The sequence below is a fragment of the Curcuma longa genome, chromosome 8, assembly GCF_044706935.1.
Source record: "Curcuma longa cultivar G26 ecotype Majalengka, Jawa Barat chromosome 8, ITB_CL_G26_1.1, whole genome shotgun sequence".
NCBI lineage: Eukaryota > Viridiplantae > Streptophyta > Magnoliopsida > Zingiberales > Zingiberaceae > Curcuma > Curcuma longa.
In genome coordinates, this window is record NC_133868.1 from 10,396,331 (window position 1) to 10,526,690 (window position 130,360).

The following is a 130,360-nucleotide window of genomic DNA, read 5'->3' on the forward strand; positions in this document are numbered from 1 at the left end:
ACACTGCATTATTGAAGGAAGCACGCATTTATTTTGTTTTTTTAAACTCTTGTGCATCGGGTCACTCGTGATAATTGGGTTCAGTTTTTTTTATATATATATAATTTTTATTATGATATTTTAATTTTAAAATATATTATTTTTTATAAATTTAAATCTTTAATTTGTGCCTCACCCGTGGGGCCACGTGTACAGTAAGTGGCCATGCCCCAATGGCGTTGCGTAATTTGACCGTCGCCATCTCATCGGTCGGCCTCCTGAACCGGCGCTCCGTCGAACCGAACCGGCCGGGAGTAAAATTAAGGAGAGATTAGTGCGCCCGCACACGCGTGCGCTCCTGGTTCGCTAAGCCGCGAGTTTGTTGGAATTTTGGGGCGCTAAATTAATGGCGTGGGGCCCTTCTTAAATCTCCTAATAATGGCCGCTCATCATGACAATTGACGCACCGACTCGATCCGATCGGCGGCCTCCGGCTCGGAGATCCAGAGACCTACCTAGTCTAGAGTAGTGGCAGAAGCGTGATTCTCGTAGAAATCGGAGGCCACGGACTCCCGCCAAAAAAAAAGAGAGGACGTGTTCGGTGTTCTGCCGCTGGGCCCCGCCTAGGCACCACCTCGCACTCCCCGCATGCCTCCGCCGTGCTCTGATCCTTCCACGCGTCCCACTTCCTCCATAAAACCAACCCCTTCACGCCTAACGGCGTTACGTTAGCCTATCAGAGCCCTCCCTCAAAATTGAAATATTTTATTTTACCTCTCCATATTTTCATTACCTTAAAAATATTTCATATTAAAAAGGGAAATATAATATTCTAAATTAGAAGAATATAAATTCTAATTAGAAGAAGTAAAATAAAAATAAAGATAATGTGAGAGGGAGCAAAATGAAATTGTAGCAAAATCTTATCGGGTCCGATGGTCAATCCACCGTCTCATCAGTGTACTGGGGACGCCGTTTGCTTTGACGGCGTGGAGCTCCGTGGAATAAACCCAGGTTAGCGTGTTACTCGACCACAGTTAGCGGCGCGTTTATATGGAGTCGTTCCCTCTCACCGTCTCCACGCACTGCCCTGAAATAGATAGGCACAGAGAAAGAGTCCCTCGGCTTCCGTGAAAGCGAGCGGAGGAGAAAATGATGGTAGGACGGGAAACCGGTCGTCACCCAGATCTGATGGCTCGCGTCCCGCCTTGGGCTTCACGCTTGGATGATCCGGTTGGCTACTGCCCGGCCGCCTGCGGCGGCGGGGTTCATTTTCTCGGCGAGTCCGCCCTTGCGGCGGCGCTGCAGAGGTACTTGCCTTGCAGTGGCGGCGTGGTTGAGGAGGAGGATGAAGAGGCGGAGGATGAGCCTGACAACGCCGTGGACTTGTACTCGTCGGACGAGTTCCGGATGTACGAATTCAAGGTCCGGCGGTGCGCGCGCGGGCGGTCGCACGACTGGACCGAGTGCCCCTTCGCGCACCCGGGGGAGAAAGCGCGGCGCCGTGATCCGCGGAAGTACCACTACTCCGGCGCGTCCTGCCCCGACTTCCGCAAGGGCGGATGCAAGCACGGCGACGCGTGCGAATACGCGCACGGGGTGTTCGAGTGCTGGCTCCATCCCGCGCGCTACCGCACCCAACCGTGCAAGGACGGCACCGCTTGCCGCCGCCGCGTCTGCTTCTTCGCTCACACGCCGGATCAGCTCCGCGTTCTCTCGCAGCAGCTGCAGTCGACGCCTACGAAGCCAGCAGTCGAGTCGTACGACGGCTCGCCGCTGCGCCAGCAAGCGTTGGAGTCCTACATCTCGAATCAACTCATCTCGTCCTCAACGACCTCCTCACTGATGTCTCCACGACTCTCTTCCCCGACGTCCGATTCTCCTCCGACGTCGCCGTGCACGGCGGGGCTACGGAGGGCCTCGTGGCCGCCCTGTAAATCCATCAACGACCTCGTTGCTTCCCTGCGTCAGTCTCAAATCAGCCAGGTGAAATCCCTACCCAGCTCCTGGGGACTACAACCAGGTAACAGTTTATACGGCTCGCCCAGAGCCAAATCCGGCTTCTGCAGTCTACCAACAACTCCCACCACGCTGACCGCCGGAATGGGGTGGCTCGATGCAGCGGAAGGCACCAGCTTCTCGAAAGGCGAAGAGCCGGCGGAGAGGGTGGAGTCCGGGCGAGCTCTGAGGGCCAAAATATTCGAGAAGCTGAGCAAGGAGTGCGTGGTGGAGAGGTCCGACCTGTCTCCGGCACCTGCAACGCCGGACGCCGCTTGGGCTTCCGAACTGGTCTAGCAAACGATCAAAAATTCAGAAAAAAAAAAAGATGAACGAGATCTGTGGATAGTGAACTCAAAGCTCGTCGAGTTCAGTAGACGTGTAGATAACTGTACATAGCAAATGGTAAGCAGGAATAGGAGGAGGTGTGCTTCCGTTTTGGCAACACGGCGTAGAGAAGAAGAAGAAGAAATTTAGATTGTTATTGTGTAGAATTCTGTTTTGGATTTGAGATTTCATGAAATCTGTAGAATTTTGAATCAAGATGTTCATCCAACTTCTGATGTCTGTAAGAAATGCTCAACCTGAAAAAAAAAAAAAATCTCATCCTCATTTAGTTCATTCATTTTTTTAATCAAACCTCCGGTCAGATGGCACTGTCCTTGAGCGATGGAGGCAACAGGGCTTTCCGTACCACAGGAGTTGTGTGTTCATCGCACCGCCCTCTCTTTTGACGTGGTTGTGGATAAAGCATACGATAAAGAAAGAAGGCTGCCCGCTTCTTCATGGTTAAAAATAGCAGAAGCTGATAATGCCTTGGTAGGGGGGAGCAGAGCAGCTATTTTATTCTGATTCTCAATAAATACTTTCTTTATATTTAATAATAAATAGGAAGATTATTCATAAACATGCATGGGGTCCATGGAATGGGTCGAAGTTCTCCTTTAAATTGTTTAATAAGTTAAATATCCATTAAAATACACCATTTTATTATTTAGATTTGTGGAGGAGGGAATTGGAATTTGATCAAGTGTGGGGATGGAAGGTTATTTGGCATCATCAAATCGACTTTGCTATCAAGGCATGGGTTTGAATGAGTTCTGCTCTATTTGTCACTTTCCTATTAATTCTTTCATTTATCTTTCTGAGGGGACCTACCTTTAAATTAGTTTCTAACTTATGATTTTTTTTATCATAAAAGAAAATTTGTGTGACAACATTTCCTTTTCTTATATGCAATGGGAAAAACATTATTTTTTATTTTTTTCAAAAAGTTAAAATAATACTTCTAAACAATGATAATAAATATTGGGTAAAAATCATAAGCGCATTCCAAATTAAAAAGAAACATCAAATGGATGCCCTTTTTTATATAAAAAATAAATGGGCGTCGAATCAATGATTTTATCTCAAAAATACTCTTTAATTCAACGTTGTTGTAGCAACTATCGATAGTTATTATAACATATAAAAGTTACCAAGTAGCTACTAAATGTGTAGAAGTCACTCAATAATTGCTACAATTTATTTAAGATGAGTTTAAAATTTTACACCATGCAAAAGCTATCAAATAGCTACTACAACATATAGAAGTTACATATTAACTGCTACAACGTGTTTAGGATGAGTTTAAGATTTAGGATTGTAGTAGCTACATAATAGATTCTACAACTGTTTTAAATTAAGTGATTTTGATAAAAATTAAATAATTTTAACCAAGTTGATAATATTTTGATATGATATTGTTCAGAAACTCTAAAATCTAAATACGTTGTAGTAGCTACCAAATAGTTTTTGTAAGTTGTAACAGTTACTAGGTAGCTTCTACATGTTGTAACAACTATTAAGTAACTTCTACATATTGTAGCATCTATTAGATAGTTTCTATATAGTGTAAATCATAAACCCTAAATTCATCCTAAATATATTGTAGCAACTATTTAGTAGTTTCTATACGTTGTAGCAATTACTCAATACCTTCTGCACGATGTAAATTTTAAATCCTAAATCCTAAACACGTTGTAGCAATTACTTAATATCTTCTACATTGTATTGTAGCACTTACTCGATTGCTTCTACAACAACACTGAGTCAAGAAGGATTTTTGAAATAAAATCATTGAAAGAGCATCCATTTGATTTTAATTAAAAATATGACATCCACCTGACCATTTTACAAATGATGAACTTCCATTTAATTTTTTACCTATAAAAATAATACTAAAAATAAATATTAGAAAATAATTATCTTTAAAAAAAATACTATTAATCATGCAAAAAATCTCAAAATTTTTTATCAATAAATATAAACTTTAATTCCATCTTAAAGATTTACATACATAATCTCTGTGTTAGTTTAGATTCAAAATAATAACTTATTATCATCTCGTCTCTCAATGTTATCGATCCATCAAAATTCCATCAAAATTCACTCCTCAGCAAGGTGAGTCAATTAATCTCTCAAATATTCTTCTGTACAGTCAATTATGACATAATAAAGTACTATGAGGTAAATTGAAATAATGTACAATATAATAAAGTAATATTAAATGTTAACTTTAAAATAAATAAATACATAAATAAAATTATTTTATTATAATGGATGGTTTGGTGATATGTAACTAATTTTGATGTTGAATTAGGACAATGTGCACATCACTCCTCATCCTATATTGAAATATACATATATAATTAATAGGTTAGGAACTTAGGAGCTAGTCGCATTAATTTCAAAAGACTTTTGGGGGAGTGGGTTAATTAAACATCACTATCTCACTAATTAACAATACAATCAATTATGTAATTGAGGAAAAATGAGACTAAGTTACAAAGAACTTATATATTGTGATGTCCTTTTTTGCTATGGGTTAGTGAAATTCTCTCAATATCGATTGCTTCATACTTGACCAAATTGATGATGACAAATAAGTTATTTTTGTTTTTTTCTTTTCTTTTTCTCGATCCGATCCTGACTGGGATGATAAACATTGACTAATTGATTAATTTAAATTTTTTAAGAGATATTGAAAGGAAAAAATTTTGTTGATAGAAAATCAGTCCTACCGCCTAAACAAACAACCAAAATAGTTAAGTTTTTTTGTTTTATAAAACGCCTTGATTGCAATAAAATGATGAAAATTAACATATGAAAACATGGTTAGATTTCTTTCTTTTTTAAAAAAAAAAAATCAAGTTTTCAGTTCTCTGACCCGATTAATTTTGGAGGTGACCGACTTTACTTTATAAAAGTTTTCATCAACCATCAAAATAAATCTGAGAAGTACTTACGTTTAGGCCACCAATAATTGACTTCCACGATTGACCCATCACTATAGAGCGTCATGCTTCATCTAGGTATTAAAATTGTGGATCACAATACTATTGTTCCGTCATGTGGTAGTTCGATCCAGTCAGATAATTGTACTTCGTGATACTTCTTGTAATTGTACTTCATGATACTTCTCGTAATTTTTTCCACCAAATAGAGAATATATATGTTTCAATCGAGAATTGAATTGTGGCTCTATGAAAAATCCACCAATGACCCTATCATTTCAAAAAAGGTGTAATCTGCCACCCTAGCGGCCCACACGGTTGGCTCTATGATCATATTTGAGGAGGTAAATTGGAAAGCCCCATGACCATCTCTGAAGAGGTAAATCGGGAAGCTACAGCTAGCTATACTATGGAAGAAGGTATTGTTTCAGCTTTGTTGAGATTCTATCCTTACCCACTATCCAACGACTTTATTATTGCACCATGCCCTAAGACAAAACATGATTAGATTTCTTGAAGCAGATTGAATTTAATTGTAGGCTTTATATCATCAAACTATATTATTTTTCACTATCAAGATGTTTGGCCAAAATACCTAACATTTATAAAATGCTAAAATTTGATATTTGAAGATATAGTTGGATTCTTTAATGAAAGTGCAATAGATAATTTGTAAGATTTTTTTTTTTAAAAAAAAATCAGACAGTTGATCAACTGCAATAATTAATTTAAAGGCATTTATTCCTCTTGATGTTTTGGGGAGAAAAAAAAACCCACTCCTTTAATGTTATATATATGGTCAAAAAATTAACCTTTCTTTATATATTATAAACTTATGTAATATTTGAAACTAGATTTTTTAATTTCATCTGGCGGTCAAATTAAAGGTATAAATTGCCATCTAGTTTTTTATTTTTATTTTTATTTTTTAAAAGTAAATTGCTAATTAAAAAAAAAAAATTGGCGTAGGTTTCTCCATAAAAGTCAACGTCCAGCTCAATTGTCTATCTCTAAGAAATGAAAAGCGTTGAAAAGTCATCAAGCACAACGACGGCACATCTCCACGGCGAAGCAGAGGACCAAGCGATTCCTCCAATCTGGATACCTCGATCCAGGTCGTCGGCATCTCCTTCGGAGTCTTCCTCGTCCTCTACCTCGCCATCCACTACTCTCGCCCCCTGCTCGAGTGGTGGCGACCGTCCCCCGCCGGCGCCGGCGCCGTCGCTCGCGCCCGGAGGCCCAAGGCCGGGCTCGACCCCTCCGCCATCGCGTCGCTCCCCTCCTTTCCCTACCGCAAGGGCATCGACGGCGGCGCCGCCGGGGTCCGCCCGATGCCGGCGCCAGACTGCGTGGTGTGTCTGAGCGCGCTGCAGGACGGGGAGACGGTGCGGGCGCTGCCGGGCTGCACGCACGTGTTCCACGCCCCCTGCATCGACTCGTGGCTGCAGAAGCACTCCACCTGCCCCACGTGCCGCGCCGATGTCCACCCGCCGCCGCCGCCGCCGGTCGGAGCCGGCGCTGTTGTTCTTGACCTCGTTGAGACGTCGGGAACGAAGAAGGCCGAGGTGGGATCCACGTCGGCGATGTAATCCATGCTTTCAAGAATTATTAATTTCTAGAATTTAGTTCATTGCAAGCATAATTTTAAAAAAAAAATTACGAGTTTTAATCCGTTTTTTCATATGGAAATCTTAAAGTGTATTGTTGTAAGAAAGTTTGTCAGTGATCGATATATATATCTACACTTTGTTAAATGCCTCAATGCTTTGTTTGTTTTACGCTCGAACTTTATAATTGTCATCGAAATAACCGCAAACTAATTCTATAGATAAGCTTTTTAAATTAGTTTTAGTAATTAAAAGAAATCCTTGATTCCGTATTCAATTGTCCAATAGAACATTAGTCGACTGTTGTTCAGTTAATTCGATAATCTATTGAATTAATTAATTTTTTTATTAATTTAGTTTGTTTGATTTTCACGATAAAATTAGATGATTTATCCAAAAAAAATTTAATTTATCAAGTTTTAATTTAATCGATTCAATTATTAATCGATTATTTATCCCTATCTATACCTAATATATTTTGTGTAAATATTTGGAAGGATAGTGTTGCCATCCTTTTATCTTTCAAAGATGGGGAAATTCATTGCGATTAAACTGCTAAAAATTATGTTTGGAAATTCAATTTTAAACTACAATAATTTTGAGATATTTAAGTTTAGAACATGGTTTTATTTTCTATTTTATTTATTATGAAAAGTAAAATATAATATTTTAAATTATAAGGTAGAACAAAAAAAAAATCAAATCAGCTTATGGCAGATGATCGGGAAATGTAGCAGCTTAGATTTTGCAAAATCTATAGATTTGTGTCCGGTTAATCGTGTAGATTTCCAAACGAAGAAGATTTAGGCGACACTGGATCAAAAACTACTAAAAAAGGAAAAAAAAAACATCTGAAGAAAACAAGAAAGAAAAGACGAAGCTTGCGCTGAGGAATCGGGGAGAGTGTGGAGCGGGAATTGTGGCGACAAATCTCAATTTGACAAGATTCAATCGAATCGTATTGAATAAAAGATCGCCTTCCTTTTCCCCACTCGATTCGGATCAGCTTCCGCTTCTGCCGCCGCCGCCGCCTCCTATAAATCCTCGTCGATTCACTGCTTCCGCCTCCGTTCATGTGTGCCACGCCCAGTCATGGTGATGGAGGAGCAGCCCAAAGTCGGGCGCGGCGCTCCGGCGAACCGCCCGTGTGTGGCTGCTGCTGCGGCGGCGGCGGAGGCGGCGGTATTCAAATCCTCGAAGAAGAATACTAAGCCTAAGAAAATCCCGCAGCGCGGCCTCGGCGTCGCCCAGCTAGAGAAGCTCCGCTTCCTCGAGGGGCTACAGATGAACGATGGCGCCTCCGCGTCTTCCGCTCACGGCTTCGGATCGCCGGCGGAACCGCGAGACGCCTCAACCTTCTTCATTAGGCCACCCACGGTCCATGACTTATTGGTCGCTGCTTCCCTCAACGGGCAACAACAACATCAACCTCCTCCTCCTCCGCCGCCGCCGCCGCCGCCACCGATTTTCCCGACGGTTTGGAACAGCAATGCCCGCTTGATTAGCCTGGCGCAGACGATCCCCATGGTTCGAATAACCTGTTCTCCATTTCCTCGTTTGACCTACATGTCTGTTCTCCACTGATGTCGCACGATTTGCAGGTGAATTCTGTAGTCAATCATCGGACGGAGCCCCCTTCAAACCAAAATACCCCAAACAGCTTCGATTTGCGCAAATCTTACTGGAGAGAGCAAGAGAAGGTACCTCGAAGAACTTTGTGTTGCATTCCGTGTGGTTGAACATGTCTGTTGTTTTGTGACCGATCGTGTTAATGTTGATAGGATTTGTTAGAGATGCTCGGGAACAAGCGTCCTTGGTCTTCTCATCTCGCTGGTGTTTGCTCATCAGCTAGTGGAACTAATTTGAGTAAACTTGAATTCCAAGATGTCAGGTACTACTGACTTCCTCGATAATCTTTAATTTCTCAATATTGAGTAGAAGCTGCTGTTATCGAAATGATGATGTGCTTTCTTCTATTCAGACCAAACACTTCGACTTCAGATCTCTGTCTCCAGACGAGGAGGAACACAGAAAATGGCAGTTTTCTTAGCTTAGGTTTAGTTTCTACACCAAGTTTGAGATCTATCGACAATTCTCAGTATCATTACTCAGATTTCAACTTGCAGAACACTCATCAGGCAAGAAGAGAATGCCATTTTTATCTTTGTTCCTCATGAATTGTTGTTTGACTGAACTGTTCATTTTGCTGCAGCAAAACTCAGGCAATGGATCTTCTCCACCTAATAGACGATCGTTTTATAATTTCTTTCTCCCTGTTCCTCTCGGAAATGAGAAAATGGCACCTGAGAATGGTGAAGCACTGGATGGGGATATCGATCTCGACCTGAAACTTTAGGAGCTCTTCAGGCTTTGGCCAAAGTGAGTACCAACTGTTAGTTATTACAGTTTAAACTTCATACAATGGTCTGATTCTTGATAAATTCAACAGCTGAATTATCAGTAATTAACTACCAAGATCTTACCATTGTCGATGACGAACAACCATATATGTGTACAAGCCACATAAAGCATAGAGATAGAGCCACAATGCATGAAGCTTTCAGATCTCTATTGTGCAGGCTATTTGTGTTGTTCAACTTGTTCAGCTATGTTCTTCATTTGTATTCTTTGAATCAGAAACAAAATGGTCAAGAACTTTCATCCTAATTCACCTATTGAGTGTATTTAGAACATAATTTATACACATTCAAAAGTTGACCTCTAGAATATTCATCATGTTGTAATTCAAATCTTTGTTCTCTTAATTGTTCCTCGAGACTTTACCACTACACTATATTAGTAGGGGCAAATATATATAGATCTTTCTTCGTGAGGAAGTATATATGCTTCTTTCGTGTAAGTTTTACGCGTAGATAGAGTTGAATCGAGGACATTTGGGTCCTTTTTTTTATGATTATAGACTAAAATGAACTAGCTAGGAGTGCTAGTAATACTAACTTGCCAACCATGTTGGACACTTAACCAAATGCCTCTCCACCATGCATCAACGTTCTACCTTCTCTAATGGGTTCCTTAGCCTCTTTCCTCCTCCTCTTCCTTGTACTCCTCTCCTCTCTCCCTCCCTCTATTTCCACCGCCTCCACTAACGTCCGAGGAGTGGTCAGAGACCACCAAGGTCGCGATCATGTCCTGAAGCCACACCCATGGCCATGGCCTCACCGCACCACGAGTGACCTCAATTTGCTAATTGGGCTATATATATATATATATATACACACACATTAAGTCCATTGTACGAAATTTTATTTTATATTTTATAAAAGTTTATTTTTGTGATTCAAACTTGTGACCTCAAGGTCAAATGTCAAAATTATATATATAGTTTTTATAAATTTAAGTTTAAATTTGTATATTTTTTTTAGAAACAAAAATGGTAATAAAAATATAAGAGTTGGAAATGATTACTAAATTTTCAGTCGAATTTTAAAATGAATAATCAATCAAAATTGTATGTAGTTTACATTTAAAAAAAACTCAAGTAGAATCATATTTATATATTGTCAAAAAAAATCCTAATGTGATCAAATTATTGAATCTAAAAGATAAAGTTTATATATTTTAATCGATATAATTTTTTTTCAAAACAATTTTCATTTAGAATTGCAAAATTATGCATGAAAAAATTTTAGCACGGAGACATGAAATGTGTGGAAAACTATTTATTAGATTAAATATTCTAAATTTTAAAAATTATGATATTCTAAATTTACTGATCGGTATCTTCTTCTTGGCGTTTTCCAGTATTCCGTGCGCGTAAAAATGGCGGCGGCGGCGGCGGCGGAGAAGACGACTGCATGGGCGGATTTTCCATTTCTCCAAGATTTCTTTTGTGTAATTTTTTTTAATGTAACGATGCAGTTAGTGGATTAGTGCATGATTCACGTAGATATGATTTTATTTAGTTAATTAATAGATTAATTTTTGTATCGTAAAATTAATGGTTAATGTATATTATTGTGCGCTTGTATAAAACTTTATACAATTTTTTATCATCAACTTGAAGAGGCGTCCTCTCTTCTAGTTCTTGCATTGTTATCACATAAACCCTTATATATTTGGGCATTTTTACATGTCGTTGATCTTATCGATATTATGTTGAAAGGGAACTTTGACGTAACGATAAATTCAAATAATTAAACCATCTCTTGTAATGTAGAATAAGACTGAAGTACTGCATAAGCTATAAGGCACGATATCACCGAGCCTTTCCATGTCCAACAATATTCAATTTAACAAAGAGTTGCAGGAATAGTAGACACTACCATATACGTACTTACTTTTATACAATTAGTAGCACCAGTCTAACAAATATGCATAGGATTGCATAATCTGTCCAGTAAACTAAGAAGAAATTACAATTTGCCACCAATCACTTGTTTATTTGGAGATAAATGAGAAGAGAATAATTATTGATGATAAAAAACAGCATAATATATATATGTATATATATTTTTTTATCATCCTTAATTTCCTTCATCCCTTTTTTCTCAAAATAAACAATATTGCTAGGAGGGCAGGAATATTGGACTCAAATTAACCTTCTTCCACCATTAATTAGGAAATGGTGAGATCTAAAGCTCCATGCCCTAATCTTAAACTCTTCACTTCTTCTTCTCTGAGTCTCTTCTTCCCTTTTTCTTCTTCATCCACTGAGTTCCTCCCCAAGCTTAGCCTCAGGTCAACTTTCGACTCCACATTAAGGTCAGACCCCTTGATGAACAGTGACAACAATTCAACAAATTAAACATGCAGTAGTGTTACTGTACTAATGCAACAAGACAAGAAAAATGTGTGTTAGCACACATGTACCTCTAGTCTCGAAGTGCTACATCTTCTCCCCTCGAGGTAGTGCCTTCCCTCAATTAGGGTTTTATGATCATACAAACCGGCCGGCACCGACGAGGATGGTTTCTCGTATCGGTTTGCAGCCGATGGATCCACACTAAATGTGGATCCCAAATAGTTGAGACCCATGGCAGGCGGATGGTTGAGCATGTACTCTTGCAATCTGTTAGCAATTAGGTTGAGGTTGAGGTTGAGCATTAGAAAGAGAATGTGGTTAATTATTAGAAACTAGGTTTTAATTGAGAGTAATTAGTGTTAATTTACCTAAAGTTAGCGTATTGAAGATCCAGGGGGTTTAGTCGAAGGCTGTAAAAGTGGTCTGTGTCATGAAGGTTCCTTGATTGATAACGGACACTGTTCTCCATGCAATAGGACTGGATTATTGGAGCAGGTCTCGGATATAAAAATGTCTCAGGCAGATATGAACAATCAGCAGCTGTTCTTGTGTAAAAATTATCATATCCTCCACTCGAACATGTTCCACTTGGAGTTGCAGCTGCAATAATCATTCATGGAGATAACTGGATATATATATATATATTTCATGCTATATGTGAAGAAAAAATATGAATTTAACAAGAAACATCGATCAATTATATTCCATGAAGTGAATAATTAGGAGACCATGCAGGATTAATTGAGAACCTGGAAGAAGAAAGGGTGATTTCTCTGGCCACACTTGATCAAGCTTCTTGCTTCGATACATCTGGCTCGATCAAGAAAAAAAAAAGAAAATTGGAGTTATAATTCATGACATCCATCCATTTCTTTGTGAATGAATTAACTCTCATCACCTGCAAGTGACTCTTGACGTGAGCTATGCTCAGCCCCTTCACGTTCATCGCCTGGAGTACCAATTTTGGGGTTGCTCCTGCATGCACCACCAATTTATGAGGGAAAAAAACAGAAGTAAATATTATTTTTGTCAATTATGAATCGATTGCAAAGATGTAAAAAAAAAAAAAATTGAAGAAGAAGAAGAAGAAGAAAATTCAATATATTGAGCTAGCTAGAGCCTCTTACTATCTGGCCCTCCGAGCCGCTCCACTGCATGGACAAAGGAGAAATGGAGATCCGGAGTCCACCGCAGCCTCGGCATCTTCGAACGGTTGTACTGCCTCACACTCGCCAGCCCTCGCGGATCTTCTCCTTCGCCCTTGTCATTGTTGTCGTCCTCGTCCTCGTCGTCCTTGTTGGTGCCGACCGTGCTACTATTGTTGTTGCTCGAGCTCTTCCCGCCGGCGACTTCATCAGTGATGCTACCTTTATCATCATCATCATCTTCTTCTTCTTCTTCTTTCCTCCCCTCACAGAACACCTCCTTGTTCAAATCCAATCCATCAAATAATAATCTCCTCTCGCCGATCGCAGATCGACACGACTCGGAGCTTTTCGCCTTGCCTTTCTTGTCCTCAGCCGCGCAGATCTCCACCACTTCTTCTTCTTCCTCCTCCTCCTCCTCCATGGCTGGCTTCTCCCACTGCTCCCCCCTCTCTTACACAGTCAACATTGGCTTAGAATACTGATGAGAGAGATGTGGTGAGGAGAAGAAAAGGAGACTGTAGGGACACTAATTCCATTATTAATGTTAGAGTGAGAGAGAAGATGTGGAAATATTCAAGAGTAATAATTCATGTCATATATATAATAATCACATCAAGTATTCCCTACATTGACTTGTTCTTCCTTTCATAATTGCCACAGCAGGGAGAGGGGGGTAAAAGAACAGTAGAGCTGAGAACTTCGTACAATTAATGGATCAAATTCACCTTCTTCCCCTATAAAAATTCCAAGAATTAATTGAAGTCAATAATTAAACTTTGTTTTCTTCGAGTGAGGAGCTGAGCTAGCTACTCCTACTTGGATATCCATGATTTCGAGGTACAAGAAGACAAGATTGCGATGCTATAACTTCCATGCGAGGATAATTAATTCTTGGAGAAAATACAAATGGATATAATGTTTTTCTTCATGCCACACAGCTTTTGGAGAAAGTTACAAACGTTTATTTAAACTGAAATTGACTTTGCTTGGAATTTTATGGCACTGTTTATTGTCTTTGGCTAGAGGAATTTATAGCCGATTGCGTTCATCATTATGAAATGATGAAACTACAAATTTGACTGTGTTGGAGATAAACATATATAGTCAGATTTTAAAACCATGTTTTGTTTGAAAAATATTTAGTAATTAATAGATGCATATTTAATTAAGGATGCATTTAGCGTGGTGTTAAAAAGTTGTAATAAAAAACACTGATTATATTAAAAGATCAAACTTTCATATGATAAACTGTTAAAATAGAGTTTTAATGTGATTTTTGCTCTTAAATTTAATCAGTATAATAATAATAAATTATTATTGGCATTTTCCAAAATCATACTTTAGTATTCATTTTATATCAAACTATATTTTCCCCAGCTGACTTTTCTTCTATAATTATTTGTGTGTTTTTTTTTAAAAACTTTTCTCCTCAACTGAAACCACAAATCAACAAGCTGCGAAACTTATTATAGAGATAAATTAAACATTTAGTTGATTAAAATTGTGATATCACACACTTTAATGTTTCATAACTTTATAGATCTATTCAGCAAGCTGGTTTGCATATTTAATTTTGTGTGTCCCATGAAGATGCATCTTGCTTTATTCAAATTTAATACCACTTCTCTTTGATATTGATGCCTCTCCTTTTCCTAATTCTCATCTTTAACAGTGTTTAATCTGTTCTCCATGATTGCATATATCTTAATTATATCAATTTCAGCTAGAACAATACATTTTAATTGTATTAAGTGATGCCAATTAACACTTGAAATCAAGTTTCCTCTACAAATAGGTCATTTATTTCCAACTCTCTTTTTTCTCACATATTATATTTTGAAGATAGAGTATTTAATTTGTCTTGAGGATATTAATACCATATGAAAAAACTCTCTTTAAAGAGTATATATAAACCCTAGTTTGACAAACACTTCCAATTCATATATGGTGGAAGAAGCTGAGCAACCAACAAGGAACTTCCACAATCCAATATTTTATTGTCCACTTGTAGGGAAACAAACACATCCAATTTCACCATTGATGACTACTCAAATTTCTCCATTATATCCAAGAATTTTTTTTTCTTTCTCAAATGTCGATTTCTCAACCACTTGATGTTGAAGGTTGAATTCTAGGTCTGATGGGCATGCATGGGACTCAATAATTTAGAGTCATATGGAAGCCAATTTTGGCTCTACACCTCTTCTCTCCCTATCAATTAGTGAAACTTATGATTGAGGGAATTCAAAGTGTTAATTTTGAGTGCATTAGCTATAGCTATAAAATTTGTCCACACACCTAATTTCCCAAGAGTCTTTCTCCATGTGGTGTTGGTTGAATGGTCCCGGACTAGAAATTTTGCCTCTTCACAAATCGATTGTAGGTTAAATGGACCATCAAGAGTGTTTTACATTGCCGCCTTCGATGACTCCCATGATTTGATACTAGGGATATTGATACCAAGTGCACTTTTTCTCAGAGATCTTGACCTAATTCTAAAGTTTGTATTAAAAGAACCTCAACATATATACTAAAAAGTCATCTTTTTACACAATTTTTTCTTCTATAGTATTGACTAATACTCCAATCAATGAGTTTATGATCAAGAGAACATTATTATATATGTATACACGTATCACAAGTGGACTAAAACTAAGGGGGAAGGCAGGCAGCTAGCCGTGTCTCGAGGTGCACCATTTATACTTAATTAATTTCGTCTCCTACGTGCTGTGTGAGCTGTGCTGCTCAGCCTCTCTCCCTCTGGGCTTTATGTAGGCTGCTCGTTTCTGGGCAGTTGGCATGCATGAGCATTGACTGTCTCCTTCAATTATGCTGCCGCCATGCCATGCCATGCCTGCATCGGTGCACACACGGCTGCTATCTAGCGTCGTCTGTGTTGACGACCGAAGCTGCAACAATCCACTGCCTGTTTTAGCTGAAGACCCGCCGCAATGATAGGCATGCTGTTCAACATGCCACTGCTACTGTCTCACTCTTCCTCACATGCATGCATGACTTTTCTTCAGTGTACTCTCTCTCTCTCTCTCTCTCTCTCTCTCTCTCTCTCTCTCTCTCTCTCATTTAACTTTTAATTATTTCTTAGGGGCAGTCCGTCAGTAGTACAGCTCCCATCCCAATGCATGCGTGCATGGCGCCATTACTGGTACTTAACGCTCTCTTGCCTATCGAGCCCAAGGAGAACTTGCAGGTGCGTGTGCTGAAATGCTTCAGTTTTGAAATAATCTCTGGGAGGAAGAAGCTTTGTCAAAGCTCTTGCATGCATGGGCAGGGAGAGGAAGGAACATGCATGTGTAGCTGCTTTATTAATTATGAGGCAAGATTAGGCAGAAAACAGAAGGCATATATGCTCGATCGGTGACGACTAAGTGTCAGGGGGTTGCTCTGATCCAGGTCTTAATTACTGGGACTGCAGGAAAGGACCACGTTATTATATAGAGTATTATAATATGTACTGACACTCATCTGAATGCATTCAAAAAGTATAATAAGCCTCCAGCAGACTGATGTTAATTTAAGAGAGATCGAAGACATTCGAGCATGTTTTCTTTTTTAACATTTAATGTTCCTAAAAAGCTATTTATTGTAGTTGTAGTTCTTTTTTTATTGTATTCAAACCCATAATTTGATTTTTAAAAAAAAATAGGATAGATATAGTGACTCGAAATGTTATTATTATATAAATTTTAATAAATATTTTAGTGTTACATATTTGTTAGAAATTTAATTTTGCATTATTTCTCCATGTTTGATATATGAAGTTAGAAATTTGCATAACATTATCTGCTTTTTTGCCTCAGATCAAGATTAGTTAAATGTTATAATATATTTAATTTTTTTAACACATTAATATAGTTTGGAAAAAAATTAGTTAAATGTTCAAACACATTATATAATTTTTGAAAATCACTTTAGAATCCAAAATAAGCATAAGACCCCTCACTTTTTTTTAAGAAAAAAACTTTTTAAATTTGTTTTCCTTTTCTAAACACTCAATTAATGTCTTTAGATTTTTTAATTCTTTTTTTAAGGAGTTGAAGAGTATTTTCAGAATAATCACAATAGTAGGATAATAATCTTTTTTTTTTAGGGCAATTTCCCATTTAAAACTTCTCATGCACATTTATGAGGAATTCATTAGAAATTTCCATTAAATACTAATGAGTTGGCTTAGTAGAAGATAGAGGTTTCAATCAAAGATCCTCATTGGACACATGGAGTTCATGGCCCATTCAACTAAAGAATCTCTACTATATCAAATCACTTTAGTTTCCAAATATTCAAATAGCATAATTATATATACAAATAATATATAGTTAATTGTAGTTGATAACATAATCCTACTCAATTTTTTTTCAAATAGCTATATAATATTAAGAGAAAAAATATAATAAAAATTAGACACTTATTACTCTTCAAAACTATGAGCCTTTGATTGTAGCCTCTTCACATTCTTCATAAGTAAAGAGAGTATTCCAACCATGGCTGTTTCTTCTTCATGATCTTTCTTTTTTTTTCTTCCTTATTGGAATATTTATCGGTAGAGAATAAGATTGAAGGCATAGTTAGAGCTAAAAGAGTTGTCAGTTAATGGCGGCGATAACATTAACAAGGATGGCGGACTCCATCATTGGGCCTGACTCCTATGCCAAGCCAAGGGTGACCCAATCTTTCTTTAGATTTGCTTTGTGCAGGAAAGTCAAAGTTGACTTTCCGTCTCAATCGTTATTGATCAATAAGGTTGCATCAAGCTTCAAGCTTCAAGCTTCAAGCTTGCAAATTTATTAAAGTATAGAATGAACACTCATTTAATCGTTGACTTGCCACAATTCAACGAATCTCCCCACTTGTTCCAGTGTTTCCTGTCTTGGCCATGGCCGCTGTGAAGTCGCTGGAGAAGGCCGCGTTGTTCGCGGTAGCTGTACTGCTGCGGCAGCGTATATATATTATCCTGCGACGAGTCGTCGTGGATCGGAGCTGCTGGCCCTAGTGGAGGGGGCGGCCCCTTTGCTCCACCAGATTCTTGTAGAAGTCGTCGCCGAACACCATAGCCAGGTGACCGGAGATCCAGCAGTGCTAGGTTGACGCCGCCTGCCGGAGGATGAGGGCACGGTTGACCTGGCCATGACCATGAAGCCATTCGAGACCTATGACAGCAGAGCATGACCATGGTCATGAAGGCATTTGAGCCATGGACTACAACTCTGTCGATTAGATGGAGAGCTAGCTAGCTAGCTTGTGAGCTCGGCGATGCTCTTCAAAGGGCCTGATACTCTCTCTATCTCTCTCTCTCTCTCGTTCTGTTGCTCTTCATGCTTCTTCAAGCTAGCAACCTCTTTTTAAAAGGTCAAATGATGAAAATATAAGCAGGGGCGGCTCACGCCTCCGGAAGGTCTTAGGCGATTTTTTTTTAATAATAATTATTATTTTTAAAAAAATTCATCTTTTTTTATTCGGATTTGAAAAATAAATTAAAATATTAATTTTAAAAATAATTTTTTATATAAAATTAAAATTTCTAACTTTTTGAGATGTAAAATTATTAATTAAATTTCTATATTCATTTCATTTGTAATTTCTTTAGCAGAAATCACAGCAGATATGAATCCATTTTCTCTATACTCATTCAAAAAAGAAATAAAACCTTTTAATTGATCTAATACAATAGTAATGTTCATATCTTTATATTGTAAAAATTTACTAACAGTATTAACTGCGAATAAGATTACAAGTTTACAAGTTTATAATAGGAATCATTGATAAGAAAATAAGAAATTAACAAAAATATTAAAAAAAAATTTGATAGGGAAATAAGGAAGACAATACCTTTAGATTTTAAGATCATAGAAAAATATGTAACAAAAGATCTTAATTCTGATCGTTCCTCTCCTTACACCCCTTGTGATGATTTCAAAAATATCTTGAGGAAAGAAAATAAACTATCAAATGAAATAAGTAAAATGTTTGAAGTTGAGCAAAATAGATTATTAGGTTAATAAGGAAGGAAAGAGAGGAATATAAAAAAACTAGTAAAATTAAAATTTTAAGAATTGAGAAATATTAAATATATTGGAATCATACTAAATCTTTATGAAATCCAATGACCATGCCAAATCTCTACAAAAATTAATGATCATGCCAAATCTTTCCAAAATCTAATAATGATATTTTAAAAATTTCTTATTATCTCAATATATATATATATATATATATATATAATGATTAATATTTTAAAAAAATGGGCCCCAATTTATTGGAGGCCCTCCTAAAGCCGACACTGAATATAAGAGCATCCGCAACGCGCGTTAATAGGGTGATGTGGAAGAAAGAGGAAAGGATGTGGAAGAGTGAGAGAGGAGAGAGATATTTAACACGTTCAGAACATTGAACGTGTTAATCGGGACAGTGGGTGGGTCCCACGTAGTGCGCGGTTGAATTTTTACACGGGGGTCGATCAGTTGATCGACCACATGTGGTGGTGGTCGATCAGGTGGTCGACCACTACCATGTGGTCGACCACCAAAGTGACGTGGGCGTTATAACGCCACGTCCATTGCAGTTGCTCTAAGGAATGCAGGACAAATAGATTTTAGTAACTTATCTAGATATTAAAAATGTTGACTATGTTAATATTTCTATCATATAAAAAAACTTAAAATTTGATTAACGTATATAACGTGTTATTTTAATAAGAAAAAAAATAGATCATCTCTCCCTAATTCAGATTTATTATAGAAATAAGTTGGATTAAAAAATAGAAGTCTAATCGCTTCTCCCCAATTTAAATATATTATAGAAAGAAATTGGATCATTTCTCTCTAATTTATATTCGTTATAAAAAAAAGTCAAATAGTCTCTTCGAGCAGCTCATATTAAAAAAAAATCATATCATTTTTAATGTTCTATATGAGAAAAGATCTAGAACCTCAAAAGGGAATTCAGCCGTACTTTGAGGATATTGTCATTCAAGCAATTACGCCATAATTAGCCATGATATCAATTACAAGGAGTCATATGAAAGGTGATATCAATTACAACAGTTATGATATCAGTTATACATATAAAAAGATACACACATTAAAAGAAGGCATCCATTAATAAAAAGACAAATTCTTTCGTTCATATAAAAGACATTTTATCTCTCCAATAGAAGGTATGCAATCTCTGAACTCATAATAACATTAAATTTCATATTCTTCATTCATTTCTACTATTTTAATTTGAGTGTAAGAGGGGCAACGTATACCAAAGTGTATTTTGACCCCTTCTAACCTCTTACTAAATCTTCTCAGGAATAATTATATTGATTTCTCCTACCAATTCTGAATCCTCTTGCTAACTCCTTTAACCAACTCATCATCTCTTTATTTCAAAAGTTATTACCATATCATCTTCAAAAATCAATCTAATTTCATGATTATCAAGGATTTGACCAATTCCGTATTAAAATTATGAATAGTGGCAATGAAAATTCTATTTTGTCGCCTTGAAGATTTAATCATAAATTTTAGTAAATTTTGGATTTGATTTTTGTATGCTGATTGAAATGGAGATGGGAATAATTAGGTGTTTTTTTTATGATATTAAGGTATCTAATCTAAAGTTTAAATAAAATTTTTATAAAATGACAGCTAGTAAATTGAGGTATAAAACAAAGACATAATAAAAAAATTAAAAAGTCACAGAGAATATTAAAAAATTAGATATATATATATGAAATATATATAACATAATAAATAATAATAATGAGGATGATTGATTATAATTAGGAAAAATAAAAATTGACTTACAATACTATAATAAATAAATAATAAATAAAATAAATATTATATAGTTATATAATATAATAATATTATGGATAGACTTATCTCATATAACTAAGTTTATACAATTACATGATATTGATTAGTTAGTAAAGCATAAGTTAATTCATAAATCTTTGGATTTCTATTTAGAAATAGTCAAATAAAAATGGAGGATTTCATATATATATATATATATATATATATATATATATATATATATATATATATATATATATATATATATATATATATACACAAATGGTTACAATTATTTATGCTCAGAGTGTATTTATGATGTAGCACTGGGGGAATTTTAGTTAGTGTTTATCATCTTACAAGAATAGAGTATGATATAGATAAATTTTAAAAAATATTCATAAAAGTATTTGCCCCTAAGAATAATCCTAAAATTCTTTTTTTTCTGGATTTGATTAAAAATAAAAATATAAAAAAAAATCAAGTTTGTATTTAAGAAAAATTTTTGAAAGACACATTAAAATTTAAAATAGTATGAATATTTATTTAAATATCTAATAAATATTTTAATTAGATAATATAAAATAATGATAAATACCTATAGATAAAAAAATTAATTAATAATGATAAAAATAAATAAAATTTATATAAATATACTTATCTAAAAGTATTGTTTCTTCAAAATAAACATGTTTAGAAATTCTCTATAACGTCGTTTTGGAACACATGATAACAAAACTATTAATAGTAGAAATCAAACGCCAAAACAAAAATTGAAATGTAATTAACATACACAATCACGAACAATTGTACGATTTAATAATAATAATAATCATTATTGTTATTATTTTCAGTTGACCCTCCTGCAGTTTAATCTGATCTGCCCATTCGGCCACGTCAGCGGGCTCATCGCCGCCATCTTCTCCATCGCCGCCGCGAAGTCGTTCCTAAACGCCGCCGCGTTGCTGCTGTACATCTTCACCACCGAGTCCTGCGAGCCGCCGTTGAAGAGCTCCTGGTCGGACCGGAGCAGCCCCTGCCGGAGCATCAGGTTCTGGTAGTACGCGGTGTCGAACCCGGCCGGACTCTGCGCGTCCAGCGGCTCCCAGTTATCGTCTCCGAAGCCGGTGACGGCCGGGCAGTTCCGCAGGCGCTTGGCCGCGAAGGCTGGGTCCACGTCAGCGTCGCCGTATACGTGGGACCGGAAGTTGACGCAGCGGGCAGAGCCGAGGGTGTGGGCCCCGGAGAGGGCGGTCATCTCCTGCGCGCTGAAGCCCTTGGAGACGAAAAGGGAGATGAGGTCGTTGAGAGTGGCGGAGGGCGAGGGGAGCTCTCTGTTCGCGGCGCTCTGGCTCGCCGTCGTCGCGTCACGCCGGCCGAGCTGCACCCTCCAACTCGGTCCTCCGAGCTACATATATACATATACATCGACATATATATAAATCAAATTTTCAAATCTTAATTTGTAAAAAAAAAATATGCGAGAGACAAAATCGATCACCAGGACGGTGCCTTCCAGCGCCGCGAGGGCGAGGATGTCAGCGCAGGAGACGATGGCGGCGCACGTTGCTTCCACTTTCGCCTTGATGCCGTCGATCACGTCGTAGCCTCGCAACGACCGAGCGTTGGGACCCGCGTTCTTCTCGCCGGCGAACGCCTGCGTGTCGTCCAGAAGCACCGACGCGTCACAGCCCTGACCAATGCATGTATATATTCACATTAATAGCCAGCCAGCATGCATGCATGCATATATAGATGTATACGTACGTTGACGAAGCAATCGTGGTAGAAGAGTCGAAGAACGGACGCACCCATCCGGCTCTCCGCCGCCACCTCCCTCCTCATCTCTGCCTGCACAATGCTCACCAGCCCGGGGCAGCTGCTATTGTAGAAGTCAGGCGACAGGAACTGGGCACGAACGTAGCCCACCACACTACTACTGCTGCAGAGAAGGAACAATCCAAGCAATCTGCTGCAGTAGAAAGCCATGAATTAACCAACGAGCTTAATGAAACACTAATTTGATCTGTATGTCGTAGTACTCTCTAAACGTTTAGAGACTTCTCTTGCATATATATATATATATACAAAATATTTTTGTCAAGTTAATTAATGAAATCATAATGTGGCATGCAGTTGGCCAGTTTCAACGATAACATATCTATGCATGAGAGTGGATTTTGAAAAACTCGTCATTAGGTTAAGCTTCAGGTGGTTCCAAGTTTCTTTGTGATGTTATTGTGCTTTCGTAATGGTTGAAATTAATTAGTTTCTTCAACTGCCCTCGAGTTAAACAAGGACTGTTAGGTTAGCTAACTATCTATCTATATATATATATACAAAAGACGAACTTGCTGATCAAATGTTGCCACGGATTAATTTTATGAGTTGCTCGTACTCTACATCGATCGTCATGATTCAAACAAGAGATCACAGAAAGAATAAAGTCTTATCTTTTTTATATTATTATTATTGTAGATTGTAGTGACTAGTGTATATATATAACTACAGTTATGAAAATAATGGGAGTTATTTTTGTGGTCATTAATTAGCCCTGCAAATCCAATGAGAAGTATTGTGTGTTGAATTTTATATAAAATACCAAAATTTTAAAATTAATATCTTAATTTGAGTATTTGAGTATATATATATTATCTTTTGCTGGCTCTACATGTGTCCCATCACAAGACAAAATAAAATAAAAAAGAAAAGCTTAAAGAATTGGCAATGAGTTGCATATCACTATGCAAGTGATCATGGAGACAGGTAGTAGTTGGAGATTAATTAATGAGTTAGGGAAAGGGTTACAATGTGTCGGCAACTCAATGAAGAGTGCACAATTAGCTTGCCCCCTTGGGCATGTCGCACCACATATTTGAAAAATATATTACACACAATTTAATTAAGTATTTCCTTGTTTTTTGCTCTCAATCTTGTAGATCTACAATTATCATTTTGTCCCAAGTCTTAAATTTAATCTATTGAAATTAACTTTCATATGCATGCCCTAAAACATATTATATATAGCTAGGAATTAGGGATACTAGGAATTAGATCTTTAAAATTAAGAATTGTGTCAAAGGCTAAGAAATATTTTTGATTTATTTTTTTGGTTCATCCTTTGTTCCTATGGTCTTAATCGATTTTTCTTCTAATCTTTTTCTTAGAATGATTCTAAACGTTTCTCTAAAATCTTCTCATCGTGCAATCTCGAATTAAACAGTTAAACTTTTTCAGATCGATCTCTAGTAAGCTAGCTAGCTAGGTTTACTTAATTAGCAACTTTAAGTTATCTATAAGTACTGCAACTTAGGTGACAATTAGTATCATAACCAAATTTCCACCATTAAGCATCTAATTATATATCATGTTTAGAAGCAAGCAAAGGCCTTAGAAAATTAATCTCATGCACTAGCTAATTAAAGAGCCAAACACTATTTATATCCAAAATGATTCATTAACATTGCAATATTCTTCTTCTTTTTTTGCTAAATGACATTGATGCAATATTCTAATACCCTTTTATATATTAATCTTTGCCACATATATATTACACTAAGGCAAGAAACCGTCAGCATCTTCATTCATCCAGAAATTAATTAAGAGACCTTATGGGGGCTCATGCACTTAACTTCATCTTCCACCTCCCCGATCAATCTACTTCCCCATCAATCTATTCATTACTTTACTCTATTGCAGCTATATATTCAGCTTGTTAAACTGGCCGATCGAACAATGATGTACAGAGAATATTGTCAGAATTAGTGACTTCCTGCTGATGTAATTCTCTCTTCGACTTTCAGCACATAACTGAACAAAAAGATTTGCCGTCTCTCAGAAACAAACTGCGTACCAAACTGGCCGGACGGTGATATGATAGATCAATTAGTTGGCTGTTACTTTGACCTCTCCGATCCACCAGATCCAAAGAGCAGGGCCCTTATAGTCAACGTCTCCCTTTGACCTTATCCCTAAGCCAACCGTGTCTTGCGGTGGTGATGCTCACTAGATATGTATATATATTAATACTAAATAATCATGCACAAACCTAATTAACAGTGACATCCCTGATCAAGAACGTGGCCGATTTAATTATTACGTTACGTGCATGGGCCTACATGCAGATGCAGCCGTCGACGAGCCCCTAGCTCCTGGGCAGGGCTACTGTTGATGTTTGACGCTGGAACCTCCTTTCTGTTCCGCCAAAAATCCTTAATTTCCATGCAACGCCAAGGAATGGTAAATGGAGTGGTAGACTCCATGATCACATCCAGAGCTACACGATCAGAATTGAAGGGAAGCAAGAAAAAGGAAATGGAGCTGGAGAAGGAAACAGTAGTGGATGAACGTGAATTACATAGTTGAAATCGACATTTGAGTCGATCGGCACCTACTCCTCGTGCTGCCGTTGCCCGTTTCCATCAACTTAATTACGCAGGCAGTATAAGTATATATCAATCGCCAGTCCTCTGATCAGCTCATCGTCTGAATCTGCAGCATGGCGGCGTCGGCCTCAGGTCGGTTCGGCATTTCGTTCTTGTTCATGCTGCTGGTAATTTCGACTGGGAGAGGCCAGCTTTCGCCGTCGTTCTACAGCGAGACATGTCCGATTCTGCCGGTCACTGTGAGCTTAATGACGAGTACGGCTCTGCTTCTGGATCAGAGCGTGGGGGCTTCCATACTTCGACTCTTCTTCCATGACTGCTTCGTTAATGTAAGATTAATCTCTCTGTTTTTTTTTTTTTTTTTTTTGAGAGAGTTTGATGATCTGAGTAGTACGTTGAGTTTGATTTGGCTTGGAACAGGGTTGCGATGGGTCGGTTCTGCTGGATGACGATGGGAGTTTTGTAGGGGAGAAGGGCGCAGGGCCGAACGCCAACTCGCTGCGCGGCTTCGAGGTCATCGACACGATCAAGACGGCGGTGGAGGTCGTGTGCCCCCAAACCGTCTCCTGCGCCGACATCCTCGCGCTCGCCGCGCGCGAGTGCGTCGCTCAGGTAAATTGATTCTGACGGTTTTTGATCTGTAGGAACGACGACGAATTCATTAGCTAATGAATCGTGTGGCAATGGCAGCTCGGTGGGCCGTCGTGGGCCCTGGGACTAGGCCGGCGCGACGCCACCACCGCCAGCATCAGCGACGCCAACAACGACCTCCCCTCGCCGGCCTCCAGCATCCCGCAGCTCGTCTCCGCCTTCGCCGCCAAGGGCCTCAGCGCCCGCGACATGACCGCGCTCTCCGGCGCGCACACCATCGGCCGGGCCCGCTGCGTCAACTTCCGCAACCACATCTTCGGCGACACCAACGTCGACGCCTCCTTCGCCGCCCAGCGGCAGCGGAGCTGCCCTGCCTCCGGCGGCGACAACAACCTCGCGCCGCTCGACGCGCAGACCGCCAGCACCTTCGACAACGCCTACTTCCAGAACCTCCTCGCCTTCCGGGGGCTCCTCCACTCCGACCAGGTGCTGTACAGCAGCGGCACGCCGGAATATTCGCTAGTGCAGCTGTACGCCTCCGACCCCTCGGCCTTCGAGGCCGACTTCGCCGCCGCCATGACCAAGATGAGCAACCTCAGCCCGCTCACGGGAAACAGCGGAGAGATTCGATTCAACTGCAGATCGGTCAATTGAAATTGTTATATATTCTTGAAGTTTTTTCTATTATATGTTTTAAAACCTGTAACAAATAATAACCTATGCGTGTTCATATAATTCGCAAGAATAAAAAAAAACTCTCCAATGTTTATTCGCTCGCCTCTAATAAATATTGTAAATATTTCTTTCATAAATTTTTTTTTGTGCTATAAGGACTTGAGTCTTTTTAAGGCATCTCCAATAGTTTTAAATGAGTTTTTGTGCTCCTCAATATATCACATTAATGTCATCTATTATTTTCTCCATTATCCAAAAAAAAATCTCTTTCATAATAACTAGAAAACATTTTTGAAGATAAATTCAAGATCAAAGTCAATTTATTATGGTCGAAGCTAAGTGCACAATTAAAAGATAGTGACAACCATTATGATCCTTGCACCAACCGTAATAAATTCTCAACATAATTACTCCTCCCCCCTATCGTAAGAGAAGACTAAAGCTTGAATAATTTTGACTATGGAAGAGAAAGATATGTTTTCTATGTATGATTCGATTGGAATTGTTGGTAGTAATAGTATTTGTTTTTCGGAGAGAGGAATTATTTAGGCAAATAACATTTTGTTTTTTTCCTTCGACACCTTAAATTTTATTTTCATCATAAAAGCAATTTCTCAGTGATTAGAATGACCTATATATGCCCCATTCTACAATTAAACCTAACTATAACAAAGACACATTAGCCTTAGACTTCTTCCTAATTGTGTTTAATTTACTATCATCCATGACATTAGTGACATGGAATCCATGACTTAACCATCTATTTCCTCCCGGTGCCATTTCGTCGGTCGGTCGGTCGGTCGACACTTAGCAGAACCCTCAACCATTAGAAAATAACTTTGTGATCATAGTATGTAATATCTGTTGTAAAAGTGATTGACAAGGAGTAGTTGTAATTGCGATGCTAATGTGGAACACTTTGCACGAGAGAAGCTTGGTGCAAAAGTGGAGATTGATGACACAACTTGTGGATCAACTGTCAAGAGTCTTCTTCCATAATCAGGAAAAGGTAAAAGATAAAGCAGATTTGATAGCGACATGTGAATCAGCAAGAGAGTACAAACATTGTCACCATGCCTAACCACCGTTTGATGAAGAGGTTAAGGTGTCATTGTTGACATTGACACCTTGGTTCATGCAAGTAAGCTTTCAGTCACACAGTGTTAAGTTCATGATTATCATGTGGAACACTACTACCCTAATCATGTAGCCACTATATGCCAAATTCTTATAAGGTAAAGCTCCAAGTGATTCTAATTAGTATCTGGTTGATGTAGAACATTCATCTTTTAATGTCTAAGTGTTTAATATAACAAAGTTGATGGCTTGTTCTTTCTCTTTAAGCTTAATTAGTTTTAGCAATGGTGTGGAATTGAGGCCATACAAATTTCTTTTATGATACCATAAGATCATCCACTCTTCCATAAGAATTTATAATCTATTTGACTTGGAGATAAAGTTGCTAAAATTTCATTGTCAAAGTGCACAAAAGAGAGTACTTACTAGTTGATTGCTTTGAATTTATAATTGAATTTGGTTGAATATTTGTTCTTTGAGAAAAGAAGAAACTTGGGGATTGCTATGAATTCATAATTGAATTAGACACAATCCCTGACTCTTATGTGGATCAATGAACATCTTTTTCTTGAACTAGAGGTGTAAACTCCATAGTGCAAGGTTGCTTGCAACCAACCCAATCAAGACCAATATGGGTACAATTTATCTTAGGTCATTAGATCACTTGGAAGATTTAGATTGCATTAGTTTGTAGTATTAATTTGTTAAACTAAAGTGCCAATAAGGTATCAGTTTGATTTCGCCTTTGGCAAGACGACTTCATTAGGCATGAATGGTGCCATGATCTAATGGATGATACCATGAGCCCAATGTAAGAGTGATCACAGAACTCTAATCATCTATATGATCTTAGTTTTCTACTTTGTTATTATACACCTCAAATGTATTCATAAGTTGACATGTAGCATGCAAAAACAAATATATAATCTAGAAAAAGGTAGAGAAGCTATGCAATGAGCTAAAGGGGAAACAAAAAATGCAGTTCTGAACTGTAAATTAATATCACATAGATGAACCAATACTACGACTGCCATATAGATCAAAGAAATGTGGCAAAAATGATATAGAAATGAAAGATAGAGGATCGGACCAAATTAAAATCAAAATAATAATAATGGAACAAGCTAAATGAACGTTAGCAAATGAACAAGCAACAAAATGGATGAAAAAGGTTGCTGCATCATGGCTAAAGCTACGAGGTGTTAATAAATACTAATGTCAAGAAAACCTGAAAATTTTTGAAGCAATCGGTGAACGCTACCAGCTTCAGCATCTCAAATTAGGATTAACTCTTTTCATCCATTCTTCGATGCAACAGTATAAATCTTCCAGCTTCAGCATCTCAAACTAGGTTTGGTTCTTTGCATCCATGCTTCTATGCAACAGTATAAATCTTCACTACTTTGGTCGTATCACAAACAACAAGGTTTTCAGAGTCGGTAGGAGTGGTGCATAGCCAATTGATCTGCCATGAAAAGATGTTAAACTTGGTCTTCCAATGTAGATGGGATGAAAGTTCATTTACTCAGATCATAGACTCTTACGAGGCTATGATTTAATAAAATTTAATATTATTCCTCATGAACAGGGTAAAAAGTTGATACTAGGTTGAAATGAAGCATAATCAATAATTAAAATAAAACATGATTTCAAATTTCAAATATGCGCTCATAAGCAAAGCAACGTGTAAAAAAGTCCAAATCAAGAATTTAAAATTTAAGTTTCAAACGTCAATAGAAATCTTTAATCATCAATTCATGACCAAGTAACAAACTTCCAAATAAGCATAAAACTTTTCATATTGCAATCAATAACAACAAACCTTAGAATATCTCTTATGTGGCATGATCCACATCAATCCTAGTCATCAACCTCAAGGGTTGTCAAACAGAGATGGGATTTCTATGTGAAATTGATGGCTCAACATCAATCCTAATCTCCAACAACATGGTTCACAAGGGTGGCACATGAACCAAAAAGGTTAAGTTGACTTGTGAACTGACAATGACTAATAACTTACAACTCAGATCAACTTTAATGACTTACAACTCTGATCAGATATCTATGTGAATATGATCAAATTCTGAGTCCAAGATTGTTCCGACCTGTTGCTACTGGCATGATGCTGAATAATGGAAGATTTCCCTGAGAACACCTGAGTTTCAAATCATGCACCCTACATTATTCTTAACCAAATCTAAGCACCTCCTCATGTTACCTATCCAAAATAATATTGGCTTTAAATTAAATTATTCCATTGACACAAATTTAATCATTTTGGGCCTAAAAAAGATACCTGAGGCTTTGACAGACAGAGAGCTACACAGAGTAAATTTGAGTTGAAACAGATTGAAAAGGACCAAGAAGGTATTTTGCAAGCACTTGAACATTTTTATCCCAAAATTAGTTCATAGCAACTTGAAAACACTGGAGTACTCTACTTGAGACTCCCAAAAAAACAATTTGTATGCTTTTTCATCATTTTTAACTTAAAATAAGATCTTTTCTTCTCAATAATACCAAAATACTCCATTTGAGATTCCCAAGAAGCTTCTAGTGTAAATTTTTAACCAAAATCACTTGTTTTTAGCTACCTTGATGGCCATTGTTAACTCAGAATAATTCTTTTCAACTTGAAAACATTGGAAGACTCTACTTGAGATGCTTGGAAAGTCTTTGGTATCTAACCAAAATTATTTGTTTTCCATCTTATTTCTGATCATTTCTAACTCAAAAATAGCATCCTGTTTCAACTTACACATGAATATCTTGAGACTCTCACAAAATCTTACTAATAGAATTAAAACAACAAAAAGACCATTTCTTGCATAAATTGATATTGTGGTAAGTAATCAAGATTGTCATCGAAAAAGGAGAGAGAATGATGCGGAAAATAAAGTGGTTAGATGAACGGTATCATAAGTACTCAATCAGTAGCATAAATCGACTATTATGTACGGGTCTTTTACCTTTTTCTTCGAGTTAATACTCAAACTCAAATAATTGTTGCAGCTTGATTGCTCAGGAGAGAAACATTTAGACCAATCCCACAACTTCACTGATGCATCATTTCCACCTGAAAGCAGAAACTTTCCAGGCTCCCCAAACAAGGAAAATGACCTGTGCCAGCCAACATCCTTAGTTATTATACTAGTGAGATTCCATTAAGACTTGAATTACTTACACACAAGATACACTGGCGGTGTGGCCTCCTGAACTGAAATCTAGCTGTGTGCTCTTGTTTTGATAAACTGCATGAGTATTTGACGATTGTGCTTCATCTCTTTTTGATCTCTGAGCACTCTTAGTTAAAGAAGAGCTTTTCGACTTCAAAGTTGCTAGACTCGCTTCCAAGTCAATCACATCAACAACACCATCACCTCTTGCAACAGCACAGACCTTATTCGGACCACACGTGATATCTACTTCAGGTATTGCTATCGAATGAACAAAAGCAGGATTGAAACATTGCCCCGCATTCCCAGTGGAAATACTGCTATCAGGTTCAGTCATTCCTTCAGTAGAAAGAAGAATGTCTTAACATATTAGTTTTCAGAAAAACCAACTTAGTCAATCACTGAAAATCTCTCTTAAACTCAAAACCTTCCAGCAGATACAATTCAAGTTATAATGCTACAGATGTTTAATTCCATACATAAGTCATTCGAATTTAACAATGATAGCAATTTGTTTCTTTAAAGGAATGGCATGTCCATATCCAAACATGCTCAGCAGTAAGTAACAAAATTTCCATTCCAGTATACACGAGGAGAAAAATTGTAAATACATACAAATGATATCTATAAAATTGAAGGGCCTACCATAATCAATCACATTGTATGGCCGCCCTTTAGAGAAATCCCATACAGCAAGCTTCAAGTCAAGACCACCAGTTATAGCTGCCAAGTAAATAATAAATTTCAAGGGAATTGTTTTGTTAACTTATGCTCTAAACACATAGGTAAGTTATATGACCATACAGGTCTAATCTAGGAAGTTAATGTGAGTTGGCTTATAGCAAATATTTTGGACCAAAATTTCAAATAAAAATGAACGATCATTATAATGGATCGATTAAAGGACAAGATTGAATTGTAATGCACAGTTTTTGTCTACTATTGAGAAAATTTAGGATGCAATAGAAGCACCATACGTTCTAACTTTGATTTAAAACAGGCATAGGTGGCAAGGGCAGAAATAGCTAATGTTGAGGCTTCAAACCAAAGCCAAAGTTACAGACAACAAATAGATGGTTTTATAAAAAATTCAGTGACTAAGAAGAAGAATATTTTAAGTTATTGATGCAAATATACAAATCCAAAGTAGCAGGATCAAGCAGGGAAAAAACAAAGATGGTAGACAATATACTATATTGCTGATTCCAGAAACAGGGAAAACAGATTTATGAGATCAGAAAACTGATAGCACAACATACTATATCTTATGAATGAATATTAAGAAGGGTGATAGGAAATTGGCAAAAAAGAACGGATTGATTCTAAACATTGGCACCGTGAACTTCATTTTAAGGTAAGATTTACAAGTGCTTCAAAAGCAATAAATTTTGAGATGCCAAAGGGGATAGAAATATCAATTCTACATTTGGGCTGAATTTTATTAAAGCATATACCTGTCCAAGGTTTCCAGGGAATAAATTGCACGCTACTGCAGATCTGTTAAAAAGCTAAGGGCAAAAAATATTTGATTTGCATATAAGAACTTTAATAACTTCTTATATATTCCTCAAAATGAAAATAACTTGAGATATAATCATGCAAATCATGTCTTGCACTTACAAAGGATACACTAGTATGAACTGATCTTAATGTTTTGTAGAGGCTTTGATGCATAGTGTCAATGATCTGGAAAAAAAAAGAACAAACAAACACATGATAACATTAATTGAATAATTTTTTATGGTAAAGAAATGTAAAATAGGGTCACAGAATTAAGTTTCTGGGATTGGAAGATGGTCAACATGATCTTTCTTTAGCATTGACTTGAAAAAGATAGTCAAGACATACATTCAAGGATCCACATTTTAGAGGTCAAAAGATACAAATAGATAAAACTACTTAAAAGAAATACAAATACCTCAAGCAAAAAGCCAAATGAAGATCAAAATAGATGGTTAGAGCAGGCTCACATGAAAAATAATAATAATAATAGACTTCAATGAAATCCATAATGCAAATTGATTTGACTATTTTATTAGCTGATGAATGAAAAGGTCTTAGGGTTTTTTTTAAAAAAAAAATTATAATTGTACTTGTATTCACTCTATTCTCTTCCAATTTCTTTATCTTTCATACTGTTAATCTATGTCCCAATCATGTCCAAAGCCATTGACTCCAAATGTTTCAGTCCCACAATGCAGTCAAGCTGTTTCCAGCTGAAGCACATCATTCGAACATTTTTTTCAAACAAAGGTCTTTTCAACTCAATGTGATTACTGTCATCACAAAATTTGAAGTCCTTTAACACTTTTAGTTGAAATAATTGAGATGAAAAATTAAACCTAATTTAAAATCATCAGAAGTGAACCGTGATAAAAATTGTACTTGTATTAGAGGTGAAACTATAGTTTCTTGGAATTATCAACTAATTGTCACAGTTAACAAGCATACTACATGTGCATGGAAACAGAGCCAAATGAAAAACAATGATAATGTGGAAAAGGCAGAGGTAGTATATCATGCAATCCCTTGCAACACTCAAGTACCTTAACCTCACCACTATCATCTCCAGCAGCAAGAAAATCTGACTTCATGCTGAAAGAAATCTGCAAGGAAATATTACAATGAATATACCAATAGGCTTGAGAGCCTAGTCAATATAATAATTTAAAACTTAACTGTCATATATGTTGAACAAATTCACAAAAACAGCTAATATTCAGAAATCCCAAGTTATATAGTTATTGACAAAGTTACTGTGAACCTATATGCCATAAGAAACATTGTGAAGTACTCAAAATAATGTCGCTTCACAAGAACCCCAAAAAAGATCTGTAGCTAATTGTCAATGCCAATATGATGACAAGAAGTTGAATCCCACCCCAAAATAGAAATTTTATATTGAAATTCAAATTCCTTTAACAAAATTATTCTCCATATTAAGTACCTGATTTATCTCATCTTTGTTAAAGCAGTAGGTTTCAAGTGGCTTCCAGGAAGATGGCTGCAAAATTAACTGTGTATCAACTACTCTTCCTGATGTAATACAGTCTTTTAGAAACTCCAATGTTCTTAGTGTTACTCTGCAGAAAATCATATAATAGCAAATTGAAATTTTCAATTGGTCCTAGTGTTAGTAGTTCACAAGCACATGTAAATTGTAGGATGATTTAAGTAACAGTAGCTCACAAAATGAAAGATGAAAAATAAGACATTTAGAAAACTGAAATGGTATTCTCTATGTACTAAAACATACAAGCAAGAGATCTCACATGACCATCTTGATTTTTACCTATAAATAACTGAATATTAAGGGAGAGGCTTTAATGACAATCAGCATAAAATAAGAAATGTGATTTTTATTTATGGAGTTTAAATGACAGTTAAAAACATAAATGTGTAGTAAACATCTTTCAAGAGAACGCAATCTAAAAGCAAGTCCAAAGAGCGATTTTAAAATAAAAGAGAGGTTAAGTTGAGAATTTGTGTGACCAATGCATCGTATAATCAATAGTATATACAACAATATTTGAAGGAAAATAAAAGGTGACACTTTTACTGATGAAGATAGAATTGAAAGATATATAAAAACACACACACACATATTTGCCAGATTTGAGCACAGCAAGAGTCTGACAACATGTCAAAAGACTCAAAACTTAATTAATACCTGGATCTGGATGTACCTTATGAGCACAACTTTTATGCATGCTAAAGCCATAAAAATAAGTATACTTGTACGTGAGAATATCTGCAAACATATTATGCATAACTACTCACCATCTTGATGTCAAAGCACAAGACTTTTGCTCCCAAAGAAGCATAGAGAATATCTTCATTTCCTAAAACACCACAAATATATTTCTTTGATAAATTGAACCAATTGCTAAACACATTAATGAGTTTAGCTTGTGTGTTACTCTGTCCAAGTACATGACTTAAAACAATAGGAAAATGGACATCAGCTAACCTGTTTTGAAACATAAACAAGAGATGGATTCCATTCCAAGATCAATAGTATAGAGAGCATCTTTACAACGCAAATCAAACCAGCAAATGCGACCATCCTATTTTACAAGAGAAAAATTCACATCAATATAAGTTCACTGGAACATTTGGATTCTGATAACATATATATTACAGATAGAAGCAAGGTAGAATCAGTTCATAAAAACATATATAGAAAACAAGTTCATTCATGTTTGAGTCGAGATGATCACAACCAAGAACATGTTGTCACCTCAACAGGCAAAATTTGGTACCTTGGTACTAATTTACCATTGTGAATGTACCAACCCTTGAGAGAATGATTAAATCAATATTCCCAAGTACACTTGATACTTTGTTTGTCATATTTCTTTTTATCTAATAGTTTCTATTATTATATGAGGAAATTATCATATTCTGCAAGGGGTACAAATGAGCGCACATGCGCTTCTTTGGCCTCAAAGGTAATACATCAATGCATTAACCCTAGGAATTAACTTGTCTATGCACTTTGCATATGCAATTAGAGGGCCAAGATGGTCTAGCAACATAAAATGAAGAACCCTTTTTCAATGAAAAAGGTTAATCCAATATGACATATTAGATAACTCAGCATAACATCATCTCTAGTCAAGGCATGCATGCTTTATAGATGCATCTCACTACTAATGCACATATTATTCTGCAGCTACGGTTTGAAGATATGGTGTTTACTACACTTTTTTAACCTTGCGCATCTTCTGCAATGTGCACCTATGGACAATGTACACAACCATACATTGTACATGCTGGCCCGTACAGGCCAGCGAGCCTTGTATCTCGATTCATGATGCAACGTGCAATCAAAAAGACAAATTACTTGGCCAAGAATTAAACAGTGGCAGGACCTCCCAATGAGTCTATACAACACTATGAATGTAATTTCCTCCATTTTAAGAATATATTCAATATTGATATTTGGTCCTAGAGTAATGTTATGGCTGGGATATAACAAATAAAATTAGTTTGCCAAATTTTATTAATTAGGCTTGGACCACAATGCGAGCATATAATCAAATGAGCACAAGAGGTTTGTGTTTGGTCAAGGTCGAGATGGGGCTTATGCAGTTCCCCCTAGGTGACAGCAGTTTGGTCAAGGTGACTTGCAAGGCTGTTGAGTTCAGCCTAGCTGAGAGGCAATCAAGTCGAGATGAATTTGTCTTAGGTGAGGGCCTCGCTTCATCCGAGGTGGGATTAACATAGCGAAGGCAAATTCCCTCAAATTGAGCTTCAGAGTAGAGTGTGTCTTTGCTTCAATTGTCATTTCCTGATTCAATCAGCCTGTTGCCTGTAGATCATTATGTTCATATTGAGAATGTATCTAAGTTGCACGCGACCATAGTAGAAGCTAGTTACAACTGTTATCTTCTTCTTTTTCAAGTAACATCACTCATCCCTTTAATTATTGCTCGCCAGCGTCCAATAAACACAAGCCTACTCAGTTATTTGAAAGATAGGACACCGGACGCCAGAAGTTTGTAAAATCACAAGATGCCGCTGAAACAAACGCTATAAATTCTAGCAAAACAAAAAAACCATTTTCGGATAGAAGGCAAAGGAATGCTTGGCCAATTAACAAAATCACAAGCTTCTCAAATTTTATACAAACTTCATTACCTAAGATGAAAATTTCAATCCACTCATCAAGGGCTAAAATAATCGCAGGAGAAAGCCCTAATTGAAAGAGAGAGAACCTCGCCGGACGAAGCGATGACACCTGGGCGGAGACGGGATGCAATGCAACAAGTGACTGTGCCCTTGTGGCCCTTCAATCGCCTCGGCTTCATCGGCGTCGTCGCCATTACTCGATATTCGACGAGCCCCCGCCTTTCGCCTCCGGCGCGAGCTCCTGGAGTTCACGGTCCCAAAAGAAGCTCGTGCTCTAAGCATGAGACCTGAATCGCGTAATTTGGGCCCGGCCCAAAGTCCAATGAGAGAAACAAGATTCGATCCATTAAGAGCTCGAGCCCATTAACAAGTCGAACTTTTTCACAAGTAAAATAATAAATTAAACAATCTATTAAAATAGAAAAAAATAATAGATTTTTCCGTGGTTTTTTATGAATATAATAATTTCAAATTAAATTAAGAATATGATATTAGGAACTGATTAAAAACAATATTTTGTAGAATATACGTTTTTAAAATTCAAAATAAAAGATTTGACAACTCATTTAGCTCTAACTATTTGTTTGTTAAAAAAAATAGTTGCATATCCTCTCCACATTGTCGTCACATGTGATGCATGGTCAACTTCCTCTCTTGCTTATCCACAACTCTATTAGATATAATATAATATAATATAATATTATATTATATTATAGTTGAGAGATTAAATGGCCTACTTGATCCAATGGATCTAGTGAGTCAAGTAGATCAAATGGGCGGGTTAATCGTGTCAAGCAAACTAAATAAGCGATGTAAATCTAGTAGAAGAAAATTAATAAAAATAATAGTTTCCCAGTTAGTTTTGTTGAGATGTGATTAAGTACTTTTGAGACATAATTGAGTTGGTTAATACGGGACAGATTTGTTGATATGGACAAATGTTGAATCTCAATTAAGTCAAGACAATATCATCCCAGTAGTGATCAATTATAATTTTTTGATTTACTTTCTCACAGATGGTCATGAGATCGATCGTGTGAAACCGTTTATAAAGCGACTTAGATGAATGACACTTCGTCACCTTCGAATCCTATATAAACTAGGTCCACCTTCAAACACTATATATACTAGACACCCTCTAGCTCCTCCTCCCCACCACACCATGGCCTCACGTAACGGCAAGACACCTCTACCACTTCTCCTTGTCCTCCTCCTCCTTCCTCGCCTCGCCGCCTCTACAAGCCAGGAAGCTACTCCACTTCACTGCCCTCTTGCGATCGGATGACGACGAAGGCTTACAAGTTTCTCTTCTCCGAACGATCACCTCGCCGTCCCCATCGTCCCCGGGCTTAAAGCACGCCGACCGGATGCTCGGATCTGTCCCCAGCCCCGGGATCGGCCATTAGTTCTCCACTCCATCCAGAATTTCCATTGCATATCTATATATATATACTCAGATTCTTGTGAATTAGATTGGGAGAATGTGAAATTTTCTTTTGTTTCGATATATACAATACGATCTGCTGTAAGTTGATATATATATATATATGCTCTTACAATTGATGGTGGATAATTAATACTGTAAATCCAAGAAGAAAAAGATGAACCCAGAAAATTAAACACGCTCTAGAGCTTTCGCGTACGTGAATGAGAAAGCTCGATTCGTCACTGTCAAACGTAACTACTGTCGATCATTGCGGTTACTGAGACAAAGACCTTAGCAATGCCACCCATTCCTTTACGAGGTGGAACGAAATGCCATAGCGAGCATGTACGAGACGAGTTGCTTAGAAGGCTGAGTATGCCGTAGATGGTGACTGCAGGCATTTGATTTTTGGGCACATTGAATTGGACTGCCACTTAATTTGCTCTCCCTGGTCTCTGAAAACGAAGCAGGGAAAGGAATTAATTAAGCTGCAAGCACTGTGCCTGTCGAGCAAAGCGCCGGCCTAGCTGATGAACTCTTGGGGCCATGTCGGGAGAGGATTAGATGGGACGCAAAATGTTCATGGAAACATGCTCCTGCGCAACAGGAGGATCAACTGGTTCAGTTTCGAGCACCATTGTTGTCGGCGATTAATGCTCCGTGAACAGTAAACACAACGCAAAGTGGAGCACAAGGATTTAATTACCTCACTTTTCTCAGCTACTGTAGGACTGTAATTGTCGCCATCAAGAGGCAAAGGCTAGAGCAATGTGGTGCACCTTTTCTTCTTGTCTGTTTGTGCGCACCTGGAGCTGTGGCAGAGCTTCTCAAACTGGAACAAGATGACGATGCATTCCTCCCAAAGCACTGGAGAAGAGATGTTCTTACAGTGATTAGCAATAAAAGCGCTTTCACGGTTGCAATGAAGTCTGAAAACATGATCGAGACGAGATCAGATGCTTAGACTTCAGTACCAAGAACTTGGATCTTAAAATTTCTCAGAAACGATGTGAATTAGTTATATGAGTTTATGATGGCAATTGCTTTAACTCATTACTCATTTTTTCTTCAGTATGATCCATAACGCATGAGAATAAAACTATCCCATAACAGAGCAGAAAAAAGAATTCATAACAGGGAGATTGTCGATCATGTTCAACACCAAGAACTTGGATCTTAAAATTCCTCAGAAATGCAAAGTAGATGATACCATACTATTAGCTTTTCTAGGTCGAACACATTCAGATTCATCCTCTTTCGAGTCATCAATTTCTTCACATTCAAACTCAACATTTGCACTTTCATCATCGAGTCACTCAATTCTTCAGGTTCCATTATGATATCTAGATCAGATTCATCTAAATCATTTGTGCACTGGCCTCGAGAAACATCAGATATCTGCATAACTCCTAGTGAATCAGGTGAAGCTGCAATTTACAACTTCACCTGAACCTTCCTGCATTGCTACGGACTGTGTCATTGAACTTCCTAGCTCATCATATTGAAGCAAAGCAGGATCTGTAGCCTTCCTCGTCGTTTCTGTTTCTAACACTGAATACAATTGTATGTCTGAATTGAAGTTATTTTCCTTTTCCAGATGGCCTGCGGATGCTCCACCAGATGGAAGTTGTCGATTACTAACCAAATTCTCTCTCAGTTTACAATGAGATTCATTGACAAGCCTACTAGATAAGCAGCCAGCTGAAACTTCAATATCAAAGCCAGCATTTGCATCACCAGCTTTCTGCCAAAGTGGATTTAATGTTGCTTTCCTAGAACTTTGAATTCTACTGTTATTGTCTTGTGTTGCAACTGAATGTTCAGATTTTGAAAACAAGGACTCTTTCTGAATTTGACAACCCATCAGGGGTATTAAATTAATAAAGCATACTATGAAATTTAGAAAAGAATAATAGAAAAAATATTTTAAAAAAATATCTTGATAATCAAAAATCAATTTAGGTTTGTGTAATAGAAAAAAATAATAGAAATTATACAACTTCTCAGATGATTAATTAAAAAGTATGACTAATTGAAAAGTATTGGAAAAAACAACATATTCATTTATTTAAAAAAAAATTTATAATAGAATGCTAAAAAAAATTTATATGAAAAATTCTAAAAATGAGAGGTGTTAATGTAACATATATTGAACTAATTAAGAATATGAATGAGGATGTAACAACCAGAGTGAAAATTTTAGACGGATTAACTGAAGCATTTCCAATAAAATAAAGATAAAATTACATCAAGAATCAATTCTAAGTTCCTATCTTTTTACATTAATCATGAACGAATTCACTTGACACATTCAAGGCACAGTATCGTTATGTATGTTGTTTGTAGATGATATTATTTTAGTAGATGAGACACATAAAAAAGTAAATATTAAACTAGAATTTTGACAGAAAATATTAAAAGTGAAAGATTTTAAACTTAATCGAATAAAGACATAATATATAGAATTTAAATTTAATAATATTAGATATGATAAAATAATTATTAAGATAAGAGATGATGAATTATTTGAAACTAAGAGTTTTAAATATTTAAAATTATTTTTACAAGATGGTGGAGATTAAAAGAGATATCTGACATCGAATTCAAGCAGGATGATTAAAATGAAGAAGAGCGTCGTATGTTTTATATGATCATAAAATACCTCTAAAATTTAAAGAAAAGTTCTATAAAATCGCGATTAGACTTGCTATGTTATATAACATTGAAATATTGGACTATGACTCAAGCACATGAACAAAAAAAGATGAGAGTAAGGTGCAAAGATGAAGATATTAAGATGGACAGAATAAGAAATGAGAGTATTAGAGAAAAAGTCGAAGTTGCATCTACTGAGGAAAAACTCTGAGAGATACGTTTAAGATAGTACAGACATATACTTAGACGACCAATAAATGCTCCAATTAGACGATGTGAAACTATGATAAATATACGTACATCAAACGAGAAAAAAATAAATCAAAAAATACTTAATTAGTAATAATAAAATAAGATAAAATTGATTGAAGTATAAATTATGATATAGTAGAAAATAGAACCCAATGACATAGAAGAATCTATAAGACTCCATCTAATGAAATAAGACTTAATTGTTATTGTTGTTGTAATGTTACATATCTCCTTTCACATCTTCAAGAGACTTTATTGCATCTTCACTACCATTCTTATATGAGAATGTGGAGAACCATTAGGATGATCTTGGAGCGTTAACTGAGATACGACACAAACAAAAAGAGGAAGGTTTGTAGGAGGCAAGCTAGGTGCCAACTTGACCACTCGTGCACCTTTGAATTTCCACCTTAGGCCATATAAAGATCCCAAATGACTCAGGGATGCCAAAAGGTTTGCAATAAAAGAACGATTATTTGACTGTAAGTTGTTTAACGAAGTTTATCTGAGATCACCACAATTAGATAGTGGATTTACTATTCCTGTGGATTTTTCTGAGCTGGAAACAGACTTCCCACTAATATAGGCACCATCATATAGAGTGCCATGTCAGTAAATTGTATGCTATGTCTTACAAAAGTCTGGAGAAGAAATCACTGATGTATTGTCCGAGCACCCAGTTTTTTGAGTCCGCCTTGAATGCTTCATTTCAATAAAAGATGAAATTTGTCACTCTAGCGATTTCATATGATCAGATCCTATGATTATCTATAAAGAGGTAAATCGATAAATTGTATGTAGTCACAACGGAGGAGACGACATTGTCTCGACTTCACCGAGATTCGACCATTGTCCACTTCAACAACTTTGCTATGTCGTAACCAACTCAACTATGCTCCGGGGACTGCCATGACTGCTTCATTTCAGCAAAAGTGGAATCTATCACTCTAGCGGCCCCACACGGTCGACCCCACGACCATTTGTGAGGAGATAAATTAGGAAATTGCAGTTGACCACGACGGAGGAGAGCATTGCTTCGGCTTCGTCGAGATTCGACCCTTGTCCACTTCAATAATTCTGCTCCGTTGGTAACCTACTCAGCTATGTTCTGGGAGCCGCCATGAATGCTTCATTTCAACAATAAAGGTGGAATCTACTATCCCAGCGGTTTCACATGGTCGACTCGACCATCTATGAGGAGGTAAATCGAGAAGCTGCAGTTGGTCATGACGGAGGAGAACATTGTCTCGACTTTATCGAGATTCGACCCTTGCCCACTTCAGCAACTCTGTTCCATCATAACCAACTCAATTATACATATAGACTTTATTGTCATTGTCCATGTCTTCATTATCATCAGACTGTATGTAATGAAGCAAAAAAAATCATTTAATTGAGATATTTATTAATTATCTAATTATATGTCTATATCATTTTAAAAATCTTTTAATTTTTTTTAATAAATGTAATTTTAATTTTTCTCTCTTATAATATTTTTATTTTTTATTTTATTCATATTCATAAGTCTAGATATCCATCTTAATATTTTTAATTTTACAAATTTTTTATTAATATACTTGATTTATAGCTCAATTATGTAAATTTTTTTTCTAAATTTTAAAGATATTTTAAAATCAATGGAGCTTATACATTTATTCTATTGCCACAGACCTACATTTGGCTAAATTTAATATATAAATAAATAATTTCATTAAAAAGGTATGCTTTTTTATTTTGATTATTTTTTTATTTGATTAAAATTACCGCATATAAAGTATTATTATATTAAAATATTTTTTTATAATTCAGTTAAAATTTCTCTTTGCAAATTCACTTTAATATTATTATAGCAATATTATTCAAAATTATTATAACATGCAATAACTTTATTCAAAATTATTACAATATTATATAAGATTATTTAATTTAAAACTGCTACCTATGGAATAATTTTAATCAAATTTATTATAAGTACTTTTGATTAAATTATTTTATATCATAATAGTTTTAAATAAAATTAATATAAGTATAATATTTTTAATAAAATTACTATATAATATATAGTAGTAGTGTTGAGTGATGGTCATCCATCTTATAGATAATTTTTTTTATATAATAAATATAAGAGTATAAAATTGGAAGAGGAAAGAAAGCGGACTACCACCTCCCAACTTAACTTCGTAAATAATAATAAAATTTATAATTTTTTTCGCCTCCCATGTGATTTTTCTGACACCATCCATATGGAATTAAAAATATTTTGAAAAATGATAAGAGGTGATGATTTTATAACAAATATGATAATAAAGAAAGCACTTTATTTGACTATTTATATGATAAAAGATTTCACCTTCCTAATGTGTTTGAGGATGATGATTAAAACTAAATATTCAATTAAAATTAAATTAAATTGAATTAATTGAAATTGAATAAATTAAATTTTTTTGATATAATTAAATTGATCAAATTTTTAAATAAAAACCTAATAAACACATTAGGAAGGTCTCTTGCATATTAAACTAGCGCTCTTCCATCATACCTAATAATAGTAATAATTTAAATGCTATTTTAAAAATATTTAAGTAAATATATTTCATACATGAATTTTGCCAAATGATGCAAATGACTACGCAATCTCTCTATAACCATTTAATTTAATTTACATAAATATTACAATTAAGTTGACCTACCCAATTTGTTTAAGTCAAATCAATCCAATCGATACGCAATCAAACAATTGAAAAATATCTAAATTCCTTTCGCGTAATGTGTAGAAATATCCATCTATTTGATTTCTCACAAGCAAAAAACTAAAAAAAAGTTTCTTTATTTTTTTATCACAGTTAAAAAATATATTAATTTTAAACTATTAAAAAATTATTATGTTTTTTATCTCTGAATTATTTTTATTCTAATATTATTATAGTATTATTATAACAATCATAAAACGATAACTATACTAACTACCTTAATCATAATTGCTATATTAATACTAACATAATAATATTTTTAAGATAAAAATATTATAAAATATAGAAAAGCATTAAGGCAATATTTTTTTGCTTCAAAGACAATAAAATTAAAACAGCGTCTCTTATTTTCATTATTATCAAAAAAGATTTTACTTTTAAAAACGTTTAAAAGACATTCTATATATTAAAAATATCATTGTTATTACTTTTTGTAGCCTCTTTGACCAAATCCAACCTATTTAAACTTATTAAAAACTATTATAATATTAATTAAAATTCTTTAAATATTTATTAAAATTACTCTCATTAAAATAGTTTTGGATAAATATGCTATGAATAATATTAAATAAATATATTTATAAAATATAAGAGTTATTTTAATATTTTCAAAAATGAGATGGGGGGACAATGAAAACAGAAGGCGGACTGAAAATAGTAAGAAAATCAGTTTGAAAAAGATTTACTTTTCAAATAAAATAGGGCCAAAATTAAATAGACGTTCTATTTCCAAATAAAATCAAATGGATACCCTTCAATAATTTTATCCAAAAATACATGTTGATCTAGTGTTGTTGTAATAGTTATTAATTGTAGTATCTATCGGTAACTGTTACAACATATACAAACTATTCAGTAGTTACTACAACATATTTAAGATGAGTTTAGGATTTAGAATTTAGAATGTACACTATATAGAAGCTACCTAATAGTTGTTAAAACGTGTAAAAGCTACTAAGTAATTGATATAATGTGTACAAGTTACTCAGTAGTTGCTACAATATATTTAAGATGAGTTTAGGATTTAGAATTTAGGATGTACACTATATAGAAGCTACCTAATAGTTGTTAAAACGTGTAAAAGCTACTAAGTAATTGATATAATGTGTACAAGTTACTCACTAATTGCTACAATATATTTAAGATGAGTTTAGGATTTACAATTTAGAATGTACACTATATAGAAGCTACCTAGTAGTTGTTAAAACGTGTAAAAGCTACTAAGTAATTGATATAATGTGTACAAGTTACTCAGTAGCTGCTACAATATATTTAAGATGAGTTTAGGATTTAGAATTTAAAATGTACACTATATAGAAGCTACCTAGTAGTTGTTAAAACGTGTAAAAGCTACTAAGTAATTGATACAATGTGTATAAGTTACTCAGTAGTTGCTACAACGTGTTTAAGTTGAGTTTAAGATTTAGGATTTACATCATATATAAGTTACTTAGTAGTTGCTATAAGGTGTTTAGGGTGAGTTTAGGATTTATAACACGTACAAGTTACTTAATAACTGCTATAACATATAAAAGTTATCCAATAATTGCTACAACGTATTTAGGATGATTTTAGAATTTAGAGTATCTGAATAATATTATATCAAAATATTATTTACCAACTTTATCAAAATTATTTAAATGGATCAAAATCACTTTTAGAATAGTTGTAAAAACTTTTATGTAGCTGCTACAATCTTAACCCTCTAAACATGTTGTAACAGTTATTGAGTGGCTTTTATATATTGTAGTAATTATTCGATAATTTTTACACAGTGTAAATCTTAAATGTTAGAATCGAGAGAATTAATATGTCTCCACAATAATATGATATTGTCTTAGGTCTGATTTTATTTTTGAATACTACTTAAAAGACCTCAAACTAATAGAGATATCTTTCATCTTATAGACTCATGATATCTTTTATATATATTTGCAATGTGAAACTTTGATTGTAATACATCTAAACAAAAGACTACTATACTCCAATTGAGGTTACTTTTTTCATTACGTTTGGGCACACGCTTTATGTATACTACCTAGAGCACCACCTGTCTTGAAAATTCGGGAACTTCTTACTATTATTTCTATAGTTTGAATTTCTCTTACCTTCTTTATTTTTTCTAAAATTCCCTCATATGATTCTATATAGACCACGACTTTGATATCAATTGTTAGAACTCATAAAATTAATATATCTCTATAATATTATATTATTATCCACTTTAGACCTAAATACTCATTATTTTATTTTTAAATTTTAACTCAAAGATCATTTTTTAATGTATTTTTAATATAAAACTTTAATTATAATTTCAGTATTAAATTTTAAATTTCTTATAACAGCTCCTGAAAAATTTTTAAACGTTATAACAACTTATAAATAGCTACTAAGAATATCTATTTATGTTTCTCTTTTACTTTGACACGTCTTTTTTATTTTTTTTCTAATAAAAAAACCACAAACGATTATTGCGATTGGTCATCAGTTTGCTTTCGACAACGACTTGCTTTGTCTTCTTAGCTTTACCTTTTCTACCCGTCTCATTCAAACTATTCATAAATAATCATTACACTAAATCCACAAAATAATATTATTATTATTAATAATGAAAAAAATAATCCATTTTTTAAAATTCAAAATCGCGTTTTGACGTGGCTGCGATGCCGACCGTTGACTTCTCTCCCGGTCTACCAATCTCGGCCCGTGAATTCGTTCCCACCTTATCCCGCCGCCTGAAATGACCAAAGTACCCTCCTCGTACATACTGAATAGGAGGAGGCGAAGTGGGAAATTAGACGAGAATGCGAGTGAGATGACGGAACTGCACCTCAATAATGGAGCGGTGTGGAGCAGGAGCCGCCGCCCATGATCTCCCCGCTTGCTTTACCTAAATCGGGACGCGGAATTGATTTAATCGAGACCCGAATTATGTCGCGAACTGTTGGAAGTCAATAAAAGGGAAAGGAAAGAGGGCAGGGAAGAAATTTTTTCGATCCTCTCACGCCAACCATCCGCCGACGAAGAACCCTAATTGCGCCCGATCGAATCGTGGAATCTGATCGACGTGGGCGCGGGCGATCCTCCATGACCTCCCCCTTCGCGTTCCTCTCCGTGCGCCGCCGTCGGTTTCCCCTCGCCGGCGCGTTCTTCGCCCCGGGCGGCCTTTCTGGCGCCGCCCTAATCCACGCCCTCGTCGCCCTCTGCTCCGATGTCGTGGCCGCCGCCGGCCGCTGCGACTTTCGGTTCCAGCGGTACAACTCCCGGTCCCTCATCTGCAGGATCCGGGTTCTCGCCGCCCTTTTTGAATCCCTCAAGGAGTCCTTGGCTCCCACGGCTTCCTCTTCCCTCCCGCCGCGGTTTCCGGGCTCCGCGGTGCTCTGTCTCCGCGAGCTGTACATCTTTGTGTACCGCGCCAAGCTCTTGCTGGAATACTGCTCCCAGTCGAGTCGGCTCTGGCTTTTGCTGAGGAATCCACAGATCTCTGGGAATTTCCACGACATCGCCCAGGAGCTGGCCACCGCGCTCGACGTCCTCCCGCTCCACGGTCTCCGGCTCGCCGATGACGTCTGTGAGCTGATCGATCTCCTCCGTCTCCAGTGCAAGCGATCCAAGTTCTTTGTCGACCCCGACGATGAAGAGCTACGGTGTGAGATCCACTCTTTCTTGGCTCGATTTGAGACTGGCGAGGTGCCGGATCCAGCGGAGCTCCGGAACACGTTCGTCAATCGTCTGGGAATCCAGGATGCTGGAGTTTGCCGGACGGAGATTGAGTTTTTGGAGGAGCAGATGCTTAGTCAGGACGAAGACATCGATCTTTCGGTCGTAAGCGGAGTCATCGCGCTTACCCGGTATTGTAGATTCTTTCTGTTTGGGTTCCACGAGGTGGAAGTCGGTAAGCCTTTCGTCGATGTGTATAAATTCTCGCGGAAGCGACTGTTGAGTCAGGGGAGTAGCTTGCGCGAAGGAAGTAGTGATTTCTCCTTGACAATCCCAAAGGACTTTTGCTGCCCAATTTCGCTTGATCTGATGAAAGATCCGGTTGTTGTTTCCACTGGGCAAACCTATGATCGCTCCTCCATTACCCAATGGATTGAAGCCGGACATCGTAGTTGCCCTAATTCAGGCCAGACTCTTACTCATAACAGGCTTGTGCCAAACCGAGCCCTTAGAACCTTGATTTCTCAATGGTGTGCTGCTTATGGACTTCCGTATGAAACCCCTGATGGTTCTGGAGTTTCCATTGAGAGCATTACTGCAGCATGCGCCAGTAAGGCAGCTATTGAAGCCAACCGAATCACAGCGCTAATGCTGGTAGAGCAGTTATCAGCTGGTTCACAGGAAGTGAAGGCAGTTGCAGCCCGTGAACTTCGATTGATGGCAAAAACTGGGAAGGAGAATAGGGCTTTCATCGCAGAGGCTGGAGCAATCCCAGCTCTCTGCCAGCTTTTCCGGTCTACAAATCCAGTTGCTCAGGAGAATGCCCTGACTGCAATATTGAACATATCCATTCATGATGGAAACAAGAGAAAGATTATGGAGGAAGACGGTTGTTTGGAATTAATAGTTTATGTTCTGAGACATGGGTTAACTACCGAGGCGAGGGAGAATGCAGCTGCTACATTGTTCAGCCTTTCTGCTGTTCATGAATTCAAGCAGATGATCGTGGACGAGAAGGGTGCTGTTGCTGCACTAGCTGATTTACTGATGCAGGGAAGCCCAAGGGGAAAGAAAGATGCTGTGATGGCCTTGTTTAATCTTTCGACCCACCCTGAGAGCTGGTCCCGAATGTTGGATATGGGATCAGTTTCGGCATTGGTGGGAGCACTGAGAGATGAAATTGTTGCTGAGGAGGCTGCTGGAGCTCTGGCATTGCTTATGAGGCATCAGATTCTGGCACAGACAATTGGAATTGAGGACACTGTGATCACAAATTTGGTAGGGTTAATGAGAAGGGGAACCCCCAAGGCAAAGGAGAATGCAGTTGCAGCTTTGCAAGAGATGTGCAGACGTGGAGGATCAACTGTGACACAAAATGTGGCTAAGATGCCAATGCTTGGTAGTTTGATTCAGACCATCTTGTTAACTGGCACAAAGAGAGCGAGAAGGAAGGCTGCATTGCTTGTTAGGATGTGCCAGAGATGTGAATCAACAACAGCTGCGCATGGGAATGATTGGAATATAAATAGTACATTGGCAAGAACTAATTCCTTGAGGGGTTCAAATTACAGGAGTGGAGATGTGTCTGTCTCCATGTCCATGGCAATACAAGTACATGTGCTATGACCTTGATGTTCATTTTGCACTTGTCATGTACATCACTCCTGGTAAGTTTGTTGGGAAAAGATTCTTTTGTTTATGCTCGAGTGGATGAATTTATTGGGTAAAGATGAACCAATACTGTTTTACAGGACATGACGGGTGTAAATAATGGAGAAACTTCTTACATGTTTAGGTTTTGTAATGATTTGGTATATGCTTGCAAGGATTGGAATCAGTAGTCTGCATTCGTAGCTAAATCATGATCTTCATTCAGATTATCTCAAGTTTTTATTCAACCTCAAGATTAACGGCTGCAGGTTTATATTTGCTCTTCCCTTATATCTGTTCCCTTATAAAATAGCAAGAAGTCTAAAGCTAAAATCCAATGGTAAAGGACATTCTGAAAACTGTTCTTGTTTGGATTCTCGCCTTTCTAGAGACTATATGAGGAGGAAATATGTGAATGCAAATCCCAGGCAGTACTTTGATCTATGTTAGAAGATGTTCTTTTTGGTAGAAAAATCATCTTGTCAGGTAATCGGGAGCATTTACTCCTTGATGTTAAGAGGGTCTTATTTGGACTTGTGGGGACTAAAGGGGATGACTCTCTTGTTCTCTTAACAGTCACATTAACAGGGTGGAAACTTGCATTCATACTGCTTAAGCTTTTCTATGCCATATTAGTTTGCTATGAAATCTTTTCTTGTTATCAAAATCTAAGGCTTTTGATTGTCGACTTCACTTTGATGCTGATATTACTATTTATCAGATAGGTCTTCACACAACAAGGCAGATATCCTAATCAATTTGCCTTCCAACAACAGAGTGAAATCAGTTCTGCAGGCATTTCCAAATGTGCTATTGTTAGAAAGAATTATTAGCTTCTTGTTTGATTGGCCTTGCATTTGTTGTTTTCTTGTCGTGCACTCGCTTTTATCATTTTGTTGTCGAATTTATTTGCATCATCAAGTCCTTTGGTCTCCACTTATGATTATACTGATTCAGATTATTAGCCTAGTTTGTAGATTCTTGTCACATAACATATGCTGTTAGAAGTACGCAGAGGCAGAGCCTATGATCAGTTGCAATGCTTGAACAGTTACCAGTGGCCATATCAGTATCAGAGTCTCACAGAGTTTGTTACGTTTAAGAATTATGGCAATGGAGGCAGAGAAGTTCAACCCTGCTCTATCTAAAATGGGACTATGGGTATGTCTTTACTTGCACATCTCATGTGGTTTAAGATTGTTGGAATAGAATAGAGGATGGTTGGCAAACTGGCTATATTTTTATTGTTTGTAGAACTATTAGTGTTGGTACTCTTTCTAGATTCAACTAAATGGGCAAATGATCTTGAAAATAAGTTGAATAGCCTATTGAGAACTGAATCCATTATGGATCTGTGCGCTAAAAAAAGCTCTTATCAAGTGGTAAGCATGGAGACATATGCATTGCCTAAGATTTCGACTTTAAGTCCTCTTAGTAACATGTAGCTGTTGACTGAGGTGTTGTTTCGGCAGTAGACTCTTATCAACATAGTGGTACTATGTCTTTAAAAAATTCCTTAGGAGGTTTGCTGATATGGGGCCGTTTCGATGGTGGGACCGGTCACTATAAAAAGTTTACTCAATATGTGGAATCTGCCACCTTAGTGGTCCCACATGGTCGGTTCCACGATCATCTATGAGAAAGTAAATCGAGAAATTATTGGTCACGACAAAGAAGGATATTGCTCGACTTCATTGAGAATCAAAATTCCTTATCATATCATATAGACAACGATGATAATAATAACATTTGATCTCATAAATAATTAAGTCATCCTTAAACATAACTAGAAAAAAGAATCTGTCTGTAATATTTTTGAATTTTACTATGGTATATTTGTAAGAATTTTCGTCCTTTCAAAGGATGCTAAGGATATTTTTTTTGAATTTTACTATACAATCGTCCTTTCACATTGAAACTTTACTTTGCATCAAGCGTAGTCGGATTAAAATGATTAAACCACAAGAAGCTTTTTAGTGTTCTCAATTATATCTTCATGTTTTGGCTGGAGCATCATATCAGATTAAAATGATATATGGTGCCATCATGTGAGCAGTTAGTATAATTTTTTTAATTTTTTTATTTAGGTTTTAAGATTTAGAATATAATATTTAAATTAAATGAAGAAATTTTCAAATCTTATATATATTTTAGAGATTTTAGAGAATTTGACCGAGATGAATTTTTTATTTAAACATATTCAGATTTTGAATTTTCTATCACCACGCATGATGTCTGACGTGGATTAGAGTGTGACTCTTGTTTTTTAAGTAATTCTTGACTCTAGATGAAGGAATATTTCAAGTTTATCCATATTGCTTGAGAAAATTTTGATCGCGTCCTCTTATGTTTCAAGTATTTTAATTTGATCACTGTAATTATTAAATGTGTATCAATTTTTCTCAGGGAAGCAAATTAGTATCATCTCCATCTGGCCATGTTTAAAATTTTAAAAATAAATTTTTTGGCAATTTTTTTTTAAAAAAATGTGCCTTTTTTTATTCCCACCTTGAGAAATTTCCTTGATCCATTTAACTGGTATAATAATTTTAATTAAAACTATTATGTATAAAATTTTTTTTTATCAACGTAATCATGCCTTAAGTGGTTGAATTCCATATTAAATTTTGATGTTTATGTAAATGATTGCTTAGATATTATGTTATGATTTAATATGTATATTTGAGTTGTACGCACCTACTAGCTTAGAAGTCCAATAGAGATCAAAAAAGATTACACAAGACGAATAAGGAACAAGGAACCACATGATAAAAACACTGAGGTGAGGTTAGAGTTAATAGATGAGGAGCATTGAATACAACAAGCTCACAATACAAGTGAAGTATGAAAGATGACATGTGGAATAGAGAATTTAGTACATTTAAAAGACGATTAATTTGGCAAGAAAAGACTACAATAAGAAATTTGGATGAGCTGTTGATATGATAAAGTTGTGCTACAATGATCATAAGATGACCTAAATGTTACAAATGCCCTTAATTGATTTATGGTGGATTCCTGTTAACTCAAATAGTTATTGCTAGACTCAAACTAAAACAATATGAGGAACTAGTCAACTGATAGATGGATCTAGTTAACTAATCAATTAATAATAGTTGTCTCCAGGGATGTGGTGTAATGGTAAAACACTTAGAGAAATAAATAAAATGACAAAAATTAGAATTTTTATATTATAAGTTGTGTTTTGAATTTATTCAATGGACAAATTAGAAAGAAGATTATCTACCTCCTGAATTAATTAGGGATAACTAAATTATAAAAAAAAAAACAAAGGGCATCTCTAGTGATAAGAGTTATTATAGGAGTTTTTTTTATCCTTGCAATGTCACATCAATATCACATCAAATATAAAAAATTTCGTTCATCTTTTCACTATAAAAAAAATCTCTCAATAACCTTTTTATAGGTTCCACTTTTTTTTTAAAAAAATAATTTTGATTTTAAAAAAAATAAAAATGATCTCTCAAATATGAAAGCTATAAAAGGAGACAGATTTAAAGGTTAACAAAAATAGAATTGATTAGATTCTATTAAAGCTTCTCTTATGTACTTCTAATCTTTCTCTTATGATTCTTCTTGCACGTTGTAAGAGGTTTTTTTTCCATATTTTTTAAAAATATGAAAAAAATTAAAGTAAAATATGTTTTTATATTAATAATAATTAGGATTATTGGTCTGTTAATAATTAGGATTTAGGATTAGTGGCCGCTAATATTTTTTAAAAATATGAAAAAAATTAAAGTAAAATGTATTTTTTTATTATAATAATAATATCATAGGATTCGTTTCCCTGTTCGCAAGAACAGCCGTGTAGGCGTTTGATGGATGACTTTGACCGGTAAGTAGTAAAGAAACATTCTTCCCAAGGTGCCCCAGTAGCAGAGCAATAATGGATGGGATTTCAAAGAGGAAAGGGACGTAGCGTCGGCGACTTCCCCTCCGCCTCCACCTGTTCGATGCCCTTCTCCAATTTCGCTTTCCAGCGCATTCAGGGGGCGGCGGCCGAGGCCTTGGCAGCTGTCTACCGGTACGCGCTGTTTTTCGAAGCTTTTCCCTCTCTTTGGTTCTAAAAGACTCTACAAACTGTGTTTCACCCGATGATTGGGGAAAGACGGCTTTTTTTCAGCATTAGTATGGCTTTGTACTGTTCTCCTTGGAGAAAGGTGCGATTTTGATGCTCTATATGACTTTAATGGAAATATTTAGAAGATGATTCGAGTTGTTTTGGTTTTCGAATGGTTATTTTGTTTAAATTTCGTTGCTAATGCTAGTTGTTTGCTTAGATTACTCGTGGATTGAGGCGTCTGTGGCTCCCGTGATCCTTTTCTTAATGATTGATTGTACAAAGCTAATAAAGTTATTGTTTAGTATTTGATGCTGATTTATTTGATTTTGCTTCCTTTGTTTTTGATGCGAATTATCACTTTGATTGGTTTTACCTTTTTGTAAAATAAGATTCCTGAAAGGTCTATGAGAGGTGGGGATTGCTTCCCTCATTTCATTTTAGTTTTATTTTGTCTCACTGTGGTTGGATTCATCTGATGCAGGGAATGCTTGGAGCTACTGCTTTTATATTCTGAATAGTATTGGCTGGCAGGAAATTTTATATAATTTTAGAAGAAACTGGTGATCTCGAACTATTTCATTCCTTGGTTCCATGGAATTTCTAAGCTTTACTGCTAGAATTTGATTCACAAGGTGCTTTGCATGCTGGGAAGTAATGGAAGAAGAGGGAAGCTCTTGGTTGAGGAGGGCAAATTTCTCTCACACTGTTTTCCACAGGTTAGGTTCAGCTCACATGTCTTCAGTCCCTTTGTTTGTGCATCCTGAAAACCATCTGGAATCGAAGCCAAAAAGGATCACTGAAGCCTTAGAGTTGGCATCACTCTCACTGCCTGTTCGTCGAGGCACTGGAACAAAAGCAGCAAGTTCATTGTCTCATTCAATTAGTTTGCCATCATTGCTGCATGGTGGCCGTGAGCTAGAACTTAAATCAGAAGTGTCAAATTCAATTCCTGTAGCTTCAGATTCTCCTCGGAAAATTTATAAGCATTCTAGTTTCAAGTCAAAGGGGATAAGTAATTTACAGTCTTCTAGCCTCTCTTTTACTACCAATCGACAAACCCCGCTGGGTATGAAGAACTTAATTGCAGGATCTTCTGTGCCTATTTCTCCTCATGCTCAAGGTCCTAGATTGAAGCCAGGGGACTCAAATTCCAGCATGAATAAACCTTCAGTTGGGTTTCACCTGGATTCTGATTCTCAGAGTTATACCCAATTTTCTTTTAGGCAAGGGCAGAATTCTAAACCGAAGCAGAGGTCTGCTTCTCCTCTTCCTACAACCTACCTTTCAGATACCTTTAAGGAGGCAATGGCTAACAAGAAACGGTTCTCAACCCCACCACCTAGGAGGAAAGGGTCAGATAAGAATGTCTTAAGCAAATTGTTTTCCAAAGAAGGCCATTCTGGGGTTCATTCGCCAAGGCATGCAACAGACCATATGCTCATCTCCCCGAGGAATGGGACAGATAAGCATAATAGGAGCCGCAGGGATGCTTCATGGACTAGCTACTTTGAACATGGTGTTAGGAAGGTAAATGCTATAGAAACTTCTGAAGAATGGATGGTTGATTTATCCCAATTGTACCTTGGGGTTAGGTTTGCTTCCGGAGCTCATAGCAAGTTATATCATGGTATCTATAAAAATCAGCCTGTTGCAGTAAAGATCATTAGACAACCTGATGGCGATGATGACGAAAATGGCCTCATGGCTGCTCGTTTGGAGAAACAGTTCACAAGGGAAGTCACACTTCTTGCCCATCTTTATCATCGGAATGTGATAAAGGTACCAACTGATCTTATGTTGCGCCTTTATACAGGTTGCAGTTATTCCAACCCTAGAGAGTTGCTTGCCAAGTTCCTCTGAATCCAATTTTTGTTTTCATAGACAAATATGAATGATTTGCCTGCAACTATATGATTAGAATAAATGAATGCTTCTGGTAGCTATTGCAAAGATTCATGTTACAAGGAAAATAGGAAATCAAACACAACACACTGCAACTGCAATCTCATTATTTTTTGTTATTGTTGTTGTTTTATAATTGATCCTTAACATCACTATCCTTATTTTTTACTGTTAGTGTATCCTATGTAATTTGATAACCTCCGTAGTGTTTATATGCATCCTAGAACATTCGACAAATGCTGAGTTAATTCCCTGATAGTCCTATCATCTTTCATTCAGTGTATAATACTACTTTTCCTGCAAACATATGATTATAATGGTTGCATGCTTCTGGTTGATATTGCAGAGACTTCCAACTTTATAGGTAGCACTCATGTTGTCTTTTCGTCTAACGAAACTTGAGGGACAAATATAACAGGAAATGTAACTTATCCTTATCATAAACATCTTCTATCGCAGTGATAAAATAACATGGTTCATTAGAAAGAATTTTGTTAATGATAAGAGAATCGACTGATAGTTTATGTTTACTTTGATGCAGTTGATAGCAGCAAGTAAAAAACCACCAGTCTTTTGCATTATTACTGAATATCTCTCAGGAGGGTCCTTGAGAGCTTTTCTACACAAGCTCAAACAAAAACCTCTGCCTCTGCAGAAACTCATTGCATTTGCACTGGACATTGCCAGGGGAATGGAATATATCCACTCACAAGGAGTTATTCATCGCGATTTGAAACCTGAGAACATTCTTTTTGATCAAGATTATTGTGTAAAAATTGCAGACTTTGGAATAGCCTGTGAGGTAGCATACTGTGATACTTTGGCAGAGGATCCTGGAACATTTCGATGGATGGCACCGGAGATGATTAAACACAAGCCTTATGGGTCGAAGGTCGATGTTTACAGTTTTGGACTAGTCTTGTGGGAGATGCTGACTGGCAGGGTCCCTTACGAAGAAATGACTCCTATTCAGGCTGCTTTTGCAGTGGTCGATAAGGTATCTCAAGAATTCATGTCATTTTATAAGTTTTAATGCTTATTAATCATCTAAATAACTATTCATATGTTAGAATAAGATCTGTCAATTCCATATTTGTTCCTTCAGATTTCTTCTAGTTACCATTTGTGTTGTTTAAGATAGTATCATATTTTCTTGCTGTTTATGTTTCCTGGAGCTAAGTTATCACCAAACCATGCATACATTGTGTTCAGTTAGTTTCGCAAAACCGAGTATCATATTTTCTTGCTGTTTATGTTTCCTGGAGACTAAGTTATCACCAAACCATGCTTACATTGTGTTCAGTCAGTTTCGCAAAACCGAGTTCTCGATTAAGGGATATCCTTCCAATTGAGTTTTTCATCAACAAGCTCAACATGTAATGTGATAAATTAGCATTTTGCAGAACTTAAGACCTGCCGTGCCTCCCGAATGCCCTGCGGCTTTACGAGCATTAATCGAGCAATGCTGGACACTCCATTCAGACAAGAGACCCGACTTCTGGCAGATTGTGAAGGTCTTAGAACAGTTTGAATCTGCTCTTGCCCAAAATGGCACCCTCGACACCACCCCAAACATGAATTCCCAAGATCACCGGAATCGACTCCTTCAATGGATTCAAAAGCTCAAGCCAGCACATGCCAATGACTCGAGTACTCCGACGACTCCCAAACGTCTGCATTCGATGCCGAAACTTTTGTAGTTCTATCTGTTTTTGATTCTTGAAGTTGCTTTGGAACTGATAAGCTATCCTTTTCCTCTTGTTCATTCTCTGTTCATACACAAGTAAAGTAAATATCCTTCAATGCATCGTTGGTGTTTGATGAAATGACCAAGCCTACAATGATAGTATTATCGTTGACTAATGCAATCAGAGAAGCATTTTTTCAAGGTCAACGCCGCCAATTAAGCACGAAGAAGAATATAAACCACTGCGGTCTAAATTTAGAGATAATTTTTGTGGTGGATAAAATAAAATAAATTCAAATCATTAAGTCTATCCAGATTCTGACGAATCGGGTCAGAAAACAGAATGGTCGCCTCCGGCGCAGATATTGCATCCCGTGGCAGGCAACTGCAAGCGACAACGAATACCACCTTTCTAAATTAGGATATGTTTCCCTGGATAACCGGAAAGATCATCACTGATTTGCATTAGAAATACGCATCACTCGATCGATCGATCGATCTAAGCTAACAGGGGGAAAACAAATTAACACTCTCTTGGAGATCGGATGAGCATGGAGATTGAGATCCCCGTGAATGCAGCACGAAGAGACGCGGAGGCGGAGAGAGATGAGGCGCTGGACGACGACGGCCTGCCGAGGAGAACCGGTGAGTTAATGCAGTCGATCGATGCAAGTGCGTTCGTAGCATGCATGATCCACGTAAAGCAATTTACAGGAACTGTGTGGACGGCGAGCGCGCATATCATAACGGCGGTGATCGGCTCCGGCGTGCTATCCTTGGCATGGGCCATGGCTCAGCTCGGTTGGGCGGCTGGAAGCGTCGCGCTCGTTCTCTTCTCCGTCATCACGCTGTACACTTCCAGTCTCCTGGCGGACTGCTACAGGACTGGCGATCCCTGCTATGGCACCAGGAACTACACCTACATGGCCGCAGTCAAGTCTAATTTAGGTAATCGATCGTCCTTATCGAAATGCAGGAAGATGAGATGATCGTCCTTATCGAAATGCAGGTGGAACGAAGCTCTGGCTATGCGGGCTCTCGCAGTACGTAAACCTGTTCGGAGTTTCCATCGGTTACACCATAACAGCTTCCCTCAGCACGGCGTAAGCTCCGGTCGCATCTGAAAGCTCATTAATGGCTTAATTAGCGCTAGCTTCTCTCTCGCAGGGCCGTCGTCAAATCGAATTGCTACCATTGGAAAGGTCACGATGCAGATTGCAGTGTTCCCACCAGCCTCTACATGGTTGGGTTCGGCATATTCCAAATCGTGATGTCTCAACTCCAGAACCTGCACAAGGTGTGGTGGTTGTCCATCGTCGCAGCAGTGATGTCCTTCTGCTACTCTTTCGTTGCCGTAGGTCTTTCAGCAACAAGCGTCATCTCAGGTAGTATCGATACATCCCCAATATGGTAAAAATGCAGGGCTTTCGATCTGAATCAGTCGAGGTTTTTGCTCGAAACAGGGGATATCGGCGAGACGAGCATCACAGGTACAGTCGTCGGAGTGGACGTCACGGCGGCCGAGAAGATCTGGAAGTCGTTTCAGGCGCTCGGAAATATCGCCTTTGCCTACTCGTTTACGTTGGTCTTAATCGAGATCCAGGTTTTAATTCAGCTTTTCACTGCAAAAAACGATCGATCGTTTGCCAAAAACATAATATTTAACAATTCGATCGCTCTTCTCCTCCTTAGGACACCCTGCGATTTCCTGCAGAGAACAAAGTGATGAAGAGAGCAGCCGTCGTGGGTGTGACAGTAACCACCACCTTCTACATCCTCTGTGGTTGCCTCGGCTACCTTGCGTTCGGAAACCAAGCTCCAGGAAACATGCTAACCGGCTTCGGATTTTACGAGCCGTTCTGGTTGATCGACATTGCCAACATCTGCATCGTGGTGCATTTGCTCGGAGCTTATCAGGCAATTCTAGCTGTTTCTCTGCTATGTCAAAGCGTGCATTAATCATGAGCTGGAATTCATCTTCTTCCTCACTTCTCTGTCTTGCTCTGCAGCTGTTCAGCCAGCCACTGTTTGCAGTGATAGAACTACGGATCGCCCAGTGGTTTCCCAACTCAAAGATACTGAAGCACGAGTTTCCCATCGTGATCAACAGTTGCCGTGGCTTCACCGTCAACACTTTCAGACTGGCATGGAGGACTGGCTTCGTGATCACGAGCACGACTCTGGCCATCGTCATGCCCTTCTTCAACGAAGTCCTCGCGTTCCTGGGAGCTCTGGGGTTCTGGCCGCTCACGGTGTACTTTCCGATCGAGATGTACATCGCTCAGAAACGTGTCGCGAGGTTTTCCACCGAGTGGGTGTTCTTGAAATGCTTGAGCTTCGTCTGCTTCCTCATCTCCTTCATCGCGGCCTGTGCTGCCATTCAAGGCGTGATCGTATCGTTAAAACACGTCACGCCATTCGATTCGAGATTGTAACAAGCACCAGTCCTGTGGTTCCTTTTGGAAGATTTCTTCACGTCAAGAACAGCTTGACTAAAACTAGATCTTATATTTTTGCAAGTATTTCGTATGTTTGAATGTTGTCCAACAGTTTTTTCAGACAAGTTCAACAAAACCGGTGTTTATACCAATTCAACGTTTGAAAGTCTTAGATTTGCAGGTGCCATTGACAGTTGACAACTTCCGGTTTTACTCGTTCAAACGTCAACGCGTCCAACCATCTGTATAAATAGATTTCATCCATCTCTCCTTGCCCTATCACACAAAATCCGACATCCAAGATTCCGTATCTAGCAGCCAGATTCGAGATCGATCCACTAAAACATAAAGTTTGATTAGAATTCAGCAGCCCCCACGGGCGGGAGCAGCTGGTCAGGGCATGGGAGCTTGCAGCATGAGGTAGGCGGTTCGAAGGCTCATGGTGCACATGCGATAACATCAAAATGTGTCATGTTTCCAAATCCTTCAACCACTATGCCCTGGTCAGTCCCGCATTCACCGTGATTTACCTCCTCACAAATGGTCGGGGGGCCGATCGTGTGGGGCCGCTAGGTTGGCGGATTCCAACCTTTTGCAGCTTGATTAGAATTCAGCAATGTCGGCCCTGCAAGCCCGAAGCCTCTTCCTCCCTTCTTCTTCTTCAACCTCGAGCCGACGCTGCAGTGTCCGAAATCTTCTCCGAGTTCCCACCGATCTTCGGGGTCTGCCCAAGCTTCCACAAATGACGAAGCAGCGAGAAGATCCAATTGAGACCGGTAACAGACAATCGCCGGCACCAGCAATGACCGACGAGCTCGCGATCAGGAAGATGTATGCCGTACTAGAAGCAATCGCGGACCGAGCGGAGATGCACGCCATCATCGGAGAGCAGAGGAATAACTGGAACCATCTGTTCACCAACGCCGTCAATTCCATCACCCTCTCCGCCTCCTTGATGGCGGGTATCGCCTCCATCCCGGCCGCCGGCGAGCCTCTAGCCTTCAAGCTGTCGTCGGCGATCCTGTTCACGGCCGCCACAGGGATCATGATGATTACGAGCAAGATTCAGCCGTCGCAGTTAGCCGAGGAGCAAAGAAACGCGACGCGCCTGTGGAAGCAGTTGGGGAGGGCTATTGAAACCGATCTCGGTCACAGATCTCCGACCGACTGCGACGTCGAGGAGGCAGTAGAGAAAATGCTGGCCCTCGAGAAGGCCTACCCGCTTCCCCTGCTCCCCGGGATGCTCGAGAAGTTCCCGGCGGTCGTCGAGCCCACTCGATGGTGGCCTAAAATTCAACCGAGGAAATTCCGAGCAGGAAACGGCAGCAACGGGTGGAGCAAAGAACTAGAAGAGGAGCTGAGGGGAGCACTTAGAGTCCTAAAGGTAAAAGACGAGGAAGAGTACACGAAGCTGAGCAACTTGGCGTTGAACGTGAACAAGGCCTTGGCCACGGCCGGGCCTCTCCTCGCCGGCGCCGCCGCGATAAGCTCCAGCCTGATGGGTTCCCCTGCGCTCGGCCCAGCGCCGGCATTTGTGAGCGTCGTCGGGGGCGTGCTCGCGGCGACGGCGAACACGTTGGAGCACGGGGGGCAAGTGGGGATGGTGTTCGAGCTGTTCCGCAACTGCGCAGGGTTCTACCGGAGGTTGCGGGAGGAGATCGAGAGCAACCTGGAGGAGGAAGAACTGGATGCACCAGCAATGACCGACGAGCTCGCGATCAGGAAGATGTATGCCGTACTAGAAGCAATCGCGGACCGAGCGGAGATGCACGCCATCATCGGAGAGCAGAGGAATAACTGGAACCATCTGTTCACCAACGCCGTCAATTCCATCACCCTCTCCGCCTCCTTGATGGCGGGTATCGCCTCCATCCCGGCCGCCGGCGAGCCTCTAGCCTTCAAGCTGTCGTCGGCGATCCTGTTCACGGCCGCCACAGGGATCATGATGATTACGAGCAAGATTCAGCCGTCGCAGTTAGCCGAGGAGCAAAGAAACGCGACGCGCCTGTGGAAGCAGTTGGGGAGGGCTATTGAAACCGATCTCGGTCACAGATCTCCGACCGACTGCGACGTCGAGGAGGCAGTAGAGAAAATGCTGGCCCTCGAGAAGGCCTACCCGCTTCCCCTGCTCCCCGGGATGCTCGAGAAGTTCCCGGCGGTCGTCGAGCCCACTCGATGGTGGCCTAAAATTCAACCGAGGAAATTCCGAGCAGGAAACGGCAGCAACGGGTGGAGCAAAGAACTAGAAGAGGAGCTGAGGGGAGCACTTAGAGTCCTAAAGGTAAAAGACGAGGAAGAGTACACGAAGCTGAGCAACTTGGCGTTGAACGTGAACAAGGCCTTGGCCACGGCCGGGCCTCTCCTCGCCGGCGCCGCCGCGATAAGCTCCAGCCTGATGGGTTCCCCTGCGCTCGGCCCAGCGCCGGCATTTGTGAGCGTCGTCGGGGGCGTGCTCGCGGCGACGGCGAACACGTTGGAGCACGGGGGGCAAGTGGGGATGGTGTTCGAGCTGTTCCGCAACTGCGCAGGGTTCTACCGGAGGTTGCGGGAGGAGATCGAGAGCAACCTGGAGGAGGAAGAACTGGAGAGGAGGGAGAACGGGGAGGTGTTTGAGATGAAGATGGCGCTGCAGTTGGGAAGAAGCGTGTCGGAGCTCAGAGAACTTGCCGCCTACGCGTCTCCTTCGCGCAAAGATGAAGAAGACGTCAAGGAGTGCGCGGGGAAGCTGTTCTGAGCTTTCGATCGAGCAAACACTGCACTGTTCATACGTTGATGCTAAAACATGTACAGAGAAACAATTGTTTGATTCATTCTTTGCTTGATCGGTATTAATATCTTAAATTCTTTGTGAAATTTATTCATTGAATATATATCTGAAAGAATCATCAGCATTTTCTTGAAATCCATTTGACACTTTCTACTTGAATGATTGCAGTGATACATCTAACAATCAAACTTATTGATGATCTTAATTATACTTTAATCAATGTATTATTAGTTGACTCTTGTGTCTTAACATACCCTCCAATTTTAGTTTTTACCTCTATATAGATTATTTTGAATTTTTAAAGTTTATATAATTTTAAATAAATTTGATATAAATTTACTGTTGGACTTACGTATATCATATTTTACTTAACAACAATATCAATATATTCCTCAAACTCTTTCGATTCAAATTATGTCTAAAATTTGAACACTTTAGGAACATTAGTGAGTTTTTGTCCAATTTCAATAATAGGCTTAGCTAAATTCAAATTAATTCCAATTAGAACCACTACACTTCTAGTAACTTGTTGAGTTTGATCGTGCCTTCCACCCGAGTTTTTAAAATTTATTCAACTTTGAGTAAATTTAGCACAAACTTACTGTTAGACTTAAATATATCATATTCACTGAACAATAATATCAATATGTTCTTAAAACTCCCCTGACTCAAACATGTCCAAAATTTTAAAATTTAAATATTGTATGATCATTAATAAGTTTTAGTCAAAAGTCATTAATGACTTTAAGAACATCAAAATCAATCCAAACCAAGATTGATGCATTCTTAGACATCTATGAGTCTCATTTAGCCCTCAAATCTTAATTTCACAATTTATATGACATGATGTGAGCTTTTTTAAATTTAGACAGTTGTAAGTAATTTTGACACAAAATCATTAGATATATCATATTCATTCAACAATAACACCAATATGTTCCTAAAACTCTCTTGACTCTGATTAAATTAAAATTTTTAAAATCAAAATATTATATAACCATAAGTGAATTTTGATCAAAACTCATTATGATCGTACAGTGTATAACCAGAAGTGACTTAAGCAATTTTTAAGAGCGCATTGGTACTTAATTTGGATTGATTCTAATGTAGTTAAGGTCATAAGTGAATTTTGATAAAAATTCACTTATAATCGTACAGTGTATAAATTTTAAAATTTTTAATATGGTCAAAATCAAAAGAGTCTTAGAAACACATTACTATTGCTATTGAGTAAATATGATAGATTTAAATGTGATAGTAAATTGTATTGAAATTATATTAAATTGTCTAATTTTAACAATCCACACCATATTATTTAGATCGTGCAATTAATATTTAAGGGTGGTATAATGAAACTTAAAATATTCTTAAGAGTACATTGATTTTAATTTGAATTAATTTAGATGCATATAAGGCCAACTAATTTTAGTTAAAATTTATCGATGATCTTAAATTTATTAAATTCTATTTAAATCAAGATCGTTATATTCTCCAGAAATTCTTCTAAAATGTAATTATGTCTTTTAATTTTGCAAGATTTTAAGAAATTTTAATTTGAAAAATGATATTTAGCAGAAAAATCTAAAATGAATGGAACATGACACTCACAGACAATGGATCCCACTGACATGAGTGGGATCCACTGTATAGTATCATGTTTAATTCATTGGATTTTTCATGTTAAATATTATTTCCCTTTTAATTTTTTGAGAGAGAGAGAATGTGACTTATTTTGTATACAATATGATTCATTTTTAAAAATTCTTCTAAAATGTGCTTGAGCGTTGTAGATTATTTATATATACGCGATTAAATGTCCTTTTTTTTAAAACGTGTCCAAGAAATTATTTATTTTTCAGAAATGGACAAATTGTCGCATTACCAGAGGCAGTACTCAGACTTTTAAATCTTTCCAACTACCTTGAACAATGGCGCGGTCAAAGTCACGTCAATCTCTAACACCAGAAAAAATTTACTCAGAATTCTGATAATCACATCGCAGCAAGCAGTGGAGGCACACACACCAAACCAAACACCAAGACTGTCCAAGAAAACGGGAAGGAATCTAAGATACACAACAATGCATGCAGCATGCTTCTTCTTCTTCTATCTATGGAAGTGGGTTTGGATTCAGACACTCGTTGCTCTTCTTCATGTCCATGCTCGAGGTCTTCCTATGGCAGTGATCGTCCACAGAGGAGCCCCCCAGCCTCGTCTTCTGCTTCGCCTTGGTCGACTCAGTCAGGCCCATGAAGCCTGGCCGGTCCGGAGCTAAAACAGTGCTGTTCGAGATCGGCGTCGAAACGCACACGGACGACGGCGACGAGCTCCCGTTGTAGCAGTTGTCCGTGCTCGGGGAGGAAACAGACCGAGTTTTGCAGCTTTGGTGGTTCGAGTTGGCCGCCGCCGGTGGAGGAGGAGGAGGAGGAGGTCGAACTGAAATCCTCGTGCTGATATTGTTTTTCTTCACCTTCACTGGGTTGTTGGCGCCATAAACGCACTCATCTTTCAATTCGATTTCGGAGAGATCGGTCGGGATCTTGCGATCCAGCAATCTGTTCTCCCAGGGCCTCGCAGCCATCCACCTTTCTAGCCAACTCCAGTTTCCGCTGCTCTTGTCCATGGAATGATGCTTAGCAGTTCTGATTTGCTTTGGCCGCTGCAAAAGGAAATGCATGCGAGAATGAAACTACAAGAAAGGAAGAACTGGCAGTAATGTTTGGAATTGGAGCATTGGAACCTGTTGAGAAAGGGCATAAGCAATAGCCCGTTCCCTCTTCGCAGCTCCTTCTTGCTTCATCTGCAACTTCGATCTTACTTCTTCCAGTGTGCCTGGACTGTCACACCATCCTCCCTAAATCGCAATGTGTTCGAGATCAGATTTAGTAATGAGATCTAAGAGAAGATTAATCGGGAATATGGCATCCATCCGTGCACCTCTGCTTCCTTGAGAAGATCGAGCTTGTCCCTGCGGGCGTCGAGCAGGCGCTGCACGGCCTGGCCTTGGGAAGACATGCGCACGCGGCGCGCCCGGACGCGCGCCTGCACTCGGACCAGCGCCTGCATGCACCGCAGAGTCACCGCCGCCTGCTTCCTCACCTGCCGGCCGCGCACGATGGCCTGAAGCCTCACTATCCCCCTCAGCGCCCGCCGAGCCCGCCGCGCCTTTTCGGTGGACAAAGCAACGGCAAAGCTCTCATTTTTGTTCCTTTTTCCTACCGTAAGCGTAGCAAACAACACAAAGATCGCACTTTTACTTTACCAGGAACGCGCGGAAGGCGGTCTGGATGCGGATGGCCGCCCGCTCCTGCCGGACCACCCGGAGGTCCCTCGGCGGAACGCGGACGGCGGCGTTAGCGTCGGAGGAAGTGTCCGGAGCCTCGGACGCCGCCGGCCGGCGGCGGCCTCCCCTCGAGCCCTGGCGCAGAGGAAGGTGGTCCCAGGAGGAGCTCCTCCACAGCTTCTTCCACACCCCGCTCTTTCGATTCCTCCCATCCTTTTCCTTGGAGCAAGCAGGAAGAAGAACAAGTTCAGCAGCCGAAAGAAAGATCAAACAAAGAGGATGAATAAATTTTTTTAAAAAAGAGAAAAAAAATTACAGAGCTATCTTCTTCTTCTTCTTGTTTCCTGAGTCCTACTATGAAGGACTTCATCCACTTCCTTGAACCGCCCATCCCTTCACAAATTCCCACTCCTCGCAGCAGAGCAGATTGAGAGGGAGGGAGAATGGTGTGTTCAAATTCAAATGAGAAGGTGAGAAGATGATTTTAGAAAGAGGAAAGCGGAGGCAGAGAGGAATCCAATAAATGTTGCATCGTGAATGCAGGATGCCGCTGTTTTTTGTCGGGAAACGAGGCGCAATTCACTGTTATTAGTTGTGGTCAATTCCCTTGGGGCTTTCTTCTTTCTCCTCTGCGCAGAAGGCGCCAAGTGTTCTTTTCGATGCCTTTTTGTGTTTTCAGGAATGGCAGCGAGCAGACTGGACTGGACTGGGAGAGCAATGGATTAGAATATAATCGCTTGGCAGTGAATCATGGCCCTGCCTCACAATGCCACAGGCCTGCCTGCCTCAGACTGGAAAATACAAAAATATAAAAAAGAAATAAATTGTTTTATTTGTAGAGCAATTTTAGTATATATATATATTTATTTATTTATTTTATTAAATACATAAAATATAATATTTTTATAATTTTATAATCTTAAGTTATTTAGAATAGGTTAATATATATATATAAAAGATTTATATATTAAATAAAAAAAAGTTATTTGTCACAATAGATTTCAGTCACAGATTTATAACGGGAATCTGCACCGTTCGATTTTAAAGTTAAAATTAAATCCAGGCCGTAGATTGAATCGGTGATTTACTTTAGGGTTTAGAATTTAGGATTTAGGGTTTAGGGTTTAGGATTTAAGATTTAGGGTTTATGATTTAGAGTTTAGGATTTAGGGTTTAGGGGTTTAGCGATCAGCCGTTGATTTTAAAAACTAACGGTCCAGATTTCCGTCATAAATTTATGACGGGAGTCTATTACGACCAGGATCTCAACTGTATTAAATAATAATTTTATGTACAACAACATTATTAATTGACTTTGATAAAAAAAATTATGAGTGTCAAAAATGGACTCGATCCATCCGTCAAACCGACTCATTTGAAAAAATTATATTAGAATTGAGGATTTTCGAGTTTGAATTCGAGTTTAGAATGAGGATTTTGAATTGGATTATATAAGTTCAAATTTAGAATTTCAAATTGAATTTTTCAAGTTGAATTCAAATTAAGTTTTCAATAATATTTTATTTTAATTCCATTTGAATTCATATGAACCATTTGAATTGACACCTTTAATACAAATATCTAACTCGATAAATATTTTAATAAATATTGGATAAGAAAATAAATAAATATGAATACAGTAAACTGGTGCAACTTGGATCATTTACCCCCTGAAAAGAAGCACCCAATTTTAAAACTGATTATAACGTTTGAATTTAAATATTCAAATTATGCACCATATTTTATATTTCACTAAAGAACATAATTTTTTTCTTCAAATGTTTTTACACCCATTATTGCCCTAAATCAAATAAAAATTTATTGATTTTACTCGAATTGAATAATTAAAAATAAAATGAAGAAGAGTATTATCTCAATTTCAACAAAATTCAAATCTTTATCTTTTCTTTAACTATATTTCATTGTAACCAACTTAATTATATCTCAAGAGTAATTTTCTTTTATTTCTACGTCATGACACTCTTGATGATTTGAAATTTTCGTTTAATCATTTTTGCCAACAGTAACTCAAAACATTTAAAGTATCAATTAATTTTGAATAAAAATTATCGATAGACTTTCATAATTAGATAATTTCATTCATAATTTTCTCCTGAATTTAACTATGATTGTGATTTCTTTTTAGCGATGAATGAGTTTTGAGAAAACTCAAAAATAAATTTTTTAAAGTCATCGACAACTTTTCGTTAAATTTTTAAAAAAATATGAGTAAATTTAGGGGTATTAGAAATGTAATGGTGTTAATTTTAAATAAATTTAAAATTATTAATGATTTTTCGTTCCAAATATACGTATTAATTAGATCGTAAAAAATTAGATATTTGAATTATAAAAAATAAATAAATAAAGTTTGAAAATGGTAATCATGAGGGACGGAATTGGATAATTGCTCATGAAGCTTCCACAAAACGGAGGAAATGGAAAGCAATAGACGGAAAAGGGCTGCCATAGCGCCATGAAACCCCGCAGAGGTGATGCGAGAACGAGAGAGGGAAAGGAAGAGCGATCGCAGTTATCTGCAGAGACTTACCATCTCTTTGCTTGCAGGAAAAGGGAAGAGGAATGCCGAGATACACCTGCCGCCTCCGCCTGCTAGGTTGTTCCCTAACTATCCTTCGCAGTCGTCGACGTCTTCCACTCCTCTCCCCCCGCCTTCCATGCCCAGGAAGCCCTTCCTTCGCCGCATCTTGCCGCTTGTCCTTGTAGGCTGTACAGGTCCGCTCTTGATCCCTCCTTGTGTGTTTTGTGTACCCGCATGCAGGTCTGCAATTTTTTGGATCCTTTAATTGATCCGGTGTGATTGCTTTCTAAGGGAATTTTTCTAGGGTTTTGTTAAATTAGTGAGATTCTGGCAGTCTGCTTCGAATGACGTAGTTGATTGTAATTGACCTCGGAGTTAGCGAAGATCCATATGCATTTTGTTCTAGTTTGCACCATGTCGTTTGTGCTACACGTTGATTCAGCTGAAGCTACGCACACGTTTGCCATTGCAAATTTGTTTGATGATGCATACTATCCTACTAGGTGCTTCGTAAAATTTCAGACTTGAGGCAATGCTGGTTGGGAATTCAGATCCAGGTGGCACCTTGTGCTGCTTCATTAGAAGAGAAGCGTAGATAGAAAAGAGAGATAGGTTCTCTTGTCGGATGTAGTTTAAGAGGACTGGGGGATAATGTTCAAAAAGCAGTTTTCTTCTTGATTAATTTTCTCTTTTGTCTTTGTATATGTTGGTTTGCCAATTTGAGTTGATTACTGTTTTTTCACGACCAGCCAATTCCCTATAGTATCGCATAGTTGGATACAGGTTTTGAGGATACTGTCCTTCACAAGCTTAAAACTGAAAATGACCTGTGACAGTCTGTTGAACTATTTCAAATATACCTAATTCTACATGCCAACCTAAAGAAGAAGAAATTAGAAAGTTAAAAATGCAACTTTAATGTGCTAAAAGACTTTCAAATCCTTAAGTCTATCCTCAAGATGCAACTGGTCAGTTACATAAGAAGTAAAATGAAATTATATAGATGGAAATGTAGCTGCCACAAACATAATCTAGTAACTTCTTTTAGGATAAGAAATAGAAACACTTTCTAGTGCTTTTGTTGATCTATGGAGACTTGTATTTCTGTAGAAACTCATACGTTTCCAGCTTCTTAAAAATATAATTCAGACAAGAATCATTATGAGACATAATATGCAACTCAAAGGTCATCTGCTGATTTCAGCAAGCAGGCGGAGCTATGATTAATTTTTCCTTAGCTAATGGCAATAATCCACTATTATTGGTTCTTTCATAGATGTGAGTTGCAACTTATTCTCACAGACCAATTCCATAGGTTTCTTTTGCATATCTGGACTATCAGATGTTTTAAGATAATCAACTCATGACCTAGCTATTTCCATCACTCTTTGTGCAAGTTAGTCCGCCACAAGTATCTGCTTCTTAGTCTTCCATGAGATGGTGTTGCCTCCAATATTATGATGTTAAACATTTATGAAAGAGACTAGCAAATCTATATATGCAAAATTCTTGAGATAAAAGTACATACCAATATTTAATATCCAGGTGTGTATGGAGTGCATATTTAAAAAACTTTCAAATTAATGAAGAAAAAAATGCAAAATATGCATAGCAAACATCTAGTATAACTGAAACAAACAACAATCTACATATAGCTACAATTTACATCCTTAATAGAGGAGAATAGACTGCGATGAAAGAAGGAAAGATGGACACATGAGGATTATGATATTAACTGCCTTTGTTCCATTTAGGGTTGACAATAGGCAAGTATTTTATAGGGTTAAAACACACACATGTTCAGAAGAATAAAAACTCCAGGTGGGTATTTAATCCTCTTTCCAGACACACATTCATCATGTTTGGGACACACTTGTCATGTTCGGGATACAGACCTTTATCATGTTCGGTAAGATTCATGTAAAAGAATAAAAACTCTAGGTGGGTTTTTAATCCTGTTCATATAAACTTTTACAAACTCAAGATTCATGTAGAAGAATAAAAACTCGAGATGGGTATTTAATCACATTCAAACACATGCAAATACGTATCACAAATTCAAGGTAGACAATTTAATCTGTTCAGAAATACATGCAAACACACTTATCATGTTCAGGTAATGTTCATATAGAAAATAAAAACTAGAGGTGGGCATTTAATCCTGTTCACACACACACTTGAAGAGTGACAGACTGAAAAAGAGGAAACTGCTGAAGAGAGAGTGTGCGATCAAGGCAGTTGGATAGGAATTATTTTCTGTCTTTCCCATGTTTTTATGTTGGTGGATCTGGAAGTCAATAGTGTAGTCGAGGAAGAAATAGTGTCTCACTTCCATGGCACAACTGAACTATTTTCCTGTTCGTCTCTGTTCCAGTTATTCGTGATCTCATTTTATGCTCCTAACTACCAGCAGCTCCAGTGTGCTACTGCTAAAATTAAATCTTGAATAGCAGACAAGGATATGCTCTTTGTGTTTCAAGATGTTCAGCTGAGGATGATATCAGGCATAACTGAAGAAACACTTAAACTGTCTGTCGATCTGAGATGAACGGAATTCAGTTGCTTGTTGTTTTCTATAAAGTTCATGCTCCAAATTTTATTGTTTTTACATCAAATACTGCCTCTCTCCAAATTGTTCTTTTAATATGCCACACAACTTTCTCTTTGAGCTGCCTAAAGTAGCAAAACCAATTCATTCCTATTTATCTACAACTTTCTGTGGTACAACTTCCTGATGCACAAGTCAACCTTCTTATGTTCTTTGTTCAAATACTAAGATGCATAAATAATCTTTTGATTAATAGTGTTCATTCTCTCTCTTTAGAAACAATATAACCCATTGAATTGGCAGCTGTTTGACAATGATTGGTCTCCAAGAGCAATATTTCTTTGGATCTTACTTTTTGAAAAAAAAAAAAACATTCTTGTTCTCAAAAAATGCAGAACCTTGAATTAAGGAGTGAGAGAGGTTAGTATCCTAAAGATATAAGCTCAAAATAGTTGTTAGATTAGTGAACAGCTTAAGGTTGGAATTAAGAATCATAAACTGCTTGATGTGCTTGTGATGGTTCTCTCTCTTAATATAGATGAATGAAATGTGAATGAACATTCATTACCTTTTGCTAGTCATAAAAAATAGTAATGCTATAGCCATATGTAAAGTAGTTAAAATCTCCCTTGGTTAAAATGATAGTCCCTGGATATGGTTTCCTAGACATGTATTAACTTCGTAACTTTTTTGCTATACACCAACAATTTCAATGCTAGTGCCATATGTAGTGGCTTAAAGCTGCCCTTGAATTGTATGTAGTTCTCAAATGGATTCAGTGTGTCTCAGTTCTAAGGTATTCATCTTAGGCAGTGAATCTGGTTCCTTAAGTTGAATCTTATTACTTGCTGATGTGGCTCTGGATTTCTAGATCTCACTTATTAAGGTGGTAGATTTGGTGAATTCCAGAACCTGATTGGTTTGCTGCTCGTTAATCCAAATGATGTGGATTCAGTAGAAAAGTAGCTATATGCAGTATATGAAGATGTCTTTCATGGAATTCAAACACTAACTAAAAAGATGCATTGAAGTAAAGTTTATGATGAACTTAGGTGCTGAGCTTCTGGTTGCTTGCCACATTTATTAACCATTTATTTCTCTCTAACTTGACTATGCCTTGCATCGACAAAGAAGACTGCAACTCCTATCCATTTTTATTTGCCATACCTAACTTTGTAAAATGCAGCTTACATGTACATGAGGACGCCAAAGAAGCATGAAACTGAAAAGGAGGAAAAGTTTGGAGTAGAGGTGACTTCTATCGCAGCCCAGAGTGTAGAAACGAGCAGTCAGTCATGAGTGTATTCGATTGTCGATCGTCACAGATGGCCTTCCTACATGTGGAAAAGCTGCTGATTGTTAAGAAAGTTCACTTGGTGAAAGTTTCCAGGTATTCTAGTGACAACCTTCGGCTTAAAATTGGTTTATAGGATAAAAAAAAATGCACTATTCATTGATGTGGTTTGGTGGCATTTGACTCTTCACTGTACGAGTCAATACACTCATTTGTCACATGATCTAATGAAGCATAATTTTATTTTCATCTCTTTTGGATTCTGTCGAGTGGTTGATGCATGATTTACTTTCTTATATATGGTCATGGAATTGATGTGGGAAACTGTTGGAGAGTGTATTTCACTGTTTTGTAAAAAAAATTCTGTGATAGATGCATTTCTGAAATAGGATATTTTATGTTCTGTTGGGCAAAATTGATAATTTGCTCTGTCCGCTGCAGAAATGGCTGCTTAAAAGGGCTGATTGCTAATGGGCCTCCATCAGTAAAAGCCCAATAAGAACGGAGAGTTATTTGAAGCAGCGATTCAGAGAGCGGGCGACGACGAAGAATGGCGGAGGGCGGCTTGGAAGAGTGGCTGCCGCTTTTCCAGATCTTCCTCGACTCCGCCACCGCGGACGGCGACGCCTCCCTCTGGCTCCGAAATCACCGCCGCAGCGGCCGGCACCCTACCACTGCTTTTCTTTCTCTCCTCCTCTCTCCCGTCCCCTCCCCCCACCCTCCGTCGGCTATCTTCCTCCAAACCCTCCCCCAGTCCCTCCAATCCCGCGTCCTCTCCTTCTTCGCCGTACACCACCGCCTCTTCCCTCGCTCCCGCCTCCGGTCCCTCGCCGCCGGCGTCCTTGACTACTCCGGCCCCGCCCTCGGCCCGGCATTTTGGACAAGCAAGGCCGCCCAGCACCTGCTCGACGCCGTGTCCTGTTCGGCTCCCATTCCCTCTTCTGGGGAGGAGAACGACGACGGGATATATGCCTTGCCGGAGTGGCTCAAAGATCCCGTCTTTGCTTCCGATCCTCTTCTCTCATGGCTTCCTATCGCCCCCGGCTTGCTGCCAGAGACTACCGGTCGATCGATATCGATCGCGGTTGAAACCCAAGCGATGGATTTGGTCACCGATCGAGAAGGTGCTCGGGAAAGTTCTGGATCCGCGACATACTCTTCTCCTCCTCCTCCGACGACGAAGATTGTTCTTAGCCCTAGGTTAATCGAGCGGGTCTTATCTCTGAAAGAAGATCTGTTGGCGTCGGAGGCGCCGTCGGAAGTCATTCGCCTGGCCGAACAAATCCGTCAACTCTGCTCGGAATCCGGAAATGGAAGCCACCTCGCAATTCTCGACCTTCTCGAGCCATGGGAAACCCTAGACGAGACGGCATCGCTTCTCCTCTCTAGTCTCTCCGGCGAGCATGTCTTGAACTTTACAGGATGGCACGCCCACCTTCTCTGCTCCATCCTCCTCCCCAAGTTTCTCTTCCTCCAGCAGCCGCCGTCAAGATTGCTCCTCACCGCTACCATCCAATTCTGCCGGCTACATCCGGTGGCAGCAGTGGAAGCTCTCCTCTTCCCGTTGGCGCTCCGCAAGGAAGGACTCAACGCGGCTCTCTGCGACGTGCTCGCGCGAGTCGTCAAAGAATGCTTGCATCCAGTGCACGCTTCCTCGGCGTGCCAGAGACTGCTCTCCGCCAGCGCCATGGACAGAAGCCCCGTGCTCCTGCCTCGCCACCGGGAGTCGATATGCGAGGAGGTGGTGTGGACGGAGTCCATGTTCGTGCTGTTTCAGCACATCCTGAATCAAAAGGTCAGTTTGCCTCCTGATACCGTAGATAGTCTTGCGTCCGCCATCGATGAGAAGGCGAGCGAGTTCTCGAGGTCTCTCAAGTTCGGGAACTTCATGCTCTGCTTCGTAACCAAATGCGACGGCGCGTTGAAGCACAAGAATTTGTTGGTGAAAGCTGCTGAAAGGACACAGTCTGTTGTGACCAAATCAATTCTGTCGAAGTTGAATGTCATGTAGAAGTAGCACGTAGATTTCGATAACCATTTTGTTAATTTTCTAAGGATTCCTTGAGGATGCTGCAAAAGCTTTGCAAAATCTTAATGGAAGAACTCGCTAGGAGAGGGGAAACGGTCCAGGAAATCAGAAGATAAACGAACTCGTTTCCCAGGCGAGGGGAAACGCGTCCTGGGTATAAATTAGTGGGCTGGGCAAGAGCGTGCCCATTTCCACACAAATTTCATGGTCGGAAACGGAGGAGGGTTCGCGAGCGGAGCAATGGCGATCCGATGCCTCTCGCCGCCTTTCTCTCTTCCATCGACGACGGTACGCCCTAGTCTACCCGATCGCTGTAGATTTTCGAACATCTTTCTCTCCCACTCTCCCCGGCTGGGCCGCAAAACCCTCGTCTCCAAAGGCTCTGATCTGCCATCGAGGAACGGACGCCGCTTGATCGCTGCGAGAGAGGAAGATCCGGTGATCCGTTCGCTGGGGAAAACCATGGTGTCGGCCGGGAAAGATCGCGTCGTTACTGAAGTCGCAAAAGATGCTGATGATGGTACCTTCTTTTGATGCTTATGCAGAAATTGGCAAGATGCAGCTTGATTTTTTTTCTACTATACTTTAGTTTTGTGATGAACAGATGCAGATTATGGAGTTGTTAGCATGCACCATGTTGGTGTGCTTTGTGAGAACCTTGAGAGGTCGCTTGCATTTTACAAGGACCTTCTCGGTAGGCCTCTTGTCCTGTTGAGCAATTTAAGCAAACTCATTCAAGAAAAATGGTTTTGACAAGTAATATTCTAACTCAGGTCTTGAGATTAATGAAGCAAGGCCACATGATAAGCTTCCATACAGAGGGGCATGGCTCTGGGTGGGTTCTGAGATGATTCATTTGATGGAGCTCCCAAACCCTGATCCCTTGACTGGACGACCGGAGCATGGTGGCCGAGATCGCCATGCTTGTATCGCAATTCGGGATGTTATGAAGCTTAAAGCAATCTTTGACAAAGCTGGTAGGTATTTAATGGTGTCTGATATTCTTATGCATGTTTCAGCTGTAACCATGCTTTGTTGTTCCTTGCATTTTCAAATGTACAGAAATAGAAGGTTAGGAAAAACATGAACAATATAGTCCAGTTTATATTTGTAGTTATTTGGACAAATGAGTGTGGCTCTAACCTCAATTTGTTCTTGTACCAATCTCTTGATTCTGATTTGAACATAGCATATAGAGTGACTGGTTAGTGGTGGGCTTAGATCACTATACAAAATATTTGCATTAAAATAGATTTCAGCTGTAAAAGCATCCTTGGTGTCTATAGTCCAGTTGATATTTGTAGTTATTTGGACAAATGAGTTTGGCTCTAACCTCAATTTGTTCTTGTACCAATCTCATGATTCTGATTTGAACATAGCATATAGAGTGACTGGTTAGTGGTGGGCTTAGCTCACTATACAAAATATTTGCATTAAAATAGCTTTCAGCTGTAAAAGCATCCTTGGAGTTTGTCCCCTAATGAAGATATCGGCCAATCACGGCCTCCTAGCCACAATTGGCTAGTCTGTTCGCGGCCTCGGGTCACAATTTCACAGCCAGGCCGGTCAAGACCTTGGCTGTGATTTCGCAGCCAGAAGGCTGGGCACGGCCTGGCTGCAATTTTGTAGCCTGGCTGCAACCAACAGGCATGGCCGATCGCAAAGGCCGTGACCAACAATTGTAGCATTGTGTCTGTTAGTAGTTTTTTTATTATTATTTTATATTTTTAAATGAGAGGAGTATTATGGAAAAGAAGTGTGATTCAGTGAAATACAAATGTTTAATCAAATTCCTGCCTGCTATGATCCCACTGTATATTCTGGTGCATTATATCGACTGTTGTCTGAATTTAGAGCAGCCACACAAGAGTTGACTATGAATTCTGCAGATCTTCATGCTCACAGATCGCTCTCTGGTTTCAGGTATCAGCTATACGCTCAGTCGATCAGGAAGGCCAGCAATATTTGCACGAGATCCCGACGGAAACGCACTGGAGTTCACACAAGTTTGATTAAATGGTCGACATAACGTTTACCATACGAAAAATTTTACATAGCATTATGTAAATCTGACTGTACTAGTTACTACACGTAGTGATACCTTCCATCTACCAAGTGACAAATCTACTAGGCTGGATGATATGCTTTCAATGTTCAAGTTCATATCTGTTACTTGATCGAATAGAAAAGTTAGGGAACGAAGCAATAGACCACTCTGCTGTTCCCAGTAGACATTTTCTACATCTCTTATATTGGAATGCAGAATGTCCAACGGAATGAAATTTGATGCTAAATTTCAATAGAATTATTTGCAAGTTTGTCTTTTACAGGGTACTCACAAGCACTTTGATCTAGGGGTTAAAAAATTATCTGAATAAGTCTATTAAAAAATATAGAGTTAGGGTTAAGGGTTTTAGGATTTAGGTCAGATAGGGTTGAATTTGAAATTTGATCTGAAATTTTTTTTTGGATTGAATTAGATTTGGATTGATGCAGTTTGATTTGAATTTAAGATGGAAAATTATTTTAAATGTAAATTAAATTTTATTTTGAAAACGAAGATGTTTTATATGTATTAATGATCAATTCGGATAGGTAAGATGAGTTTAAAGTTGAAATAAAATATTATTAAAAAAATTTTCGATTTGAATTTGAATTCAATTTGAAATTTTAAATTTGTATAACCGATCAATTCAAAAAAATTTGAATAATATGAAATTTTTTATTATTTTTAATAATTTTTTATTTTTATTTTAATATTTTATGATTGTCATATTAATATTATATAAAATATTTTAATTTTTAAAATAAAATTTAATTTAATCTTCAAAAATAAAATTTCATAAATCTTAAACTCGAGTTAACTCCCATCTTAATTTAATTCAATCTAAAACTTCCATTCAATCGAGTTCAATCGGAACTAAAAACTCTTCAATTATAATTTATTTTTTTTCAAATTGAATCGAATCAATAGACATATTAAATCAATTTTATACACCCTTGCCTGACAGAATATTAATATGATAATATTAAAATATTAAAATAAAAAAAAAATTATAAAAATAATTAAAAAATATTTTGATCAGATCAATCAGATTATTCATATTAATCTGATTATCCAAGTTCAAATTTATAAATTTCAAATTAAATTTGAATTCAAATCAAATTTAATTAAATTTTTTTATAATATTTTTATTTCAATCCCGAACTCATCAAATCCATCCGAATTAACACCTCCTACTTCGATTGCTTTTATAAAAAGATCAAGTGGATGAATTTTTCATCTCCAAAGGAAAAACATTACCATCTCCTATCAAATAAGTTCTTAATCTCACTCTGGGGCTTCAAGACTCTTTAAAGAGCTTTCCACAGATGACTCTCAAAAATTGTGAGAGAATTTTCTAGTTCGACACTTTTTATCCAAGCAAATACAAAGTAGATTAAAAATGAAACTAAATAAATAAATAAATAAATATGCCACAATGAGATTATCAGAATACTGCAAAGTTGAACACCATCTCACATTACACAAAATTACTAACTCCCAAGATAAGACAAAACAGGTTTTATCATTATCATCTCACATTACACAACGTTATTGCTCTTGATAAAATTCTTTATTTAAACTTTAAAACAAAATTGGCAAAACCTTGAACCATTCACTCTTTTTCACAAAATCTTATCTGATACCCTACAAATCAAAAATAAAACACAGACATGAACTAAATATAAGACATTGACATCTATGAATTAAAAATAACCTAAAAAATAGCATAGACAGACATACAACAAAAGTTCCATATACAATTCTTTTATAATCAATTCAACCTCTAAATTATGTTAGTAAAGGGGAGATCTTGTTATCAATTGCACATGAAAAGCCATTGCCATTGTTATCTGTGGAGCAAACACACAATCTTTGTAGCTAAGCTCTAATACGGGCACACTTCTATCCATTGCAGTCCTAAACTTGCAAAGAGCAAGGATTATTAGAAACATTATTTTGTAAAAATAAAACAACATTAATAAAGTAAAAAATGAAACAATTGCCTACAATATAGCAATTAAAATATTGACTTCTAAACTATACAAATAGCAATCCAAATACTATTTCATGGCTTAAACAAGCAACGGAAAATAGACAAATCAGCAAATCAAATAAACAAACAGTTCTTTTACTTTTTTTACCAATTAATAGAGAAAAGGAGAAAAAAACAAAATAAATCAATCATAAATGCCATTTTTTTAGTTGGTGCAATGGACCATTTTAATTGGTGCAAATTCAACCATCTAATACCAAGTTGGACAGATCCTTTATTAGCACTGGATTGGAATGTATCTTCAAGAACATGGACCCTATTCTGTCAAATTCATTGTCTGATCACAAGCCAATCCTTTTAAAGGCATGTGACTGTTTTTCAAACAACCATGATCCATTTAAATTTGGGAACAAGTGGATACACATAGAAGGGTTTTTGAATTTGATAGTCGCTGAGTGGACGGTCAACACTAGAACAAATGATGTTACTTTTTTGGGTACTTAAACTCAGGAAGCTTAAGAGCAGATCTGAATAAACCAACTACAAATTCCCACAAAAGATAAAAAGCAGATCTGACATAAAGCAACTGCAAATTGGGAATGATCTAGTAGCATAGTTGGATTCTATCACAAATACTTTTACAAGTCACGTTGTTGAACTGATCGGGACTGATACTGCACCCCTATCAACTAATGGTGCATACAAAAAATCTACAGAACTTGTAAATTTGGTTGCATCTTTCAATGAGGAGGTTCTGAGGGCTATAAAGATGCTCGGAAAGTTGAAATATCCTGGTCCAAACAGCTTGAATGTTGTAGTTTTTCAAAGCTATATAATCAAACATGACATTATGTAGATTTCCAAAACATTCCACTTAAGCACGTTAGAGATAGAAGATCGAACTATAGCTTTCTAGCTTTAATCGTCAAAAAGGAGTCTGAAAATTTGAGAAATGATTTTATATCCATTGTACTCCAACATAACACAATTAAGATGGTTTCTAAAATCCAAGATACCATATTGCAATCTCACAAAAGGGTAGATAAGCCCTATTCAATTTGCCTTTAAAAAATGACAGGTACATGTGATTATTTTTAAGTTCTCCTGTTCCCCATGTTCTTGAAAATTCAGATTTTATTGTCCTTGCTATTTATGAAAGGTCTTCATTGTTAAACAAGTTCAGCATTAGCAAACTGGTTTGAGAAAAACTAGTATTTCAAACATTAGTTCATTTGCAGCTGCTCTGAAAGCAAGCTGCAACATGACTAAGGCAAAGATCACCAGCATACTTGGCAAAGATCACAAGTGTAGAGAGACTTCGATTACTCAAAAAAGACAACAATGGATATTTTCAACAGCATGGAATCTCCATACAGTCCCTGAAGCAATGCATACTATCAGAAATGCACTAACGATGCTGCCAAAGGGCACGTGGACTTTCCCTCATATAGAAGCTGTAAAAGGAATAATGGACCTAAATACATGCAAAGCAATATCTATATCCATCCAGCGCTGAATGGATGGGATAGCCTTAGCTTGGCTTGACCCTGAGTGACCATAGGAAGAAGACACCTAATAATGGCTTTGTATACTGTGTTGTTGGGGGCAGACATGTTACAGAATACAAAATGGACTGAGATGGTGGTCTTTGGGTGTAAGGTTCTTGATGTGAAGCAAGTTCGATGTAAGATTTCAATGTAAGGTTTCAAGGTTGGGAGCAATTAGCATAGGGTTTGAAAAGAGGAGCAACAAGCATGACGGCATGGCAGTTTTGGGAGGAAGAGATCACAAGGAAGAGTTTGTCATAAGGTTTACTGCATTGAGAGTGCCAATAGGGTTTCTTGGTAGTGAAGCGAAGAGCAATGCACATGTAAGAGAGTTCAGGAGGAAGAGATCACATTCGGCATAGGGTTTCTTTGGTTTCTCACGTTTAGTGTTTCGCATAGGGATCACAAGGTTTGGGGGATTAGGTGGTAATTCTGATCGATCAGAATAAGTATTCTACACATTAATTCCTAATTAACCAAGAATCAGAAATTTGACAGCATAGCCTCATTAAAATTCAAATGTATTACCAAACGTAGTTATATGATATCTCTTCAACTCCAGTGAACCAAAAGCACTGCAGAAGAAAGCATAACCTTAACAAAATGCAAAAGAGAATAATGTGATTTCTTGTGTGCATGACAATTTTAGTAGCATTTTTTATGCTGCAAGAAATTCCTTTTTTTTTTTAAGAAATAAGCTGAGGTGGTGCACAAGAAAACTTTGTGCTGAAACCATAAAAAAGCATGCTCGATGCAAGATGCAAAGACTATAGTCAAAGATGTCTTCCATGTACTTCATTTGTGTCATTCTTGTCACTTTTGTGGAGATTAATAGAGCTAAATAAAACGTGCGGAGAAAAACACTATGATACCATGAGTAGAAACCATCATGTATACAGCTTTTCGTGTAATCAGGCCAGTGTTCCACTTCTTACAAATCCTCATTCAAAAACTTGTGGAGCACGTTTGTCGCCAAGTATGGGGATACACATCCACGCACCTGAGAAGGTTGCAACAATTAAAGTTGATCGATGATCCATTAACATACAATCAGAGTTTATTTTGAGCAAATAAATTTCCGCATTGAGCAGTAGGCACTGTCATTATCACTATAAGATTGGCTGCAAGTTTTTCTTAGATTCTGAAATGGAAATTTTACCCATCAAAGGATATAAAATAACCAAGGAAAAAAGATGTAAAATAGAATGTTGTCTTAGCTCCATGTATGTGTACCAGAAGCAACTTGTTTAGTAAATTGGTAAGCAAGAATCAAAATGTAGAATCAAGAAGAGGCATGTTCACAGACTTATTCGCAAATACTATGTAGACTTGGGCAAAGCAACCAACTTATAGGGGAATTAGGGACGTCATGGAAAATATATATATATATATATATACCAAGAGGATGTTAAGCCAATCTCTACCTTGATACAAATTATACTCACCTGCAAGAAACCTGAAGGGATTTCAATAAAGCCTTGTAGAAGAAGATCAACCTTTTGTAGAATGCAAAAGGGAACGGGTGTAATAACATACAGAAGACCTTTAATCACATCGATAGCTCGCACAATACCTGATCAATCAATTTATAGGTTAATCACAAAACAGAAACCATAGCCCATTGAAATTCCAACAAATTCCTTAAATTTACCTATATATAGATACAGATTGAAGATTCATTTTTAAATTGGAAATTGTGTAAAATGCAAAAATTTAGCATAGAACCATGAAGCATTTGAGATATTGCTCATGATTACTTTTCAAATAAATATTGGCTAATTTTCTAGCATATTCTTCCCATTAGAATGGTAATTGTCTTTATCAACTCTATGAGAATGTTACGTATGATTCAAGCACATTTATTTTAATATAATAAATCTGGATGTGAGAAACTAAGTTTAATCAAAGATAATGCAAAGAAAATCTGTTATAATGGTCTGCATATAACATGGAATTTGATGGTTATGTGCCGAATACCAAGAGAATGTAGCAGAGATATCAGATGTTAAATAAACACAATTTAATATCAGCAAGAACGAGATTATCGCAGTGAATCATCAACAATAAAAATGATTTCCTTTCTTCCAACAACACAAAACCAGTTATAAAGCGTAGCAGAATTTGAATAATACTTCATAAAAACGTAGTACCAGAATTCCAACTTTTGGCTCTTCTGTTTTTTCTGACAATTGCAACTAGCACTATTGCAGACAATATCAATGAGTAGACCAAAATCCATAAAATTGTTTTGCCTATTCTATTTCTCTCTGTGCTAACAATTTCAGTTAAATCAACCAAAAAGATGCATACACATCTCTTATTTTTTTTAAACCGGATATCACCATCATTTTTACAAAAAGGAAGCCACAATGCGTGAGGCTCCTTTGTGATTTAGGAAAGGTTTGTGCATAAAAGCTTCAGTTCAGCAAGTCTAGAGGATATTCTATCACCGCTTGAATCCAATCAGATGAGAATGTTGCAGCTAACTATTGGAAAATTAGTTTGTCCCTTAACAACCATGTGTGACAATATTGGCAAAGCGCCTTAGGTTAGGAGTTTTTATTTAATAAATGATTTGCATGGAGCATATAGGATTCCTCGTGTATTTTGAAGCTTGAGGTATCAAGTTTACATAATGGACTTAACGGATTGAGTGTACAGCCATGTGGAGTTTCAATCTTGATAATGGTAATCAAGCTTGGAGAGGACCGTTGAAACTGTAACCTTTTAGGCTTGTTTGGGGTAGAAATAATGTAAAGATAGGATTTAGCTTATAGGAAAGAATTGTTATCTAAGGAGCTTCAGCTTAATACTTAGGGCGACTTATGTCAAAGATAACCGTAACCAAATATATAGCCTTCAGAATGGAGGAAGGTTGACCAGGGGCATTGCTAGAGTTCACAGTTGCCTAGAAGTCAATTTTACCGAGATAGGTCGACCTAGGGTTAGGCCAACCTAGGCACACTTAATTTATAGGGCATAAATTAAATTGGCCTACAAATTTTGGTAGGTTAACCTAAGTTGGTTAGGATGACCTACAAATTTTGCTCAGTCTACCTACAAATATATGTTAGCCTTCTAATAGTCAGACTTTGAAGATATAGGTCAACTTAAGGGTTTTGGTAAGTCGACCTTGGTGCCAAGGAAATGACCATTGATGCAACATTTAAAAGTGAATTTGACGGTTCTTTTGCACCACAGATTACACAAAAATATCTCTAATTTTGGTCATTTTTGCCATGTCAAAAGTTCACCAACAAGTTAAGAATGCTAAAGTAAAAAATTTCATACTTATTTTAGGAAGGACTTGGTAACCTCTTCTCACCTATGACCTAAGACTAAATTTTTTCTATAGAGTATGGAAGAAGTGAGTTTTATCACTCTATACTTATTGCACATCATCTTGAGAAGGTGATTCCTTCTAAAGAGGATGTAGGAGCAACTGGTATATCATACATTATTCGCTAGAAGGTCTCTAGCAATAATGGCATGCTTTGAACAAATAAAGAGGATCACATAAACTTTGAGCAAGGATACTGAGCGGCTGGCTCAACTTGGGAAATTCTAGATCAAAAGGCATGTCATGAACTAGGAACAATTTAAATCATGGAAGGGCTCAACTAGGAAAAGTTAGTCAAGGAAAAGAGTAGCAGGTAGCTCAATGGTTGTAAGAAAAACTAATGTATATTATGTTCATTGCTTGCTCCATTGCCTCATTTAAAGGTGTATTTAATGGAATTTTGTTGTGATGTTGTACCAGACATGACAAATGCTATGGATGCAGGAGCGAGTCACTAAACCATTTGTGTTAGCGTGCGCATCCTTATTTATTTAAGCTATTATGTCACTTTGATATTGTTCACACGTGCAATTGCTCTCTAACGGTGTGCTTGGGGATGCACAATCATTACAGTTTATGTTCATGAATAAGAATTGCAAATGAAATGCAGTAAATATTCCTCCATTTTGTTCTATTAGCATGATAAGGGTAAAATTGTCTACAATACTTGCTCAGCCGTACTACAAAAAATGTTTAATATTTGACTTTTATCGAGTCTTTAAAAATGTTGAAAAGTCAATTTCCCAGTGCTTTGATTAGGATGGAAATGGATGCTTGAAAATATTATCCAACACTTACTGATGCAATAGCACAAGTGTTGACAATTTTCAGTAATTGATAAAATAATATAAAAAATTTATATGCTTGCTGTTGAGAAAATAAATGTTGGCAACACCACTTTGCATGTAGTCTTGATAAGTAAAAGAGAGGAAGGAAAATGAGAGAAATAAGACAAGCAGATCAGCTTATTACCAAGTCCCACACATGGAGGTATCTTAGACATAGATTTTGCAGGCACATCTGAACTGACAGCCAGGCCAACAATTGTAGCATTAAGACTGTGAAATATTTCACTACTTGGAACCTACAAAAACCAAAAAAAATGAAGAAGAAGAATACAGAATAAGCAAAATGAAGATAGATAACACACGTTTATGGTTACAAACAAGTTGATTATTCAGTTTATTAGCTACTTGGCTTCAGGTTTAATTTTCTTTAATGATATTGGAAAAACAAGATACATGTTTGTCTGATGACTGCTGAAGTTTGTATTTTTACGGTGGAACATAACATCATTGGTTATTAGGAATTAGGAGGATGACACAAAATCACAATGAATTTGGCCATTTGCGGGATGGTTGATGGATCTCTTCTTCACAATAACAATATAAAATGAAATGCCATAAGGAAAAACAAGACGAAGGTTATAAAGCATAGCTCAAACAAAAAGCTGGCAAAGCCTGAGATATATTGGTGTCACACAAATGATTAGGAAAGAGCATGCATATGAAACTCAAGAAAGCATGATACACCGATCTTAAGTATAAGTTTAGTTAAATCACCTAATGCTTGACTAACCTGGCAATGAAGATGAATGACCTTTACTTTTGAAAAAGGAACCACATATGGAGAAACAGCAGCCAAAGCACGAGCAAGTTCTTTATTAGTCAAAATATTCAGGTTGTTGGGGAAGCATTGCTTGAAATAGTCGAAAAGACGCTGGTCTCGCATATGGCGAGCATCTTTCTGAACTAATATACTGCATGAAAAAGAGAATTTGGTACTGTTAAAGCCTTACAAGTGAAGTTGTCCAGCTCTATAGAACACCAACTCAAGCTATAGCCTGGTGTATATCTAAAACTTGGTAGAAAGCATAACTAGATTAAAAATCGATTTCAAAAGCAAATTAAGAAATAGCATATGTAGCTAAGTCCAGAAATGACAAATAGTCTTCTATTTGCTATATATTTGGACATCAATGTGTAGAGGAAATTGTTTCAGCAGACATAAAGAGTAACTCAATTGTGAATGATGAAAACTCACGATTCATTTTTAATGTTTCGACGTGCTGAATCAAGAACAACTATAGGAACTTTATGAAGTTCCTGCTGGTTTGCATCCAACCAGAATGTCCCAACTGGAAGATTTTTACTCCGAAGTGAAATGTGTATCTGAACAACTAGAGTAGGAGATATATATCTTAACATTTCAACCAAGAGATCAAAGCCAGTGCCTGCAAGCAACAAAGATCAATGAAGAGTTCTTAACCAACAAAAATAGTCACTATTTTCAGAATGAAAACGCTTATTTTGCTACTTAAAAAGAGAAACGATATCAAGTAACAGTAGACATTTCAAAAATATACCTTTCACCCATCCAGGAGTGTTAATAATCAAAGGCAAGACTGTATTTCCAGGATCATTGGGTTCATCCAGCTGATGATACTGCTTGATAAAGTAATCATATAATCTAAACGTAAAATCCAGATATGCTTCCGGATTACTCTTTGAGGAGATGTCACCCAAGTAGAAGAACCTGAAATTTTATGAATATTGTGTTGTAATATAAAATCTTCAATATAAAATAAAATCACATCAACTTTTGAATGACTTTATACACTATTTTGTTAACATGAGATGTTGTAGACTAAGGAGTGGATTTATAAGGCTTAGATGAGTGTACCATAGTTAGGTTTAAGCTTTTTGGACCAAATATTGAGACAATAAAGTTAATAACCAATTTCTTTCATTTGGGCAGATTGTTAAATTTTGGTATCAAAGCAAGGTTTGTCGTAGGCATGATGAGTGCTAATAACAGGACTAGTCCATCGCATGTTCCAATTAGAAATTATCGCTTGCAGAAGTGGAAGCGCCATTAGATTGAGGCTCACATCCCCATATGGGATGATGTCATCCAATAAGTTAAACTTGTGGCCTTGCCAGGAACAAAATCTAGCATGACTAAGTTCCAACGTTGCTTTATAACTATGTAGAAGTTGCTCATAATTAGTTTGAGATATCTCCAGCTTAGGAATCAATAAACTATTTCCAGCCTCAGAAATAGAATAAGTGAATAACATGAACAAAGAAGGTGTTTCTTTATCATGAAAAAAACCACAAGTAAAACATTGAATTAAGTCATTACTTAATTGAGGGCCTTGATTGTAAAAACTTTGCAGGTTGCAGTATAGTCATTGAACAGCTAAAGCCTTTGATGTTACCTGATGCTTTTAGATGATAATTTTTTTGTTAAAATCAAAAACATTTGTATCTCTAATTTGTTTTTGTCCTTGAAATGGTTGGAATAAGATATTTGAATTAGCTCTTAAAGCTAAATTAATAAATCACTGAAACTTTTTTTAAAAAAAGTCAATAAATGAACTTTGAGTAGTCAACCAAGTCATGTTGGAATATCAGACTAAGCAACCATAACGTCAGAATGAAATGCTTACCTTTCAGTTGCTCTAGTGCATGGATTCATCAAATCTACAAACAAAGAAATAACGAGCTGCCTCACTAACTTTAATTTGATAAAAATTCTATAATACAAAAAAAGAAAGTCGGATGAAGAATATCGATACCCGAAATAGTTTCCTTAACAAGAGTGAGAGAGACACATCCAGGAGGAGAGAAATCAGGTTGTCCCACATCTGTATCCAAATAACCAACTCTCCCATACCTGCGATCAAACATTCCCAGTCCCATTCAATCTTAAAGCTTTAAGAGAAAGCAAGATGAATCTGGGGGGATGAAAGGAAGTGGGCACCTTGGCAATAGGGCATTGAGGAGGTAGCGGGAGAAGGTAGACTTGCCGCTATTCTTGGGCCCGCATATGAAGACCACAGGCGGAGGAAGAGAAGCGGAAACTATGCTCTCAGCTGCGTCCGCCCAGTCGGACGGAATAATTACCTCCATCGCCGTGCAAGGGCACCGCTGTTCACTCCAACTCCTCCCAGCGTCGTGATCTCCTTCTCTTCGCCGACAGAAGAACACAATCACGCACGGCGCAATTTATCTCAAGCGCATACACAACTCACAGCGCAGCTTCTATTTTCTCAACCTCCACAGCCCGCGTCTTCCGAGGCCGCAGCCGGCGCCGGGCTTCTTCGCTGTAGGCCGCCGTTGCGCGAAGGAGCGGGAGCGGAACGAGAGAAAGGGAAGCCGCCTGCTAATTAGGTCGATAGGCCGATCGGACCAAAGTGGGTTAAATGGACCGAGTGAGGCACCCGGTTTAATCGAAATAATTTTTTGCTTATTTTTATTTTCAGTAGGATAAGAAACAATATATTTTAATAAACAAAAAAAAACTTATATCTGCTCTTTTAAAGAGAACAGTGTCACACAGTTTGTTTATTTGTTATATAGAATAGATTTATTAAAGTTGATAAGAATTAAATTTGGACGAAATGGAAATAACTATCTTCTTTCATAATAATTAATTATAATTTTTTAATTTATCTTCTTATAAATGATGATGCAATCGATCTTAGGGCATTTATAATGCTATCGAATATTTCATCCAAATATTTATGATTTCCATATCTACATCATCAATCAAATATCTCATTCCTCAAATATCTCAATTTTCACAATCAAATATATCACAAATCAAATATTATTTAATTCTATCTACTATATTATTTTTATTTAATTTTAATTATTATATTGTTTTTTAATAAAATAATTGGAAATCATCGGGCAAAACCTTTTGCTCAGTGATTTCCAATCTCCTCATAAATATCTATTGTCTCTCAAAATATGTGGAGATATTTCTTCAAATATCTCTTATTGGAGATGTCCTTATAAGAATATCCATTTAGGGCATCCACAATGCCACTAAATATTTCATCTAAATATTTGTGGTTCTCACGTCCACATTGTCAATCAAATATCTTTATTTCTCAAATATCCCAACTTTCACAATCAAATATACCACAAACTAAATATTTATGGGTCTCACCTATTATCACTATCTCACTTTCAAATATTATCACTACCCTAACCTAATATATTTCTTTTATTTAATTATTAATTATTATATATTTTGTTATAATAAAATAATTGAAATCACCGGACAAAACTTTTTGCCTGATGATTTCTAATCCCCTCTCAAATATCCTTTCCAATAGGGGATATTTGATACATAGGGATATTTCTTCAAATATCCCTCATCAAATATCCCTTATTGGAGATGTTCGTATAAGAGCATCCATAATGGATGTTATAACATCTTATTGGTATCAAACACTATGGTAGTAGGGGTGTTATAATACCCCTCTCTAGTTAAACGCATTCAATTAAAAGTGTGATAGACCAACCAAGAGATTGATCCATCCCGCATGTATTTTTTTATTTTTTATTTATTTTTATTAAAATGGTTAATTTTAACAACTATTTTAAAATTGAATAAAATTTATAATATTATTATTTTTTAAATAGTAAAATTATTAAAATTTAATATATTTTTAAAATATATTTATTTAAAATTAATATAATTTTAAGATGATTAATATAACATAAAATTTATAAATAATAGTGCTAATGTCTAAAAAGATATATTATTATAATAAATATATAATAGTGAATTCTATATTTTTTAGCGCAGCCGCGCGGAAGCCATGCCATGCCATTCCATAATTTCCATTGGTCAGGAAGAGCAAGTCTATGAGTTGACTTGGCAAAGGGATAGATTTTACGAGAGCATAAAGCATAAATTGAATTAATTCATCGAATCGAGTTAGTTAAAAGTTCGATTCTATTAATTTAAAAATTCATATTTTTAAAAAATATTGATTATTTTGATAAATCAGTTCTCGATTTTAAAAATCAAATTCAATTAAAATAATTAAATTAAATTTGGGAATCAAAAATTTAAAATTTAAAATTCCCTATTTCATAACTCCTCTCCCTCTCGACTTAAGGGTCGAAAGGGCAACATCAACGCGTAGCAAATCCATTTCACGATTTCCTGAATAGTTGATTAGTTCTTTAAAAAAACATTTTTTAAATTTTATTTATTTTGAATTTGTTTGCTCATATATTATACCAATATTATGTTGAAAGGAGATATTTCAATAGTAAAATTACGAATATATAGTAATTATAAGTTTTATAACTGCTATAATTCCATTTTCGATTCAAAATTTATATCAATTTTAAAAATAATGTGTAGAAAAGATAATAATAAAAATAATATAATAGAATGTAATTAAGTAATTGTATATAAGTGGACACCTTTTGATAAAAAATTAAAATGGAAGAGCGTCCATTTAATTTTTTTTCAAAAATATATCTCCTTAATTAAAGCTATTTTAAAGTGAAAAAACATTATTTTAAATATATTAAATTACAGATAAAATATTTTTTTTTTTTAAGATTAGTATCCTTTTAACAGGATAAATAATTATATTAACTATTTATTACTATTTTAGTTGTCTTTTAGTAAACGATTCTGTCGAGCACTTTTTAAAATAAAATCGTATAATATCATCCATTTATTTCTTCTAAAAAAAAAAAAATAAAAAATAAACATGTCCATTATCTGCACATAATATTCACGCATAAAAACTTGTCTGCGGACAATTTTCACATACATATTTTTATTATTTGCTTTAGCCAATTTAGTTCGCATGATTCGGTCGCATAACCGGATACGGTAACAGAAGTCAACGAAGCTTAGACCTTCTCCTCGGGTTCCAGCTCTCTGTTCTCGACCGTAGAGTACCCACGGCCGCCGTTCACTTTGCCGCCGGCGTCAACTGGGCGCATAAACAGCCCGTAGAACCCTCCGACGACGACAACGGTCGCCATCATCCAGACAGACACCGCTAGCGCCGTCGTCGGCATCGCCCTCGCCACTCGCCAGGCGAACGCGAGGTTCAGCGCCGCCGACGAGGCCCAGACCGCCGCCTTCAGCCGCTCCACGGCTTCCGGCGCGCCGTCGGGGCCCATTCTCTCGAACCTCTTGAGGCAGGCGAATAGCAACGCCAAGTCCGAGTAGGCGAACGCGATGAAGGCCAGCTCCGACGGGTCGTGGCGCGCGCGGTAGGCGATGCCGGCGGAGTGGAAAACGAGGACGACGAGGCCGGCGGCTGCCAGAAAGCGGTCGAGGCTGCACTGCGGCGACCATTTCGTCGACTGGAGATGATCGCTCGATGACGTCAGCGTCTCCTCCATATGGGGCGTTCAGTCAGGTGCTTTCACTGGACGATATCCCACCGAGGGCTGGTGGATCAAATACCTGCTCAACGATTGACTTTGGGGTTGACCGATGACCGAGGTCGTCGGGGAAACTTACACGAAATTACCGACGTACACGTGGAAATTTTGCATTTAGTTTGAATATAAATTGATTTTATTATAAAATTTAGGTTTTAAGTAAAATTTGCTAGGTGAAGTGCTCCCGGTAGAATCGTCAATTTAAATTGAAATTGATTCGTCCTGTCAAATAATTTAGATGAATTAAATTAAAATTTTATTAATTTATTTTAAAATGGATTTAGATGTGATCCGGATGGAATGACAGGGGTCAAACACGTAGGATAAAAGAGGCCCACCAAGGACACGTGGAAAGGACGTGGCGGCCAATCAGAAGAGCCCGACTCCTCTGAAAGAAGAGGGGATTAAACCCAGGCCCTCGGCAAAGGTGCCACCTCCCTAGTAGCACGAGCAGAAAGTCCTGCCAACTACCTCAGAAAATAACCCCCAACACTCCCACAGCTAGGATCAACAGCCTACAACCTCAGCACTGGCCCACCGCAACCTACGAGCCCAGGTTCGGTACAACGATAAGTCTACCACACCAGCAAAGGACATATACAGGACCTAAGCCCATAACTGAACCCCACAGACCTAGCTGACCTCCTCACAAGCTGGGTCGCATCACCCAACCACGCTAACGGGCCGTCTACTGGCACTCCCAACAATGGTATGAGCCAAAACTCCCTAGCCCACCAACCAACTAGGGCCAAAAGTAGGGCCATTACACCAGGCGGGCTCCTTCAGACCTCGACACCTGATGCCCCGCAACTATCAAGGAAGTAGAACTACACTCATAGGCCAACCTCATGAGCAGGTCGCTGCATCATAAGACGACCTCCCGATCAGGTCGCCACAGCATAAGCCGACCTCACGATCAGGTCGCCGCAGCATAAGCCAACCTAACGATCAGGTCACTACATCACAACCCAACCCCTAGACCGGACTGCCACCTCGTACGCCGACCTCAAGGCTCGACGGTCACAGCAGGGGCTAGCACCTGGGTGTAGCAGCCTGACCCCACCTCGAAGGAAGGGCTTCCTACTAATCTCTTTCACCACAAAACACATAAGGAGATCGGAAGAAGACCCGCCTACCTACCCGGCTAGGAATATTCCACATCAGCGCATCTCAATTCTACATATTGGTCACGCCCGACGCGGAGATGATACCAACGGATAACGATCAAGGCTCCTTCACTAAACTTATCCGCAGGAGGCGATTTAGATAATGATCAAGGCTCCCTTACCAAGACGATGAAGATAATCCAATCTCATTACCGAGTCCCAGACAATCACAACCCTCCAAAGAAGATAAGATATATAGAAGAGCCGTCTGATTTGTAGAACCTGTCACGCATCATATCCAGAGATCTCGCTATCTCCTCCAATCCCAGGCCGCTGGATCCGAAGGTATCGCTCCCCCTCGCTCTATATAAACCTCACAGGTATGACATTTAACCCATCTTGAATCCGGAGGGTACACTTGCATTTTCTCTCGGTCTGACTTGAACGTCGGAGTGGCCACGCCGGGATCCCCTGGCGCCCAGCTAATCCGTGCGTTCAGTGCCCCCCTTTGCAGGTCCTTTCTCTTCCGTTGTGGAAATATCGGGTGACGCGGCCTCCCCCTTGTCTGGTGATTCAGCTGTCGTCGGTAAGGAGCCGGAACAAGATGGATTAATCCGCTTAAGTTCGTGATCTATATGGGTGATTCTTGATGGCTTGAGTTGGTTTGCGGATTATGATTTTTAAAAATTTAAAATTAAAATAGAAAACTTAATGGATTAGTGAATTTGATTCATCTAAATCGCAATCCAAATTTAAAAATTTCAACTTTTAATCAGTTTAAATTGTAATCTTAATTTAAAATTTTTAATATTTTTTTAGGCCTGTGGATTTGCTCACCTAACTCATAATCCACTTTGGATTGAGTTGGATTGAAAATTTCTAACCCACTAAGTTAGTTAATCAGTTTATCTTGCCCTATCATATGATAGATCTCTAGTGGATTGATCTGCCTTATTATGGATTGATTTGTTAGCTTAGCTCCTTCCTTCTATTTATTATTATTTTATTTATTTTTACAATTTAGGTACCAAGCTTCCCTTTATTAATTTGAAAGTAAATAGCCATTCATCTACATTAAATAAATCTAAATCATAAATCATAGATTGAATTTGAATTCTGAATTTTTATTTATTTTAAAAAATATTTTACTATTACACTATACACCCGTAGGATCATAAAAGATGATAAAAAGGAGTCCCATAAGAGAATTGAATATATTATAGAAGTCATTGTAGTACAAGATCCATTGTATCTATTTAAATTTTTTTTTAGGATAGGATAGGATGCTACCACTCGAACTCGAACCAAGATGCTTTAGCATTGCTTCCTAAGAGTAGCGTGTCTATTAATTTTATCATAACGACTTTCTTAAAATAATAATAGTCAATTTATGTTGAATCATCCAAATTCAAGGATTCAATATAGTTTATAAAATAAAACATTATAATTGATGAATCTTTATTCATTAAAATTTATATGTTAATTTAAATTTTTATTAAATAAATAATAAAATAAGCTTTAGTTAGTCCGTCATCCCAACGACTCTATGCGGTCGGTTCTATGACCATATGTGAGAAGGAAAAGTTGTAATTGGCTACTACGGAGAAACATTGTCTCGATTTTATCGAGATTCAATCTTTGTCTACTTCAATAAGTCTATCCTGTAATGATCAATTCAATCATGTCTCAAAGGTCCTAAATTGTTATCTCAAGGTTTATCTTCTATAGTTGAAATCAAATGCTATTGTGACAGTTTGAGATTTGAATGAACTTTAGTGAATGCTGAAAAGTGAAAAGTCACTAAAAATATATAACATATAGTTAGAGATTTAAAATTTGAATGAATATTAATTAAGATAAAAGGATCGTCCAAAAGCTTAACATTGGATGTATAAATTGTTTTTTTATTGCTCTCATGTTATATTAAATAATAGTTGTAGTAAAAATTGATATAATACTATTATACTGTGACTATTCTTTAGAATTGGATTATGAAATTATATAAATACATATAATATTATTAAATATCCTTAATGTTTACAATATTAAACATGAACACTAGACCAGCACATATGATAATATTTAAATAACGTACCTTGATGGACATCATTTGGGAATAAATCAGTGGAGATATATATATTAAAAATAGATCTAAAGGTTTATTATTTTTAAAATACATCTGAGTTGCACTGGTCGAAGAGTCATAAGTCGTTTTAATGACAATTTTGAATTTTACACTTTACCTCTAAAATTGAAATAAATATTTTAAAATTATTATTAAAATATAGTTTCAATAATAAAATAAAAATATTAGGGTAAAAATGCAGAGGACGTTTAAATTAAAAGAAACATCAAATATAATATACGTCCTTTAAAAAAAATGAATAGGACGTCCAATTAGATATTTTATCTCTATATTTATTTTAATGTTAATGTAATAATTATCGATAGTTGTTATAATATTATTATTTTATTTCTAATACTAGTAGTTACGATTAACTATTATAATGTATATAAATTATTTGTATAATTATTATAATATTTAATATAATATTAATATAAAATTATAATAATTATTTAATAACTTATATAATTATTTTAAAATAATTTTAATAAAATATAAATAATTTTAATAAAATTGATAAAAATATTTTGATATATAATTATATTTAAAATTTAATTATAATCGTATAATAATTATTGATAACTATTTCATAACTATTAAAATATAAAAAATTATTTATTTTATTTTAATCAAATTAAATCATAAATTTTAAATTTAAATATATTATAATAATTATAGAATAATTTTTAAATATTATAGTAGCTCATCTATTATAGTTATATTAAGAAAAATATTTTAGTCATAAAAAATGTGTATTAGGATGTTATTTTAATATTTAAAAAAAAAAAGATGGGGACGTCTTTTTATTTTTGCCGAAAATATTAAAATATGTTTTAATATTAAAATTTAAAAAGAGCCCAATTATTCCACCCCTCCTGCCCCTGTCTTCTTACCAAACACCGAGCGTCTGACATGTCGCTGTTCTGTCACGGTTCATTCAAACCCTAGCGTGCCCGACCATTGCTGACCGAATCCTCCGAAAGATCGAGCTCGCCATGGATGGATCTTCGAGGTTTCGGCCGCCGCAAGGGCACCTTTGCCCCGTCTGTTCGACCCCCCACTTCCCTTTCTGCCAAATGCCGATGCCAGTGCCGTCCCATGCATTCGACCATTACCGTCCTGAATTTCGCCGATTTCCTCCAGGTCCTGCCCCGCCGTTCTCGCACTGGCCTCCTTCATGGGACCACCGACCGCCGCTGACGCCTCCGAGGCTGCACCCTCCGGAAACCTGGGGCGTGAATCGTGCTATGGAGGGGGAGATCTTCCGTCCTTTTATTCATCCGCCACAGCGGTTTCCGCAAGATGAGTTCTTGGGAGGAGAGACTTCGTATAAAAGGATGCGAGTCGATGAACCACCAGTTGGGACTCCCCACCTTCGTCCGCCATTCGATCGCAACGAGTTTGTTCCAGGGAGGATATCGGTGGAGTATGAACGCAGGCTTAATCTGATTCGAGATCATGGGAAGTTGAATGAAGGGATGATGCAATCTAAAGGCGAATTTCTGCCAGATCGATTTGCCCGTGATGGATCACAGAGTCAACCAGGGGATGTCAGGGTAGATTGTGTCTCTGATGGCTTGAAGTTTAACTCGGTTGGAAAAAGTGGTTCAGTTTTACCTCAAGAAACAATTTCTTGCTCCCCAAATAAAGTGTTGCGGCCAAATCAATTTGAAGGGCATCAGAGTTTTAAAGGACCTTCGACTTCCTATGGGGTTGAGCGGTATGCATTCCGTGAAAGACTAGATTTTGAAAGAATGGAGGTTTATGATACACATTTGGGTGAGAACAGGATTGGTCGTTGCGAAAAAAGATATTCTGCAGGTGGCTCAGACGCCCAGGACTACGCAAATGCAAGACATAATCAATACTATGGTTCCCCAAATGTAATACATGATCGGCACGATGTTTCTTTTCAGCAGAGCGGCAGCTATAGGGATGATATCTCTATGCCTAATACTAGGTACAATGCAGCTCATGTCACTGACGAACTTCCTTTTTCTGTGAAGAGACAGCAAGCTACACACAATACATTAAATTACTTACCACGAGACCAATTTGAACAGAATGATCGTAATGATTTCCCAGAGATTCATGCACCAAAAGATTACCCTTATGCTTTGCCAAGTGCTGAAAATCCCGAGCAAGTAAGTTATCAACTTGCACGAGAGAAAAGTTCCTATCCAGCATTTGGAGACCCTACAGAAAGCAGATTTGATCTACCCGTCCAACATACAGATGCACTTGGATTTCCCTATGAAATTAAAGTTTCAGATATATGTGATACTAAAAGACCGCTAAAACCACTAAATTATCCATTGTCAGAAGAGTCTAGTTCAGAGAACTTTGTTGTGCAAGGAGGTTTCTCTAACTTTTCTATTATTAATGGTAATGACATGTCAAAAGATATGGGTCGAATGCATACACCTGGAGTACACGTTTCTTTGCCACCATCTCTTCCAGCTACTCATGTTCCAGTGACTTCACCACTGACTGTGCCACCGCCAGCATTGTTTCCTGTCCTAGAGAATGCTTCAGCAATCACATCCATTCCAACTAATAGAAAATATCCTGATCCGCATGCTTTACCACAGTCTAGTGTCTATATACAGCAACCTCCTCCGGTTGAGATTGCACAGGTTTCTGGATGATTCATATGCATTTACATTTATCTTTTTTGAACCTTTTTTTTGTTTTGAATTTAGATTCTTTATATTTTAAGTTCTTTATTTGTTTAGTTGCCAGTGGCTAACTGTGCCTTGAATGATGGGTGATGAACTGCAAAGATTGATACATAATAGAGATGGAAGAATAGATGGGAGGGATGAGAAATAATTATCATTCGAGTTGCTTCCTTGATGAGTGCATATATAGAGGATGAATAATTTTCTATACTCAAGTAGTGTTGATTAGTTATCCTTCTGAAGCCAAACCGAGCCAATCTTGAGACACATAAATGAATTCTAAAGATCTTAGTTGAATCCAAATGATGTTTGCCTTTATATTGATTGTAGATAAATATTTCTAGACCCCAATACATAGTTGCTAAGACGCACAAGACAATACCATAATATGTACCTTGCCACACCGTCATACCTAAAAAACGTTGATTCCAGGTTTTCTTGAAATACTCCAATCACGCTACACATTGGCTATTCCCAAACGATTCATGAAGGATATTAGACGGATGAGTTATGATGGAAAAATGTTCAAATTCATCCCTTGAAGTATCTTTCTCCCCTCTTAGCTGTCAAAGGAGACAAATGATAGATGATCGATTTGTTGACTTATTCTTCACTCCTGATCTGCCATTGACCTATGTGTTCAAGTAAATAAATCCCCAAAATTACAGCTTGACTAGTGAAGTCCAATCCATCTTTGCGTTCAACCTCTTAGTAATGGTTAATTGGGGTCACAATCAAAAAACCAAAAGAGTAAAAGAAAAATATCTTTCATTCTAAAAGACTATTGACATCTACATGTTAGATTGAAGGATAATAACACAAAAGAAGCACCTACATTATATTTCAGTTATGCTAGCTTTCCACACAAAAAAGGGAAACGCCCCACTGAGTTGTTTGATTGATAAAGATATTGATATTTCTTAGTTTGGAGAAGACAAAACATAGTATAGCCAAAGAAAGAATTGTTTGTGCGACGCTTCAAAATTGGGACAATGGCTTATTTGTTCTTTAGAACAAGGATTGAATTGTATTGTTTTGATTGACACTCGCAGAACCTATTGATTTGCTTGTCAACCGAAATGGGCAAGATGTCGACAAGCACTTTGTAGTTGAATTGGATGTGCCAACTATTATCGTGTGGTGTCAAATGATATCTTAGAACCTTTTGGTGCCAATTTGCAAGGAGGGGGGCAACATAGGTACCATGCGATGTAGATTCATATATTAGAAGAGGATATGAGGTCATGAGGATAAGAGGTTGTGAAATTGGTATTCTGTGTTGCGTTGTCTGAGCAATGGTGGCGAAAGTTGGTGGTGAGGATTCAATGGCACATAGGTGGAACAGAAGAAGTGAGAGCAATGAGGTCATGAGGATAAGAGGTTGTGAAACTGGTATGGTGTGTTGCGTTGTCTGAGCAATGGTGGCAAAAGTTGGTAGTGAGGATTCAATGGGGCATGGGTGAAACAAAAGAAGTGAGAGTATGGGGGAGCATTGTGAAATAGGAGAAGGTGAGTCCATGAGTAGGTGGGGTTAACTAAGATGACATAAATCACCTATATGAGTGAATTTATCAGCGGGTTCTTAGGTGAGTGGGGTTAGTAAATAGAGATTAACATGTTATAGGGGTGAGAGCAGTTAGTGGGTTGGAGGAATTAAGTGAAAAATATGAATAAAGATAAGTTATTAATAATGATAAAAATAACTATTAATAAATTTTAAATTCATAATATGGGTATGTTTAGAAAGGTAAAATTTTCTTCTATTTGTAAGTATAAGTTATATACTTTTTATTCCAAAAGAAAAAAATGATAATTATGTTATAAATTTATATATAATATGTTGTTGATTAGATTTTGTTGTCACAGATTATTGTTTTATTGTTAATAAATATGGTGAAGCATAAATTTGATTAAATATAATAGCTTTTAAATACTTTTGTAGATAAAATGACATAACATAACATAACATAAATTAGATTAAATATTCTAGATTTTGAATAGTTATGAGATAAAATAATATGGTTATCAATATCGTTAATTATAAATTATTATTTTATTTATAACATATATTAATTATATAGTTTTAGTATTTATGCATTAGATAAAAAGTTGTATTGTCTTAATTAACTTTCAAAGTTAAAACTAATTAATTATAATATCAATAGCTTATGCATTTATAATCTATTATAATTTGTAAGTTTGCATATTTTCCACTTCCAAATTGCATATTATAAGATTAACTCATTTGAATTCATTTAACCAAGACATGGTATCAAAAGTGTATCATCATGGCCTGAGACTGAAACTCCTGTGCTGAACAATATTTTAAACCTTGCTTTACAAAACTTTAATCTCCTCGGTTAACTCCCTGTAAATTAAAGATATCATAGAACTGTGAAGTTTGCGTAAGATGTAGGAGTAAAGTAAGATTGCAAATGAGAGCTTGGAATCCACACTGCTTTCTTAAAAAGAGAACAAAGGAAAAAAATGTCAGGAGGAAATATGAATAAAATTATGACAACAAGTCTTAGAAAGATATACATGTCAGAAGAGAGTTTATTGTACTTACTCAAGAGAAGAGGAAGTGACTAATCCACATGTACTCTTTCAATCCACTGTGAAAGAATTGATTATGGAATATGTAGTGAAACTAAAAGAGAGATTGGGTTATAACAACTTCTCTTAACATATACTCTAAGAGGGGAAAAAGGAGAAATTGCTGGGATATAGATTAATTTCTAGTATATACCCCTAATTAGTGATAGAAAAAGATGTTAGTGCTTAAAGTTTTCAGTTCTGTTTGAAGATAAACTAACTGTGAAAGAGTGTAGAATTGTCTATCTTATGCTAGAGGGATATCTTAATTATTTTTAATTTTATTCTTCTCTTATTCATTTGGTAAAGAACCTTGCTTTCTTCTTAAATTGAATTTGATGCCGATTCTTGACCTCTCTTGTTTGTTCTCTCGTTTGTCCGCTTCAACCACATTACGGACTAGGAAATATTAGCTAATCATGAAGAAAAGTTTGACTTGGATGGACCTATCAAAGATTGTTTTGACCTAGATTTGTTTGAATAGAATGTACTCTGATTTCACTTATTTGAATCCGGAGGTGGAAAGGGAAGAGGCTAGAGATAAGGTCACCAGGGCCAGAGGAATAGTTAGGCATGGGGACTTAGGGTTATTGGCTTTATAAGTTTTCAATGTATATGCATTTTATTCTAAATCAAAGTCAGGTAAGATTATCAGAAAGTAGGGCTGAAACTTGAAACTGACCCAACTGAGTTCTACTCAAGACCCCAATCAAGTTCCAGCAAAATACTAACATTAACTTTTTGTTTATTGAATTTCATTATTTTATCAGTCACGTACCTAGGTCCTTGAGTTTTCTTGTCTGCCTCTATTGCTTTTGATTTAATGTTTAAAAGTCTGATTACATTAGCATATGCTGATCTCATATATTTTTGGTCGATATCAATAGTTATTTAATAATATATGGGCAAGTTTATTGTGCATCTAGGTTCTGTATTAAATATTGTGGTCTTATCATCTTTCTATGTTTTGTATTGGTTGGCTCATAGTACTATTAGTCCTAGACCTTGCAAGATTCTCTAAGTGATTCTATATTTTTGACCTCATGAAATCATTATACAATGTAGGATTTACCTCTCATCCATCAAGTACCACTGAAACATTTTCCTGATGGAGTGCCAATAGTTTCAATCAATCATTCTATCAATGCTAAGCCAACAGTTGTCAATGCTTGTGATTTGTTTAAGCAACCTCTACGCGCATCTCGACCTGATCATATTGTCATCATCCTTCGCGGACTCCCAGGTTTAACATTTTCTCTACAATTTTTTGTTTCTTTCTATGTTAAAATACTTAAGAGGAACTATGAATACTTTTCTTATGATGTTTTAAAATTTTCCTAGTGTAGACAACTTAAGCAATGCCCCTCTTGCATTTTACTTTTTCCTTAGACATGTTTCCTTTTCCTGAGAACTTGTTAATATTTTTTGGCTTTAAAAAAAACACCAAAAAAAATATTAACAAATTCTCAGGAAAAGGAAACATGTCTAAGGAAAAAGTAAAATGCAAGAGGGGCATTGCTTAAGTTGTCTACACTTGAAAATTAGAGGATTTTGTAAAAGGAGAGCCGTGGCGCAACGGTAAAGTTGCTATCATATGACCTTGTGGTCACGAATTCGAGTTATGGAAACAACTTTTGCAATGCAGGGTAAGGCTACGTACGATAGATCTAATATGGTTCGACCCTTCCTTGGGACCCACATTGGTGGGAGCTTCAGAACTGCCTTATTAGAGGACCTTGTGTCACTTGCTGATTATCAATTTCTATAGATCCTTTTTTTTCCCTTTCACATACACATTTGAGGTTAGGTGGAAGGAAATCATGCTCTTTACTTTATACGAAAAAGAGTGTTACCCTTTCGCTGTCTCTTAAAAGTATTTTTTTCTTGCTTTTAATTTTTAACTAATGTTGGATCTTAATTATGATAGGCTGGTTTGTGTTATCATGTTAAGGTGAAAGTCAAAATTGTAGTTGCTTGCAAGGAAATTTACCCACATCAAAAATTTTCTTTCTTTGCCTTGTTTGAGACATTTGGATAAGCTTCTGTAAATAATTGTTGATGTTAATGAATGATCAGTAGAACTAAATTTTGTACTTTAGATACAGAGAACAAAATATCACATGTCCAAGCATGGAGTGAAGTGGCTTCATGTTTTTGTTTGGTGAATAATGCCCATCGATTAATTGCATTGACTTGAATAAAATTTGGATGTAGAAAACCCACAGGGTGTTTTTCCAACAAAGGAAGGATATACAAATTGAAACAAGGTGATAGATAGTGTCCCCGTAGGGTGTTTTTTCAGCAAGGGAAGGAAACACAAATGGAAACAAGGTGATAGAGAGTGTCCCTGGTGGAATTTGTTCTCCCTTTGTTGGAAAAAGAGGGAGGGAAGGAAAAGAGGTCCTGCAGAAGTAAATATACTAACGATTTAATCATGTTGCATCACTTCTAATGCTAGTAGATTATCTGTTGTCCTGCAGAAGTGTCGTCTTGCAGAAGGTTATCTAAGATCAAAATCCTATCTAGGAACAAAGAGGTTCATAGATTTGGAGCATAAGATTGTTAGATCATATAATTTAATTAAAATAATTTTTAGAACTATATTTGACTATATATATATATATATAGGACCTTTCAAATGAACATTATAAACTTTGTCATTCTAAGTTCAATATATAATATTAATATGAACATTTTGTTAAGATATCATGAAGCATAATTAAAATTATGTAATAAATGTAATATAATTTTTGAAGTGTTGCAGCTTTATATAGCAAGTAACAATTTATACAAGATGAATCATAATATATATGATATATGACAACTAGAAAAAATGATTCCCAAAAATAATAGAGGAATTTCTCAAAAGATATGCACTAAACCAAGGTTTAAAATTTTGAACTATGTCAAAGTTTTGATTTATGATTGGAACAATACGGTTTTTTTACCATATCATGCCGTGCTAATAAGGTTTTGGTAATGGTACCTTTTTAAATATAAATATATTAATTATTTTTTTATTAATATTTGATTGTTATAGATGTTTATTATTGAGTTATATTCAAGATATTGAATGTTGAGTATATAATTTGATATTATATGGTGAAATCTTTGATGCTTATTGAGTAAAAATCAATTTAGGGATAGTGGAAATCCAATAAGTGGATATGATAGGATCAAGTAGGTTTAAACTGGATTTAATTTGGAGTTATTTTGATCAGTTTTAAATTAAACCAAATTTAAATATACGATAATTTAATTCATAGTAGTATATTTTATAAGGTTAGAAATTAGATTATATTTATATTTTTTATTTTTCTTAAGAATCTATTTCCTCCATCTTAAAGACGTTTTTTTTCTCTGTTTACCTTGTGGATAGATGAAGAAGGGAAAAAAATTAACTATCCTTTAAGAGTTTTTAAAAAAAATCTTTTATCTTGTGGACGAATGAAGGAGAGAAAAAAAATTAATAACGAAAGAGGAAAAAAATGGATGGAGGAAAAAAAAATTAAGAGAGGGAAAGGAATTAGAATTAACTTTTTTTAAAACAAAATTTTAAAAAATGGAAAAGAAAAAATTAAAAAAATACGCGACACAGCTACTACGAGGTCGCAACTCCGTGCTAGTGCCAGTGGGTGGGCGGAACGGTAAATTTCGCATATGCCCACTGGTACGACTCGGTATTTTATATGATGCCTTGGATTGGATTAGAAGTTTGTATGTTCCAATTTAATTCAGATCCTACTTGGAATTTCATTCGTTTAGTCAACTTTGTGTTATAAAATCATAAAAATACCATGGTTTAAAATCTCGACTCGTGTCGAAGTTTCGGTCTTGTCAGAACAATATAGTTCGGTACTGTATCATGCTGTACCGATATAGTTTTGATATTTTTTAAATAGAATATATTAATTAAAAATTAAAAATTAATCTAAATATAAAAAATATGGGATCATGGTGCCCTATTTGGTAAATAAATAAAAATTTTATTATATGTTTTCATAATTAAAATAAATAAAAAATATATATTAATTTAATGTGATAGTTTTATTAGGGTTCCGATTAGACCTATTTAGATTATTTTATTTATAACTAGGAGTTGATTGAAATTATTAACCTAACTTTAAGTATTTAATTATTCAAGTTTCCTAAGTTTTGTGTAGTGTGGGTATTCTCGCGGCTGCACCCCGCACGCCCCATGGCTGTGACTTGCGTGCCCTGGTGCCCCACGGTCGCGACCTGAACGCCCAATGCGCTCCCAATGCTCACCATGGCCGCGACCCACGCGCCCAACGGCTACGATCTGGGGAGGTCGCGGTGCAGGTGCCGGGCGGTGGGCGAAATAGTAAATTTTGCCTGTTTCGTCTGGCATGGAATGATATTTTAAACCATGAAAAATACTAAAGCCTAGATCACAATCATGACTACCACAGTACAGCCTCGAATGACTAGGAATGTTGTTTGTGTTAACTTCAATACAAGCTTGCTTTAGCTTGTGCATCCTATTTTATCTTCTTCATTTACTTCATTGTCCTTTCTTCTTTTATATTTTCACCAAATCCTACAAATACTGGTTCACTGCTAAGGTGGGATGTCAATAGCAATAGATTGGAGTTTACACAAATCACTTGTAACAATTTCCGAATCCTTAATTTCCTTTTTTGATCCTTACCATGTTCATGCTGATTGATATAATAGCTATTTGGCTGTCATTTTAGGTAGTGGCAAGAGTTATTTGGCTAAAGCATTGCGTGATATTGAGATCGAGAATGGTGGAAATGCTCCCAGAATTCATGCAATGGACGACTATTTTATGGTTGAAGTTGAGAAGGTGTCTTTACCATTGACCATTTTTTAAGATGATTATCTTGAAGATAGTATTGCTAATTTTCTTGTTTTCTTCTTATCTTTTAGAACATTGACGACAATGAAGGTTCTAAATCCACTGGATCATCCAGAGCAAAAAAACAGACCACTAAGAAAGTGATTGAGTATTGTTATGAGCCAGAAATGGAACAGGTGATGCCGTTACCTTAGATTGTTATTATTAGATCCTGATATATTTTGTTATTTTGTTTGTAGTACTACTGAATTTCATTTTTATCTTGTGGTGTGGCATGCTAGAACTATTTGACTTTAGGTGGTCCCATGGAGTTTTAAGGTAAAAAGGAAGATATTAGTATCACTGACTGTGCTGCTGCCCAATTCTTCCATTAGAAGTGCGACACAATTTTTATTTTTGTTACTCCTATTTAATTTCTACACAATGTGTGAAGGTGGATGATGTTGTATCAACCTAGTTACCCACACTGCACAATTTTTATTTTTGTTACTCCTATTTAATTTCTACACAATGTGTGAAGGTGGATGATGTTGTATCAACACTGTCCGGTCTTGTGCAAGTCATTCTGGGCCAATCTCAGGCATGTGAGCCATGTCAAACTAGGCCTGGTCTACATGAATTTACGCCGTGCTAGTTATGTCCCAAATTACCCTAGGTTTGACCCAACAAGAGCATGGGCACAAGGTAAGTTGGGCTAGGCTTGTTTCTTTTTAATATCTAAGATTTTAAAATATTTTTTAGAAATTTTAAAATATCCCATAAAATTAGAATAAATACTATTGCTAATATTGAGGTATATATAGGAAAATTTAGTGGGCCTATGGGCTGTGTTAGGCTGAGCCGAGGTCGTTTAGTTGCCACTCAGCCTGACGTATATGTTCCTGGGCTATTCTTGGCATGACCCACACCGTGCTGGGTGGGCCCATGTAGATGCCACGAAGCATTATTTTATTTAAATTAAATCTTATCACGATTCTTGATATAGTAGGTGGCAGAATTTAGGATATTCTTCCAAGTTGTAGGCACCATATGAATGTAACAACAAACTTTCAGCAAAACATATATAATTCCATTGACATAACTTATATAATTTAATGACAAATTAAATTAAAAATATATAGATACAAATTATAACACTTCTCAGAGTGCTAATATTCTCATAATGTATTGTAATATTCTTGTAATGCATTGTGATGGTCTTGATAATGACAAAGATCTCCTATTTAAGTGATCAAACAATCATATATCTAATCATTTATTGTTTTAAAAATCCACTTAGCGTGGTTTGGCAAGGAATGCTTTGCTCAATTGCAAGACACTCTTTGTTACACAATTCTTTAAAAAGTGGCCTAAGTGGTCCAGGTAGATCTATGATTTTTTTTAATAAACTGATGGTTTATTTGATGTTAAAAATTAACCCTAATTCTCCTCATGAGTCCACCAAGTATGCCCGAGCTTTCTACCCCACACAATTTTTACTTTTACTTTTTCACCTAATGTTGGCAATGTGCACTAATTACTTACAATTTTGAACATCTTTTATTTTCTATCTTTTATTCTCTTCCCTAGTGTTCTCTCTCTTCCTTTATCACTTTTTTTTCCATTGATTGTTAATTTTTTATCATTTAATATATCTTCACATTATCAAACTCTAGTTTCATATTACCTATGTAATTGGCAATGCTAAATGCTTACCTCACAAATAAAAACTCAATTTCTTCTTAAGTAATCTAGCAACGCTATCATTAGCACGGACAATGGTAAGATGTATTTATATCCTATACCTATCTCTAGCCTAATTTTAATATTGTCACTCAAAGTTTATCTTCCAATGGTTAGTTGAGATATATTAATGGGCATGTGGAGAAACTAATTCCAACATTATGACCTGAGAGCATTATTTAATATGAGTTTTGAAAATTAAGGGTTTAATCTGAGGAGAATGCTTTTAGAACCAATGCTTCCACTAAATGCATGGTACTTATTTTGGTATTGAAAAGGTATAATCATTAGCTGAGATACTCACATTTTTTTTTGTAACTTGTTATTCTAAAATTTTAATTCAATTGATTATATAATTGTATAAGCTTATATTTAACAAGCTAGGTGCTAGAGGATTATAGGATGAAACATTTGATTTGATCTTGGAACACTATGAAACTTGTTGAGAACACTTTGAAGGATATTGAGCTTAGCATGACATGTTATAAAAATTATACTATTTCGGCCAGAGACCAAAACTCCGGTATAGAATCATATTTGAAACTTCAATCAAATAATCCTGATCATCAGCTTGCTAAGTATAAAATGCTTATTCTATTTTTATGTTTATAATGATTTCACGACTGTGCACATAGTTTCAATAAGATTGCAAATGAGTATTCATTCTTTGTAGGGATTTTTTTTTGAATCAGTGGGTGCTAATTTTGAACTCTATCCCTAATTTTGAGGACAAGAGCCAATCCTATATTGTTCTTGTAAGGTCATCACATCTATGTATGTGCAACTCATAATAGACTCTTTTTGGTCAATTGTAATCACTTTATTACTGATGAAAGAAAGCTACGAACAAAAGGTAGAGATGGAAAATATTTTGTAACCCGAGTTCTACAGGATTTTCATGTTGATATTGTCAGTTTGTAGTTGAGTTCAAATAAAAGTTGTACCACATTCAAGACATAAATGTGATACCTCTGGATTATTTGTAAGTTTCCTTATAAGTTATTATCTAATCTAGTGTTCTTAACTGGTTGTTGTGTTTTGTGAAAAGTGTTTTCTTTATGTAGCTTTTTGGTCCACACAACTTTTTTTGCCCGATCAATCTCTATCCCAATTTTACTCTGTTTTGTTGCTTTTAAAATGGATTTCAATCTTGTTGTCGTATCAAATAAAACCCATAAATATTGTTCTAAGTTAATTCTCACCTTTTGAGGTTAATGTCTGTTGATTTTCGGAGTGCAAATGGTGATAAATTTGAGCTATCCCTTATTGAGGTGTACAACAAATTTTCATTAAACTCTTTTGAAATGTTCTGCTGTTTCAGTATAATCATAGACATGGACATTATAATTCAAATCGATAGTCTTTCTTTCTTAGTCATACAGACCCTATCCTGAATGCTGAGCATGTTTCTTGTTGTTATTCTGTTTACATGCACGCTCATTTGTATGTGTGTATTTTTTTTAATCCCAGTTTAATGTATTTATTATTAGTTTGGTTATTAGAGCTCAAGTGGTTGACTATTTGATAGGCATATCGGTCAAGCATGTTAAAGGCATTTAAGAAGACACTTGAAGAAGGGATATTCACATTTATAATTGGTATGAAGTAACTGCTGAATTGCTGCTTTTGTTTCTTGGAATCCAGAGGTTCTATTGTCTTTCAAGCTTTATTCCTTTTAATTTGGTTGTCAGTATTGTTTTACCATCGTTATTGGCATTTTTAATGCTTTCTCTATCAACCTTTAAAGGTTTTGCTTCTTGCATTTCTTTGCTCCATTAGCTGCAACCTGATCTTGTTGTGGCTTGTTCTGCACTGTCATTTTGTTTGTGTGCTGTTTGTCATACAAATGTTGGGAACATGTTATGTTTTTGAATGTTGAAAGAATTGAGCTAACCTATGAAAGATGACTGAACTGTGTTCCAGTATGTTGCGTACTGTGGACGCATTAAGGCATTTTCATTGGTACTAGATGAAGTGACGGATGCTGGGCTAAGCATTCTACGCTACCTTCAATTTTTGCTAATCACTAATGCAGTATTGTTCGGCAACTGACTCGTTTATTGCTGGTATGTTTGCCTCGTTTAGTGGATGACCGCAATCTGCGGGTAGCTGATTTTGCTCAGTTTTGGGCAATTGCGAAGGTATATTCTCTTTCTTCAGAAAACCATATGAGTCTTTATATTTGAGCTTTTCATGCTGGTTGAGGGATTGTTGAGAGCTTGGCTTGGTAACTATGAGGTTAATATAATGGAATTTTTTATTCCTTTATAACTGGATTTACACACAACACATGTATGTATATTGTAACCCCTTATTGAATGTTTTATAGTCCTGCACATGCTGTTCTATTGTATCCGTTCAATATTGATGGATACATGCTTCTTTTCTGTTTCCTATTTGGGAGATGCTGCACTTTTTAAGCGCCTAAACTATCTTACTAGACAGATGCATGTGGTTGATGTAATAATCCAAGTTACAGCGGTACATGTTAGCACATAACGCAAACATGAGACCATGTTGCTTCCACGTGGTTATGGCAATATAGTATTTTGATCATGGCGATGAGCATGTAAATGGTTGGAGAAGTATCTGTTGGTTTTTGATTTTTTTAATATTTTACTAAGATTCTCTTTCCAACCTTAGGTGAGCCTAAGGATTTATTTGGTCTCTCTTGTCCGGAAAAGTTGGTGTGTCCTTGAAAAATTTTTGTATGATATTGTTTCTGATGATCACGTTTGGTGTGGGATATGTAGGAGAACTAAATCACAGCAACATATTTAGCTTGATGGAGGTCGTTTGCTTTTATTTTAAGCTTGACAAGAAACTAGGGAAACAAGTACTGTTTAGTATAGGCAAGAGCTTCGTGCAATGTGCTTGCCAAGTATACCAAGAAATTAATTAAACACCTTAGGAGTTAAGTCTCTTGCATGGGTTTTTGCAGCAAAATCAACTTTTTACACTTGATCATGCACAAGAGAATAACCATTTTATTTATCCAAGCATTTTCTACAATATTGTTAATTAATTAATATTACTATTAAATAATACAGGTCGAGTTACATGCAATATGAGTTTTGTTAGTGCTAGAGTAATCCTAATTTTCTGCGGGTCTTGATGAAATTGCTATATGTTGAGTTCCAGTGTTCTCTGGCTTTTGTAAATCATTGCTCTAACTAATACAAATTTAAAGGGCCTAGTCTATATTTCTTATTTATGCGGGGTTTCATTTTTGGTGACAATTTATTATTCCATTTGGTTGGCTGTTATGCAAAATGTGTTATTATTTATATAGCTTTCCAATTGAGTCAATTTGGATACGTATTTGTAAAGTTATATTTTGATACACTGAGAACAAGGAAAAATTTATTAATAAATCAGTTTGACATCTGAAATCACCAAAGATTCTAGAAATTGTAACATAAGTGTTAGAAAATAGTCAGATTTACAGATTTTGAGTAAAAAAACTAGAAATTGCTAAGTTATTATGCAATACTATCCCATTTTCAGCTACTGTAAAAAGAGGGTTGCAGAGGGGAGGTTTAGTTCACATGTAGCAGTGTATATTAGAGAAAAACATTTTCAAAAAATCACCTTTTTTCCCTGTTTTTATATGTTTGGTTGATATTAAAATAATATGATAATGCATGAGCAATCATGATTCAGCATGTGTCAAGTCTTTTCCATTTTAATTAATTTTTGTTTCTTTTAATATGATGTACGCGAACAGTTCACCTACATATCTATCGCTGCTTTTATATTTAAATTTCATAACTATTAATCTTAACATAAATATTTTAAATTTATTTTTAAATATGTAATTCTTTTAGTTTTAGCTAAGCATGCTTAAGATTGGTCAAGTTGGATTTATTAAATCGTTACTGTCCTTATTCTTATAGCATTTTTATATAATGTTTTGATTTAAAATATATGCATTGGAGGTTAAGACTGCGGTTAAGGCTAACGGGTTACTAGACATGAGCAGTATACATTATTCGAAGGAAACAATTATTAATTTTCCAAAATTCTCATAAAGTTTACATCGTGTGTAATTTTTTATGTTACAATTGGGTTTGGTTTATTGTTAATTTATTTGAGGATATAATGTGATAATTTATCTATATTAACATTATATTGTTGATTTTTTTAAAATTTAAATTTAGAATGTGGTATCCAATTTGATTCTATGTTAGATGAGATTGATTTTTGATATTATTGTCATCAATCATCAACTGGGTAAAATTGGGGCAATTTGGGTCAAACCAGGTGATTGGGTTGAGTTGGGCCAAATCACATTGAAGGTATGACTCAAGTCAAATAAAACCAGAAAACTAGTGTATGAGAAAATTAAACTTGGGGTTGACTTGTTTTCAAACTTATTCTTTACTTTTGTAGTTTAATTTAGAGGTATATTGGATTTAGCTCATTCAGAGATTGGGTAAAATCAGAGAAAGTTACATCGTTGCTCTTTCACAATGGTGCAAGGTGTAGATTCCTTCCAATGAAGATTGGGCTTCCATCAATGTCATGAGTAGAGAGTTCAGCTTGCGAGTATATAAGAAGTTGAGAGGAAGGGCTTACAGTTACTTGCCCCTTACTCTCTCCCCTTTTTCAGGTGGGTGAGCAGTGGAGTTGGGCATTGACAAGGTGAGCAACAGCAGACCACTTTGATTGGAGTGCAAATTGGAATGACCTTTGGGTTGAGGCCGAGGAAGGTGGTTGCACAGTAGCTCGCCCTCATCTCCTCCTGCAGTTAGATTTAGGCATAAGGAGACTGCCAGTAAGGGGGTTGGATGAGTAGGGCCGCAAAGGCTGACCTCCATAATAAGTGGCAGTGGCGTGTAGTGGTGATTTATTGACAAGATTAACGACTCGAGATAGAGTGGACAAAACTACTGACACCAAAACAATACAAATAGAGTGATAACAAAAGACAATACAAAGTAACAACACAAATATAAACCTTAATTCAAGAAACCTCGAAACCTTTGGTGTGAACACTATCAATTTCGTAGCACTTGCCAAAACTTCTATACTCTACTAATGCTCTATCTGCACAAATTTGAAGAAACAAGGATGCAACAAACACTGTGTAGAATGCGACAAATAAAATTCATGCATAAGATTGGCAAGCTGCAAAAACCCACCAAACCTGTCAACTGTTACAAATGAATGCAACTGCAATAACAACTAATTCAATCAGTACAACAATGCTATTGAGATTGCTCCAACCTTTATGTCTAGGATATAACAGTGTTCAGTGTTACCATGTCTCTGCTCAAATTTTGGTGAATGAAGGTGAATCACTCACAGGTCACTACTATGAAGTCTAATGAGAAATCTAGGTTGACATAGTTGAAATCTATTTAATTGATGAAACACCTATGGTTTGAAGACAAGTTTCTTTTAAAATTGTCATGAGTAAGTTAAATTTCCTTGGTGGTTTCATGCTTCTCATTGTTGTCATTTTCTTGAGCAGAGATCAGGGTATGAGGTATACTTGCTGGAAGCTCCATACAAGGATCCAATGGTGAGATTGCATCTAGGCATTTAGCATTCTGATTTATGTAGGTCAATACTTGTTTTTATAGTTCAAGCAAATAATAGTTTTTCATTCTCTAAACATTCCTTCCAAAAGCCAATTATCGTCCTTAGGATTCTCACATATATATCAGCCTAAATACATACTTTTCCTAACTTTGTTAGAGATTGTCATGCCAATTATGTGTTTCTCATCCTTATTAAATTGGTATTTCACTATTTTGTTTGTCAAGATATTCTTCTACTTAGTTTTTAGCTATTTTTTCAAAAAAGAAGTCATTTAAGCATAATTGTGTGCCTTCTTTAAGAAGTTTCAAAAGATCATGTTCTCATTCATTATGGGTGCTCATTGATATCCTCATTTCTTTATTCGAATCTCTTAAATAACATCACTACAGTGGAATAACTTATTGCAAGAATTATTTTGTCAGATAATTGTATGCTTTGGATGCTCATTACAACTTTTAGTTCCAAAATGTAGGAAACCAAGTGGATTTTTGATTCACACCACCATTTTGGCTTGTGTGCATAGTGGCTTGTGCCATATATGTGACATAAATTGAGGTTATTTCCTTAAGCCAATTAAGCTTAACATCCTATGGATGAATGTCTAGATTGTGAGCGGACTTTGGATATAGTTGATCTTTATTGCTATCTCATGTTGCTGTAGGCGAATCATCTCTGTTTCATTTGATTTTCTCAATCTCAAATCAGAGAATTTTGAACTTTTGATAGCTCATGTTATTGCCAATCATTATAAGTTCTATCCTTTCTTCAAATGATAGGGCTGTGCGGCTAGGAATGTGCATGGTTTTACACTAGAAGATATACGGAAGATGGCTGAAAAATGGGAAGAATCTCCACCTATATACATGCAAATTGATATTCAGGTCTCATAATGGGTGCATGGATAAAATTGATTTTGTTTCTACTAAGTTTTATATTAGGTTAATTTGGTAAATAAAATAATTTACCAATTATTTACTGCTATATCTGAACCTGCAGTCATTATTTCATGGGGATGATCTGAATGAGCAGTCCATTCAAGAGGTAAATTTGCATGGGCATCGACTTTCTATGTATCTTTTTTTGAGTGCGCCTGTTTTTTAACTTGCAACAATAAGATCCTGTTCCTATCAATCATAGTCAAATTAACTTTCAGGTTGACATGGACGTCAATGACTCAGACTGTGACAACAATAAGGCTAAGTTGCTGGAGGAAAGCCTCAAATCTCCAGAACCAAAAAGAGAGAATTTTGTACATAGGCAAGGTATTGGTTGTTCCTATTCTTGGTTTTTATACATATATATATAAAAGCATTTTGTTCTCGATCCATGGATTAAAATCCCCAACCCATGCTGGGATTATCATTCCACCTGCTGGACAACGCGCGAGACGACTTTGATATTGACACTGAAGTCATGAGCTGACTTCATGCAAGAATTTCTGAACGATGGCAGCATGCACAACGTAAAAAAAGAGATGAGGGAGGGAGACCAAGAGAAAGATCGAGGGAGAGAGAAGCATTGCTGGTGGAGAGAGAAGGAGCCTAATGTTCGCTAGCAAATGACATATGTGGTGAGTGGTTGGTGGTGGTTGCGATAGAGGAAGAGATGGATTAGGAGAGAGGAGTGAAGAGAGTAGGTTTGGAAAGATAGATAGTCTTTCAAATTTAAAAAAGAATAATTTAAGATGCAAACAAATTAAATAGATTGAAATTCAATTTCTAACATTAGTGGGCTTCTTCTTTGTGTTCCAATTTCCATGATGTCAAGAGAGACCAAGAAATATCATGTGAGCAAGCGATTGGAAAATTAGGTTTTTGTAAGAGTAAGATTGTGTTGAACTTCTTTTCCTCCTTTGCATCTTCCCCTCAGCTTTAATTCGAGTGTCGAGGAACAACTAATGTTCATCACAACATTTTAGATTAAATAGAAATTTATTTAATTAAGTTGAGAAAATAATTTTATTTTATTATTTTTATTTCATTTTATCAGAATATCATTAAAGATACATGATTGCAATATATGAATACTAATTGGTTCAAATTAAAATTTTTTTTAAAAAAATCTCTATCCAATTCAATTGAAAGCATAAAAAATTTCAAATTTGAATTTGATTTTATTTGAAAAAAAATCTGGAATGCAATATCTTCAAATTTGATTAAGTTTGAGTTAAGTTTCTGACACTGGATGGGATAGCGATTATCCTATGGGTAGTTTGAATCCGTTGGTTCGACTGCGAATGTCGAAAATAATCTTCTAAAACCTGTTAATTCGGAAGAATACCAGGAAATAGGGAAATAAACAGCACTGTCAAAAATATTATTAAACCAAAAACTTTTCTTTAACATTAATTAGACATTGATTTATATACATCAAAATTTTAACTTGTAAAAGAAAGAAAAAAATCTTAATAGAAAGAAATTTTTTTTAACGGATTTGAAATCCTATAAATCCTAAACAGATTTAAAATCCTCAAATATAAAAAATAAAAAATTTTAAAACCACTCTAAATATCAAAAACTCTGAAAATTATTAAAAATAAAAATTATCAAAAATAGTAATAAAATCTTCGAATCCTCCTACATCAGTCGTCCCAGGTTGAAAAAAACTCGTCCTCGAATTTAAAGTAGTATCAGGTGGTAGTCCAGGAGGAAGATCATCTGACATCAATTCGATAAAATCTACTAGTAGTTACTGGACTTTGGGAATCCTTGTTGATCCGTCGACGAGTACGATATCATGGACATTGCTCTTGTCCATCTTCGCGTCTCTCAAATATTTCTCCACCGGCTCCATACACTTCTTGAATAAGTCCATATTAAGTTCCTCAAACTTGGCTCTTATAATGGTGGAGTAGAAATGGATGCCCTCGTTCAAGGAATCAATTTCAATAGTAGTCTGTGCGGTGGAGGAGAGTGTTCTCTTGGCCTTCTCACATGATATCCTCAACCTCTTGTGAGCCCTAGGGTTACCACTGATATCCTTCTTGTTTTTTCTCTTGAACTCCGGGACAAAATAGTTAACCATGTGGTTATCAAAATCCTCACCACCAAGATAAACATCACCAATAGTAGGCTTGACCTCAAAGATACCCTCCTCAATGGTAATAACACCAGTGGGCTCACCAACATTGCTTGCCTTCTTGTCAAGTCCATAGGCAATAACACCAGTGGGCTCATGATGATCCTCATCACATTCAGACCAAAAATGACAACATCATCCTTTGTGGCTTGATGTTGGGAGTCATTGAACTAAGTAGGGACGGCGACAACAACATTCTTCACAACAGATCCAAGGTACGCTTCAGTAATTTCTTTCATCTTGATTAACACCATAGAAGAGATTTCTTCGACTGCAAACTACGTCTCATCAGCTCTTACAATTGTCCCATCTTCCTTTTCATTGTGGATATTATTAAGTTCTTCTTTGCTTTCTTCATTATTAGCTTCTACGACAGATGTTTTGGATTCCTCTTGTGTCTCAATAACTATAATCTCACATTATTGATTTTGGTCACCGTAAACAGATAATTCTAAATTACCTTGTTTGTCAGTTTCTATAACCAAAACACTGTTAATATTTGATTCTTCTTTTTCAAAGTCCATATATTTGCCAACTTCATCATCGCCATATATCGGATTGCTAATCACATGCCGAATAAATTGGCTCTGATACTAACTGACGTCGGACGGGATAGCGATTATCCTGTGGGCAATATTGATTCCGTTGATCGATTACGATTGTCGAAAATCAATCTTCTAAAATCAACTGATGTCGGATCAATGCAAGGCAAGATGATGGAGACTGGGGCTTCGTCGACAGATGAACCAGGCTGCTGATTGTTGTCGGGTAAAGTGAGCTTCTGGTCTTCGATCAATGCTTTATCAAGGTCTATCTCCTCTTCGTCAGCATCGTCATAAACAGGATCACCAAATATTTTAATCTCGCCTTCCATTTCTTCCTCATTCAATATATTGTTGCCCTGTGAGGACAATCGAATAGAATACGAATCCTGAGGGTGAGCTGACCAACAGTTTTGTTCGCCTCTAATCATTGGCTTTCGGTTCTGTGACTTTTCACCAACTAGGACACGTTGGAAATTTACATCTTATCTTAATGTATGAAGTCACTGAGATAGAGATTGAGTGTATTTAAATGAAAGAAAATAATCTTTCATCTTCTTCTTCATCTTCTCCCAATCTATGATCTTAACCTTGCCTTGTTTGTCACGTGAGCGTCGCAATTGCTCCCACAATGTGGATGCTTGGCCTCTAAGTTTGACGACAACCAATTTCACTTTAACACGATCGGATACTTCCTCATAATAAAAAATTCTTTCCACTTCATTAAGCCAATCAACGAATTCGTCGATCTGTGACGTACTAGAAAACTCAGGAAGATCAACTGGAAATTCAATATCTCCATATTGCTCCTTTTGATCATGACTTTCGCGATTGTGATAGGAGTTTTTAAAAGTAGAAGTAGAATTAGGGTAAGGAAACTTATGACCTTTAAGATCTTGCGCCACTAGACGCTGGAATAATTTTGCGACTTGTCTCTATAAATTTTTAAGTATCTCGTCTTGGGTGTTATGACCACGGTGCGAGGCTTCCTCAGCCAGAACCTGCTTGTCACGATCACGACCACGACGACAATCCATCGGATCTGAGAGCTCTGATACCAACTGACATCGGACGGGATAGCGATTATTCTGCCGGTAGTATTGAATCCATTGGTTCGATTGCGAATGTCGGAAACAATCTTCTAAAACCTGTTAATTCGGAAGAATAATAGAAGATAGGGAAATAAACGACACTACCGAAAATATTATTAAACCAAAAACTTCCCCCTAATATTAACTAGACAATGATTTATATAGACCAAAAACCTTAACTTGTAAAAGAAAGAAAAAATTCTAATAGAAAGAAAAATTTCTTAACGAACTTGAAATCTTAAAATTTATAAACAAACTTAAAATCCTCAAATATAAAAAAAATAGAAATCTTCAAAACTACTCTAAATATTAAAAATCTTGAAAATAAAAATAAAAATTATCAAAAATAATAATAAAATCTTCGAATCCTCCTGCATCATTTATATTTTATATTTATAAAATTACATAAAATTTAATTACAAAATTTAAAGGATAGTTGGAGATGGTATGAAAGGACTGTAATTAGTTGATGCGGTGATGCCAAACCACGCGCTATCTTAGGGGTGTTGATTTGTAACAGTAGTGGCTAAATCTGATAGGATGCGTATTTCAATTTGATCTATGAATTTTCATCTACTGATCCAAAAAAAAACATATAAAAACATAAATTTTAAAAGCTAAACAACAACATAATTAAGCTCAATTAGTAATAAACTAAAAGTTATTGAATTATCCAAAATTTATAGTTCATTAATTATATTCAATTATTCACAATCTATAATAAATCTAACAAATATTTGAAATAATAATTCATATTTGTGAACATATTATACATATCAAATCACTCACTGTACTATATAAAAATAGATTATAATTGTCATATTAGTTTTGTTGAATTTTTAGATATGTAGTTGTTGCAATGTAGAGTGACCATGAAGTTAAATTAAGAAAAATTATTAACGAATGCAAGTTGTTATCAAAATGTTACAAAATTACTTAGAGCAAATCAAAAGTGTTATTAATTATTGTCCTCGACAATGAGAGCCTCTGGGACCTTAAAATTTAGAATTGCTCTAATATTCCCAAATTTATGTGCATTTTTTTTTGTTGCTTGTTTCAGCATTCTACTTATAAAATTTGACTATATTATAAATGATTAAAACTAAAAAAAATAAAACTTAATTGGTTGCGAACATATTTAACTCTATGGATCGAGACGATCAAATTAATTAATAGACATAAACAGAAGAATAAATATTATTAGTAATTTAATTAACTATTAAGTAAATATTTAAATACAATAAACAATTATTTAATAACTTATATTTGGGAAAATTAATCATTTTATCGTTAATAATTTAATTAAGTATCAATCTTGTATTGGCACGCCACAATATAACATCAATACTTTATCGTTCCAATTTAGGGACCAACACTTTAGCACAGCTTGAGGCTCCTACAAAAGCTGAATTTACTCAGAACAGTTGAATTTATCACTAAAGATTATATCTGACTTCTTGTTTCCCAGTTATATTGAACATATTTTTCCCATATCTTGTTTTCTTAGCGTGTGATGCCAGACTGGATCCTCCACCTTTCACTTTGAAATAATTTATTTGATATTTACTTTCTAGCAATTGGTTGCAAATGGAGTGGGTACAAAAATATAAATTTGAATGATGTGACATCAGTTCATGTTTTTATGTCTGAGTTTAAGACTGCTGGTATATCCAAATATTTTTCTCCAAATATTATCATAGGCCTTACATTTCATGGAAAAGGTGGGGCTAATAGGAAGCAAGTGTTGTGTTTGCCTAAGAATCAAATGGAAGTTGCATACAAAAGTAAGGCAGAGTGTTTTCCCCTTGTTGTTTGTGCATGGATGAATGGTTAATGATCAGGAAAGTTTTCACTTGTATTTTTAATGCATTTATTATGCAGTTTTCAGTGATTAATATGCTGTCAATCGTCATAAAAGCAATCATATAGCCACTGATTGGACTCATGGTTGTGTACAATGATACTTGGTGTAGGTTAATACCACTTACCTATCTGGTGGCAATGGTAGTGATGTTATAGTTTCTGCTTGCGGAGGAGTTTATGGTTGAAACCAAAGTAGGAAGAAAATAACCTTAATGTATAGTTTTAGAAAATATTTTTCAGACACCTAAACTGTAAATAAATTTTGGATAGTGAATTTGGTTGAAATGGATTTTGTCCGTGAGAATGGTAAAAGGTTTTTTTTAGTGAATTCTATGAAGTATTTTTTTCTCATTTTATTTTCTGTTGTTCATGTATGGGGATTGGATCCTTCCTTACAATTACTTGTACAATGTGTGGTTGATATTTCATTTTTCTAATCCTTCTTTATCTAGATTCATCAAAACATGTAGAGAAGTGGGAGTTTGATGAAGAGGAAGAGTGGCAAACAAGAATCAAAGAATTGGGTAGCAGTAAATGGTCGATGGATTTAGATGAGGAAGACAAAAAGGCTGAAGGTGTAGGAAAAAATATAAGTGCACTTTCTGGCCTTATTCATGCTTATAGCAATGGTGGAAAATCAGTTCACTGGGGTGATCAGGTATATAATACATGTATTGGATTTCTCAGCCCAAAGGGCTATGCGGTATCCAAATTATGCTAGTTGCTTCATTTAAAATAATTTTGAGATCTTTCTATTGAAGGTCAAATCCGTGTCAGTATCAATCATTATTTACTTTTCCTTTGTCACATGTCTGTATATTGTGTTTATCATCAAAGGTATATCTGGTGGCAATTTAATTGAGCCATATTGTCCTAGTATCTGAAATCAATTCTAAAGCATCAGTTATCTGGTATTGTTTATGTTATGATTCGTCCTGGTATTCCTATATTACTATGGATAACTTAACTCACTAGTATATTTGTAAGCTCTCATTGGGATAAGTTTGTATTTGTTGTGCCTAATCTGTGATGTTTCCATTTCTTTTGAATTGTGTTTCTATCTGTTCAGTTAAAAGAACAAATGTAATTGCTAAGAGAATACCTTTTTTTGCATATTGACATTAAGGGCATTTGTGGAATTAGCCATTGTATTTTGCTCTAGCAAGAATTATCTGTCTCAGCGTCTGTCATTATTGTTCTCTTTGTCCACACCTAATCACAGTGCTGGAATTACTAAAGTATGAACAGATTATAAAAGCTCATGTATCCTCAAACTATATTACCGTGGTCATGCTGGATAGTTGGCTAAACTTGTTTCGTTTCTTTTTTTACAGCTCAACAAAAGTGGGTTTTCAATCGGCACTGTGAAGAAGCACTCCTTGATCATTGGTCCAGGATCGGGATACAATTTGGTAAGAATTTTCTATTGGCTTGCTATCTTTGAGCTTCAGTTAAATGATTCTTGTATGTATATGATAAGTGGAAAGCCAAAATGCAGCACAAGGAATTTCCTTCATGATTATGTAGGTTATTCCATCCCATTGGATTTAGTTTTCTGAGATAAACGTTCTTGCAGTATGTTATTTCCAAAGGATATTGACAGTAATTAGATTAATTTTGAAGCTTAAGCTTGAAGAAAACTTTTTGAAACCAGAGATTCTAAATAAGTAAATAATAATAGGAAACAGATCTATTGAATAGTTGAGATAGAAGACTACAAGATTCTTGTAAGAGTTTTAGGTATCTTGAACCTTTTATTCAATAAGAAGAGAAGATTGTTGATGATATCATTAATCGAACAAAGAATGATTGGTTGAAATGGAGAAGATTTTTGGTGCCCTCATGTGATTGTTGTGCCCCTCTTAGGCTCAAAGAAAATTGTTACGAGATTGTGGTACAATGTATCATTGTCGATGCTTTATAGATGGATTGGGTTGGTAGAAAAGGACACATATTAAAACAAATAAGAATGGTATGATGGATGTGTGAAGATACTGGATAAAATAATAAAAATATTAACATTTGAGAGGAGTTAGTGTTGGAAGACTGACGGTATGGCTAGGGCGTGGATAGACAATGTGGTTATTCTTTCAATTTATTGTACAAAGAAAATGTTAAATTCAAATGCATGTGTGTTATCAATTAGCTTGTTAAAAATATGCAATGGAAATTAATATAAAATAAACACAATGCTAACAATGATTTAGTGTAGTTTAAAAACCTCACTTCTACTCCATAACCTATGTCGCGTCCAATGCGTCTCTGTAAATATCCACTAATAGCTTTTTTAAATAAGGCAATGTAGTGAGTTTCTATAATAAGTATGTTACAATGCTAGAACTTTTCACAACAACGAGCTACAAAGCACTCTATCAAGACAGCTTCGACTAAATTACTCCTAAGTTGAACCAATCCTTGATTAGACTCCTTCCTAAATCAAGAAACCCTTGGGATAGGTGCTCTCTACCCAAACAAACTACAAAACTTTATTTTCAGTGAACTACCTCAATTATCCTGAGCGAGCTTCTATTGTTGCTATGACCTTCTAGCGAATTGTACATTCTAATACAAAAGGAAAGCTTGTAGATGCTCTCTAGAAGCCAACATATTCCTAAAATCTTCAATCTCTCCCTAAGAGATGAAATGAAATGCAAAGGAGACAAAAGAGTTATGGATAGAGCTTGAATGAATGAATCCAAGGCTTGATCTTGATCCCAAGATCTTGTATATGATTTGAACACTAAATAGTACTTAATCCCAATAAATGAAACTCCACATATTGTGGATGATTGCTCAATCGATCTCCAAGAGTTATTATAAACCATGATCCAATGTTCACTTGTGAAACCTGAAATCTAGTCAATTGCATCTACCCATTGGTAACATTTTCAGTCGACTGAAAAGAATTCTCACTTGACTAGTTGCCTCCCGCTTAATTGTAGCCCAAATAGCAATATTCTGTTTCTCATAAAGAGTGTCTTAGCCGATTGGGAACATAGCTCCAATCGACTACCAACCATCGACATACACATGACTTCACAAGTCTTAAAAAGAAACCAAACTCTATGTAAACTAATTGACATACTACACATGGTATTCGGATCCTACTCCAAACTTGGTGACTATCCATGAGTTTAATGCTTGTCGGTTCAATACTTGATTCATGAAATCCATCATTCAAGATTGATCATCACAATTTACAAAGTCCATGAACTAACCTCCCCACTTTATTCACATGATTAAAGACAAACACCTACCTAATATAAGTCATATTGTCATAATATCGAAACACCATGATGGTTAAATCTACCCATGAGGAACCGATGTCCTAACAGTGAAATATTTGCTTCAATTAAAAATAGATTAAGCCGTTTCTACTTGTTCAAGAAGACTGATTAGTTTTATAGTTAGGAGTCTTGAATCAGTTAGAGTGGAAAGGATATATTAGTCAATATAATAAAAAAATAATTAATTTGAATATTATTAAACACAAATCTTGATGATTCTGTTGGTTATTCCATCCATTGGATTTTAGTTTCCCAGTTATTTTTGTGCCAGAGTATGTTGCTCCGAACTGAGGACAAGGAATGACTGTTCTCCTCGGCCACTAGGGTTGTAAAGCAGAGCAATTTGACACGCTTTACTAGATCTGCTATATTTGGCCTTCTTGAATTTTGCTACCAAATGTGTTTTTCCCTTTGTTAATAATCCTTTTACCCAAATAAGAAATTTGGACAATCTTGTCTTCAATGTTTTCTACTGCTGCATTTTTTGGTAGCTTGATGCATTTGACTAGAAACATAATGAAAATGGCGTTATAATCCTTGGTCCTTGCTTCAATATTTTGATCTCTTCAGATTAAAACTACCTTGTCCATCACATTTTTGAGAAAGGATGAAGACGGCTATTTCTGGCACTTTTGGCTTCACGGTTAAATGGTTTACTTTACTTCAGTAAGCATTGAATGGCATGCTACTTTCTTGCAGGCATCAAATCCAGTAGGTGAAAACCAGGACATTACAGAGGCAGCTAAGACAAGCAATTCGAGTGAATCAAAGAGGCGGTTCAGTGAAAAACTTCGCGCTGAGCACGAGTCAATCAGAGCTGTGTTGAGCAAAAGGCGGCAACGGATTGGAGGACTTTTTAACACTGAAGATGATTAATGCAGTCTTGGTTATTTGCTAAGTAAGAACGCAACCCCCGTGTTCCTGATCCTCCAAGGTCCTTAATTTTGTCGAATGGCTTCTAGTTGGGAGAGGAAACAATTGAGGCAGCATCAGCTTTGTCATACCTGAAAATGGCAGAGTATTCAACTACAGATTCAAGCAACCCGATGCAAATGATCGCATTCTGTGTTATAGCATGGAATTGCCCATGTTTTTAAACAGAGTATTATACGTTAATTCCTGTTGTAAGAAGAACCGAATGAGTGCAGTAATGTGTTCATTCGGCGATTAGATGTTGGTCTAAGGTTCCAGTTCGTATATATGTTTTGATTCATTCAAAATTTATTCCTCTAGATAAATATGGGTGTTTTGCATCACCTAACCAAGGGTGAGCAATCGATTAACAATCGATTGAACCGTTTAAATAGAAATTGAATAAATTATTTTTTTTAAGTCAGGTTTTTTTTTTAAATCGAATCAATCGAAATCAAATAAATTAATTTTTTTAAGTCAGTTTTTTTAAATCGAATTGATAAAATATTAATTAAATTAATTAACAATTAAAATAATTAATTTTTTGATTAAATTTGGATTCGGGAGGGTAGTAAAATTACGAATATGGATTTTAAACGTTTGATACTGATTCGGATATAATTTTATTCAGTTGATTTTGATTATGAATTTAATTGAATTTAAATCAAGATTAAGACGATTCAGTTGATTAATTTTATTTAATGTATTTTTTTCTTATCCCTACTCCTAGTTCTCTTTAAATCAAAAGGTTTGGGAAGTTTGAGTTAGAGTTGTCAAATGGATTAATTCATAGTAGGGTGGGTCAATTTAGCATATGGCGGAGCAAGTCAACCTGACATATGGTGGGGTGGGATAGGTCGGTTTATCAATTTAGTGGATTGAAAAATTTTCAATCCAAGACGGATTGTAAGTTAGGGGCAACCTAACCACGAGCCTTTAAAAAAAGTATAAAAAATATTAAATTTGAATTATAATTTAAAAAAGGTCAATTTAAATTTTTAATTTTAGATTGTGATTTAAATGAGTCAAGTCCACTAGTCTATTAAATTTTTTATTTTAATTTTAAATTTAAAAAAAATTCTTTTAATCCACGGATCAATTCACGTGAATCGTAAGTCTAGACAAATCAGCCTATCTAAATTTATCATAAAATATATTGATAAAATTTTAATTTAATTTATTTAAATTATTTGATAAGACAGATTAATCTAACGAATCCAATCCATGCGCTGCATGGCAATTGGCGACGTAACGCAAATTACGTACGTAGCGTAACTAAGTGGCTCTATCAGAGCACACACACAATCTAACAATTGCTTGTCCATCAGCTTTATCAGACTCTAATTGTGTTTGTTTCAGTGTATTTGACTATATTATATTAATTTGATCCCATTCTTAGCTTTTCCTTTTTTACTTTTTTCAATTTTTAAACTTAAATCTGATCCCCCAAAATAACAAGAGAAGAGAGAACGAAATCAAATTGATAGGTGCAACTCGATTAGGATATTTATCTAAAACTCATAAACCGGCAGCCTAATTCTGACAATTGTTCTCCATGAAGGATAGTTTAGTAAGCTTCATATAAAAAACAACAAACAAGAATGATCTTCCACTACAAAAGAGGATAATATAAATCTTTTTTTTTCCTTTTTGACTATATATATATCCTTTATTTATATGAATTGGCATAAACTTTATTAGGTTATTAATTGTGGTTGGACACTTTCTCATGCCCTTGTGAAAAAAAGCAACTAGAAGATTAGATTTTTCGAGAATAAACATTACATCAAAAAATATTAATTCTTAAATATTCTTTAATATGAACCTTAATTAGATTCTATAAGCTTTATATTAAAATTTCAAATAGTCATTTATTGGTATATAACATTTTAGTATGCCTTGTTAGATTCTATAAATTGGTTAGTGCAAATTTAGCTCAAAATCTCAGTTAATAAGTAAAATAAAATTTTTTAAAACACATTTAATAATTAAAGTGGAGCTGAATAATTGATCCTATGATTTGTTCTAATTGTATTTGAATAAATCAATTTAGAAGACAATGATGATTTTACAAAGTGCTACAATTGTTATATTATCCTTTAGTCATATAGGATGCTACTACTTTTTATTTTTCACGAATGCTTCCTTTTAGTTATGATAGATGTTATCGTTTTTAACAATCTAGGTATCTAGCTCTTACGATTCGACTACTCTAGAAAGTATAGACATCAAATTACAGTAAATATTATCAATTTTTTATTTCCACTCAGTAGCATAGGTGTTACCCATTATTTACACTTCTATCAACTTTTAGTTACATTAGACATTATCACATAGTTTCTATCATTTCTATGCTTGTCCTTTAGTCCAAAGTAGATCCTCCTTTTTATACTTTGAGATTCAAACATAACATGCTTTTGATTTCGAACCTCCACACCAATACTAAATCTTTTTTGTCTTAACATGTACTTATCGAAGAATTATACTTATTTAAACTTTTGTTTTCAAAAATTAAAGCAATCTTCATAAACGAAAATGAAAGCTCCTTCCACATTGTTCTACACAAAAATTCCTTCTAAATCATTCCACAAAATCTTTTACTTAAGCACTTTTCCCTTGGATTTAGGGATCCTTCAAGCAAAACAAGGGACAAGCAAAATCAAATGATTGAACAACAATTTGTTCTCTTGCCACACATGCCACCTAACCATTCTTCCAAATTAATTGATACAAGTGACTCATCATTCTCCTCAACTAGGGTCAATTTTTTCAATGATGGATGAAAATTCCTAATTCTCTTATCATATTATCTCCCATTTTTCTTTTCCATTTGAAAAAAAAATAAAAGAAGAAAATAGATAAGATGATAACATGAACAAGTGTGATGCCTTTTCTCTCAAAGGACTTTTGGACAAAGCAAATTGGTAACTTTGGGGCCAATAATATAATGGCAACTAATTTTATATTTAGTTTTTCTTAAAGAAATGGATGGTTATCCATGAAAATGATTTGATGAGTAGGCCAAATAAAGCTTAGACAGCAAGCAAGGAAGCTTTTAGGATAATTCATCAATTCACTTTATATATTGAATTTTAAAATTCAAACTTTGCCAATTTTTAATTTACTTTTTTTTTTCAAACTATATATATATATATATATATATATAATTTTTTTGTTTGAGTATGTAAATAAGAAATAATAGCTATAATTAATGCAACAGCAAACATGAAATCCAAAATATATTAGGACAAATGTATGAAAAAAATATATTAAAAATGAATTTTTTTTCATTTGGTTTCATCTTTATTTTCTTGCAAATTTATATAATATATGATGTTTTTTATTCATTTAGTGTCTATCTAATTTTATGTGTTTCATTTTCTATGTACTACCCTTTTGTAAGATCATTTTCACCATTATAGCATGACAATCATCCTTGATTTACTATTAACAATGACACTTTTCATCTCGGGAATAAAATTAATATGAAGGCACCCTTTATCATGTTTTATATGAAAAATTATCTTATAACCGTTGGTTTTGAGTAAATGTAAGATTAGAATCAATTCGATCGTGTTGTTACACCAATGGTTATGAAATGATTCACACAAAACATTATGAAGAGGCTTTCATATTAGTTTTTACCTTCAATATTAGTTAGTCATCTTTCTTTAACCACCTTAGAGATTAATATCAATTCCTAATGACATCACAAAGAGATTGTCATCCTTGTTATTAATCATCTTTTTCAACGACCCTAAACGTATATAATTGTCAATGTTTCAGATTTTTTATTCCACTAGAGAAAAATATCCTACAATATATTGTAGTTATGATTCAAATCTTGGATATTTGAGTAAATCATTGAGTGCTTTATCACTATACCATTAACAAAGGAATTAGGAATTGTAGAAAGACAAATTCAAGAGAAAAGGATTTTCAAGGATAAACTAAAGGAAGTGGTAGACATGGGCATAGTAAATGCTATCAATAAACCTTGCCATCCTTCCTATTTCTCTTGTATTCCATTTGTTTCAGTGTGTTCTTCGAATCCATGAATCAAAAATGAGTCAAACTCATGAAGTTCTTCTCCTTGATACAAACTCTTTACTTCTTTTCTTTTCTTCTCTTTATCACCTCAAATGTGCCATTTTGTGTTTTCCCTTTGAAATCAAGCCCAATTCTTTCACATTTAGGTTTCACAAGAGATAAGAAATAGCATCCAATCATCAGAAACTAAAATTCACTTCACATGAAACCACAATTTCAATGTATCAATGGCACGCTTAATTCTAAAAATTATTGAAATTGAATTTGAAACTTTGCTTGTTCTCTCTTGTTTCTTGTTGTTTTGCCTCCATTCTTTTTCCATAATGAAGCTTGATTGATAATGCTAATAACCATGCAAAGTTCTGTGCAATTTAACTTTGGATCAGTAGCTCAAAAAATTGTAGGAGTGGGCTGAAAAAACCAAACTGTTTTTCTGGTTTTTCTGAATTTTTTTTTCTGTTTTGTTTTGATTCTTTTGTTTCTGTTGCAGCAACAATTTTGGTCACTTAGAATCTGAATTTGTTGTTTAGAAAGCAACTGAAATGAAGTAGGTTTACTGTGGTTCATCACTTGATCAGATTCTTGAAACTCTCTTTGAAACATTCAACCTTTTTTTTTTTCTGGATTTCTAAATTTGATTCTGTTTTCTGCATTCTTTTTTTTTTCTTGCTGCCATCAACAAATTGGATTAGATTCTCAACTTGTTATTCAGTAAATGCTTGAAATGAATTAGCTTTGTTGAAATTACCCAGCTTATCCAAGCCTTTGATACTCTACTCGCATTTAAAATAATTTTTTTCTGAAATTCTTCTCTGTTTTGTTCTTTTTTTTTCTATTTTTCTTTCAATCTGATCTTGCTGATGAATTCTTTTCTTTCTCAACTCAATGCATTTCTACAAATTTAGCTCAATCAATTTCCCTTGAAACCGGTTCATAAGAAGCTTCAAAAATCGAAATTGGCACATTTTTGGCACTAGCTCTTGATTCCCACTTGGTTTACAAACTCAATTTCCACATTTTGAATCATCCCTTTTCACCATCATTTCTGAACATTGTGTAACATTCTTTGTGCTCTCTAATCCGGCCATGAAACCAATTTTAAATGCCCCAAATCCGGCCACTAAACAACTCAACTTCTTGTTTTCATCTTCATAACCTCCCATCTTTAGAAAACCCTCAAAATAACTCCTCAACTCCATTACATTGCACACATTGCTCAATGCATTCTGATATCAACTAATTCCATCTCAATTTAGCAATTCAAAAGCAAAGAAACCAATGAGAAGTTAGAATAACTCATTTTCACACCTTGCTTGGCACACTTTGGGCATTTGCAACTTCCTTCTTTTGGAAAAATTCACATCTTCATGTATCCTCACAAAAATCATCGTAGCATCACATAATAATGAAGATCTGAATTGCTTCAATTAAAATTCTCATTGCACATTGCTACAACCCAAAATTGGCACAAACAATCCAAATTTGGCACACTTCTCATTCTTTTCTCAAAAAAAAATTTTTTTTTCTTCAAAATTTCACACCTCCTCCCCCACACTTAAATCTTTGACCGTCTCGGGCAAAGGAACATCAATAACAATCAAAAATACCCATGTCCAAGAGAGCATAAAAATTGAACCGAAAATGGGGAAGAAAAATATTAAAGAGAAATGGATAAACATGAATGAAACATGGAATTGTATGGTTTATGGGGAAAATTTTAAAACCTATATAAATGTGGACCCATCATAGATATTGTAGCCTTGAAAGAAAACAAGCAAGTTCTAGTGTGGCAATCACCTAAGTGCATCACACAAAATGGCTAACCTCACTAGGTATAAAAATCACATTTTCTCAATTTCATCATTCTAGGTTCCATTACTAAGGGTCATTCAAGCGTTCAAAAGTGTTCATCCATGGACTTAAATTCCTAGAATAATCAATCAAATTTAACTCTCTTTCAAGAGCTTCTAACATGATGTAAAGAAGTCCTAGGGGGATACATTTATTCCCTACCCTAAACCATGCATGCAAAGGTATTTTTTTTTTTAACATGCTCATGAAAATGAAAATTTATTACTGATTTAAACTAAAAATGCAAAATAAAAACTACATATGGTATTAACAATGAAAAGGAAAGTGAAAAGTTGGAACAAACTCCCCTGAGTCCTGGCGGTTGTAGAAGATTCAGTAATAAAATCCACGCCGGTAATGGAATGGATCGGGGAGAGGTAAGCATCTTCATAATATGGCCATGAATGTGCTGAGTTGCTTTTTCAAAATTCTTCACCTCCTTGGATGGTATCTCAGGTGGTCGAAGTCGACTCAGTAATATCTTCCACCCTGGAGGTGGAACTGCTGTGGGTGATGGAAAAGATCTTCCTCTGATATAATCTCCTCAAATATTCTTTCTGGTGGTCGGAGATGATTCAGATGGAGCACCCACTTGGAAGCTCGATTGTTGCTTGAATTGTTGGGGCCTTTTTCAGCATTAAATGGAGACTTTATCAACCTTGGAAGTGTGCAATCTGATGTTTCAAATAAATCTGCAAGGCCAAAGATAGAACCAATCTTCCACACGCATGTGGAGTAAGAAAGAGCAGAAATAACAATATCAAAATGTGTAGGGCATGCATAAAGAAATGACTCACATCCAACAAAATCAAATACTGGTACCTCTATGACATTTTCTGAATGATGGGCATGAATACTAACCATGGATGAATAGGAGGTACCTGAAGCATGGCAAATACTGGAGTGATCACAAATAAGCCCTAATTGCTGATTGTGTGGCTCCACAACTTCATCCTCCTCAGATGAGGATTCCTGCTCTGACTCAAGTGAATGTATACTAACTGGAAGTGATTCTTGGGGTATTGCCTCCATGCAATCCCCTACACTCATACATCTATCCTCAAAATCCTCTGATACCTCAATCAAAAGTGGTGGTCCCTGGGGCTCAGTGCAATCCCCTACACTCATTTGATCAGGCTCCATATCAGCTTCCTCCAGGTTCTCAGCAATGAAGACTGACACTGGCTCTGAAGGATTTGATTCTCTTTGTGGTTTATGCTCCATGTCTTGATCAGAAACTGAGATAGGTGTCTGAAGTCTTGGTTCTGGAATAGTTTTATCACGTCGGAATACCATAACGCTCTCATCCTCTAATGGATTCAGAAATGACTGAGATGGTGGCGATGGTGGCTGATTGGACCCTTGGGATTGAAGCTTACTAATAATAGTAGCCATGTGACTCATCTGTCTTTCAAAATTTTGAATATCAGTGTCTTCTTGTTGTTGTAAGCTTTGTTGCAGTCTCTCCTCAAGTTTTTCTAGTTGTTGAATGAGCCCATTAGAACTCCCATAATTTCCTTGATTTGCATGTAAATTTTGTTGAACTTGAAAATTTGTGGGCTGCTGAATTTGATTACAAATCTGTCCCCCTTGAAAAAATGACGATTGACATTGATTTTGGGCTTGAAATGAAGGATTTTGATGCTGAAAATTCCCTTGAAAATTCCATGAATGTTGCTGAAAATTATCGCCATGAAAACCTTGATTTAGGGGTTGTTGGAAGCCTTGTTGAAATTGCCCCATCTGAAAATTCTGGTTTTGAAGTTGAAATTGTTGATCCACATGTTGAAAACCTTGATATGGCTCCTGCAAATAAAAATTTTGCTGTTCAGATTGTTGATAAAATGGTTGTTGATAAAAAGAATTTTCATACATTTTAGAACCCAACAATGATCCAAGTAACAGTAAAACAGATTATTCATAAGCTCAAATCAAACAATTTCTACTAGTTATTCCCCGGCAACGGCGCCAAAATTTGACAACCCTAGATTTGCTATGTGTCACGAGTAGGGTTGCAAATTAGAATTTATAAATTTATCGAAAACCCACAATAAATACAAATAAATGAAGTATAGGGGCCTCGAGTCGTATTTTTCCAAGGACTAGTAGAAAATTGCTTAAATTGAGCTTGGGTGTCGTTCTTTTTGGGGTTTTCTATGAAAATGGGGGTTTTGGTGTTTTTAAAAATGAAATGTAAATTGAAAATCAGCAAATAAATGAAGAAATGCAAATAACTAATTGAAATGCTAACTATTAAAACCAAAGTATAAAATCAAACCTAATGAAAAAAGCAAAATGTAAATGCAAATCAAGGTGAACCCTAATGTTCTAAGGCAAAAAATAAAATAAAACTATCAAAACCTAAAATGCAAATCAGTAACCTAAACTTAAATGCAAACTTAAAATGAATAAAATCAAAAATCAATGGATGCATGGTGCAAGCAAAACAAATCAAATCAAAATTAATTGAAACTAGTTAACTATCCTACAATGCAATCAAAATGCTTAAACAAAGCTAATTAATCCAACCTAACAAACTCGGTTGGCACGGAACATTTTGGCACGGAACAGTGCCAAGAAATCAGAATCACTTATCAGACTGAAAATTAAAGAAAGGAAACATTCTAATAACTCCAAAATCAAATACCAAACAAACTAAATCAACAATAAGTATTAACAACAAATCCAAAACAACAACAAAATTTAACAAAATTAAAACGAATTACAGAAACAGAAATGAAAATCAAAATGCAGAAACAGAAACAGAAAAATGCATCCAATCCTTCCTCTTCTTCTCCTTAAATTCTCCTCAGCTGGGTGTCAATCAGCTGTTGAATCCCTTGAAGCTTCAATAATCCTTTGGAGTCTTCTTGGTCGTCTGGTGTGGTTTGCTCGCTGCCAGCACCTGAAACCCGAAGAAACCCTCTCCGGCCAATAAACAGAGCTTGTGCAGAGCGTATTCAGCTGCAAAACTGGATTTCCACTGCTTCCTCCTTGCTCCGATTGATTTGCTGATGATATAGGAGTGTTCGCACGAACCTCAGAGAACCCCTCCAAAGATCGCGGCTTCGGATTGTGTTGTGGTTGGCCGGAACGAAGAAACAGGGAATTGGCCGCCGGAAGAAACCCTCGCCGTCGTGCCAAATCCAGCTGCCGGAATATACCCAATCGGCCGGCTTCAGACTCCTCAAGGATCAAGGAACGCAATGGAATTGGTTTGGGTGGACGGGGCTGGCCGTGGGAGTTACGTCGCTGAGCAGGGGATCGTGCGTCGCGGGACGACGATGAACAGTGGGCGCAGCCACTGTTCATCGATTAAAACCTTGATTTATATACCCTGATTAATCAATGAATCTCAGCCGTTGATTTTGATCCAATGGTGCAGACTTGATCTGGGGTTTAGGGCAGCCTAGGGCTTCCAAAAATTTGAGGGATTTTGATCGGGCTTGATTAGGTCATGTCCTCCATGTTGGCTTGATCAATTTGGGCAAATTGGCTCGATTCGATCGCGATTGAGCTCGAGCTTGATCCGATTTGAACCCTAAAATCAATTAAAACCCAATTAATGCAAAAATTACCATTAAATCATGAAAATTATAATCAAGCTTCAGATTATGCAATATAGGACAATTAAGATCAAATCGATTCATTTTATAATTTATTTTCATGTAAAAGCCCAAAAATAAATCGATTAAAAATGCATAAAACCCTAACTCATCAGGGACGAGTTGTCTTCTGAAGAATCGGACGAGGAACCGACAACCAGCTTCCTCGCTCTACCGACCCAAGATGAACCGAACCGGAGTGACTATGACTCGGACAGCGAAAGCCACGGATCCGTATCCAG

The 130,360-nt window shown here is 36.4% G+C and overlaps 15 protein-coding genes and 1 pseudogene across 19 annotated transcripts; 10 read left to right on the plus strand and 6 right to left on the minus strand.

The window, feature by feature from the left end:
* Window positions 1-1,075: 1,075 nt before the first annotated feature.
* LOC141833856 (zinc finger CCCH domain-containing protein 2-like) lies at window positions 1,076-2,592 on the plus strand. The gene has a single exon (XM_074721363.1). The coding sequence runs from the start codon at window positions 1,132-1,134 to the stop codon at window positions 2,272-2,274; it is 1,143 nt and encodes a 380-aa protein (XP_074577464.1). The 5' UTR covers window positions 1,076-1,131; the 3' UTR covers window positions 2,275-2,592.
* Window positions 2,593-5,613: 3,021 nt separating this feature from the next.
* On the plus strand, window positions 5,614-6,990 carry LOC141834011 (RING-H2 finger protein ATL39-like). Its single transcript, XM_074721477.1, has 2 exons — window positions 5,614-5,671; window positions 6,288-6,990. Exons 1-2 carry the CDS (start codon window positions 5,614-5,616, stop codon window positions 6,839-6,841), a joined length of 612 nt encoding a protein of 203 aa, XP_074577578.1. The 3' UTR covers window positions 6,842-6,990.
* Window positions 6,991-11,085: 4,095 nt separating this feature from the next.
* On the minus strand, window positions 11,086-13,296 carry LOC141833824 (uncharacterized). Its single transcript, XM_074721322.1, has 6 exons — window positions 12,749-13,296; window positions 12,520-12,596; window positions 12,371-12,431; window positions 11,990-12,221; window positions 11,690-11,888; window positions 11,086-11,590 (listed from the first exon to the last, which is right to left on the minus strand). The coding sequence occupies exons 1-6, from the start codon at window positions 13,188-13,190 to the stop codon at window positions 11,435-11,437; spliced, it is 1,167 nt and encodes a 388-aa protein (XP_074577423.1). The 5' UTR covers window positions 13,191-13,296; the 3' UTR covers window positions 11,086-11,434.
* Window positions 13,297-21,370: 8,074 nt separating this feature from the next.
* Window positions 21,371-22,598, minus strand: LOC141833853 (peroxidase P7-like). Its single transcript, XM_074721361.1, has 3 exons — window positions 22,336-22,598; window positions 22,070-22,261; window positions 21,371-21,976 (listed from the first exon to the last, which is right to left on the minus strand). The coding sequence occupies exons 1-3, from the start codon at window positions 22,555-22,557 to the stop codon at window positions 21,419-21,421; spliced, it is 972 nt and encodes a 323-aa protein (XP_074577462.1). The 5' UTR covers window positions 22,558-22,598; the 3' UTR covers window positions 21,371-21,418.
* Window positions 22,599-24,793: 2,195 nt separating this feature from the next.
* Window positions 24,794-26,368, plus strand: LOC141832970 (peroxidase P7-like). The gene is made up of 3 exons (XM_074720336.1): window positions 24,794-25,282; window positions 25,374-25,565; window positions 25,644-26,368. Exons 1-3 carry the CDS (start codon window positions 25,067-25,069, stop codon window positions 26,196-26,198), a joined length of 963 nt encoding a protein of 320 aa, XP_074576437.1. The 5' UTR covers window positions 24,794-25,066; the 3' UTR covers window positions 26,199-26,368.
* Window positions 26,369-28,390: 2,022 nt separating this feature from the next.
* LOC141833573 (uncharacterized) lies at window positions 28,391-36,348 on the minus strand. Its single transcript, XM_074721052.1, has 11 exons — window positions 36,193-36,348; window positions 34,443-34,539; window positions 34,253-34,314; window positions 33,420-33,476; window positions 33,019-33,078; window positions 32,102-32,158; window positions 31,927-31,969; window positions 31,118-31,195; window positions 30,481-30,811; window positions 30,266-30,416; window positions 28,391-28,761 (listed from the first exon to the last, which is right to left on the minus strand). Exons 1-11 carry the CDS (start codon window positions 36,298-36,300, stop codon window positions 28,672-28,674), a joined length of 1,134 nt encoding a protein of 377 aa, XP_074577153.1. The 5' UTR covers window positions 36,301-36,348; the 3' UTR covers window positions 28,391-28,671.
* A 9,815-nt stretch (window positions 36,349-46,163) lies between these two features.
* Window positions 46,164-48,686, plus strand: LOC141833435 (U-box domain-containing protein 17-like). The gene has a single exon (XM_074720882.1). The coding sequence runs from the start codon at window positions 46,277-46,279 to the stop codon at window positions 48,473-48,475; it is 2,199 nt and encodes a 732-aa protein (XP_074576983.1). The 5' UTR covers window positions 46,164-46,276; the 3' UTR covers window positions 48,476-48,686.
* A 3,748-nt stretch (window positions 48,687-52,434) lies between these two features.
* On the plus strand, window positions 52,435-56,314 carry LOC141833509 (uncharacterized). 2 transcript variants are annotated; one of them, XM_074720974.1, is made up of 4 exons: window positions 52,435-52,547; window positions 53,068-54,365; window positions 55,030-55,485; window positions 55,892-56,314. In XM_074720974.1, exons 2-4 carry the CDS (start codon window positions 53,241-53,243, stop codon window positions 56,186-56,188), a joined length of 1,878 nt encoding a protein of 625 aa, XP_074577075.1. In that variant the 5' UTR covers window positions 52,435-52,547; window positions 53,068-53,240; the 3' UTR covers window positions 56,189-56,314. The 2 variants fall into 2 exon arrangements, with proteins under 2 accessions (XP_074577075.1, XP_074577074.1); XM_074720973.1 differs by having other exon boundaries at window positions 52,448-52,683.
* A 412-nt stretch (window positions 56,315-56,726) lies between these two features.
* Window positions 56,727-58,610, plus strand: LOC141834012 (amino acid permease 8-like). Its single transcript, XM_074721478.1, has 7 exons — window positions 56,727-56,820; window positions 56,890-57,123; window positions 57,185-57,278; window positions 57,343-57,563; window positions 57,639-57,778; window positions 57,868-58,092; window positions 58,185-58,610. Exons 1-7 carry the CDS (start codon window positions 56,727-56,729, stop codon window positions 58,608-58,610), a joined length of 1,434 nt encoding a protein of 477 aa, XP_074577579.1.
* Window positions 58,611-59,229: 619 nt separating this feature from the next.
* Window positions 59,230-61,357, plus strand: LOC141834013 (uncharacterized). The gene has a single exon (XM_074721479.1). It carries the CDS (start codon window positions 59,230-59,232, stop codon window positions 61,345-61,347), a length of 2,118 nt encoding a protein of 705 aa, XP_074577580.1. The 3' UTR covers window positions 61,348-61,357.
* Window positions 61,358-63,419: 2,062 nt separating this feature from the next.
* LOC141833845 (protein IQ-DOMAIN 6-like) lies at window positions 63,420-65,195 on the minus strand (annotated as a pseudogene).
* A 6,402-nt stretch (window positions 65,196-71,597) lies between these two features.
* LOC141832803 (uncharacterized) lies at window positions 71,598-73,063 on the plus strand. Its single transcript, XM_074720182.1, has one exon. The coding sequence runs from the start codon at window positions 71,598-71,600 to the stop codon at window positions 73,056-73,058; it is 1,461 nt and encodes a 486-aa protein (XP_074576283.1). The 3' UTR covers window positions 73,059-73,063.
* Window positions 73,064-73,255: 192 nt separating this feature from the next.
* Window positions 73,256-75,157, plus strand: LOC141833597 (uncharacterized). The gene is made up of 4 exons (XM_074721074.1): window positions 73,256-73,596; window positions 73,681-73,770; window positions 73,850-74,053; window positions 75,000-75,157. The coding sequence occupies exons 1-4, from the start codon at window positions 73,281-73,283 to the stop codon at window positions 75,086-75,088; spliced, it is 699 nt and encodes a 232-aa protein (XP_074577175.1). The 5' UTR covers window positions 73,256-73,280; the 3' UTR covers window positions 75,089-75,157.
* Window positions 75,158-76,533: 1,376 nt separating this feature from the next.
* On the minus strand, window positions 76,534-86,123 carry LOC141833482 (polynucleotide 5'-hydroxyl-kinase NOL9). 4 transcript variants are annotated; one of them, XR_012602208.1, is made up of 10 exons: window positions 85,769-86,122; window positions 85,584-85,681; window positions 85,455-85,488; window positions 84,369-84,538; window positions 84,047-84,236; window positions 83,582-83,762; window positions 82,976-83,087; window positions 80,109-80,236; window positions 79,536-79,663; window positions 76,534-76,767 (listed from the first exon to the last, which is right to left on the minus strand). XR_012602208.1 is itself a non-coding variant. In XM_074720940.1 (10 exons), exons 1-9 carry the CDS (start codon window positions 85,915-85,917, stop codon window positions 79,595-79,597), a joined length of 1,131 nt encoding a protein of 376 aa, XP_074577041.1. In that variant the 5' UTR covers window positions 85,918-86,123; the 3' UTR covers window positions 76,774-77,040; window positions 79,561-79,594. The 4 variants fall into 4 exon arrangements, 1 of the variants encoding a protein (XP_074577041.1); XR_012602209.1 differs by lacking the exon at window positions 76,534-76,767 and adding an exon at window positions 76,774-77,045 and having other exon boundaries at window positions 85,769-86,123; XR_012602207.1 differs by lacking the exon at window positions 76,534-76,767 and adding an exon at window positions 76,774-77,040.
* Window positions 86,124-88,520: 2,397 nt separating this feature from the next.
* LOC141834136 (uncharacterized) lies at window positions 88,521-89,196 on the minus strand. Its single transcript, XM_074721588.1, has one exon. It carries the CDS (start codon window positions 89,176-89,178, stop codon window positions 88,678-88,680), a length of 501 nt encoding a protein of 166 aa, XP_074577689.1. The 5' UTR covers window positions 89,179-89,196; the 3' UTR covers window positions 88,521-88,677.
* Window positions 89,197-93,415: 4,219 nt separating this feature from the next.
* On the plus strand, window positions 93,416-120,938 carry LOC141833861 (uncharacterized). The gene is made up of 13 exons (XM_074721374.1): window positions 93,416-95,087; window positions 98,793-98,970; window positions 102,446-102,558; window positions 102,642-102,746; window positions 105,821-105,890; window positions 106,378-106,433; window positions 109,769-109,819; window positions 110,616-110,720; window positions 110,836-110,880; window positions 110,993-111,101; window positions 116,866-117,071; window positions 117,748-117,825; window positions 120,400-120,938. The coding sequence occupies exons 1-13, from the start codon at window positions 93,447-93,449 to the stop codon at window positions 120,574-120,576; spliced, it is 2,934 nt and encodes a 977-aa protein (XP_074577475.1). The 5' UTR covers window positions 93,416-93,446; the 3' UTR covers window positions 120,577-120,938.
* The last annotated feature ends 9,422 nt before the right edge of the window (window positions 120,939-130,360 follow it).

Bases quoted from the DNA above. Each gene is read 5' to 3' on its own strand.
- LOC141833856 (XM_074721363.1), top strand. From the start codon at position 1,132: ATGATGGTAGGACGGGAAACCGGTCGTCACCCAGATCTGATGGCTCGC.
- LOC141834011 (XM_074721477.1), top strand. From the start codon at position 5,614: ATGACCATCTCTGAAGAGGTAAATCGGGAAGCTACAGCTAGCTATACT. The intron at 5,672-6,287 runs GTATTGTTTCAG...AGCGTTGAAAAG, and splicing joins TAGCTATACTATGGAAGAAG to TCATCAAGCACAACGACGGC.
- LOC141833824 (XM_074721322.1), bottom strand. From the start codon at position 13,190: ATGGAGGAGGAGGAGGAGGAAGAAGAAGAAGTGGTGGAGATCTGCGCG. The intron at 12,597-12,748 runs GTAAGAGGCTCT...TGGTGCATGCAG, and splicing joins GCGGCTCGGAGGGCCAGATA to GAGCAACCCCAAAATTGGTA. The intron at 11,591-11,689 runs GTACATGTGTGC...CTGTTCATCAAG, and splicing joins GTAGCACTTCGAGACTAGAG to GGGTCTGACCTTAATGTGGA.
- LOC141833853 (XM_074721361.1), bottom strand. From the start codon at position 22,557: ATGGCTTTCTACTGCAGCAGATTGCTTGGATTGTTCCTTCTCTGCAGC. The intron at 22,262-22,335 runs GTACGTATACAT...TGCATTGGTCAG, and splicing joins ACCACGATTGCTTCGTCAAC to GGCTGTGACGCGTCGGTGCT. The intron at 21,977-22,069 runs GTGATCGATTTT...GTATATATGTAG, and splicing joins CGCTGGAAGGCACCGTCCTG to CTCGGAGGACCGAGTTGGAG.
- LOC141832970 (XM_074720336.1), top strand. From the start codon at position 25,067: ATGGCGGCGTCGGCCTCAGGTCGGTTCGGCATTTCGTTCTTGTTCATG. The intron at 25,283-25,373 runs GTAAGATTAATC...GGCTTGGAACAG, and splicing joins TCCATGACTGCTTCGTTAAT to GGTTGCGATGGGTCGGTTCT. The intron at 25,566-25,643 runs GTAAATTGATTC...TGGCAATGGCAG, and splicing joins CGCGCGAGTGCGTCGCTCAG to CTCGGTGGGCCGTCGTGGGC.
- LOC141833573 (XM_074721052.1), bottom strand. From the start codon at position 36,300: ATGGCGACGACGCCGATGAAGCCGAGGCGATTGAAGGGCCACAAGGGC. The intron at 34,315-34,442 runs GTTAGCTGATGT...GTGGTGTTTTAG, and splicing joins TTGTTTATGTTTCAAAACAG to GAAATGAAGATATTCTCTAT. The intron at 30,812-31,117 runs GTAGGCCCTTCA...TTTCTACTGAAG, and splicing joins ATACAATGTGATTGATTATG to GAATGACTGAACCTGATAGC.
- LOC141833435 (XM_074720882.1), top strand. From the start codon at position 46,277: ATGACCTCCCCCTTCGCGTTCCTCTCCGTGCGCCGCCGTCGGTTTCCC.
- LOC141833509 (XM_074720974.1), top strand. From the start codon at position 53,241: ATGGAAGAAGAGGGAAGCTCTTGGTTGAGGAGGGCAAATTTCTCTCAC. The intron at 54,366-55,029 runs GTACCAACTGAT...ACTTTGATGCAG, and splicing joins ATCATCGGAATGTGATAAAG to TTGATAGCAGCAAGTAAAAA. The intron at 55,486-55,891 runs GTATCTCAAGAA...AGCATTTTGCAG, and splicing joins CTTTTGCAGTGGTCGATAAG to AACTTAAGACCTGCCGTGCC.
- LOC141834012 (XM_074721478.1), top strand. From the start codon at position 56,727: ATGGAGATTGAGATCCCCGTGAATGCAGCACGAAGAGACGCGGAGGCG. The intron at 57,279-57,342 runs GTAAGCTCCGGT...TCTCTCTCGCAG, and splicing joins ACAGCTTCCCTCAGCACGGC to GGCCGTCGTCAAATCGAATT. The intron at 58,093-58,184 runs GCAATTCTAGCT...CTTGCTCTGCAG, and splicing joins ATTTGCTCGGAGCTTATCAG to CTGTTCAGCCAGCCACTGTT.
- LOC141834013 (XM_074721479.1), top strand. From the start codon at position 59,230: ATGTCGGCCCTGCAAGCCCGAAGCCTCTTCCTCCCTTCTTCTTCTTCA.
- LOC141832803 (XM_074720182.1), top strand. From the start codon at position 71,598: ATGGCGGAGGGCGGCTTGGAAGAGTGGCTGCCGCTTTTCCAGATCTTC.
- LOC141833597 (XM_074721074.1), top strand. From the start codon at position 73,281: ATGGTCGGAAACGGAGGAGGGTTCGCGAGCGGAGCAATGGCGATCCGA. The intron at 73,597-73,680 runs GTACCTTCTTTT...TGTGATGAACAG, and splicing joins CGCAAAAGATGCTGATGATG to ATGCAGATTATGGAGTTGTT. The intron at 74,054-74,999 runs GTAGGTATTTAA...CTCTGGTTTCAG, and splicing joins AGCAATCTTTGACAAAGCTG to GTATCAGCTATACGCTCAGT.
- LOC141833482 (XM_074720940.1), bottom strand. From the start codon at position 85,917: ATGGAGGTAATTATTCCGTCCGACTGGGCGGACGCAGCTGAGAGCATA. The intron at 83,763-84,046 runs GTGAGTTTTCAT...TTTTTCATGCAG, and splicing joins CGAAACATTAAAAATGAATC to TATATTAGTTCAGAAAGATG. The intron at 80,237-82,975 runs GTAATAAGCTGA...TTGATTGATCAG, and splicing joins ACCTCCATGTGTGGGACTTG to GTATTGTGCGAGCTATCGAT.
- LOC141834136 (XM_074721588.1), bottom strand. From the start codon at position 89,178: ATGGAGGAGACGCTGACGTCATCGAGCGATCATCTCCAGTCGACGAAA.
- LOC141833861 (XM_074721374.1), top strand. From the start codon at position 93,447: ATGGATGGATCTTCGAGGTTTCGGCCGCCGCAAGGGCACCTTTGCCCC. The intron at 102,559-102,641 runs GTGTCTTTACCA...CTTATCTTTTAG, and splicing joins TTATGGTTGAAGTTGAGAAG to AACATTGACGACAATGAAGG. The intron at 110,881-110,992 runs GTAAATTTGCAT...ATTAACTTTCAG, and splicing joins ATGAGCAGTCCATTCAAGAG to GTTGACATGGACGTCAATGA.